The sequence below is a fragment of the Erpetoichthys calabaricus genome, chromosome 2 (genome assembly GCF_900747795.2).
Source record: "Erpetoichthys calabaricus chromosome 2, fErpCal1.3, whole genome shotgun sequence".
Classification (NCBI taxonomy): Eukaryota; Metazoa; Chordata; class Cladistia; order Polypteriformes; family Polypteridae; genus Erpetoichthys; species Erpetoichthys calabaricus.
Genome location: NC_041395.2, coordinates 81,473,349 through 81,614,498, shown reverse-complemented (window position 1 = coordinate 81,614,498; position 141,150 = coordinate 81,473,349). Strand labels below are relative to the sequence as shown.

Sequence of the window (141,150 nt, the reverse complement as noted above, 5' to 3'; positions counted from 1 at the left end):
GGCCAGCCTAGTACCCGCACTCTTTTACTACGAAGCCACGCTGTTGTAGCACATGCAGAATGTGGCTTTGTATTGTCCTGCTGAAATAAGCAGGGACGTCCCTGAAAAAGACGTCGCTTGGATGGCAGCATATGTTGCTCCAAAACCTGTATGTACCTTTCAGCATTAATGGTGCCTTCACAGATGTGCAAGTTACCCATGCCATGGGCAATAACACACCCCCATACCATCACAGATGCTGGCTTTTGAACTTTGCGCTGATAACAATCCGGATGGTCCTTTTCCTCTTTGGCCCGGAGGACACGACGTCCATGTTTTCCAAGCACAATTTTCCACTTTGCGTCAGTCCATCTCAGATGAGCTCGGGCCTAGAGAAGCCGGCGGCATTTCTGGGTGTTGTTGATATATGGCTTTCACTTTGCATGGTAGAGTTTTAACTTGCACTTGTAGATATAGCGACGAACTGTGTTAACGAACAATGGTTTTCTGAAGTATTCCTGAGCCCACGTGGTAATATCCTTTACAGAATGATGTCGGTTTTTAATGCAGTGCCACCTGAGGGATTGAAGGTCACGGGCATCCAATGTTGGTATTCGGCCTTGCTGCTTACATGCAGAGATTTCTCCAGATTCTCTGAATCTTTTGATGATATTATGGACAGTAGATGATGAAATCCCTAGATTCCTTGCAATTGTACTTTGAGAAACGTTGTTCTTAAACTGCTGGACTATTTGCCCACACAGTTATTCACAAAGTGGTGAACCTCACCCCATCCTTGCTTGTGAATGACTCAGCCTTTTGGGGATGCTCCTTTTATACCCAATCATGAGTTTCCAATTAACCTGTTCACCTGTGGAATGTTCAAAACGTGTTTTTTGAACATTCCTCAACTTTCCCAGTGTTTTGCTGCCCCTGTCCCAGCTTTTTTAGAACGTGTTGCAGGCATCAAATTCAAAATGAGTGAAGATTTGCAAAACAACAATAAAGTTTATCAGTTTGAACATTCGATATCTTGTCTTCGTAGTGTATTCAATTGAATATAGGTTGAAAAGGATTTGCAAATCATTGTATTCTGTTTTTATTTACGTCGTTTACACAATGTCCCAACTTCATTGGAATTGGGGTTGTATAATGCAGATGCTGCTGAACCAGGAAGATGAGGATGCAAGTTGTTACCATTGATAATGAGAATTTTAACCTGGAGTAGTTTGGCCACCAGTTCCACACACAGTTGCTGATATAATAGACCATTGGGTCATTAAAAGGTAAATGGCGGTGTTTGGATTTGTACAGCTCACAATGGTTTGCCACATTGTGTTGACTTGTGCAGTACTGCCCAGGACATCAATGCAATGGCAAGGTAAAAACATTTGGATGTTGTACATTGAATGTAAAGACTCTTGTATGTATTGCAACATTAAGATTTACTTGAAACAATGATTTTATTTATTTATTTATTTTATTAGTTCAATAAAAATGTTCTTAACTTCTCACAGCTCTGTGAATGAAGCCTGCATCAATTCACACAGTGTACTGGCAGCGGTCTGGGTACTGCATAATGGCACATTGCTGTTGCTCTCTCCACTTAGCTGATCCCACTCTTGTGGTTGTGTGCTACTTCAGACAGCAGTACCTCAAGTTCACATTTACTGAAGTTTTGTTTTCTGTGTTCTTCCATGGTTTATGTAATAAAGATGTCATTTTTCTGTGAACGTGCCAGTTTTTGCCTTTTAGCATAAACAGAATTTTAGCATGTAATCAAAACAAGGATTTCTACATGAGGCCCCTGGTACTGGCTGTCGTGTTTAATATTGGAAATTGTAGGGGACACTTTGTAAGTGCAGCAGAGGAGGGTTTGTGCTGGGAGACTCAAAGTCCAATCTAGTAGGGGCCTGTGTGGATGCCATTCTTGTACCTAAAACTTTTTCTAATGATACATAACTTTGCCTTAATTTTATCTTCATTTTTTTCTTCACTCTTCAACCTTACTGTCTACTAATTTGAGATGCAAAAGCAGGCAGCTGCTTACTTGATAATTTGGTCCAATCTGATTGTTCATCAGATAATACCTGGACTTATTTCAATGAAATATTCATTAAGAAAAAAAGTGAAGGACAGAGAAATAGTTCTTTGATTATTGAAACATCTGAATGATTTAAATAACATACCCCATTACTAGCGGGAATTAGCTTCTTATTAATTGGTTGAAGCAAAAGATCCCAGACTTAAGTTAATAAAACATTGTTCTGATGTAAGCAAGCCCATAGCCAAAATATTTTTTGTCTTTTTAAAAGACAAAAAAAAATGCAGTTTCGGTACTTTCACATTTTGTACATGGAGATCACGTAGCAGACTGGCTTCAAATCCTGCCCAGTTTGCTTTTAGTGTGTGGTCTGTAAAGCTGTTTCTTTCATTCATCCCTGGGTGGGTTACTCATCGCTTACAGTCATTTCCTCTTGTGCATCTCGGAAGCTCTTTGAATTCCCTTCTGCTTTATTATTTTTTTTTTTAACTGGAATGGTATGTTTAATGGGTCCTCGTGACAAGGAACTGGAGGGGTGGAAAACTAGATGAGTTACAGTTTTTAAATAATTCAAAACTTGTGGCATTCTGAGTTTTTAATGCTGTGCAAATTGCGGGCTTTCATTTCAGGAGGCACACAGTCACTGAGTCGTTGGCAGGTTTCAGTAAGCAGGTCATCTGAATAATAATGTCATGAAGTCCAAGGGATGTGTGGGATGATGCCCACTGGGGGCTTGGGTGGTCTCATGGCCTCCGAACCCCTGCAGATTTTGTTTTTTTTTTTTCTCCAGCCCTCTGGAGTTTTTTGTTGTTTTTTCTGTCCTCCTGGCCATTGGACCTTACTTTAGGCAATACTAAGTAACAAAGAATAATCTTTTTTTTATATTCTTCTTTTTTCATCTTGTAAAGCACTTTGAGCTACATAATTTATATGAAAATGTGCTATATAAATACATGTTGCTGTTGGGATAGAGAACAACTATTTGCAATGGTAGACAAATCCGCACCAGATTTTCATTTCAGACACTTTCTTAATTTGTACGCTACTACAGTGCTGCATATAGCACATACAGTATGTCTCTTGTCTTTACATTAATTGACTTGATTTTATTAATCAGATCCTTGAGTTGTCTCTTTCTGAAAGGAAAAAAAGTGAAGGTGTAGGCTTCCATAAGTATTAATGATTTTCAATGTGGTATGTGTGTTAGGAGATTTGTTCTTATACAAATCGCCTGCTTTTATTTATGTGTGTATATATATTATATGTGTGTGTGTGTGTGTGTGCGCACACGCGTGTGTGTGTGTGTATAATGTGAAAGAAACAGCCAGACACACAATGAAGGTTTCGGGCAGCCGCCCGTATAGTTTCCCTGGCTGCAAAAGGCTTTAAAAGTAGAGTATAATGTGTACTGGTTCGAGTCCAAAACAGAACTGTTTAAGTATGGAGGATAAGGGTTTCTTATAACTGGATCACAGGAAGTGACGTCTTTGGGGCCGGGACAGGAAGGATTTCTTGTGTTTGGCCTGCGGAGAGAAAAGAGATGTGCTCAGTGCACCCCACTGCCTCCTGGCCTGGCGTGGAATTGTTGTTTCCTGGTCCCTTTGGTTGATTCCCAAGCGCACATGTGTGACAATATGTATATGTGTATAAATATGTATATACAGTTAGGTCTGTAAAAATTTGGACAGAGACAACTTTTTCTAATTTTGGTTCTGTACATTACCACAATGAATTTTAAATGAAACAACTCAGATGCAGTTGAAGTGCAGACTTTCAGCTTTAATTCAGTGGGGTGAACAAAACGATTGCATAAAAATGTGAGGCAACTAAAGCATTTTTTTAACACAATCCCTTCATTTCAGGGGCTCAAAAGTAATTGGACAATTGACTCAAAGGCTATTTCATGGGCAGGTGTGGGCAAGTCCGTCGTTATGTCATCAATTAAGCAGATAAAAGGCCTGGAGTTGATTTGAGGTGTGGTGCTTGCATGTGGAAGATTTTGCTGTGAACAGCATTGGGTGTGCATGGCTGCCAGCGGCACTGGGACACTAGTGTTTATTGATGATGTGACACAGGACAGAAGCAGCCGAATGAATTCTGAGATGTTCAGAGACATACTGTCTGCTCAAATCCAGCTAAATGCAGTCAAATTGATTGGGCGACGTTTCATGATACAGATAGACAATGACCCAAAACATACAGCCAAAGCAACCCAGGAGTTTATTAAAGCAAAGAAGTGGAAAATTCTTGAATGGCCAAGTCAGTCACCTAATCTTAACCCAATTGAGCATGCATTTCACTTGTTGAAGACTAAACTTCGGACAGAAAGGCCCACAAACAAACAGCAACTGAAAGCCGCTGCAGTAAAGGCCTGGCAGAGCATTAAAAAGGAGGAAACCCAGCATCTGGTGATGTCCATGAGTTCAAGACTTCAATTTGATTTATTCTCATTACTGTTATTATTACTATGTTGCAGGGCTCTCTTTTTGTTATGCATTGCATCTTTTGCTATATAAATCCATAAGAAAGTATTTCTTGGGTCCTGTCAGGGCAAATAACAGAGAAAGTTTTTATGTTTAGCTTGAACTCCTGGAAAAGGAGGTGCAAAACTGCTAATCGGGCACTAAATGTTTTATTATATCAAAACAATATCCTAAAGTTACAAAAGTGTTACCACACCCTGGCATGTTGAGACCCAAGACATGCTAAAGCAACACAGTGCAGGGCAGACTGCCATTACCCACTATGCTTTACTTTAGCACAAAAGTGTTTTGGCTAAGAGACGGCTGTGAGATCCTTGACTTCAGCTAAAGTATCCGTTTTGCTCATGGGGGCTTGATCACAGGCAAATGACATCCAGAGATATCTCTGTGAGTACATTTACATGCACTTTAATAATCCACTTATTCAAAGCAACCCAGTTTCTAAAATACAATGTAAATCCTTATTTCGATTAGAGAAAGTGGGGTATTGGTCTCTAGAAAACCCGGTTTACACACGTAGATCACTCCATGACTAAATTGATTATGTGGCAATGTAAACCCTTAACTGGGTTTCAGTTAGGGATTTTGTAGTATGCACATGTCCATTCAGCAGCCTTGGGTAGAAAACACTAGAAGTGTTCACAAAGTTCAATTTCCCGAGGCAAATGCTCAGGCGATCGCATTACTCCTTCTCCTCGTTAAAATAATCTGTTTGAAAATTTCAGAACTGCTAAATTTCTGTTGATGAGCTGAACATACAGTGCTAAACTCGGTAACACAATCTCAGTATCCATCCATTATCCAACCCGCTATATCCAAACTACTGGGTCACGGGGGTCTGCTGGAGCCAATCCCAGCCAACACAGGGTGCAAGGCAGGAAACAAACCCCTGGCAGGGTACCAGCCCACCGTAGGGCACACACACACACACCAAGCACACACTAGGGACAATTTTGCATCACCAATGCACCTAAACTGCATGTCTTTGGAGTGTGGAAGGAATCCGGAGCACCAGGAGGAAACCCACACAGACACGGGGAGAACATGCAAACTCCACACAAGGAGGACCCGGGAAGTGAACCCACGTCTCCTCACTGCGAGACAGCAGCTCTACCACTGCACCACCGTGCCACCCTCAATCTCAGTATCAGTTGGGTAATGTGTTAAATGTAAACGTATGTTACATAGTCAGATTACTTTTTTAAGTGACGAGTATCCTAACGTAATGATTATTTTGCTGAATTAAAAATGTCCACATTATTATTTTCCTGGCACTATCGGGTGTAAGGCAAGAAGTAACCATATTGGTGCTCTGCTCCTTTGCAGGGCTCAGTCACTCAACCAAGCAGAAAAGATTGTGCTGTGTGCAGTCTGGTAATAGAAACATATTCATAAAGAATCAGTTTAGTTTTCATCCAGCTATTTACTGTAGATACATACACTGAAAGAGTGAGATCAGGTGGCACTATGGCTTATGTTGATACTGCGAATCATCGGTGGCTCAGGTCAAGATTACAAAAAGAGGATGAATGTTATTCACTTAGTAGTACATGAAGGACTAAATATATAGTAGTGTTATAACACAAGAAAATGATTATGCTTGGCTGTGCTCCGGTCAGTTATGTGAAGGTTCATATGCCGGCTTAGGATTTAAGAATAAATTCTGGTCACTCAAATGCACAGTTTTTCATACCAAGAAGAAAAAGTAACACACTGTTTACATATTACATTTTATAATAAGTAATGTATTTAGTTAGTTTTTTTTTATTTTAAGTAATGAGTAATTTAACCAAGTTAGTTTTAAAAGCAACATTCTCCACATTGCTCGGGAGTACAGAGGCTCCATGTTTGTTTTCGTATTCAGAGCGGCCCATGAGGACATTTCACTTTTTATTTATTTATTTTTTGTCATGCAGTTTATTGATGTCGGAGTGTTTTGACAAAGGAGCTCTCCATAACGACAGTCTGTTGTGTGTGCATGTAAATGGACTCCATGCCCCACAAATTAAAAAGGCATTCATGTTCTTTTGTACCATTTAAACCAGGGGTGGCAAACTCCAGGCCTGGAGGGCCACAGTGGCTGCAGGTTTTTCATTCTAACCCTTTTCCTAATCACTGACCAGTTTTCACTGCTAATTAACTCATTTTCCCTTCATTTTAATAGCCCTATTTATAAGGATTCAGTCCTCTGAATTTATTCCTTTCTTCATTAAATGAGAGCCAAACAAAAATGAGATGTGAAATGAGCCGACAGATGACCAGCTAAGCTGGGATTTCAAACTCCAACCAATCTCTTAATGAGAAGCCGATTCTTGCTGTTAATTAAACCCGTTATTTAATTCCATGGCTTGTTGCTGTCCTCATTCTGCCACGGCAGACATTTCCAAAAGTGTTGATTTTTCTGTTTTTTCTAAGAACATCACCAAAATGTTTTGGTGACCTGAGAGATCAAGCTTACTGAGACCTTCACCTTTCTTTATTTTCAGATATTGTGTGATGGGCACAAGGGAGCTGGTCATGTGGCATCTTGTTTTGTGTCTCATTATTGTTTGGCTGTTAATTAAGGAAAAAGAGACAACCAAGGGGCCTGAGTCAAGTTAATTAAAACTAAGGCAAAAGAAGTTAATTAGCAGAAAAAACATGTCACAAATGAAGAAGGAGGTTAGAATGAAAACCTGCAGCCACTGCGGCCCTCCAGGACTGGAATTCGACACCTGTGATTTAAACACTTAAGCGACCAAACTCAATGAATGGACATAACTTTGCACCAGTTGTCATCACTAAAGTTGTGATTATGTGAACCCATGAAGCCAATGGCTACACATTCACTCTTCCTTTCTAACTCATTGCAAGCTCGAGATCGGTGCTCGCTGTGTGCTCTCTAGACTCTCCACCTAAAGAGTAAATCAAGTTGCAGAAGCATGAGGGACTGTACCTTAACCTTCCTCTTATGTTAGCTTTCTGTTACTATCTCTTATGTTAACGGGTCGGTTTTGACCCGTGTCTTTAATCAGCCATATTACCCTCAAAACAATTATTTATCATCCAATTTTTCTCCTTACCTCTTGGTTACTTTGTTACGCTTCCTTGTCCATTAAAAGAATGTTTTTAATATTTTTGCTGTGATCTCATGAGCTTTTACTTTAACAGCATACCTCTCGTTTTCAATTTTAAAAAATGATTAAATGAACCTCAAGAGAATTATTTAAATAAATAAAAGGTTGTTATGTTACCTGACTATTACTGAGAGGTATTAGAACACATCTCTTAAATAAATTTGTTATATATATTTTTTATTATAATATTAATTACTATAGTAACATCTATGGTGTTACGGGTCAGATTTGACCCATATATATTTATTTCAAAGAAAAAGGCAAAAAAGTATTTTCAAAAATAACTTTAATATAAATGGAAAGCTAAACAAGTAAATCTCAAAATGTGGATTTGCAAGGTCAAACAAACAACGAACAATCAAGCAAATCAAACCAATAGAAATGAGGCACTAGTTCTAAAAAACGTCTTTGTGTGCAAGAACATGCATGTGCATTTAGATGCATGTGTGGCAAAAAGTGACACTTTTAGTGTGTTCTTTGCAAATATATTTTTTGCAGTAGAAGCATAGTACGTTTGTCTTTCTGTCTTTATTGCTAGGGCAGACCTGACACCTCTTTCTTTTAGAATCAGGTGGCCTCAGTGGGGTTGTGGCTGTGGCTGTGTAGGTTGATGTTGAGGCAGTGCTGGCCGAAGAGGATGCTGGTACTGATGCTCTTTGTGTTGCTGATGGTGTGGAAGGAGTGCTACGTGAGCTCTGCAGCTGTCTGACCAAGGCTGCAGCGGCTGGGTCCCGGGGCACCCGTTCCCTTCGCTCAATGTGTGCCTTGACAAGGGAACTTCCTAACTCCTCAAGAAACATTCTCCGCTTGTTTTTTCTGGTTGAGTTCCACCCTAGGTGAATGTGGGTCCACAACACAAATGCATTGTATGCAGACACATCTAGAATGTTATAAAACACAACCATTGGCCATCTCCTGGTTATTCTCTGGCAAGTGTAGGTGGCAGTCAGCTTGTCCAGGTTGTCCACTCCACCTTTGTTTTTATTATAGTCCAAGATAATTATGGGCTTTTTGTCACTTGCTGATGACACAGCTGCGTCTTTGTGAAAAGTGAACATAAGTATCACACTCCAGTGTTTTTTTGGACAATATGAAACAACCGTGGTGGTGCCTGTAAAAGCAAATTTTGAAGAAAGTGGAGCCCTGTCCTTCACCTGCAAAATTTCGGCAGGCAGCTCAGGTTTATTTTTTTTTACTGTGCTCACCATGGTAAGTTTCCACCTGAGAAGTTCTTGTCCAAAGTCATAGCTGGTAAAGAAATTGTCACATGTGATATTGTGACCCCGCAGTCCAGTAGTCATATTGAGGACTACACGTTTTCCTTGATTTTTCCCAGGAATGCCACTTGCATGTTTGCCTGTGTAAATCTGCAGATTCCATGCATAGCTGGTTTTTGCATCACAGGCTGCCCAAATTTTTATGCCATATTTCCCTGGCTTACTAGGCATGTACTGCCGGAAAGGGCATTTTCCACGGAAAGGGAGAAAACGTTCATCTACTGTTACCCCTGGCCCTGGGTTGAACATCAGTGGAAGGAGCTGCACCCACCTTTCCCAGACATCCCTGATGGGAGCAAGCTTGTCAGGTTTTTCCCTAGTTTCTCTGTTGTCAAATCTAAGGACTCTTGATATCATTCGAAATGACTGAAGTGACATTGTTGCCCGGAAAATATTTCTGCCTGTCGATGCATCCCAGAGACTATCAGTGGCCTCATTGCTGGATTTGTAAACACCAGCAAGAAGAAGAACACCAATATAAGCATCCAGGTATTCCTCATCAATGTCATTCCACATGTCGCCATGAACCTTTTTTCCTTCAAGGTTTGTCATAGCAATCATGACTTTCTTTAGTGACAATGGCATAAACAGATCAAAACATGTCTTGATGTCACTTACTCTAGTCACAGCAAACCTTGTGATTCCAGGGGTCATTTTGATGACATTTGCAGCAGCTGCCCTGCCATGTAAGTTAGGAGGTACTGAGCTCCAACAGATGTTACCACTTTTGGATTTGAACGTTTCAGCAGGAGTGAGTGCAGCTTCAGCATCGGTGACCTCCTCATCAGACTCATCAGATGTGTCTATGCCTTCTGGTAGATACTCTACAATGTCTTCCTCCTCGGAAACCTGCTCATCTGTATCACTATGCTGTTCTGTGTCCTCTGCCTCATTTTCAGAAAAGATATGATCCAGAGCTTGGCTTACTGTAAATCTTCTTCTCATTTTTGACTGCTGCAAACAGGAGATGTGTACTCTGCAAGTCACCAACGCTAAACTAAATTTGTCTTATGCAAGCCTTACATGTCTGAACAGGTCTGTCTTTGTTTGTTTGTTTTGTTTGTTCAGGTAAGGAGACACACAGGCGAAGAGAGAAGCCCCTCAAAGTGTGTTTAGGATTTTTGTTTTGACCCTAACTATTGTTTTATAACCTTAAATTATAACTGGGTCAAAACTGACCCTACCAACACAAAGGTAATAATTTTCACCAGAGCATTTTATAATTTAGTACAATTGTTTTTTTTTTTGTTTTATTTTAATTAAATACAGATTCCTGACAAAGTCAAAAAGCCTTGATGCAATAAACAAAATTAGGTAGTAGTTTTATGCATTTAAAAAGTAAAACGGGTCGGTGCTGACCCTAACACAAGAGGAAGTTAAAGGATCGTGTTTATCTTACTGAAGAAGGGAGTCCGCTGGTCACCAGCTACCCAACAGATGTAACTTTTATGCTAACAGATGAGGACCACTGTGTGAAACCTTGGAAAAAGTGCACTACTGCCTGCGACCAAACAGTGTGACCACAGTGAACAAGGAGGAGAAACCCTGAGCAACAAAAGAAAAAGCACGTGTGCCGGAGAGGGCTGACAACCGAAGGAATCGGGACAAAGCCAGGAGTCAACAACAACCAAACTACTGTATAAGGACACCTACTTTGAGAACAAGATCTGTTGGTATTAACTCCGTGCTTGGGATAAAGCCAGCTAAAGTTTTTTGTGTGAATGAAAAGTGTGAAGGTGATGTTTAAGCTGCTATGTGTTTCTCTTCCTAAATTCAGTAGGAGTGTTCGGAGCAGCCTCTCTCTCTCTCACTCACGCACTCACACTCGCACACAGGAGTTGTGCGCCGCAGAGCCATCATAGGGCTCATTTATACTTCACGCTCAGAACGCGTATGCAACAGCATCATGGCCGCCACGCGTTCTGAGTGTTCATTTGATGCGTCCTCTGAGCAGGTCCTCAGAAATTAACGAACGCGTGCGCGATTTGCAGTACCAGCAAAAAGTCGGGGGGCGCAGTGTGCTAATAGTTGGAATGTGACGTCAGAGTCTCTGTTTACTATCTACATGTGACAGAAAGTCGCTTTGAGGATCCTACGAGATCGGTGTGCGCGCTTTGATATTTGATAAATGGTTCGATGTGGTGAAGCAAAATGCCGACATACAGATGTATTCATGGTGCTTTTATATTCAAGCGTCGCATATTCCCGATCGTAATGACACGATACATTTTAATATTCTCACATACCGTCTTCTGTGCTCTTTTTTTTTCCAGGGCTTCCTCTGCTCCTGACAGAAGCGAATTGCCAGCAATAGATCGCCACACTAAATGTATGATATTCCAACTCTCTGCACATTTAGAATCCTTAGATTTATACTTGATATCACTTTCATGATGAAAAGCATTAAAGTATGTATATTACATTTTACAGATAAATCGGTAATTTTGTTTAAATAATGAATACGGTTAATAATTACACACATGGGGTGACACAGTAGTGGAGCGTTAGTGCTGCTGTCTTGCAGGGAGTCCCGTCGCTGATATTCCCTGCCTGGAGTTTACACATTTTTCTGCTGGGTTTCCTCAGTGTGCTCCAGTTTCTTTCCAAAGATATGCAGATTTGGGGATTTGGTGCCGCTAAAATGACGCTAGTGTATGTGTGTGCTTGTATTCACCTTGCGATGAGCCGAGGCATCGTCCAGGGATTGTTTCTCACTCGTGCCCAATGCTTGCTGGAATGGACACATCTCTGGATTTAATCAATAAACATCCTTTTCTGAGATATTGCGGTAAGGTGTCATCGGAATTGAATGGGTGTTCTAGGCAATTCACAACACAGAGAAGCCGAACATGTTCTCACCGTGATAATATCTCGCACTGCCACCTGGCGGATTCCTCCAGATTTACGTAAAGTACGCGCGCAAGTATAAACACTTCAATGCTTGTGTAGAAGGAGCGTCCGCTGCAGGCAGCATGCGTCGCGTCGTGTGAAGTATAACTCCGGTCTTAACAGCATCATAGCCCCCCGGGCAAAGTAGTGAGTTGGGGCCCTTGTTTTGATAGCAAAATAGAACCATACATTGCCATCAGAAATATTACAGGCCCCCAGCCAGTGCCCACGTTAAGATGGCCCAGTGTGTGAGAGGAGTAATCCAGTGCCGACTCGCTGCGAAGTAAATCAGCACAGCTCTAACAGTGCCAGACTAGCTAAGAACTTCTCCATCTTGACCAAGTGAAAGATCAGAATTCTTAGAACATTTTGAAGTTGGTCCAGAACGAATGATGCTTCACGAATATTTCTTAAGATAAATTTGAATTCTGTTTCCATATTTCTTACTTGGCTTTTTCTATAAGAGAAAAAAATGATCAAAATCGTTGTAGATTTGTGTTGTGGTGTTTTGATTCTGCTCTCCTTGCATACAGTATATCTGTCTATTATTCTTATGCAGCATTTCCCAACCTTTTGTCATAACCCAGTTTTTCACATGTAAGTGTGTTCTTTACCCATCCTGTCCCCAACACTGAACCGAGCGCAGGGTTGGGTTGATCCCCAGAATTGGCTGTGAGCTACCCGCCATGCTGCCAATGTAAATCTAACGTGGTTGGCAGGGCGGGGATTGGGGTTTCGTCCAGGCTGGGTCGCGATCTACCTGCCATGCTGCCGATATGAATCGAGTAAGAAGGGGGCAGAGTTCATTTCGGGGTTTGGGGTTGGCTGCAGCCCACCTGCAATGCTGTCCTTATGTTATTAATAAATAGTGTTGTTTGGTTTGTCACCATAGGCATGTGTAGATTATATAGTGTATCACCACGTCTGAACTAAAAAAGAGAAAGTGAAAGATTGTTTAATGTGGACGTTCGCCAATTCATGAACTTCATTCGCTCATAACCTGTAGAGATCGGTCTGTTCATAGTTCTGGCATCCTGGCTGGAAGGCAAAACTGAGATCCCACACTCGTACTACATCTGCTCTCTCCTGGGATTGTGAATGGCTGCCCACTGTAACCTTCAACAACTTCTGCACCAATAAAGGAAATATCTCAAAGGAAAAAGCCAGTGGAGGTCTGTTGTAAGTAAGAAGGCCAAGGATCAAGGATCTTTTATTGTCATTCCAATACCCATGTGCTGAAACGAAATTCGGTACTCATGCCCCGGTAATTAAACAGTGCTTACAGTAACCCCATAACAAAAAAAAAGAGTAGCCTCTTAACCCCATAGAATTTGTGATAAAATATTACAGATAAATGATTAATAGAGTGAAATAACATTCATACATAAATACAGTAAGATAATTATGGCTATAATAAATATTATTGCAGTATGATATAAACTATCAGGCACAAGATGTCAGCGTTTACTCCACATCCTGCTGCAATAGTCTGCCAACTCAAGCAGATGGCTACAATGCAACAGTGAATAAATGAATGTAGGAAGCATGAGGGGCAATTCATGCCAAAACAAGAGATGGTAATGTTGTGTACAAAATACAGTATATGTGGCGGAGTTTAAATTGCAATATCAACTCATCTTACAGTTATATTGGCTGAATTTGCTCTCAAATTCTATGCTCCTCATTTTATGCCTCATAACCACAGTGATGAACAATAAAAAACACAACGCTCTAAGTTCTTCGATGTAACCTACTTTACAAGTGCAGTACTTTCACATCGAAGAGCTACAAGTTGGATTCATCCCAAATGAGGGCAACAAAGCAGACCTTTGTCCTTTAAAGAAGGACGGCGCCTGTAGATTTGCATGACCCCATTTCTGCTCTTGACATCTTTCAGTTCCAGCTTGTTAATTTACTCTTCTGCCAATCTGTCTACCTTTTTGTTATCTCATTTAAAAAATGAAATCCATTAATGTTTCTATAATAACTAAATATCAGCATATGTCCGCTCTTTCTTTCTCTCTCTTTTACCTTCTTTCCATGCATCACATTTTGTTAAAGATAGGTATATTATTCTGGAAGTTTGCCTTAATAAAGCTGCTTTATAGCTCCCCATCTGTACTTTTGGCAGTGACACAAAGGTTGTGTTGTGCAAAATCTGCGGCTTCGGTTTTTGTGGTGACAATTCACATTGTTTTTATATTATTGTGCAGAGTAATCAGACGTACTTAAAAGCCAAACAGCCCTATTGATTTTTTTTTTGACTGCTTGCTTTGTTCTCTCTCTCTCTCTCTGACGCGCACTCCTTTGAAGAGGAAGATATGTTTGCATTCTTTTAATTGTGAGACAGAACTGTCATCTCTGTCTTGTCATGGAGCACAGTTTAAACTTTTGAAAAAGAGACAAATGTTTGTTTGCAGTGTTTGAATAACGTTCCTGTCTCTCTACAACCTCCTGTGTTTCTGCGCAAATCTGTGACCCAAGCATAACAATATAAAAATAACCATATAAACATATGGTTTCTACTTCGCGGATTTTCTTATTTCGCGGGTGGCTCTGGAACGCAACCCCCGCGATGGAGGAGGGATTACTGTATATTAATTCACTGCAAAGAGCTTTATTAGCATGAAAAGATAACTTCATCACAAAACCCACTTTCAGTTATTTTGGCCCTGGCACAAATTGATCAGCTAAAAGTGTCCAGTAAGCTCCAGGACCGTCACCTCCTGAGGAGTCTGCTACAGAATCGTGTGACCACCAGTGCAGAGCTTGCTCAGGAATGGCAGCAGGTAGGTGTGAGTGCATCTGCACGCACAGTGAGGTGAAGACTTTTGGACAACGGCCTTGTGTCAAGAAGGGCAGCAAAGAAGCCACTTCTTTCCAAGAAAAACATCAAGAACAGACTGAAATTCTGCAGGAAGTACAAGGATTGGACAACATAAGACTGGTGCAAAGTTATTTTTTTCGGATGAATCCTCCTTCCGACTGTTTGGTTCATCTGGAAAATCAATTGTCCTGAGAAGGAAAGGGTGAACACTACCACGAGTCCTGTGTCGTGCCAACAGTGAAACCTTCTGAAACAATCCTTGTGTGGGGTTGCAGTAGACTCACTCACAATTATGACCCAGGAACACTGCCATAAATAAAGAATGGTATCAAAACGTCCTCCAAGAACAACTTCTCCAGAAAGGTGCAATCTGGTGATGATCTGTGTATTTTCTAGCATGATGGCAAAAAGGATAACGAAGTGGCTCAGGGGTTTAACATTGATAAACTACTCAGATCATAATCCCATTGAGAACCTGCGGTCAATTCTCAAAAAGTGGGTGGACAAGCAGAAGCCCACAAATTGTGATCAACTCCAAGCACTAAACAGCCAAGAATGGATCACAATCAGTCAGGATTTGGCCCAGAAGCTCCAGCATGGTAGATCGAACTGCAGAAGTTCTGAAGAAAAAGGATCAGCACTGTAAATATTGACTCTTTAAATGAGTTTAATGTATTTGCCGATAAAAGCCCTTAAAACCTATGAAATGTTTATAATTGTTCTTCAGTATACCATCGAAGCATGTAAAAAAATAATCTGAAAATGCTGAAGCAGCAAAGTTTGCAAAACACAACATTTGCGTCACTGTCAAAACATTTGGCCACTACTGTACAGCCTTATCTGCATGAGGACGTCTGCTACGTTAAGCAAAGAGACTTACTAGTTCAACATAAGCAGATCAAATGGTTAAGCTACCCCTGTGCCAATCACCAAAGCAGGTGCCCCCCTCAACTCGCTACTACAGTGTGGGGCATAAAGATCTCCCACATTTCAAGGGTGAGCTATGTGGGCTGTAGTGGGGCTAGAGAGGTGGGGTAGACTCTACCGTTTTCAGTACCCATCATGAGTTGGACATTGGGGCTTTGTTGTTCAACCATATTATGAGATCAACTGTTCTGTGATAGCGACGCAGAGAGCGTTCCGTACACGCTTCACATTCGGTCGAAATGCATCTGTACCAGATCAGAAAACAATTTTGCTATGGATTTCTAACCTTCAGGTAACTGGGTCCACACTGAAAAGAAAATCACCTGGCAGACTTAGGACAGAGCATGTGTGGTTTCAACAGGAACGGGGCCACAGCTCACAAAGCATGGTGTTCGCTCAGGGTGTTGAGGGAAATGTTCCCTGGGCATTTGATCTCTTTAAGGGGAAACGTGGGGTGGCCTGCACGGTCACCAGATTTAAGCCCTTCTGACTTTTTCCTATGGGGATACCTAAAGGAAAAGGTTTTCAAACATCGTCCTCGATCTCTTGAGGATTTGAAGGAAAGGATCAGATAGGAAAATAAATTCCATTCCTTCTGAGATGACCCGGAGAGTGATGGAGAACTTCCGGGAATGTCTTCAGCAATGCATCGCCAACGACAGCCACCATTTTCCTGATATGATTTTTAAAACCCATTAAAACAAAACTGTTTTTATGTACTGTACTGTATGTATTCACATATAAGTTAGGTCTTGAAACCCGAAAAATCGATCATAAAATCAGACCCCAACTTATATGCCCATTCAAACATGCAACACTTACATTTTTTTTTTTCACATCTTCATGCTTCCTCCAATCTCACACCAGTTTCTCAGAATCATCGAATTTTGTTGCAGCAGTGCACTTACCAATTTCTTTAGCTACTTCAATGACTTTTAATTTAAAACCAGCTTCATATTTTCTTCTGATTGAACGCTCCTTCGTACATAAGGGATGCTCTTACGATAAAGGTGTATGAGGATGGGAGATACAGAAAACAAAAATCAGTGCAAACGTCGCTTCGGAATACAGTAGTTTGGGTACTACCAAGTGGTCACGTTGTCACATACAAAAAAAAGGCAATGTGCTCCGTGGTTACTCCCTCAGGTGGGTGTTAGAATATCATAATCTCTTGGACCAATAGCGTGAGTTTTCCACATTCAACTTATACAACTGACATTATAAAATACCGGAAATTATGCGGTAAAATCAAGCCCCAACTTATCCAGGGGAGAACTTAAACGTGAGTATATACGGTACTTTTCAGAAATATATACATACGCCATGTTTTAGTGTGAATTCAACCTATGGCATTATGCATGAAGCCCCAGATCTTTGATAAATTTAATTCTGGACAAAGGTCCAGAAGGTGACAAATGATCTGCTGTGTATAGTCGATGCTGGGGCCTGTGCTTGATATATTGTAAGTGCTGCTTTTACTACGATTGACCATACTATTCGGTTATATTGTTTGAAATATTTGGTAGGCCTGGTTCAAATCTTATTTTAATAGCAGATATTTCTTTTTGTCCCCATCAACACTTTTGCGTCTACTTCTGCTACCATCACTTGTGGAGTTCCCTCAGGATCCATTTTGGCCCCAACACTCTTTGCCCTATACATGCTTCTTCTAAGATCAGTCATTCTACATCATAATTCTGCTATGTTGATGACACACAGTTGTCTCTACACTAGAAGCCAACTGCTGTGCGTTCCATAACCAATCCGCTTGACTGCCTTAAGAATGTTAAAATGCTGGATGGCTAATAACTTCCTTCAGTTAAATGGGAATGCAAGACAAAGGCGCTAATTTTTGGCCATCCCATTTCCATCAGTAGCCTTGCAAATAGCCTTGGCCCCTCATATTAAAACACATGTAAAAAAAAAACAAAAAAAACAAAAACAAAACCTGCTGGTGATTTTCGATTCTCTCCTGTTTCAACAGACAGATTAATGCTGCTGTCAAGGGTAATTTCTGTCATTCTGGAAACTCGGCCAATATCAAGCCCTTCTTATCTACTGTACCAAAGACCTTGAGACTGTTATCTATGTCTTTATCTCCAATAGGTTGGATTACTGCAGTTCTCTGTCAGGCTTCCCCAATCTTATTTTCAGCTGGTTCAAAATGTAGCTGCCAGGCTTCTAACAGTCACCCTCTGGTTGGATATTACTCCAATGTTGGCCTCTCGTCATTGGCTGCCCGTCAGGTTCAGAATAATGTTTTAAAGAGCTTCCTTTTGTTTTTAAAGCACTAAACAATCTGGCTCCTCCGCATATTTCAGATAATCCTCATCCAATATTCTTCCATCAGAGCACTGAGATCATCTTCTCGGTTTCTCGTATTGGTGTCACAGTCTCACCTCATAAGGAAAGGGGATTGATCTTTTTCAGTGGCTGTTCCAGAACTCTTGAATGAGTTACCTTTATTTGTCAGAATCCTGACTTTTAAATCACTTTTAAAGATGTGCAGTGGAACCTCTAGATACGAGTTTAATTCGTTCCAGCACTGAGCTCGTATAGCAAATTTCTCGTATCTAGAACAAACTTCCCTATTGAAAATAATGGAAATCCAGTTAATCCGTTCCGCACCCCCAAAAATATCAACATAAAAATAAATTTTCCTAACAAATAACACTGATAAATAATATATACTGTAGTTTACCTTTAATAAATAACACTGGTAAATAATATAACTGTAGTTTACCTTTATGAAGAGTCCTGGCTGGCTTGAGGGAGACGATAGGGAGGTGGGGAAGAAATCTATGATTTCTTTCTTAATTTCAACGCCCATGTCTTCCCTTTTTTTCTTTGCAGCACTATCTGAGGCAACAATCTTCTTGAGAGGCATCGTGGAATAATTATTTTCACGTTAAATGCAAAAAAACCAATGAAATCACAAGCGCACGCTATGGGAGAACAAGGAACACTGAGTGAGCTGACGGGCGGGCAGCGTCAGCTGGGGTGAATCCCCGAGTCGAGGCGGATCGGGAAACGCGTCACGCATACCCACAGCCTGGCTCGTGGCTCGTTACGTGAGCCAATGCTCGTATTAAGATCCGAATTTTTCGCTCATACTTTCCTTGTATCTTGAATTTCTCGTATACAGAGGTGATCGTATCTCGAGGTTCCACTGTATTTTCTTCTCAGGCTTTTGGAGACATTGAATGATGTTTTTGCTTTGCTATGGCTTGGAAGTCATTCTGTTCTTTTAAGCTTTGGAGACCAAATTGTATTGGCGTTGTTTGTACAGTTTCATTCAGTGTTTTTCTGTCACAGTCTTATTTTTGTATTACTTTGTACAGCACTTTGGTGCAGCTGTTTGCCGTTTTAAAATGTGCTTTATAAGGAAATTTGATTTTAGTTTGTGTCTCACAAATGAAGTAACAATGTACTAAATGTTGCATTGTAACAATCTTTTAAGTATTTAGTACTTGTTACAATGTTTATTTAGCAGACATTTTTATTCTAAGCAACTTAAAAATTCCAATAGGCTCTAGCTGCAGCTGTTTGTCACTTTACATTATATGTCAGTGATAACAGCTGGTTACACATTAGTAACGATTAGGGTTGGGTGTGGGACTATCTGACTCAAGTCAAGTAGACAAAGTGCCAAAACCTGCAATCAATTGTCTGTCTAGTGAAGCAAATGAATTGTGAAGCTGTGGAGGTCTGCAGCTGTACCCATCTCAAAAATTCTATAAAATGTTTTTGGACATTTACCGGGAAACTACCAAGTTAACAACTGGTAGAGACAAAATTTAAAGCAAATCACAAGAGGCACAGAATGTAGTTTGTTAAAATAAATAACTTAGTTGGTGCAATGTAGACAGGAGTATGTGGATCTGTAGAGTGGATGGTCAGTGGAGTCGTACGGACAGGAGCCAGCCCTCAAGGACTACCACATGCGATTAAAGTAAATGGGGGCTTTTTTTTTTCTTCTCATTTACACATGCAGCAAAGAAGTAACATTTTTTAATTGTGCCTCATTGTCTTCAGCATTATGGATCAAGCCAGCCACTACAAGTGGAGTGTGTTGGCTGAGTTAGCTAAATGTGAATTGTGCACACCGCAAAGCCTCTGTAAAGTGAAAATTTAAAGCATTATATACTACAATAACATTTTGATAAAAATCAAAATATTTGGCAATAGTGAGAACTTCTTACCATAAAACAATTAAGGATCTCGGGTTTAAGAGTGAATCAGAACAGGAACTGATGCTTTAGTGTTTAGAAAACTGGAGATCAAATAAAACAGAGCACTGGGGAAGAAACAAACTGTCCTGGTCTATGTTATGAAGGAGTATGACTGTTAAGTTTTACTATTTAAGAAAACAAGCTAACCAAATAAAATTATGAAATCACCAATTGTGGAAGTGATGTGCAAAATCACAGCTGCAAAATACTGCAGCATGGCACAGCGTTTCTGGAGTAACAAGAGCAACTGGTACAAACGAATGCCAGCTTTTGCCTTTGCATAAGTCTTTTTCAAATAATTTCAAATTATATTTGATTTTGACATTTGATCTGACAAATCGATCCACCTTTAACCTGGAACACAGCCTAAAACACTGGTCTGGTGGCTCCTGTCCCAGAACATCTCATTTGCTATTGAGGTATACCAACACCAAAAAAAAAAAATCTAACCCAACCACTTGTGATTGCTTGGTAAAATACAACATTCATTCTCAGTCCAATGCATCTAATGCCACATTCCATTTAACCTGGGAAGTCTAAATTTCCCAGTCGGGATTTTCAACTGAAACAACCCCACGAGCCTTGGGGTGGAAACTTGGGGTAGACCTGTTAATTCCAAATTTGTCAAGCTTAAAGATTATGATGGCAATCTAAAATGGTGAGGTATTCCACCAACTTTATGAAAGCTGTATTATTATACTATTTATTAGCACTTCTGTTTATTCGTGTCTCATTAAATCAGTCGTACACAATGTTGTCCAACTTTTATTTGTGCACAAGCTGCTACGGTGTCTGGATGCACCAAACACTGTAGAGTATGTTATCAACTGCTAATTATTCCAAAACAAGCAAGCACAACAAAGGATTTCCCGGAGACATCCACATTGGTTTTCTGAGCGTTTTACTGTAACACAGTCAACTTGCGTGTGACGTCATTCCCAACTCCAACATCGGAGGTAAAAATGGAATGCAGCATACATCACCTTTAAATGTCATTACAAGAATAGGCAGCCAGATATTGACAGGGAAAAAAAAAATTTCCATTAACATATTTCTAGAACCCTTAGAGTCATGTTCCCTCTATCAGCATGTAGTACACTCTACTGATTTGATTCTTTCGAACTACACATTGATGCAAATCAATTTATTCAGAGAATGTGGCATTTAAAACAACAACTTTGCAGGTTTTCTTGGTCCCACTTTCTTGCAGTACAAGGCCGCAGTCACTCAACACGTCTCAGTTTAATAAACTTGCTGGAGGCTTTTCAATGTCTAAGCTTAGCTTGTCAGTATTTACATAAGGGTTCATTGAGTCAAGTCAAGTCAAAAGCTTTAAAAAGAATCTTAACAGTGCCATTGCACACATGGTCTTCACTACAATGACCAAACTGTAGAGCTTTAAACGAATAAGCAGCGTAATTCACTGGAGCCAAAGATTAACAGCTCAGTTACAAGGACTATGGCTGAATATTATTATTAACACAATATTAACAGCAGGGAAGAGAAGAGAAACAAAAAAAACAAACTGAGAAAGTTAGGAACAAATATTTTATTTGATAAATTATATATGTAAAAAAAAAAAAAACTCAATATACAAGCATTTTTCAATATCAGGTATAAGAACACTTCATCTCAATCACTCCAAACAGATATTCTTATTTTTATATTTTCCTTTAGTTTAAGGCATTAAACACATTCTTTTTACAACAAATTTGGCCAAATTTGCTGTGTTTTTATTACAGAGAAATCAGTATGATTACAGCATTAAGATCTTTTATTAAACATTAATTTTGGAGTCCGGTGTGAATTTCTCATCTCACCCTTTGAAAACACACAAACTGGAACCGATTCTGAAAATTCACCAGGAGTAGTAGACTTCAGTCATCTTGCATTCTGTCATCGGTTTTCTACATGTTACTCTACCCTAACATATAGAAATGCAAAGTAGCAAATGACAGCAGTTGTAAACATGGTCCACGGAAACTCTACCAGCTTTATCTCAGGTGTTCCCATAGGAAAAAAAAGTGGTTGATGGCTGCAGAGAATAAGTGAAAAACAAAATATCAACACACAAAATTTGCAGATTAAGATATCAGACTGATAAAACACTACGGACTCATTCTCATCCTTTATTACTACTAGGTAAAGGTGATGCCTGCAGCATTCTGAGCAGGACCCACTATATTTTGTGCATCAATTCATCCATCCATCGTCTATCCCTTTGTGAAATTCCAGGCTCTACAGGAGATAATTCCTCCAACATAGGTTCACCTTTATCCTGCGGTCTGACCAGAAGTTAGCTCAGCCTTCAGCACCACCATCCAGTACAATTTCTGCTGCACCATTTTGCTGCATATCTCACCATTTCTCTGCCTTCACCCATAAACAAGACTCCTGCTTACTTGATCTTCTCAGTTTTGCAGCAGAACCACATTTACTTCACCTGCCCAGAAAAAGCTTATTTTCTTGGAGAGAGAACCATGAACTCTGAATCACCTCATCACTTTAAGCTTTAATGCAAAAAGCTGTGGTGTGTGCCAGTAGATGAGGTTACCGTCATTCGTAAGATGCAAAAATGCCACACTCAAGCCCCCAAAGTGAGTTATCACAAAGCTTCAATATTCCGGCCAGGAAACACAATGTACTCTTGGTAGAGTAGACCGAACATAAAACTCATTGAATCCTCATTCTGCAAGAACAATTATCTGTCTGCAATCATGCAGAACCTCACATAAGATACCACATTAAACAATCATAAGCTCTTGAAGGGCCCACTAAATGTGTTGACAGTATTAGCAAACTCCCATGACTCCTCACATGTTAACGACCAGGTGGAATCTCTTACCCAATTCAGGACAGGTTTATACATGAAGAGCAATATTTACTATCTGCCCTCGACTGAACTCTATTACGAAAACTTAGGACAACCCGAGAGGAATTTGTAGATTAGCACACCAAAAAGGTGTGTGGACTAAGACACTTACAAAAATAACTGGTACGTCTTATAATTCTTTGCCAAGAACAGCCTGGGTGAAAGCATGCCTACATTTTGGGAGTTGTCTATCAGTTCTTCAGAACCAACTTGAGGTCACCTGAAAGTGATACTTCATGAATCTCTTAACTCTTCATAAATCAGCTACTGCTGCTGCTACTACTGTACTCTCCTAATTGTGATTATTTGCCTCACAACTGGTATCTAGTAGCTCCATTTATCTACCAATCCATGTAGCCAACTCCATTACAGAGGTCTTTAATCCACTCCATTAAGACTCCTCATCTCTTCTCTGTCTCAAGATGGGGGAGAACCAAGTTTACTTTATGGAAAGCTCCAAACAACTTCCAATCCACAAGGTGCTACCAATATGCTGCCACTACCAGTCTGACTCTCCTACTAACAGATGGTTGTTTATTACAATGCACTGCAAAATTTGTCGACAGCACCACGTTTCTATACAACAATGTTTAGGAACTACAAAATCTAAACAAACTTAACATAAACAGCTGGGATGTGATGGGAGATTGGAAGAAGCAAAAACAAACCCGTGAGGACAAGGGGAGAAGGTGCACACTCCCCACAGATAGTAGTTGGGCTGGTTACTGAACCCAGCTCCCTGGAACTGTGTGGGAGCAGTGACAATGTTACAACGTTATGAACTACACTTTAAATTAATGAAAGAATTCTAGGAAGGGCAGAACAGCTGGAATAGTGGCTCCAGAAAGAGATTCAATTCCCATGGAACTCTTTGCCCAGTCTCTTCTTGTTCACTTGGATTTTCTCATACACTTCAATGATTTGCGCTAACTGGCAACTCAAAATTGGACTGGTGTCGGTGAACATTAGCAGCAGTATGGTCTGTAACTGAATGGCATACCCAGGGCAAAGGCTAGCGTCTGACATGTGCTTAATGCTCTAATAACAATGTTTCTTTTTAAAAAGAAATTGAGAACTGACTACAGTACATCAGATTCAAACAAACTTCCCACATAAAATGCCTGCACATATTTCAAAGGAAATTTGGAAACTGAAATAACCAATTACACAACTAATTGATTAATCTGAAATCCAGTATTTTTGGCCTTACTAAACAAAGATTGGTATGACAAAAAGCTAAACATTGAACTAAGTACCGTAACTGCAATTACAATAGGATAACTTTCACATATGTGCAGTGCTCCTAATTCAATGAAAATGCTTCTAACAAAAAATCTGTTTAGCCACTTTTTTGATAAGATACAGGACTGTCTCTGCATCACACCATTGTCAGTTCTTATAGGCTCGATATCCTTGTTTGTATGAGCTGCCTTCCTCAGTTGTCATCTAATGAATTTCAGTATGGAAATTCAAAGAGACATGAAACCACTCACCTTACCTTTCAATTTCAGCACCTTCTCTTGCTATACCTCTTATGGATTTGTTGATGTACAAGTACCACATTATGATTTGTCACAGATATGTTCTATTATCTGAGAAAATGTGAGTCTGCTAGCTACTTCCAAAAAAATATTTAGAAAGGACTACCCTCTTAATTACAGAAAGCCACAAAAATTGCCAGTGCTTTGGTATGTAGATCTAAAATGTTACAAATTTCCATGTTTGGAAGAAACAAGTGCTTCACTCTTTGTTTAGATAGTAGAAAGTCCCGACAGCCTCTTAATTAAAGAAAAACTTGTGGAGAGATCCATCTACCTTGCAGCAGAAGGGATTGAATTTTGAGAACATTAAGAGAGGCATTTTATTGTCATATCCACATTAGCTCACAATACAGGTCCTGCATGTATACCCATCATTTGAATTCCATATATAAAAGACAAAATACCTTTCAGCTTAAAAGGAATCCTCTTCAATAATGTCATCAGCACTTCCTGAAATAGAGGCAGCTTCTATGAGGGGAAAAAATAAAAATCAAACTGAGCATTGCAACATTATATAAAAATAGAAGAATACATCAAACTGCTGCTTGACACTTCTTTAGACTTGAATTATTATATACAGGATACATTTCAATGAAAATGATTTTGATGGAAAATAATATTCTTAAACTGGACAGAAGAAAGAACACCACATGGAAAAAATAAACACCAGAAAGGTAAAATTCTGAGAAATGAAAGATTCACCATTGTGTCAAAGCACATCAAATACTACGGTGACTTTCCCAATTACCCATTAGTAATTTCCACACTGTACTGTAGGAAGGGTGGCTTTGATTTAACACAGAGATTATTTTACTATAAGAAATTTCAATTTGCCTCAGTTCATGGCCTAGTGAAGTTGAATATACGGTACATTTTTTAAAATCTTGAACAAACCATTTTCTACAGATTTAATGAGTTTAATGGTTGAATATCAAGTGTTAAAGGCATCATGAATTTACATGGGCTACATGTAGGCCTTTCTTGTGAGTTAATTCATTACACTCGTAGTACAGACTAATTTACAGCAGTGTCTGTTGTTCATGCTACAGCGCTATGTTCTTCATCATTATATAATTTTCTTTAACATTTCTTTTACATTTCATTTCTAGTACATGTGTGCTCAGGTTTTGTCCGAGTGGGTTGCAATGGCTGTAGCGGTTTGTTTATACCCAACATCTTAAGCAGAAGCCAGTTATTTCTGTCAAAGCAAATTATTGGTCAAGTAAAATTTTTGTGCTTCATTTTGGTTAACATTTCCACATACTTACTTTCTTCAATTAATTATAAACAGCTGCATTCTATTTCTATTACTTTTTGCTAATTAAACATGTGATGCAAATAACAAAGGAACTAGCAGTTCACCACTATAGTGTCAAGAGTGCTCAACATGCCTTGCCTGCACTTGAAAATGTAATAGTTTAGTATAAAATGGCACATGATGTATACTAGGGTTGTCAAATTATACCAAAATTATGGTTTAAATTCTCTCAAAAATAAACTTTTAAATATCTTCGAACATACATTAAAAGGTTCTAAGTGCCACTATAAATACGTTTGTATCTAACGTGCCTTTGTAAACCTTTTTATTTTTAATGCTTTTTTGCTTGAGGTGCGTTGCATGTAGCTCTTCTTACTTGTGCACTGAAACATCTACACAAAAAGAGGATTTTTCTGTGCATGGAAAATGACAAGATCAGAGAAAACTTCATATGCCTGTAATGCATATAATGTAAAACACTTACACAAAATCCCTGCCAATTAGTTAAATATGTTAAACACATTGTAATGATTTTTAAGTATTCATTCCTTATTGTTGTTTTTAATATGGCATACACTTTTATTAATATCAACTTAAGACTTCTGCTATTACATAAAAAACAACAAAAGATTGTGGGTTCGCTTCCCGGTTCCTCCCTGTGTGGATAGCGCTTTGAGTACTGAGAAAAGCGCTATATAAATGTAATGAATTATTATTATTTATTTAAAATTTTCAAACAAATCACACAATGCAGAGATTATAAAGTTATTAAGTATGGAGAGCAGCCCATCTTCATAAATTTGCAAGGCGGAGTGTCTGTAGTCAAAGAATAACACACAGGATCAAAAAGAATTCTTTTTATCCTTTACAGATTCATCAAAAATAACACATGTAACTTCAAGTGTTCATTTTTCCACTGTTTTAGGAATCGTGTGAAGCCAGCAGCCTCCAAAAGACATGTTGGCTGAGGTAGCCAGGTATGCTTTCCTGACACGGAAAATGCAGTTTAAAATGGCAACTTTAAAGTCCTTATAATAATTAAAAACAAAGTCAGAATTATGGCAGTTATTTCCCATTACGTTTAATGAGAAAGGAAACCAGCTTTTGTTTGCTACGATGAATGCTTAACGGTTTTACAATATCAAATCAGGCATTTCAGGTTCAAAAATAAAACAGAACAGGATCAGGACCAAAACGATACTTTTAGGGTGCAGCAGAAAAATCTGTACAAACTAACAGTTAAAAGTTGTAAAAATGCTGATTGAAATGATGTGCAAACTACAAAATTATTGCAGCACAGAGTGTGCGGGGTAACAAGTTGAAATTAGTCAAGCCAGTGTTTGCCTTCAAATAAGACCTTTTTTTCCTTAATATGGATTCAAAATTATATTCAAAAAATTATGTTTGTTCAGAAAGTACAAGGTATACCTCATGGCAATGTGCATTTAGGTAATTCAAAGAATTTTAAAAACACACATATAATCAAGCAATATTTGAAATATTAATCTTAATTACTATTCGACTGCCCTACTAGGGCTCACCTCATAAGGACTCCCCAGTGATAAATGCTGAAAATGTACTGTTACATCTATGTTCTGCACATAACTTGAGTGTTCCCAGTCGTTCTCAATAATTTGAGTGTTCCCAGTCTTTCTGACTTGTATACGACATACATGCTATTGTGAGAACACTCAAAAGGGGAAAACCCAATGAAGGGGAAAATTTGAAATTTCACAGACAAATGTTAATTCAAAGCTCTTATGTGATTCCCTGCACAAACAAAACGTGCAAACACCATTAAATCATACTTTTGTGCAAAAATGTCTAAATGTTATCTTTACCTTTATTCTCAAAATGAATGATTTTAGGGTCAATATGATGGTCCTCTATTTTGCAGGACCTCTCTTGGTACGAATCACTACATAAAGGCTGGATTATCTTACTGTTGCATTCTGCAGAGTGATTTTCTCTAGTTAAATAACAAGTCTCCCCAGGGGCATGCAGATTTTCTACATTTTTCTGCATGTGATAAAGAGTAGCCTCTTCAGCTATTAAAACTGAGTCCTTTGTTTTCTCCTGTATAGTAATGAGCTCTTCTGTTTCTTTCATCAGCACACACTTACAGTTTTCTGTAATTTCTAACCTTTTCTCTTTCATGGAGACATGCTGGCTATGTTCTGTATCACCATCTTGGTTACAATAACAAATATTCTTTGATTTTAGCATTTCTTGAGGATTAGAGATGCACATAGACTCTTCTTCCAACTTACACTGAAGTACTGTTCCATGTAATGCTGTAGGAATGTCATTTTCCTTTAACAGGCAGCGCAACTCAGAAAAGTCAAATGTTTTCTCACATTCTGCATTGCTAACATCGTGATCTGGGCAGAAATTCTCTGCTTTACATTTATACTCAGATTGACAAATGAGATTTTTTTCAGTAGAACTCAGTGAGTCTGAGGAATTCCCACTGATTGTTCTATGAGTGGATGAGAAAGCAGAACTTTCCTCATCTACTGAAGAGCTCATTGAGGCGGATAGGGGAAAATCACTAGAGTCAGACAGGTAATAAAAACAACCTCTGGGCAAATACACACTGCTGTCATCAGAAAAGGACTGTGTCTCTGAGGTCGCTGAAGAGGTGCTGAGGATTGTTCTATGAGTGGATGAGAAAGCAGAACTTTGCTCATCTACTGAAGAGCTCATTGAGGAGGATAGAGGAAAATCACTAGAGTCAGACAGGTAATAAAAACAACCTCTGGGCGAATGCACACTGCTGTCATCAGAAAAGGACTGTGTCTCTGAGGTCGCTGAAGAGGTGCTGAGGTCAGAATGCAACTCCGACTGTTCGGAGCCAGACTGTTCCTTGGAAGAACTGAAGAACACAGAATCCTCTACTGATGTGGAAGCAGAAGTAGAAAGGGAAGGATCTGGTGAATCCATCAGTGAGAAACTCTGAGTAGACACATTTTGGTCATGTTTGGCCTCACATTTATATTCATTCCATTTTTCACTGCCTTTTTCTCCAGTGATTACACTTGGACATTTAACTTCTGTATATTCCAATGTAGGCATGCAGCTAATGCAAATACATGGAGATGTACACAAATTTTTTGCAGGAACAGGTATCTGATCCTTAGTAGCAGGTGTCGGTAAACAGAAAGTCTCCACTTGTAAACCACACTTGCTGGATTCCTCTTTTAAACTCTCATAGCTGACATCATTCATACTTGTTAAGCTGTAAGTAGTACAAATTGAGGATGACAGTTCTTCTACTTCCATGCGCATCACCTCTTTTCCAAGTAGGCTAGAAAAAAAAAGTTGCTTGTGTTGCCTTCTACTCTGCTTGCTTTGATTTGGACCTCCTTAAAGCCAGTATACAAAAATACGGTAATCAATGAGCAGAAAATGGATTCTTTCAGATCAATAACCTACATAAATAAAGCTGCAAACAAATGAATTGGTACCAATAACAAACATTTTCATATAAAATTGTATTAATCAGAAAACCTGAATAAGAACCAGTTGTAAAGATGTTTAAGACAATAACTGTAGATGGCACTTTAATGAGATCCATGCTAATGTGTGATAGGTCAATACACAATACAGCATGACAGCCTCGGAGAAGTGGATTTCCAGTTTTAATTTTTCCATAGATTATAATCCATCCTAGACCTCGCATTATAAAAAAAAGTCTTGACGAGTGTGGAAGAAAATTTAATACACACAGGCACCCCCCACTGGAATGCCCCGATTTAAGCAATAAAACACAGGCAGGAGAAAGCATCAATCGTTATTTTTTATCTAAATCTTCACATTGCTACAAAAGGAAAAAATGTCCTCAGGTTATATTTATACAATTCACTGATTAGGTCACTTTTCTTTAAAAGGAATTCATTACAAATACAGAAAAAACTTTTAACATGATTGGTTACACCTAGTCGCTAACAGGACATGGCAGATTTTGATACCATAGATGACCACAATTTGATTGATAGTCCTGTTTGTTTAGGATGTACGTGACTTTTTAAATGTATTATTTTTATTCTTATTTTAGGAGATGTGTGAATTTCACAAAGAAGAGAAAAGAACAATGGCCTATATATATTATGATCCAGCTTGGTTCAAAACAGGAAACACATTTTATCATAGTGAATAAAAATATCAACGTCAGCTTTTAAGCATAAGCTCAGAAGGATTCGAGACTCAGACACATGCCAGGTACACACATAGAGCAGGGTTCAAATTTAATTCTTACACAAGTTCCCTTATTGAACTGTTTGTTTTTCCCCCTGCTATGGTCTGTTATTTGTATTTCTTCGTCCTCTGCTTGATTTTCACTTTCTTTGTATTTCTCACTTTAATTTCTTTTGATATGTCTACTTTGTATTTATCCTTATACCAAATTACAATTTTCATGTTTGAAACTGTTGCTGCCAAAGAACAAGTCAAGGCAGAGGTAGTGGGGTTGGTGGAGGCTGTATGGTTTTTCTATAATAATTATTACTTTAAAGCTCTTAGCTTTTGCAGTCCTCATTTTTGTATTTCATATTAACCAGGTGGGCGGCACGGTAGCGCAGTGGGTAGCACTGCTGCCTCGCAGCTGGGAGACCTGGGGACCTGGGTTCGCTTCCCGGGTCCTCCCTGCATGGAGTTTGCATGTTCTCCCCGTGTCTGCGTGGGTTTCCTCCGGGCGCTCCGGTTTCCTCCCACAGTCCAAAGACATGCAGGTTAGGTGGATTGGTGATTCTAAATTGGCCCTAGTGTGTGCTTGGTGTGTGGGTGTGTTTGTGTGTGTCCTGCGGTGGGTTGGCACCCTGCCCGGGATTGGTTCCTGCCTTGTGCCCTGTGTTGGCTGGGATTGGCTCCAGCAGACCCCCGTGACCCTGTGTTCGGATTCAGCGGGTTGGAAAATGGATGGATGGATGGATATTAACCAGGTTTATATTAACGAAAAGTTTATTACTAAAGTGATTATTATTATTATATCTATACCTTTAATATTGATTTTTGCAATTCTGTATGCTCAAATTATTTCAATAAAAGCATAAAAATCCAAATAAATGAACTTATCCTTATAATGTGTTTCAGTTAAGGTATGTAGGGATGAGTGATAGTATTCTAGGGGTTGAATCACTATCATGCTTGAAACACTCCTATAGTTGCTACAGCCCATTTTATCGTTTTACTAGTGAAATAAACAACTTACATTTGTCAATTATAAATTAGGTGAAAACTTTGGAGTAACAAGTACAAAAAATAAATTAAGTAGTACTGTAAGATTTAATAAACATTCTCTTAAACCAGCAACAATCGCAGAGTCACTAAATCTGAAAAACTGTCAGCCTACAGGAGGAAACATTGACTGAAGAGTTATAGATCAAGAATCAAGAAATAGTGAAACTGAATCACTACAAATAACAAACATTTCCACAAAGGGAGGTATACTTGGTTTATACAAGAAACTCTTTACCTGAAAGACTAATGCAAGATAAACTCAACTCTGAGGCCATTTCTCGAACATCATCCTGCAGGAAGAGAGAAAACATAAAAATCTAAGACTTATCTAAATCTAAAGCAAAATTAATTTTTTTCTGGCTTACACACTAACTTTTGTTGAAGTTCACAAATATTCCACTTATGCTAATGACAATACTAAAAGTAATACCCACTGCATAATTATCTTAGTCCACACTAATTTACATTATATATAAATGTGTATCGAAATGCACACATTGCTTGCTTACTAGAAGTTACTTTGCGCTTTAACTGTATTTCTAAATGTGTACAAGTTTGTTCAGTGGGATTTGTGTAAATAAATTTATAAACACAACAGGAGAATGAAGGTTGGGTATCCTCTCTTCTTCCTTTATATCTGAAGTGACAATTATGTCACTTTATATGAGTAATATGGCAGTAATATGCATTATACTGTATACTGTACCAGAGGGACATAAGGAAACCTTGAAGGAATGGCTTCTCTCTAACTTCCTCGGTTTCCTTTTAAGGCATAGATTGAAGTTCATCATTAGAATATTGCAAAAATTTTGTCAAGAACAGGCCTTTCAGTTCAACAAAGTTCACCAATCCAATCCACGTAATTCCTCCAACACAACATCAAGTCTAATGCAACCACAATGTTTAGACTCAATTGTCTGTTGCAGGAAAATGCAACTGACACAATGACATGGAACAATGTCAGTTTGAACTGATATGCTACAGAAAATTGTTTGTTATTTTGATGGTAAAACATCTGAGAAGAAAACCTTTACAGGTTTCAGTTGAGTATTTATATACACAGAGCACAGATGTTTAATGTTTGCTAAAAAGTGTGATTGTTTCAAATATTTCTATAATTAAATTTACTTAAAATAACCCCCAGTTCACAGGTTTAATGGGTGGAGTAGTGGCTCTGAGGCTAAGCATCGGAGATGGTAATCTGGAAAGTTCGAAACCAAGTTACTGCCAATGGGGATTCTACTCAGCTGGGCCCTTGAACAAAGCCCTTAAGCTGCAATTGCTCCAGGGGCACTATACAATGTCTCGCCCTGCGCTCTGAACCCTAGGGGTATGCGACAAAATAGAAATTCCCAATACAAGCAATTTTATAAGGAAAAAAAAAATCTCAATTATTACATGTAAGGGGGCTTTTTTTGGTTAACTAGCAGGAAATAAAATCTGCAGATGTCGGAAACTTGAAATGCTGGCTATAGGTCTCATTTTGATATCATCTATAACTACTGTTAAAGGTTTTAACACATTTTATGACAGTAAGCACTGTTTTTGGTTCCTTTTTAAAATTTTAGATAGCAAATAGGGTGGAGGGTGCTCCGACTGTTTAGAAAATTACCAGCAATTTAAATATTACTAATACTAAAAACACTCTGTAATAAACTAACAGAATTTTGAAGGGCAAAGCTTACTGGAATACCATTCAAGAATACAGAATAAACCTTACCATCATTTTCTGCAGAGAAACAGAACTTGCATCTGCTTTTTCTTCAACACCAGTCCTGTCTCCTGGTGGGCACTCTTGACGGGCTGCATGGCCCAATCGGATTAGCTCCTCTCCGATATCCAGTTTCTATGGAACATATACAAAGAAGCAAATCCTTTCCAAGTAGTGGAATCATCACAGTATTGCACATTTTAATTTATACTGCATGATTATTATACTTATTCTGAATTTAATCTTAAATTAACAAAAATGTATAAATGGGGAAGTTATCAGATTTTTTTCATATTCTTAAACTCTGTGTAGGAATTAACACTGCCTAAAAATAGTAACCTCATTCCAAATCTTGATTAACTATAACTGGTTAACCTCATTTTTTGCAGTAAAGTTTAATTGTAAGGTAAATTCGTTCCAAAACTCTGGTCGCAACCCGAAGTACTTTCCCCCATAGGATAGTATGTAAATACAATTAATCCGTTCCAGACCATATGAACTGTATGTAAATATATATTTTTTTTAAAGATTTTTAAGCACAAAAATAGTTAATTATACCATAGAATGCACTGTGTAATAATAAACTACTGTAAATGTAAAAAACATTGAATAACATTGAGAAAACCGTAAACAGAGAAAACTAGCATTGCAAGAGTTCACGCTACAGCTTTACGAACCGTTGGCTGTAAACACTTATTTTTTTTTTTTTTTTTTTAATGAGTTTTAAGCACAGGGAAAAAAATGAACATTTGAAAAATCTGTAATTTATACAAAAGCTAACCATAAACAGGACGCCTACATTAGGGAATTCATCGCCCAAGCCACACGACTCCGGCTGCCTTCTTGGCCTTACGCGGCCAGCCGTCCTCCTTCTGGTCACTCCAGCTCCTTGATTGCTCAGCTGGAGCGACCGCTTCCTTCTGCCCCACCGAGTGTCGGCCAAACACCCCTGCTTGGGCTCATTGTCCAGCTGCCTGCCTGCAAGCACGCGCTCGCTCATTCACACCGGTTCTTTCCACACTGCTTCCTGCTTACTTCTTCACTCCGCAACCGGTCTTTTTCTTTTTCCTCCCTTTAGCCGCCTCACACATCCATTTATGAAGAGGACATGGCAGCTGTAGCAATCACTGTGCACTTAGGTGAGAAACACCCACACCACGAATTCCCCTGGAACTGCTTCAGCCACTCAACCACCACGCCCCCTCGCTAAGCTGCAAGCGCGGCGATTATTTATTTAAAACTGGCCTCTTGACATGAGCTGTGGACCCGCTATACCACAAAGTCCCTCTGTGCGATGCACGTCTGACTGGGAACAATGTACTGTACAGGGAGAGACAGAACACGTGCGTAAATCACCTGCACATACGAACCGGAAGGGAAACGAAATAGAGCACAAAGACTTCATAGCGAATGCACAGGGAGAGACTGAACATGTGCGGAAATCATCGGCATGTACAAACCGGAAGGGAAACTGGCCACCCGAGTGTGTGGTCGTGAACAGATGCAAAAGTTTGGCAAACTTTTTGGTCATAACCCGATTTGTACATGTTCCAAGACGTTTGTGACCCGAGGTTCCACTGTATTCTGAACTGCATTTGGAGGGAAATTAAATGTTGCTACAGTGCATAAGAAGTTGCAATTGTTTTATCCATGATGTTTGGAGTTACTGACAAAATACACTAAGCTGTCCAGGAAACAAAGCATATACATAGAAAATACATTGCCTATCTTTTCAAAAGATGACAGTTTCACATAAAAGTTAACATTTGTTAAAAATTACATACTTTTTCATTACTGGAGTCATACAGCTGAATAAAAGGCCATGGAAACATCCCACTCTGAGAGTAGCTACAAAGCTTGGCTACAAGTGGTTTCCATTCAGCACAATGGGTCAAACTCTCAAAATCATCTAGGGCTTGAAGAGTCCAGTTCTCACCTGAATAGGAAAAAACAAACAAAACCTTTTTTACCATGGGAAGCACACACAATTTTTGTAAAGTAGTCAAAGATATACAGACCTATTTGGAATTTTATAACCCGTGTATTTTGAAGGGAGGTAAGGCATTACTTTATACATTTGCAATATTTGCACAAAGCAGTGTCATTTTAATTTTATTCCACAAGATTGATTTGAATGAAATTACATTTATAAATGTTAATTAGTAAATATACTATAAACAGTAACTGTATGTAGTGTAGGTAAATTTACCTGATATGGGAATTTTCTTTGACATACTAATTTTACTTTACTGACCTTATCCCATGTTCTTCAGCTACTTTCACACTGCAACTAAAAATGACCCAGTTCTTATTTTTGTTCAGATCTGTTTTTTCTTTTTTGCTTGAATGTTCAAATTAATTTGGAAGTGATTGTTGTATGACACAAGTATGTAGAGATATACATGCAGGGCACATTCAGGATATATAATAAATACAAATGTATCAGGTAGATGTGACTGTATAGATAGCATGCTGGCTGCTACATTACTAACAATGCTATCAGTACAGGATTTCTATAAACCCATTAGCTCAGAATGGCAAGGAAGCATGTGGGTTGAAGATGTAGGGTGGGGAAAATGGTTGCTTTGATTGCAATTATCATGGCTCTCTGTGTACATAGAAACTTCTAGATACCAAAGAAGAATCAGGACTAGTGGGAGTGAGGTGTGAAGGGTTTTGATGCAAAAAAGCATTCTGACCATTTCCGACTGTCAAGGGGGATGTTCGATTAGTTATATGAACTTCTGTCCACAAGACCTTTAGGAAAAAAAAAAAAAAAAGAAAAGAAAAATAGCTTGAGGTGAGTCACTTCTTTTTAATATTATAAAAAACAAAAACAAAAAAAAAAAAAAACTGGGCTATACTGCCCGACGAAAGTCACCAAGTCCACCACCTTGCTTTCTTTCTGTAAGTATGCAAAGTCAGAACTGTCAGCTATCTTGATTTTCAACACAGAGATGTGACGGTCAGATAATCAGTAATGTATAACTTGTTGGAAAAGTATAAATTTCAATTTCAAAACCAATTTGATCCATGTGTTTACATGCAGGTGACATTCAAATTGCTGTACTGGATTTAGTAACCTACATAAATGTGGTCTAAATCCTATATGAGAAAAAGCTGCAATTATATGCTTTTTTAGGTTGTTTGCATCTTTTCTAAAAAGATCCTATCAGTGACAGGTTGAGGTTGGAAGTATACGGCGATACAGCGCATTGCTGCACCCACCACGACACAGCAACCGGATTAGGACCCAAGTGCAGCCATGCAATGGGTGACACCTCAGCATTCAAGTGAAAAAAATACAATGCAGCGTCAGTGTGAACATAACCTTGAATAATCAAGCATATAAAAAACAAAACTTTACCTAAAGGGCGTATTCCAGCTAAGCTGCACTCAATGGCTTGAAATGGCAAACTTAAATAGTCACTCCTGTAACAGATAAATATCCCAGTGAGGATCATGGTGATAAAACAGAGAATTAAAAAACAAGGCTGTCCTGGCTGCTGCACTATTCCCTGAAACAAACTCCAAATTCTCTGGTGGAATTCCCAGATCAGCAGAGATGTATATCATCCACACAGCATGTCCAGAGTCTGTCACTGGGTCTTCTCCCAGTGAGCTGTATCAGTTACAAACCCTAATGGATATACCAAGGTTGGTTTCTCATTAAATACACAATCGACATCAACTTTCTTCTATAGATCTAGGTTGATATGTTCTAAAATAATTTAACTGGAAGGGGAAATGCTTTCAATAAATAACAAAAAATAGACAGGTAAAAGTGGGAACACAGGGATTTAAATAAAATCACGTGACTGTTTATTCCATAGGGTGGTAGGCCAACTTGTCCACCATTCTCTCATTATGGAGGTTCACATATCTTATGGCATGTGTGACCTTCCAATATATTTAATGTACATGCAATAACTGTATCATGCAATACCTAGTATATTTCACAAAACTGTTTAATAATTAAAGTACATGTGCCTCTTGCAAAAAGGCTTAAAATATTTATTATTTACTTTTAAAGTATAAAGTGCAATTTACAATAAAGGAGATCTCTCTTTCATGGTAAAAAAAAAAAAAAAAAATCAAGATAGACTGCAATCAAAAACACACATACATTGCACAGAGATGAAACTTATTTTTGATGCTGCAAATTTACATTTTCCAGTAGTATAACCGTAACACGTTAACCTCATTCTCTATATTCCTTTCAGACTTGTAAATAATTGTGGCTACTAGATTAAATTTGCTTAAAAAATGTTTAGCAAAAATAAAGTCCTACCTTAGACAGTGAATGCTCTCTGGAAGAATTGCACCATTGTCACCAAAATCTACAAAATATACATCCACAAATCCATTTTCTAGGAAGCCGACAACTCTTGCTCGGTGCCAAGATCCATGGGCCTCATATGGTGCAGCTATAATATCACCTACTGCAATATTCAATACTTCCTCCTAAAAAAATAGAACAATGAACTAAACTTCTACATTCACACCTATAGTTAGACTATCTCCCTATAACACCCGGGATGGAAGTTTAGCCGATTTTCTTGCATTAAGCTCTTAAAATTAAGCAAATACTTTAGCATTAAGTCATCTGGTGCGTTGCCTTTTGTAATGAGACATTTCAAAAGTAAGCCTGTGTGTATACAGTAGTTTAACTGAAAATCATTACTCAGATAGTACCTGTTAGTACCTGGAATATTACACTCAGGAGATTCCTTAGAAGCCACAGTTTAAAACAAGAGAGTGGCTAAAGTTAAAAAATAATAAAACGTATTATTGCTTCCTTTGTCATACACTTGGCTCTCCCATAGCACCCTTTAAATTCATGTTATTTAATGTCAAAGTCACACTTCATTTTAAAAACATGCAATTTCAATAATGGTTATTATATAACCATTTTAATTTCTAGCAAGAGGTTGAAAATATAACTGCTGCATGAATAATTTTTTCTCCTCTTGATGTTTCAAGAAGTAGTAGGTTCTATGCAAATGTACTTGGGTAGCCATTTGTGAATTAAACAAGGAAAACACTAAGAACTAATGTCACCAGTGTAAAACAGGCAGCAACATGCAAAGTACGGGCAACAGAGACTTAAAACCAGTTTATCCCCAATTGATGATAAAGCCGGTAATAGTTTAGTCACAAACCAAAAAAAAAAAAAAGTAAGGTTATAAAATTAAAGATTTTTATACCGTATGATCCTGATTGGTATAGAAGCGAGTCATTTCATTAGTGAGCTTGTCAAGTTGCAAAGAACGAGCCCCCAAAATCTGAATCCAGAAGTGGTTTGGGTTCTCACTGGCTGACACATAAACATCCAGGTGTTCATCTGGTTGAAAACACAGGTCTGGGCTAGGAACTTGACAACGAGACAGAATTATTAGTACAATAACCAGCAAATGAATTAAGTAAATATTAAAAATTACTAGGGCTGTCAATTTTAATGTTAACACCTGTAATTATTTTGTCAAAGGTATAATGCATTATCTTAATCACGCTGTTCGATGTACAATGCCATCTAAGCCAGTGTTATTCAAACTGGAGGCAGTGGCCATTGCACAGCTGACAATAATAAATAAATAAATAAAATTTTAAAGACAGTACTTAAATTTCCTGTTCTTTTTAAATAAAACATACAGATATCAGAAAATGTTCTTCAGTTGTACATCAATGTTGTTTTACATGATAGGCAGTGCTGCTCAACACAAACAGCTACAAAAAAAGGGGTAAAAAGTGGGACATTAAAGTAACATTGGTTACACAAAGGCCAAACCAGAGCCTCCACACTAAGCTGTCCTTCAGTTCTACACCTCACTCTCACAGTGCGCCTGCTGAGAGACTCCACTCCTGTCTTTCCCACCCCCATTCTCCTGTGTCCATTGCTTGCACCAAGTCAATCTCACATGGCTCATGCTGGTTACACGGGAACAACTCCCTCTTGCTTACACACCACTCTGAGCTGATCCATGCCAGGAAGGATACTGTTCAGGAACCCCATGTCAACACTGAAGAGTTTCTGCAAAAGACAGCATCTCAGGCCAGTGCTCATTTTCTCATCCTCTCTCCCCAACATGATCAGTCTGCAAATCGTTTCTCTCTCTCTCTCTCAGGCCCAGTTCTCCACATTTCAAAGATTCTTAATTTTAGTAAACATCATTTTTAAAACTGTTTTAGATAATGTCAGATTAGGGCATAAGGATATATAATAAAGAATTTTTAACAATTATTAATAATAAAATACTAAACATGTATCTATCATTATTAATATTATGCATCAGCATACATCTTTCGTTTCAGACAGAGTTAGCAATATGTTTGGTAACCTTAAATGCAGGAACAGGCTGAAACTAGAAGGAGAATTGTGCTTAAAGCGATCAAAATTGGAAACTGACATTTATAATAACGACCCTATAAAACAAAGTCATATGTAACTTTTCTATTTCTTTTAATCTGGATTCATATGCAATTGTAGAATTTCATTAAATTAAAAATATGTACATTTTTGGGCTAATTTTTTCCTCTTTAACAAACTATGTTACCGTTCTTACATTAAAAAAATCATTTGATGTACGCATGAAAACTAAGACATCCACAACCACACAAAAACACTATCTGTAATCACTTGTTAAAATCCGTAACTGCAATGTTTGGGGGAAGGGTGGGAGTTGAGAAGTCTCACTTTTAGTTGAGCCCAGTAAGACATCAGTACTTAATTTAAGACTGAAAGAAAAGGATGGTACTTCAAAATATTTAAATTCCTGGTACATCAAGAAAAAAAAAAGGTTGAAAACCCCCGAGTTTGAGATATCATGTGACATTTAATAACATGCATTAACAGTCTGCTGTAGTTAAGCATTTGGTTTGGTTAATAGGTCAACAGATTAAGCAGTGGGACTATTACTCACAGTAACTAAGATCTAAGGTCACACTCTGCTTCATCTTGTTTGATTTATATTAGTAAGGGCCCTAACCCTATGTTACAACATTTTTGGGATTTGACTTAAGTTTGGGAAACCTTTATCCCTATGCCACAAAAACTGGCTAATAAAAATGAAATTTATGATGGCTACTTTTGATTTACAACTCTTTCATGCTGTTGTTAATGACAACATTTTTGATAGTTGTAAACATAGTGCAGGGAAGTTTAACTAAATGTCAAACTCCTTAGTTTATCACTTAAGAGCAAAACATGTATGATGTTACAGTAATCCCTCCTCCATCGCGGGGGTTGCGTTCCAGAGCCACCCGCGAAATAGGAAAATCCGCGAAGTAGAAACCATATGTTTATATGGTTATTTTTAGAATGTCATGCTTGGGTCACAGATTTGCGCAGAAACACAGGAGGTTGTAGAGAGACAGGAACGTTATCCAAACACTGCAAACAAACATTTGTCTCTTTTTCAAAAGTTTAAACTGTGCTCCATGACAAGACAGAGATGACAGTTCTGTCTCACAATTAAAAGAATGCAAACATATCTTCCTTTTCAAAGGAGTGCAAAGCAAGCAGTCAAAAAAAAAAATCAATAGGGCTTTTTGGCTTTTAAGTATGCGAAGCACCGCCGGTACAAAGCTGTTGAAGGCAGCAGCTCACACCCCCTCTGTCAGGAGCAGAGAGAGAGAGTTAGAGAGAGATAGAGAGAGATAAAAAATCAATACGTGCCCTTTGAGCTTTTAAGTATGCGAAGCTCCGTGCAGCATGTCCTTCAGGAAGCAGCTGCACACAGCCCCCCTGCTCACACCCCCCTACGTCAGCGCAAGAGAGAGAGAGAAAGTAAGTTGGGTAGCTTCTCAGCCATCTGCCAATAGCGTCCCTTGTATGAAATCAACTGGGCAAACCAACTGAGGAAGCATGTACCAGAAATTAAAAGACCCATTGTCCGCAGAAACCCGCGAAGCAGCGAAAAATCCGCGATATATATTTAAATATGCTTACATATAAAATCCGCGATGGAGTGAAGCCGCGAAAGGCGAAGCGCGATATAGCGAGGGATCACTGTACTATTAAAAACGCAGACTAGGCAGCAAAATCTGTGGCAGACTACAACTGATGAGTGTACAAGTTGAATTTTATCCATGATCGAAACAAAAGCTAATTACCATTTTCTTGCAAAAAGGATCACATCGGAGCTCTAAATTTAGACAGATTCATGATTAAGACACATCATTTAGCAAGGTCTGACATCTCTTACAAATTACCTTCACATGAAACAGTTGTGTCACATGAAGGATTTATTCAAAAGGCACAAGTCTTCGCAGCTTAAACAGCTAAGAAGCTGTACAGCAGCCACATTCACAGGGACCCACTGGACATTTCTGAACTACCTTGATTAAGCATGCAATTAATTGATACAGGTTAAATCTCATCATAGCGAATATCAAAGTAACTTAATTTTCAGAATAACAAATACTTTTTGTGGGCCCAGGCAAACATTCATAGAAGATCATGTTAAACGAAATGTAAATCTCATTATAATAAACTTTTTTCAACCAAAAAAGGCCACTGAAGATGATGCAATGCTAAAAATACTTAATGTCACTCCTGCAATTTCCGTGTCTTGAGAACCCTACCACAGGTTGTCTCAAAGAAAGAAGGTTTGCTGCGAAATTTCACTGGTCTACAAAAAATACTTTTTGTTTGCTTCTGGGAACTTCTCTTTATTAAAGTTTTTTACGCTGATTTCATATACGAAATCAGAATTAAGCTAGCACGTCAGGTTTTTGAAATACACATCATTGACGTTTTGACACTTTTGAATATCAATATATCAACATGATATCTGGAGTTTGGACTATGTCCCACCAAAATTGTTTTGATGTGTTTATTCTGAAAACAAACCAGAAGATGATACCAGAGACACGTTAAAGCATATTTATGTCAATTTACCTCAATATAAAAGTGAGGTCAGCTTGTCCAAAAATGTTGGAGGCACTTGCTTTTGCACTTGTACTGCACATCCGTCTCTCTTTGCAAGAAAAAACAGTAGTCACCCATCATGCTCGTAGTGAATTTTTCTTGATATCAGTTTTCCATCACCTTTATATCTTGATGAAATCTTTTCCCATACTCATCTCTGGCATCACTTAGATTTGGTGGAAAAAAGTCGAGATGAGAATGTAAAAAAAAATGCATCTTCAGTGACATTCTGGCTCCTGTAAGCTAATATACTTTCAGCATATTCTCCACAAGCTCAGTATAATTCTCTGCTCTGTGACTGTCAAGAAAATTCTGGACAACCTGCATGAATGAGGGTGCTGATTCAGTGGGCTTCAGTTTCCTTTTGAACTCATTGTCCAGCATCTGTTCATGTATTTCAGGGCCAACAAAAACACCTTCCTTAATTTTGGCTTCACTTTTCTCGAGACCAAACTTATTTCTTAAATGTTGAAACACATCGCCTTTACTGTCCAGTCACCTTAGTTGTCCAAGACCTGGAACATCATAACTAAAAAATGGGACGTGCTAGACGAAAACGGTTTTCAGATTTGGAGTTAGCAAGTGAAATTTGTTACAGTACAGATGAAAGAATCCCAGTAGCAAAATGCTTGTTGACCAGTGTTTCCGGTCTATGGCAGTCTCAGTGAGTTTGTAGGTGCAACATCATACACATAGCCAAATTGTGAATCATAGGGATGGGCGATATCACGGTTTTTGAAATCAATACCGATGCAAGTATTTTGTGTGTCAGATTTCTGTTACTGAGAATATTCAAAAAGTATAAGAATTTGTTTTCAAATGATGATAGCATTTAGAATGGTTAAATATAAATTTTTTGTATATATCAGGGGCCAATTTAACATTGTCAATCCACCTAACCTGCGCTTCTTTGGACAGTGGGAGGAAACAGGACCACAATACAATTTTAACAATACAAAACTGAGTAGAAAAATTATATTTTATTACACTACATGTTGTTACTAATGCAACTAAAGTACTTTTAAATCCATTAAACTTGAAAAATAATATTTTTATTAACATTTACTGAGGCACTTATTTTTTTTAAACGAAAAACTACTTGCAGTGAAAGTTTTCAAATTAGGCATAACTATTAAGTATTTTGCATAGTGTTATGACTAACATTCTTATATATGTATATTGGTTGTACTGAACCCTTCATTGTAATCAGAAAAAAAATGGACAAAACCCGTGGCAAAATGCTCCTACAGTTATGCTTTACTATTCCCCATGTGTTCCCCATTATGCTAACAACTGGCTTTAAGTTTCATAAGTATTAATGAGTTGGAAACAGTAAAATGTTTTACTCAACTAAAAAGTCTTCAGTAAACCCCCTTCTACATAATCCTGCTAGAGGCAGAGTTACCCGACTCTTGCCTCTTTGAAAACTCTCCTGCAACATCCTTTATCTGACACTGATTGCAGCTAAAATCGCTGGGCTTCAGATTTGCATTGCTTTGATGTTTTACAAGCCTCTTCTCAACAGCATGTGTGCTTTTTAAATGTTTAAGTGGGCTGCACCTTTTGCCACTGTACTGCTGATTATTCTCACAAATATTACATCGGGTGGTTGTATTCTTTTCCATCGGTAAAAAGTAGCAGCATACAACGCTATGCTCTCGGTTTGCCATTTGTGTACAGTCTGTGCTTGTAAAAGGAGCATGGGCTTATGGTGCTGTTGCGTCACAGCGCATCTGTTCATTTTAGTATGCGAGCGTGGAAGTATGTTAATACATTTTATGCCTTTCCAAGAACCTTGTTACTGTATCTTACTGAAAAAAGTAGTAATTGATATTTTTGAATGGCACTCCATGCCAAATGAGCACAGTCTGAGTATCGAAGTATTGATTACTGTGGTACTGATCTGCCCATCCCTAGTGAGTCAGTGCTCCATCGAGCATCCACGTGGGTAGTTGTGTCGAGTGCGGATACTGTACTGTTAAGAGTTTCATAGCATTTCTTAAAGTTTTCTTTGAGATGAACAAAAAATAGTGAGAAACGGCGTCAGTTTATGCTGAAAGAAAAATTAACAATCCTGGAAAAAGTTGATTCTGGAATGAAGAAAAATGACATGGCAAAAGCATTTTGCCTTAATCTAATGTCTTGTTTTCATTCTGTATTCATTCCTGTATTTCTATAAAAAAATACAACTAATGACTCACTATTCTGTGTTCATGCCTGTATTTCTATTTTAAAAAATTACATTTAACATCTCATTTTCAAATAGAATTTTTTTGCAGTTTAAGTGTTTTTTTATACAGGTACTGTCAAGCTTGGGTCACAGAGTTGCACGAGAAACAGAAAGATGAGTCCAGGTTTTCAAGGAAAATACAGGTACAGTACTTTATTAATGTATAGAGAAGGCTTGTACAGTCTCAAGACTTCACTCAGAATAGAAGTTGTTAGGAGCCACAGCACAGGTGATTGTCCTGCTTTAGCTCCCATCTTCAGATTAGAAGAACACCAGTGGCTTGGAATCACCGCTGAGGCAGATGCGGTCTGGGTAAGACAGATCATGACAGTGTGAGAAAGAGCAGATCAAAGCCCAGTGTTAAATGTTAAACACTGTGAGACAAGCATGGTACGCTTCCATTAATCCTGCAGAGGGTAATCAATTGCTTTGCCATAGCAGCAGAGCAGCTACAGAGCTGTCCTTGTACCACTGCCATTAGACATGGCAAATTGCAGGCAGCCCCAGTCACAATACTACACGTATTTTCCCCATATTCCCCATTATAATGGGATTCCACCTGTATTAATAGAGAAACACTTTGTAATTGACCACAATTAAAAACATTTATATATAGTTTGTATTTATTTAGAAATGTAATGATAAGGTACTTTGACTTGCTTTAATCTCAATTAAATTCAAAAATGAATATCCTCAAATATAAATATGCTAGCAAGTTCAATTTAATTTTTAAATTAAAAAAATGAATACATATTTTTACTTTTTAGCTTACAATACAATATGGTTTTAAAACATCTTGAGCTGTTGCTATTATAATTAAGTTGAAAACCATAATGTTCCTAAACTACACATGGATTATAGATACTGTAGTGGACACCTCTTCTTTATATGGTCTGGGGGAACAAGCAGGGACTGAACAGTACCTACCCCAGGACGCTAGATGGCAGCCCCCCTGCGTGGTAGTGTTGCCTCGGATTCCCGCAGGGCTCAATGGGAGATAGAGTTCTCTAAAACCCTTTTGGGATCCAGGAGTACTGGCAGGGGGCTGTAATTGTTCCTGAGCCTGTGTGGGCGGCTCTTTTGCCACACCTGGAACTGTAACCAGAAAAAGGTTGTCAAACACCTGGAGCTATAAAAGAAGCCAATAGCCACCACTCTGGGAGCCAGAGTCTGGAGGAAGAAGACGAAGCTTGCCGGAGGGATAGAAAAGGAGAAGAGAATAAAAAGAAAAAGACTTGTTGTGGTATGGTGCTTATGGGACTGTGCTGTGGATGTGGGGAATGGGGCAGGTGTTGCCCCAGGTGAAGAAAATAAAATAAACCATTTGTTTCATCAGTGTGCCTCCTGCATCTGTCTATGTCAGATTGAGTGCTGGTATAGTGGCTTTTGTCACAATACGCACAATCAGTATTTTGGACTTTTTTGCACCTCTTCATGCTCTTATAAACGCTCTACCTAAATTTTCCATCCGCCACCTGTTAAGTCTGTTTGCTGACACACTCTTAAGCCTTCCCCCTTTCCTGCCACTTTCATTTCATGGTCACTGCAGTATACCCATAGTTGGCCTAAGCAGTTTTAAACAAAAAGATTTTTGTTTTGTTACATCTCAATTCAAGAAAGCAATATAATCCGAGCTTGGAGAACTACCAGATATTAAACTTTATATACATAACACTTTACTTGTCCTAGTTAGATTGCCTCACAAATTATGCATGTTCAAACCTTTTGAATACTGGTGTTTCAACCCGAATCACTTACATTTGCTTCTCTATCAATTTTTAAGTGGGATTTAAAAAGAGATTTAGGCAAATACACAATACTCTTGACAAAAACAAAAGGCTTCTTATCTGCTTTAAACAGACCAAGAACAATGTGCTAATTCTTTCATTTCCCAATGGGATATCATTTATTCACCCATGAATTTTCTAAACCAATTTTTCTGGTACAGTGTAGAAACACAGGGATCCAGGCCTTACACCAGTGGCATCAAGGCAAGGCTAGAGTTAACCCTGAATGGAACACTCATGTACACACACCCACACTGGGCATTTTTAGAAATGCCAGTTAAATTTGAGGAGTCTATTGTAAACACAGAGAGAACATGCAAACTCGGCACAACAAACATCTGAAGAGGTTCGAACAATGTCAATTATAAATATTACTTGCTTAAATAACATTTTGGCTGAACTATAATCAACAAGACAACAACAACAAAAAGGAAGACAAATTGAAGGCTCAAACTATTAAAACATGCTACACTTCAATTTTGCTGCCCTAAAATACTTAATAAAATGATTTTAAGCTGGTTACTTACAGTTTCTACAATTCCTCACTAAACAAAATACACTTTATATTATCTAATAAAAACGTCAACTATCAATCATACATGAAAAGTGATGGGAATGACACTTAATTTCATATATTGGTAAAATATTTTAACTATTAAATCTTATGTTAACATATTTTAGCTACTTACTTTCAAATTTTTCAATATGTGGACTCACTGGAACATCTTCTGGCAACTCAGTCCCGTTGTTCAGAGCTCTACTACTTGGAATCATACATTCTGAAATCTGCTTTAGCAGTTTGTTCTCCTGTTTATTCTCATTGTTCTCCTTGAAGGTTATGCTCATTTGCAGATTTTCAGTTTTCCAATCCACAGTGCTGTTTGGTGTATTTCTATGGTTTAAGACATCTTGGGGCTTCCTCTGTTGACGCATAGCAACCGACTGAGCAATTTTCCTCTTCATTGTTTCATGCTCTGATACTTTCTCCATGACAAGTTCCTAATCAAAATACTATGCATTTAGACACTCATATGCAAAACAATGTTTAAAATTTTACAAACACGCTAAATATTTCTTCCATCAATGGTTTTGTTGGATTAAGACAATGCCACAGTTAAAATACATTGGTAATCATTTTCTCTAAAAATCTGGTGATATTTACAAAACACATTTTTGTCTGAACTTTAGTGAAAGCCTGCAAAAAGAGAATCAAACATAATGAATAATTTATTACCTTCAAGTGTAAATGAGACTAAAACTAAAGGAAGCTCTTGAAAAAACAATAGTAATTATATTAAAGCTTCATTATTTGGAAATTGAGATAAGTAAGCAATAAGTCACGGTGAGCCAAGCTTAAAATATATACTGTATTTACGTCAGGTTACAACCATGTGTGAATTTTGCTTATAACTGGGTGGTAACAATTAGACAGGTCACCAAGTGTCAAATTTCTAAATAAATCCAAAGCTCCATAAAGGCAATGCTCAAAGTAAGGGCACTGATTTTAAACTGCAAAGAACAATGAGGATCTCGTTAACTTGTTCCGACAGAGAGCGAACTTCAAATTATGATAAGCTGTCTACAGTTAAAGTCTCCTAAAACAGATCCCTATTAAACATGTGTTGCCATGTACAGAAAGTACACGGCATGTGTTAAAAACAATCTGTTGCAAGAGAAAACCCCCTATCTAAGTTATACATAGGCTTCTAAAGACATCAGAGCACTAGAGGTAAAAGTGAATGTTACACCGTCACAGGCACCGTGTGTATTCTCTGTTGTTCACTTACAACAGCAGTTTCAGAGTAGATGTAAGGCTGAAAGAATAGGTGAGCTTTGTTCGTGAAAATATAAACTGCAAAATATACATTCGACATAAATGATGTGTCACCCTCCATCAAAATAAGGTGAACAAGACTGCAATTAAGAGAGCCGACAATGAAGAGCCACAGGAGTTTCAGATATTAGTACTCAAACACCCGAAGCAACATATCTGCCTAATGACACCGATAGAAGCAGGACGAGACTGCACAGCACCTACCTTCTGACTACAAATCTAAACAAAAAACTTAAGGAACATTACTGACTAACTGAAAATGCAAAAATGCCTTGCCAGAATATAGCCACAGCATTTTAACATGCTGCACACCCACAGACCACAACATGTATCTAAACTGTATTTTCTGTTGTTATACCATATATTGATGCAATAGTCAAAATGACAGGAAGATATCATAGCAGACAGAAGCACTTTGCTCAAACGCATGAAGCCAGGTAGAGTGAAAAACTGTCATCAGCTGATCAGACACCAGCCGATGCCGCCCCAGCTGATCGGCTGCCACCTGAGTGCATTCGCGCAGCTGATGTACCTACGGCAAGGTTTGTGTGGCAGGACTATCTAGACATTGATCTGTGGGAGCCAAACTGGCTACTGGAGTTCACAAGATGACATGGCTTGCTGTTGGACAGAACAGATTACCAGCCGCTGGACTACTACAGACTGTTCTTTCCTGATGCTGCTTTTCAGCTACTGTCAGACGAGACAAACAGGTATGCAGAGCAATTTTTTGAACTGCGGGCTGTGCTTGCACCGCATTCTTGTTTTTCAAAGTGGAAACCCACAACAAGAGACGAGATGAAGGGCTTTGTGGCATTACAAACAGAGATGGGACTAGATTGGCGATATAACTTCAGGGAGCATTGGTCCAAACGTGCTTTGTCCCCTGGTGGCTTTGGACAGGTTATACCACGTGATAGGTACGTGCTCCTGCAAAGTTTTCTTCACTTCTGTGATAACCAGAAGCAAATCCCAAGGGGTGAGCCAGACTATAACCCCATATATAAAGTTCAGCCCCTGCTTAACATTGTGGAACCAACATAAAAATAATTTTATCAGCCCGGCCATGATTCGTCTGTGGATGAATCTATGATAAAATACAAAGGACACCTTTTTTTCCCCCCACCAGTATATGTCAGACAAGCCCACAAAGTATGGCATAAAGTACTTTGTACTGGCAGAAGCAAACGCTGGTTTCTGCCTGAAAGTAACAGATCATGACAGTGAAGACACTGAATTTGGGACTTTCATTAGTTGTCAGTTATAATCATCAACATTAAAAGAAATAAACATTTGAAATACATCAGTCTGTGTGTAATGAATGAATTTAATATACAAATTTCACTTTTTGAATGGAATTACTGAAATAAATCAACTTTGTCATGATATTCTAATTTTATGATCAGCACCTGTACTTTCAAGGACTTTGCTGTGTAACATGTATGTGATATGTATGTGAAATCATATACTATGCAGGCTCATACAACATGCAAGACAGTAACATTTGTCAAAAATAAATATTTTTTGTTGAGTTGATGTGTTAAACCATTGCTTTGTGTTCTTTTTCTTTTTAAAAAAAAAAAAAAAGTGAGTTTTTGGAAAAATATTCAGCCCTGGGAGAAAAGAAAAAAAAATTAGCCCTAAAAGAGTTAAATGTTTTAACTCCTGTGGCCCAAGATGCCAAGGAGAAACTGTAAACTTCTTTTATAATCTAGTGCAGCGTTACATGGTTTACTGATACTGGAAAAGTACCGAATACCTAAACTTAAAAATGGTAAGTTAACAGCATTTTGGTATTTTCAGTACACTGAAGTAAATGTTAGGCTCTCTCTAAACCTTACCCCCTTACTTCATTGCAGTACCAAGTGTAACACAGTCGGGAGTACATGTGATCGCCCTCTGTGCCCGTATTGCTTCCACGTGCTCTGGACTTCACAGGGAATCCCCCCCCCTTATTGCTTTGAAGTGATCGGGATTTCACGGAGGCCCTCCCAGCCTCCTTATTGCTTTAAAGAGGTGTATGGCATGGTGCAATAGGGAGGCTAGAGCAAGATGAGGTGGATGTTGTAAATGTTAACATTATACAAAGTTATTGTCTGTTTTACCTGCATTTTTTTTTATCACTCTTTAATTTAATATTGTTTCTTTATCAGTATGCTGCTGCTAGAGTATGTGATTTTCCCCTTAGGATTAACAAAGTAATCTAAGTATGCTCTCTGCTAAATGAAATTTATTCATGAGCTCTGCAGAGCTCACGAGAAAGCATTAGCTCGAAGCCCCTTGAGAGAACAGCAACTATTGTTTGGAGGCTAATAGAGTTTATAACCTTATAGTCAGGGTAAAGTCAGATAACATATGAGCATGTGTAGTTCTGGTTGCTGGAAATGAGCTGAAACTAATAACGTGTGTTGCTTAAATATGCAGGTTTATTAGTTTCTTCCTGCAATTTCAATAGAAAAGCTAAAATCACTAGAGTATGATTAATTTCTTACAGACTTGCACCTGGTGGGTTGTAACAACTTCAAACTATGCAATGCCACATACAAACCTGCACACCCTCACAGTGAAGCTACAAGAGAGGAAACACCAGCTACATTAAAGTACACAGACACCAGGAAACGTTTGAACCAGAAAAAGAGAGTAACTTACTTACCTAGATAATAGATTAGAAGTCTAACAAAAAGCAGTTAAAATCCAGCGACAAATAAATGTTTCACTGCGCAATTCATTGCACAAAATGCAAAAGGTAAAATAATCATGTGCCCTCTTTAGATTTACTTTTTTTCGTATATTGTTTTACATCTGTATAAACAAACAAATTTGTCTACTACAATCCTTGAGTTATGAATATATTGCATAAATTTCTTTATTAAAGCAAGCCTGCTACTAGGGGTAAATAATACAGGTAAATATAAAACTATTTTTCAACAAAATGTTGCTGTCTGCATGGAAAAAAATTAAACAAGATGTGACTAGATGGTCTACCCTTCACTTTTTGTTAGCAAGGAGAATCAACATTGTTAAGATGCCCATCCTTCCCAAGCTGCTCTTCCTATTTCAAAGCATCACCATATACATTAACCAATAATTTTAAGAAATTAGACTCAATCATAACTTCATTTATTTGAAAATCGAAACACCATACATCCAATGGGTGACTCTACAATAACCTAAAGCAGAAAGGGGTATGACACTACCCAGCTTTCAATTTTATTACTGGGTGGCAAATATACAAGATATAAAGACCTGGGGCCTCTTGAATAACGCCGTGCATAGAACTCGCACTATAACATGGCGTAAGCACAAAAGCGGGAATGTGTGTACGCACAGAAAAATCCAGATGCAGGAATCTGTACGTACGCAAACTTACACGTTCTTCTGCTACACAAATCCCGATCAGCGTGAAAAGTAACACACGTGCACGTGCCTTCTGTCCCGCCCCAACGCCACCCAGAATTACACCTCTTTGAATATGCAAATCAATATAAATAGCCTTCTGTGAAAAGACAATGGGAAAAGCACGGGGGAAAATATAAGAATTTCAGCGAATACCAAGTGGAGGCAAAGGAAAAACTTACTATTTGTTGGTTTAAACAGTGGTATAATCAACAAAAGGAAGTTGATCGAGTGACATAGCGTGTCGGAGAAACTCGAAAGCTCAAGTTCACAAAGTCGCACAGTGCCCGAAATAAAAAAGAAATCACATATCAAAGTCGCCGTGAAAAGGCGAGTCGTAGCCCACCGTCTGAGTGTCATATGAAAGCTTATTAGGGTACAGACAAAAAAAAAATAGGCACACAGTGGGGAAAAAAAGCAGGAAATGTCAACTTTAATCTCGAAATTTCCACTTTAATCATGTAGTTTCACGTAGTTTATTTTGCCATTAAAGTAGAACATCATAAACTTCATCTTAAAATCGTTTAATTTACTAGTTTCTCAAATCCCATTGTCACTAAAGTAGCACGTTAAATGCTTTGTTCTGTATTGGATCTTCTATGTGCTCTGTGTGTGTGAATCACTACCTGCTTCTTAAACGGGCTTTCTTTTTCTCCGAAAGGACACATAATCCACATTCGTGATATTACAGCTCTCTGAATAATTAAAATACTGAGATGTATACGTGATATCTTTTTCATGATGAGAGGAGTTAAAGCATGTTATTAAACATGGGAACACGGTGGTGCAGTGCCTGTTCATGTCTCATGCAAGAGGCTTGCTGCGCCATGCACGACCTTCGATGAAATAATTTATTACAGAAGTACTGTCTCTTTCAAAAGTACTAACCTCCAATTCCTGTCCTTACTTTTCTTTCTCCAAATACCCAATTGCCACACAATCAGCTCTGTAATAGACGTGAAGCCATTTGTAAGCTTAGAACGCAGATTCTTCAAAACTTTTAAGGAACATAGAATAATTAAACATGTACTACGAAGATATTTCAATCTGTCTATCCTTCCAGTGTCGCATCAGCACCAGTAAGAATACAACGCAATGCAGGAAAAATCCCTGAACTAGCTAGCACTGCGGCACTGTGTCCTCACATTTTTAATTATTAACAATACTGATTATTTAAATGAAGTTAAAGTTTTATCTGTATAATATAATCAACATATTTTGCTGCATTTCATCTTAAAAATAATATCGTCATCATATGTAAATAAGCGCTTTATAAAGTGGCGCAGGTTGTGCAATATAATAACTGTAGTGCAAGTTTACAGTGAGGTAATTGTACTTATAAGTACAAACAGTTCTACAAGGAGCACTTGATGGACTGATTGAGTGCGTTTATAGTTCTTGGGATGAAACTTTTCCTAAACCGCGAAGTCCGCACAGGAAAGTCTCTGAAACGTTTTGCCGTGGCTCAGGCAGCGTCTGCTTCATGCTGTATACCGATAATTCTCTTTCCAATTAGCTGCTACTGTGATTCCCCACTCAGATACAGTGATATAAATACTCAGAGTGGTGCAGTGAGAGTAATATGGAAGAAGATGATCTGCTGTGGCAACCCTTAACGGGAGCAGCTGAAAGAAGATGCAGTGAGAGTAACAATGCTAAAGCAGTTATGGTATTTGGAATACTATGGCTATTCCCTGGACCATTATATTACTGCAGGTTAATTACAATCAGATGCACTACACTAATAAACAATATGCAGTTAGTTTCAGTGTATTTATAAAGCCGCGTCAGGAATGTGGATCTAAGAAAGAAAGGGTGACCACACAGGAACAGTAGCACTGCTTTGACGCTGGGTGCCGCCAGTCTGCAAAACCGAGTGGAGAAATTGCGTACGCCAGGGTATGAGGTACCGTGGAAATGTGCGTGGTATAAAACCTAAACTTGGCGTAAAGCATCGCAATTTGAGCGTGGAAACGTTCGTACGCAACATTTCTGTGCGTACGCACCGTTTATACATGAGGCCCCTGGACATCAACACAAATTGATGAATATCCACAGGCCTAGTCTGCAATAGAAATATTGCAATGCTTCTTTACATTCCCTGCTCTGGGCCCCAGTTAATACAAACTACCATCATTACACTAAAACTCCTTATTACCCTTCATTCTCTCAGAATATGGAACCAATGTAAGAAGCACTTTAAGAGAGAAAGGCTTTTATCTGTTGCACCTCTAAATAACAACCACCTTTTTCCACCATTTCAAACATAAAAACTATTCCTAACAAAATGTCAAAAAAATGTCCAGGATTAAAACACTTAGAGCAGGGCTGAGTGAAGTCGTTCCTGGAAGGCTGTAGGTTTTTGATCCAAACCAAATGCTTAATATGAAGCTCTTATTGCTCAAATAACACTTTTGTGTCATTTGAATTGTCTCGCTCGTTAAGATTTTGAACGCGTATTGCTTATTTTAGTCTTAAACAGATGTCTTTTGTTTTTTAAATTGCTCCTTATTAGCAATAAAATGTAAATGACAAAGTAACTAGCATTTCTTCTTTTAGTTTGTTTTCATTTACACCTGTATTTATTGTGAAGTGTTTGATTTAATTAAATACTTGGAAGGAAAGGGAAGAGAAAAAGTGAAGGACTGAGAATTACTCATCCATTTTAGACTACACATCATTTGGATGATATGCTTAGAGGGGGAAACAAAATCTAGGATATGAGAATGACTTGACATGGAACAGTTAAAGCACTAATAAGCTATGAAATTAAATTATTGGCAAGGATTGTTTTCTAATTAAGAAAGTGAGTTGGAACAAAAACCTGCAGCCACTGCAGCCCTCCAGGACTGACTTTGCCCATCTCTGACTTAGATATTGTACATAAATAATGTCTTTGCATCCTACAAATTATGCTTCAAATACAACTTCTCATCAACTCAGTTCCTCCACTGCTTTCAAGTTACAAACTTTGCTAAACAGAACCTGCCCAATTTTACTCACATTCCACCTTGTTCTATTCCAGAAGAATTACTGATCAGTTTTGAAGACTCAGATAGCATCTCGACAATTTATAGAAATATTTTGAAGTATCTTCCTTTTAAAAATTCCAGAGTACATTGGAGAAAAGATCTGTTACTCAATATTTCAGAAAAGGAATAGAAGACAGCCATGCACAGAATACATTTGAGCTCCATATGTGTAAACCATTCAGTCATTCAACTTTAAATCTTTTATTGAGCACATTTATCTTGTTTAAAATTGTTCAAAATGCTTCCAGGACAAAATTCAATCTCTGAACATTGAAATCTAGCTCCAGCCTCACTGGGCCACATGTTCAGGTCGTGCACCAAATTAACAACATTTTGGACAAAAATCTTTGCATGCCTATCAGGCAGTCTTGGTGTCACAATCACTCCTAACCCACTAACAGCTGTGTTTGGTGCAATCCCAGATGGCCTTAAAGTGGAGAAGGACAAACAAACTGTAATTTCCTTTACTACACTACTAGCACACAGACTTATCTTGCTCAACTGGAAGAATCACACCCCGCCACTCAGTGGGTAACCAATCTTCTATACCACTGCTTCCCAAACTTGGTCCTAGAGACCCACTGTGGCTACAGAATTTTGTTTTAACCAGATTCATAATCAATGACAACACCTGATAACACTGATCTCAATTAATTAGCTGGTATTTCTTTTTCTCTTATTCTATATTCAGAAAAGCACAGTAACATGATTTTTACATTTATAAGACATTTAGAAATATTTCTGCTTTTGCTATAGATTTAAATGCTTAACTCTATTTTGAGGATTTCATTATATTTTGCCCTTTCTCTGTGCAGTTTTCCCCCCTTCATTGTATCTTTTTAATGATAAGTAAAAATGAACAGAGCAGGCAAACAACACTGAATAATAGAAGGCTGCAACTACTTTAGCGTCAGACCCACTAATTAGTAAATAATGGATTAATTAAACAATTACAACACCTGGAAAAGCAGACTGAAAATCAAGATGAAAATATTGTTAAAATGAAAAAAATACATTATTCCCATAATAACCACTTGTTACATTTTAATATATTTTTTAACCAAACTTAGTTTTCTAATTTATACATTGTTCCCAAAACACAGAAGTTGGGAAAGAACAGTTCACTTAATTAGCCCAGGAGTCCAATTAAAAACAGAAGTTAGTTGCATCAAAAACCTGCAGCCACAGTGGGTCCCCAGGATCGAATTTGGGAAGAACTGTCCTACACTATTTGAAATTGGGAAAAAAAAATGTAATTCTGACTTAGAGGATCTGTTCAGAACATGGCAGGATCTAATCAATAACATTTTAGAATAAACTTCAATTTTGGGGAAAAGGATACACTTCTTTTCTTGCCAGTTTAATAGAGAAGCTTTGGTTGTTGGCTCCTCTCCCTTTCTCTTGGGTGGTGGTCAAATATTGCATTGATTTTTTAAATTTGGCTTGATTGTATGGAATGTTATCAGTTTCTAATTAAAATAAATTAAAAAAAAAAAAAAAATCAAGCCTGCTTAGGTTATTTGCCGAAAAATGCCAAGGCTACAAAATATCACTGAATGTTGTGTTTTCTGTATATATTCTTCCCCAAAGTAGCTTACAGGGTCAAGTGCTTGTGTCTAACAGCAAGAGGCACTTGTTGGCTGTTATTTTTTAGGGTACATTTTCCTGTAATGGTTTAGATCCATCGATTAATTTATGAAAGCAAGGTAAATTCCAGTTAATGCAAAGCAATTCAGAGATAATTGCAATTATCCCGGCATGAAGTACTATGACAGATTACAATGCCTCCCATATGAGAACATGACAGATTAAAGAATGGCTGGCAATCATCATGTAAACCATACACCACTACTTCCTCAAGTCTCCAGATCTTAACTTATTTGACAATTTATGGAAGATTCTACGATAGAGTTTCCTTCCACCAACATAACAAACTGCATCATTTTCTATGAATGAAACAGTAACATCAGTTAAACACAGAATTAGAAAATTTCCTTTGTTTGTAAATGGCTTGATGAAATAAATAACATTCAGATTAGAAATGGATCTTTCATTTAAATACTACCAATTGGAAATTGTACAAGGGGTAATATTTTTTTCCACTGCTCAGATAGACTGGTTTATAATTAAAAAAAAAAAAAAACCAACACCCACCTTAGCAGCATCCACTTCACTTCTGGTCCCTGTTATGGTGATGAGGCTTACTTCATTCTCTGCATGATTGCTTTTACTGCGTTTAGGACACCTGATTTCAGCTCCTGAGATATGGCAGAGAGTTTTAATGGTTTCTCCTCCACGACCTTGCATGAAGAAAATAAAAGGATCTTAAACCTTAGATGTTTACAAAAATCTAGTTCTGCATTTCTGTTCTTGAATGGGCTTAAGTACATTTATACTTGGAGGCTTAAACCTGTAGGCAATGCTTTACTAGGAATTTAACTAGTCATTATATGAACTACTGTATAGCAAGAAAAACATGACTGTTTCATGTGGTGATGCACTACAGACCAGAAATAAAAATGTAAACTTTTCAAACATTTTTAATGCATCAAAACAAGACATGCAGCAATAAAGAAATATAATATGGCAGTATGCTTTTGTTGGATTAGCAACACACTTTCTTCAGCAGTTTAAAAAAAGCTCTCTTCTCAAATGTAATGAATGTTGAATTAATGTTAAAAATGTTTACAACTGAATAACACAGGAAGTTGTTGTGAAAAAGAGGATGGTGGCAAAAGAGGAAAAATCCCCTCCATGAGATGATGTCTTAGAGCACTTTCAGCCATAGGCTCATTTCTCTACATTGTGCTAAGAAGCAACTCTAGGGATATTTTCTGGCTGCTATTATCTGGCAATTTAATGCTTCCTCCCTACGTTCCAAACTAAATGGTTATACTCTTTTCAGTTCATTTTGCAATTTCTGCACAATATACATTTACTTACTACTTTATTGGGGTGCGGGGTTCGCTTGCTCTTGGTCCATGGGTATATTCTAATATGGTCAAAACTCTGGCCCCGAGATTTATTTAAAGTTATTGCAAATGTTAAAACTATTGAAAATTGACGTCTACGCAAGATCCATGGTAATCTACATGCTGAAGTATCGCCAGTATTTAACTTCATGCAGGAGAAGTTGTATTCCCTTGGCATATTATCACCAGTCATGATTTTGCTGAAAATTGAATGTTTATGCAGTTTTACAATGTGTACCCCATTACATAGGCTTTATTTTTTGACTCCTAACACACAACTGAACGACTATTGTTCTTTGCAGTGGGCATTTATAAGGTATTTTATTTGCCGAACGCGGTTTAAATTGGTTGTATTGACATGAGAGTATCGTTGAATTCTTCCTATGAAGATGAAAAAAATGATATATAGATGTATACTACATGACATGATTTTGAAGACAAATGAGCACTGCATTAAAACATCATGTGAAAACATTGCATGATTTTGCTAATCTTTTTATTTATCCATCCATCCATTTTTCCAACCCGCTGAATCCGAACACAGGGTCACGGGGGTCTGCTGGAGCCAATCCCAGCCAACACAGGGCACAAGGCAGGAAACAATCCTGGGCTGGGTGCCAACCCACCGCAGGACATACACAAACACACCAAGCACACACTAGGGCCAATTTAGAATCGCCAATCCACCTAACCTGCATGTCTTTGGACTGTGGGAGGAAACCGGAGCGCCCGGAGGAAACCCACGCAGACACGGGGAGAACATGCAAACTCCACGCAGGGAGGACCCGGGAAGCGAACCCAGGTCCCCAGGTCTCCCAACTGCGAGGCAGCAGCGCTACCCACTGCGCCACCGTGCCGCCATCTTTTTATTTATATAGCATAGATTTATCTATTTATTTTCTTGTTTGTTCCATCTGTATCTTTGGTTTTATGAAGTTTCTATGGCTTTATGCATCTAAATTTCCCCTTAGAATGAAAGAAGTTACTCTAATCAATAGGCATGCTGTGGTGAAAGTCATTAGATAAGCCAAAAAATACAAAATCAAAAAGGAGAGGAAATAATAATTGTATCTCTCATTTTGTATGAAATACAGTTTTGACTGTAGAATTTTCAACAAATTCTAAATCTATATGGGCGGAACAACTACCACTAATGAGATATCATCCAAAAAAGCTCAAATGGTTTTTGTTTATTTTGAGCATGCAACGCAAGAGACTATTTCCTGTTGCTGTGCCTGAAGTACATAATAAACATGAAACTGCTTCCAAAGCTGCCAGTATAGACTTAGTCTAACTCTCTTCAAATATAGAAGATGAGTGAATCAGATTAACAAAATAAACTACACATATATCTACACATAGAAACTATATAAACTATATCACAATCAAGAAAAATAAGACATCTTCCCTTAATAACCTTAGCACAGTTATCAAATATAAAGAAGTGTTTTGATAGGTTGATGCCAACGATTTCTTATGTTAATGCATGACAACATTTTAGAGCCACTTCAGTCTCTGTATAGCTGTAACAAATCCACAGATGATGCAATTTCTGTTACTCTTAATACTGTTCTTAGTTATAGGACATTCGTGATATGTCCCACATCGTAAATATGTACAAGTCAGAATGGTCACACAGACAGAGAGAGAGAGAGAGAGAGAGAGAGAGAGAGACCTTTGATTGACTGACAGAATATCCAAGACTGGATTCTGTCTTGAGCCAACTGCTGTGACTGCTAGGTTATATATAGGTATGCCAGCCACCTCTAATTAAACAGAACGGGTTTTAAAATGTTATATTATAATAACTAAAGAGAAATAATAAAAAGAGTAATATTTAATTTAGCTACATCTAAGTGAAAAAAAGACTTTTTATTAAAAAAATGAATAACTGTACCTATAATGCGACCCATGGAACTCTGTGGAATTTTCATCTGGTCTGTAACCAGTTCATAGCTGGACACTAATTGAGTAAGGGCTACTCTGGCTCTAAAGACTTGTTCTGGTGTACCCTGAATGAAAAAGATCAACTCGTTTTTGTCATTCTCCTCAGTTTCCTCCATTGTTATCTCAATACTGGCTCCTGTCTCACTCCTCAGCTGGAAAGAAAAGAGCAAGAGTTATCTTTCTATAATTACACTTTGAATAATGTCATTAAATAAGAACAAGTGTAACCATCGGTGCTGCCAATATACATATTTTAACTTGTTGCAATGTAGAAGTCAAATCCAAAATGAAACTTGCTCCCTAGTAACTCTGTCCTGAGTAAAATTTGTCCGATCGGTTTATCCAAGAACCTTTACACTTTAAAAGCTTACTACACTTTGCATTTGCAGTTACCATAGAGATCTGCTCTTGTAATAAAACAAGATGTCTTCTGCAAGAAACTTTAACAAACATTTCTGTGCAACTGTATAAATTATAGTACTTATTAGTATAACGCTTTTTTAAACAAATGAATTACAAAAAGTCTAAAGTAGCAGTTTTGGATAAAAGAAGCTGTTGAGAGGCACATGAACAAAAAAGGAGAGTAAAATTAATGAAAGAAAATTACAGGTCAACAATATTACCATGGTCAGATACAGTGAAATCCTGCAGCAAGCAATAGCTAATTCAGGTTTAGAATGTTGGAATAAGCTTTCACTTTAGGATAAAACTACATTGTCTTACTCTGTTACCTCTTTTATTGGGGCAGGAGAGCAATAATACTAGTACCTCATGGAGAAACGAGCCTCTACGAATAGTGATGGCTCGGAACACTGGCAGAGGAGCATGTATTTTGCATTCTGTCACATCTCCTGTACTAAGCCGATAGGCATCTTGTCCTAAAAAAAATTTAAAAAAAGCATACATTTATGTAAAAGCTAATATCTTGATGGAACTTGCTTATTCAGTTTGAGAAAGTAAAAAAACAATTCCAGTTACAGTATTGTTTCTCCATGATCATTCTTCATGCTTATGTACATCAGCATCAAGAATACTAGTCTCAGATACTGAAAGCTGATTTGGTTGGTATGGCTTATTTATAACATTATAATAGCTGCAGCATAATCAGTCAAAAACAATCATCAGTTAAATTTTCCAGTATTGTTTCAATTAAAATTCACAAAGTGTAAATATCACTCAACACTGCTCCCCTAACCAGTACATGAACAGAAATATTTTTATATATTCATTAAAACACACACAAAGTCCAAGAGGTTTAATTTAGAAAAAGATTAATGAATTCTTGCCAAATTCTAAAGAAATTTAGCACTGTTCCAAGTTTTTGGGCTAACAAACTAACAAATAAATGCACATCTTAATAGTTTCTTATGCATTATGGACATGGTATAAAGTGTTACTTTTTAGTATGTATGCTTTTTTTATTGTAACAATTCTTAAAAGAAACACATTCTAATGTAATGCACAAAGTTAATTAAATGTTCCTTTTATCAAAAAAAACAAAAACCTATCACATGTATTTTTGATTAAATTAGTTATTTCTTTAGGTAAACCACACTGTAAGTGTACTTATTTTTAATTCTGTTAACTGGTAAGTGAAAATTTACATGAAATTGTTGAAAATGGGATTTGGGTTAAAGTAACGATTATCTCAAAAACACAATACATAATTAAATAGTACAGATGTTTGGTTTTTTTTAATTTTCAATTTGGCATCTTCCTATTTATTTGTTTCATGAATGTGGTGATTATGTATGTATATAAAATTTAATTATTTAAAAGGTAACAGATTTAGTTAAGTATAATAAGCTTAACACAAACTATTTTATCCAGTATTTGTAATTTAGGAAAACTTGCCTCTGAGAAAGCAAAATAGAAAGAAAAAGAAAAACAGCAATCATTTAGTAACAGAGAAGTAAATAACTTACAAACTAAATTACCTAAATTAGAAATTAGTTTTGCACAAGTCAGCATTAGGAAAGTAATGTATACAGTATAAATGTGAAAGGGGACCTACAGGGAATGGTTTATGATTCTTCCAGTTGAGCAAAGATCACATGAGTAATGTGGCATAAAAGATCTCAAATAACTTTTACTTGCATAATTTTCTCTCATCTGGTATATAACACTAAATAAGGTACTACAGTAGTAATTTTAACATTACCTGAGAAATAAAAAGTACTTTTCCCGAAAGTGCATTAATGTGTGTAAATTGTAAAATATTTGACCTAACAAGTCATGTGCCTGGTGGAGCTGTTTATTAAAGATGTATGGGAGGATTATAAATGCTGGGTACCAACAGAACATCATTATGTGAACAGACTGATTCCATTCCTTACGAAATGTTAATTGTCACATCAAGTTTAGTGCCATGTCTCCTCAGAACACTTGATAAAAAAAAACAATACCAGAAGTAAATAAACTGAAATATATGGCATGCAACAAATAATACATTGCTAACCATAAGATATATGACTAAGACAGCAAAAGTTTAAAAAATTCAAAATCAAAGCAGTGAGAGAAAAATATTATTGGATACATAATACTAAATGTTAAACATTCCTATAATTTTTAGCAGCAGAATATAGTCAAAAGGAGCTGGTCTCATATTTGTCAAATCAGCTTGAGATGACCAATGCTTAAATCATTTCAAATGCCTTGGACACTAATCTACTGACCCTAAAATATTTTATTAAAAAAATGTAACTATCCTAAAGCAAGTTCTCAGTTTAGCAAATCATTCCTACTGTAAACTTACCAGTGCTGCTACGATATTTCCTGTATAGAATGTACCCAATTGTAGCACTAGCAGGAACGCCGACAGCTAATGCCACTTTCTGACTGGTGGTTAATGTTCCCCAAGAGCCTTCTGCCATTGATGCCATTATTTTAACAAGTGAAGCCTAAGCAGACAAAAAAAGGCACAAATAAGCAAACATGAATTCACACTTTTTGAAACTAAAATCTGTTACAAATAATTTACGAAAATGTTCAAATGACTGTTATGCAATTGTAACAGCTCTCTGTCCTTTTTTTTTATTTGAGCCTGAAATAAAACTGTTTAAATAAATTACTTCTTAAGTTGCTAAGACATGCTTGCTAATGGCTAACAGAAAAAAATACATTTATTATATACTTTATAAAAATTTATTGAACTAGGACTAAAATTTCTCATCATTAAGATAATACTAATTTAACTTAAGCACATCAAGCCTTCAGAGTACATGCTGAAAAAGAATAATATCAGAATACTGATTGAATCTAATATGATCACAAATGTATTGAAATTGTTGACGCAACACAGTTCCTCTCCTATCCGTGAAATTTAAGAATATGTGGTCACAGTGGCTGAAGAATATCAACAGAAATCAGCTGGAAATTTAAAATGAATTCCAGTCGCCTCTAGTTCATGTGGATAGCAGGACTAACCAGAACTATTAAGGCCTCCAACATGACAGCAACACAAAAAAATAAGAGGTCACTTACATCCCGAAAAAAAAGGGTTGGAAACAAATTGGTGCATATAGAAATGGTAGGTAAAAATGCATCTCTTAATAAAAACGTTTTGCTACTTGCATCTTGACACCATACCAAATTCCCAGTCCCCTAGTTTAATGGTATAAGTCATAATTGTCAGGCACACTTTGCTTCCTGAATTTGAATTTTTTGTAAATTGGGCTTTTAGTTCTGGGTCCACTAGCAGTGAGTTAATATTTTGCAAAGCCCACATGGCTAGGTGTGTTGTGTGCGTTACTCGCATAACCAACACTTGAGAGAAACGTATTGTACTCTCCTTTAAAAATGTGACTGTGTCTAATCTGCAATGTCCCAGTAATACTATACAAAATTTTCTTTTTGGCATGGGGAAAATTATTGCTTTAGTTGGGATAAAGTGTCAGACATATAAGGGACTATCATAGTCATATCTACATTTATTACCTGAATGTGTAAGTTAGTATGGGTATTATGAGGAGGACTGGGAGACAACACATAATTAGAAAATAGAGCTAGGATCTGACTGGGAGTCGGGAAAATCGATCAAAGTCACAAATACTAACCAAAAATATTAAGTATTACCTTCAAGCAAAGCTTATAAACCAGGAGTCAAAAAGCAAGCTGCACACAGTCTCTAAGATTTTCCAATCTCAGATGAGACCGGACTGCATGAAGTAACACTTGTGCAGTCGCAATGAATTTGTCACCATCACATAGTCCTGGAGCATTATGGGATGCAATACTTTGGTAACAAGAGACAACACTCAAAATTTGTGGTGCCCATTATACGATAAATGTAAAAAAATAAATAAATACTTTTATACTAAGACTCTAAAAAATAAAAATTATGTCAAAAATAGGTTTTCAAAGTAAAAATAACACAGGAATTCATGCATAAATGATTTTTGGAGTAAAGGAAAACCCTGGAAAAATTACATACAAACCTTAATCACAACACAACAGAAACAAGTACACACAGTATTTGACATAGCCCTCAGTACTGGTTTATTTTCTCTGTAATTAATAAACCTATGTTAAATTTACTTCTGTTCCACCTAACTTAAAAAATTTTTTTTTTGAAAATTCTACATACTGTACACAAACTTTTTTGCTTATTATGGAAAAAATCTAATCACACCTATATTTATAACAGTAAATAGATTTCAAAGGAATTATTAGAACATGCTTTCTTGTTGTAACATTTTAAGTTCCTAGTTAGGTACATCACAGGAGTATTTTTTCTGCAATCCTGCAGTACCTGTTTTTATCAATGCTGGAGAAACAACATGACTCTTATCCAGTATTAAGATTCATATAAATCATTTAATTCAATCATCACACCCATTTGCTACTTCCTGGCGAGTTATTTTACATGCGTCACACAATTCTTGGTTGATTCCTTTTAGCCTTAATGTCTCTGTTCCATGATATGGACAAATATACAGTTTGCACAGAAAAATTAAGTGTTACTAAGAAAACCATTAGAAAATTGGTTATTTTACTTACTACAATAAGCTTTAATCTCATTGTCTTTTTAAACTTGTTGTGCTGCACTGAGACGTTTCCACAAACAACTAACAAACAAAGTAATAGTTTAACGTCCTAACACTCAGAAGTACCACAAACAAAAATTAAAAGCAATACTCCACATAATATTGTTATTTAACCCATGTGTTTTGCAGTGATGACCAAGAACATTTTTATTTCACATTTTCATGGACAATGAAGCTCAAAATGAGATAATAAAAGCCAATCCAGTAAGACAAAAAAATCTCATATTACTCATGTAGCATAATTCTCATCAGTTATCCAGTCATTTGCTCACAACATGCAAAATACGTGTATTTTCGTGCTAAAATATGCTTAAATAATAAATGCTTATTGAATTTAAGATGGGACTCTTGACCAATGAATGTGTGGGAGAAGAGGATCTTCAATTCAAAAACTGCACATGACTTGTGTTAAAGATTGTACATCAAACTACTTTCTTCACTAACTTAATAAATGTAGGATGACCAAAAGTCATTATCTAAAAATATGTATTTCTGGATAATGACTTTCCCTCCTCCTGCATTCTTTATAGTTGATTTTAGAAACTTCCCTAAAAAGAGAAAAGTATATTGTTATATATATCACACATACATACACACACACACACACACACACACACACAGGGGTGGGCAAAAGTAGGTTTATAGTTGCGACTACACAAAAACAGCTTAATCTTGTATTAATTTATTTATAAATTATTGTATTTGTTTTATTTGTCTTCTTGTCTTTTTATTTTTATTATTAAAGTGTGCTTGTTTGTAGTCTAGGACTATCTCACTCCATCTGCCTCTGGATTATTTAGTTCTTCTCTGATCACTCCCAGATGGCAAGAGTAGGCCCCCACATATCCTCAGCCTTAGCACTGGTTCTCCACAGGGCTGTGTGCTGAGCCACCTTCTCCTCACCCTCTACACCCACAACTGCACACTCCAGCAATGGTATCATCAAATTCACGAATGACATTACCAAGGTGGGGCTCATCTCTGGGGGGAATGAGACTGCTTATCGGCATGAAGTGCAACGGTTGTTTGGGTGGTGTAGAGACAACAATCTGGTTCTTAACACCACCAAAACCAAGGAGCTGATCATCGACTTTAGGAGGAAGAGAACAAATATTCAGCCCCTTTTCACTGACAGAGACTGTGTGGAGAGGGTCTTGACTTCCGGTTCCTGGGGATGCACATACAGGAGGACCTGAATTGGAGCACAAATACCACAGAGCTAGTAAGGAAGTCATAGCAGAGACTTTATGTCCCAAGGATCCTCTGGAAGAACCATTTCACCCAAAAACTGCTCCTGTCCTCCTACTTGTGCTCCATAGAGAGCATATTGACTTATTGCATCTGTGTGTGGTTTGCCAACAGCACTGCATCAGAGAGGAAAGCGCTCCAGAGGGTCTTCACCAACACCCAGAAGATCACTGGATGTCTTATCCCATCCTTGGAAGATCTTTACAGTTCCATCCTAAAACATCTTTAAAGATCCATCCCACCCTGGTGAGTCTCGGTTTGAACTGCTGCCCTCGGGCAGATGCTTCAAGACAAAAAAAACACAAACAAAGCAGATTCCATCCGGACTACCGCCTTATTACATCCACTTACAACTCGTTTTGCGCCCAGGTTAAAGGACACTGCAGCCATAGATCTTACATTCTTTTCCTCCTTTTAAAATAAAAAAAGAATCGTGGACTCATTGATGCCGTAATGGCGTCCTGCAGCGGTGTAGCTGTTCCCTTCCTTCAACATATCCAAAACATTTACCTTTTCAGAAATCGTTAGCATCTTCCGTTGGCGCTTGGGCACGGCCCCTGAAGCAGTAGCACATTGATGCTGAATGAGTGAGACGAGACTTCCTGGTTAACGCAGCGGAATCGAATTCTGTGCTCCATCGCTGAGCCAATCAGCACACAGGAACTTAACTGCGTGCTCTGATTGGGTAGCTTCTCAGCCATCCGACAATAGCGTCCCTTGTATGAAATCAACTCGGCAAACCAACTGAGGAAGCATGTATCAGAAGTAAAAAGCCCCATTGTCCGCAGAATCCCGTGAAGCAGCGAAAAATCCGCGTTATATATTTAGATATGCTTACATATAAAATCCGCGATAGAGTGAAGCCACAAAAGTCGAAGCGCGATATAGCGAGGGATTACTGTAATGGTATTTACATACCCAAGGGTGTCTTCTTTCAAATATATTATACGTTTCCATGTTGTCTGCTCTCTTTCATTAGTAAGATATGCAAATTGCACAACTTCACAATTGGACAGCTGAGTCTCAATGCATACCAATAATGTAAAGTTGGCTATGATTGGTCATTCAAATGTCTCACAACGGAGTATAAAGGTCAGGAAATAAATTGCACGTGTGGCGGTTCATGGGGATTGTTTGGTTGACATACAGCAAGACTTGAAGTCTGTACTAAGAACACTTTCCTTCAAAAAACATACAGTTGAGAGGGTTCTAGAAATGTTTCAGAATGCTAGCGATACGGAATATGAAGACCATGAGCCAGATTCTGATGACAGTTTTGATTCTTCTGAGAACGATGAGCTTGCTGAAAGACATAATGCTATGTTTGATTTGAAAGTACTTCTTACAATATAACTTTGAAGCATTGTGGTGTGCAGTTTTACAATTCAAACTTTGTGGGTTCAATCATTATACCTGGAGACTGTCTGCTGCACATTCTCCCAATGTTAGTTTTCTGAGCAGTGCTCTTCCAGTTTCAGCTCTAGAGAGTATCTGTAACATACCCACTTGCAATATCGCACTGGGGGGGGGAGGTGCCCTCCTTTGATTGTATGTCACTGAATTATGGTGCGGTAACAGAGGACCACTCCTCAATCAAATGCACTTGCATCATGTCACGCCATGGTGCTACATGTGACCAAAACCCACCAACCTCCCCTTCCCCAATCTATCGAAAGTCACTGTTCATCTCCACTGTTTTGAGTTTGCCAGTTCCGGCTTGCGTGCCAAAATTGCGATGTTCAGGGTGATTAGACAATCAGCCCTGTATTGGCTGCTCTGTGAACGGTCCCCCTGAACAACCCTGTTTCCAGCCCTGCACCCAGGAATGCCAAAAAAAAAGGCATTGACTCCACCCTACTACCTAAAACTGGAAGAAGCTGAAATTAAAATGTATGTATGTATGTAGTTTACTCCAGATGTGAAATGCAAGGGAAAAAAAAAAGCAACTATTTAACTTTGCAATACAACAGTACATTAAATCTAAACTTGGTACAACGATAGCCGAGAGACTGAGGGACAAAAGAAAATGGTTTCCAAGGTTGTGAATCATAAAATGTCTTGGTTATGTACTGTAAAATTCATTTTTTTTGGGGGAGATATTTCTAAAAGCCTCAGGTTTTTGGTGTCCTTTTAAGTTGACATTGATGTGAATGGTTTTTACGCATATTAAAAAATCCTTTAAAAATGGAGTGTTACATTCACTGTAGCTCCATTATTACATAAGCAGAATAAAAGTTGTTTAATTTTGGGCATACTACTTACGCATAATGATGCCAAGAACCCCCTTAAGGCATAAGGGGTTAACACTGAATATTCAAAATACGTTCAAAAAGACTTTGCAGGATAATTCTGTCTATACAATTTCTTTTTGGATTTCTTCCTCAAGGATGACGACAGGCCCCTTAACTCGCAAAACATGTGAAAGAATTAGCGCAAGGCGAAAGCTGCATTAATCCAGTCTTTTGGGAATAAATGCTGCAGTCTCCACTGCAATCAATTCGATTACTAGCTTCTGCAATATGCCTCAAGGGAAAGATGCAATGACGGTTCTGTCGATCTGTACACCCAAAAGGGCAGACGCGAACTGGTCGGCGTTGCTGTTACCACGCATCAAGTGATTAAATCCGCCAACATTTGCCGTGAGAAAGAGTGTAACTGAACCTTCATTAATGAATATATTCGGATAAAAAGTACTGGAAATGCTGCCCACCAATGACTACAACGATTAGGCTAGCGCGACGCTTAGAAAACACACGTTATATTTTCACCGAAATGTCGAGAACTCGTTTTGTGGCAAACAGTACTCTTGATAATGTGGCACATCAAATTCAATTTAATATAATTTAAACGTGCTCCAGAGGTATGACTCCTCACCAACCTGAATTTGCCTGGCCACCTTCGTTACACTAGCCCTCGTTCATCAGACTCTGTCCGCCACGGTTTCTTCACACAGGTAACCTTTCATAATCGCGGCTCTCGTTGTACTTAGTAATTTCCTTATCTTCTCCAGCTGATCGATCTCGTTGCATCCAAAATCGCAGACGTCCTTCAGTACCGCCTCCCGCCAATCACACTGCCGTGTGGACTTAACGCAGCCAATGAGCTTCCGATGAAGACAACAATGTCATTTCGTGACGGCACCGCCCTTTAGCCGTACTATAGTTTCAAGCGGTGACCTTGGTGGTCCAATCAAATTCCTTTATCTTGTCTAGTGTTTTTTTTTTTTTAAAGGAGAGGCATTTGTCACTCAAGGTTGAGATTTCTCACTTTTTTGCGAAGCTTGAAAGGTTTTTGAAGTGGCATTTGGTTCACGCTGTTAGCAATAGATGTAAGATAAAGTGGTTTTCATTGCAGATGGAAATAAGTCTCGACTCTCTTTTTTTTCTTGTTTAATTATTGCTCACAATATTCTAAGTTGCTTCTCGAAATGAGACTAGTGTCGGAAACCTATGATTTCGAATTCGTGACTGGCATTTTAGTTAGTTCTGATATTTTGATTAGGTTTAAAGTGAAGATGCCACTGAGTAAAGGCGTTGTAATCTGTTTTAGCTTAAATGTTTATTTCGCTACATTTTATACTCGTGTCAACCATGTTTACCCGTGAGGCATCTTTAAAAATATCTTCAGTTGTGGACAAAATTTATACTGTCTGAAAGTGTGGGCAAATATAGTGATTTTCAGCGGCTGAGCAACCATTATCAGGAAAGTACTGCAATCCAAGTTGATGACCAGCACAGGGAAGAAAAGCAAAGTAGAAATGCTTTCATTGTAACCAGAATTTGACAGTTGTAAAATATTAAATCCATCCATTACCCAACCCGCTATATCCTAACGGCAGGGTCACGGGGGTCTGCTGGAGCCAGTCCCAGACAACACAGGGTGCAAGGCAGGAAACAAACCCTGGGCAGGGCGCGCACACACACACACACTCGCTTCCCATGTCATCCCTGCGTGGAGTTTGTATGTTCTCCCTGTGTTTGCGTGGGTTTTCTCCGGGTGCTCCGGTTTCCTCCCACAGACCAAAGACATGCAGGTTAGGTGGATTGGCGATTCTAAATTGTCCCTAGTGTGTGCTTGGTCTGTGTGTGTGTCCTGCGGTGGGGTGGCGCCCTGCCCAGGATTGGTTCCTGCCTTGCGCCCCGTGTTGGCTGGGATTGGCTCCAGCAGATCCCTGTGTTCGGATTCAGCGGGTTGGAAAATGGATGGATGGATGAAATATTAAATTATAACTAGACACGTTTCAGTACACATAGTTGGTTGCAAGTTCTTGGAAACGTGCGTTTCAGCAAAACAAAAACATCGGCGGAGGTTTATAATGAAGGCTATAATTTACTCCGTTATATTGTCTTGGACGCAAGTTACCGTGACAGAAACATAACTGAGTATTAAGAAAATACTGTATATAGCACTCATTGCTACTACAAAAAAACTAGAAAGTGCAGTATATCAGAATGTTACATTAATTTTACAAATTTAAAGTCAGAGAGCTTGGATTGTCAAAATAAAATGTAAGATAAACATCTGGATGCAGCATTTGACATTTCATCCAATATGTATTGCTAGGTACTAAACACCAACAAGTGATTCCCAAGGTATGTCCTGGGACTGCTTGTTTCTGAAGGTTTTTGATTGGTTCACAATCAGTGAGTCATTTTTACCTTTAATTGACCTCACTGTTTAATTGGTTGATATTTTTTACTTATTCTCTATTTTTGCATTCCACAAAGTCTATTAGTGCTAGATTCACCTGCACAAGAAATTAAGAAATATTTGTTTTTTTTTCTTAATTTTAGATGCTTAGCAATGTAATTTTCTTCTTAATTCACCTTTTCTGTGGAGTTTGGTGTTAATTGTGTTTGAGTTACTGACAATTAATGACAAGCATAGTAGACACCAGAGCAAGCAGCATTGACTACTAAAGGGCATCTATTTTGTTGTTTTACCTACTCAGATCTAGACTATTCATTAATTATAAAATAAGTTTATATAATTCTTGTATTAATTTTCTTAAATTGCTTATTACAATAGAAATTCACAAGGAGCTGGAACCTATCTTTGAAGCATTGTACTGCAAAAAACAGTTCTGGGTGAGGTACCATTCAGTCATTGGGCATGTTCATATTCATATACACTGGACTAATTTAGAGCTGCAAAATCAACTTAACCTGCAACATGGGGGAATGGACAAAACATTTTTTGACACAGAATAACCCTGGAGCTGTGAGACAAATACACATTTATACAATCATAGTGCCCACTACTGTGCTATCAGAGAATTTCTTTATTTATGAAAATTGTATATTGAATTCCGGTTTATTTTTACAGTATTATAAGAAGCAGCACACTTAGACTAGTATTGGTAATATTTATTTCTTTATTTTCTTACAGTTTCCATTTTTAATGGTCACCAGTAAAAGCAATTAAATATTATTCTTTAATACTTTATACATTCTTTAAAAAAATATAAAAATATGCATGAAGCATGGTTTTGCAACCTGAATAAAGTAACAAACCTGACAAACAGACCAGCCAAAGAACAGTTCAGATACCAAATTGCTGATTGCATTCTGCTACCAATCAAAAAACAAATTATGACAAAGCATTTACTGTTTTGAATGAAACAATCAATACATTCCAAGAAGTCAATATTTATAACATTTTTTCTTGCAAAATAAATTGTTATAAGTCTTTTTATTAGCTTCTCTTTTTTGAGAGCTTTAATGAAATGATTTGAACTTCCTTTTAACACCCGCTTTCATTTAAAATAAGTCTAATATAAAGAAGCAGGGCATACATTACAATCTCCATTTCAATCTCCCAAGCTTCCATTGGTCAGGAACAATGATACCAGAGATTTGTGTTCTGAATAAGATTTAAAAATGACTGTGTTTGAACTTTTTCACAGGTTTACTAATTATAATACATAAAATCATTGAATGTATGTATGGTCATTATAAAAGAGTCAAAAAGTAAAAAAAAATTATTGTAAATTATTAAGATACAAAAGCAAACTGTGGATATCCTTAAAGTCTGAGAAGTGATTCTGTATGGATATATCTCATTAAATTGCTAGTCTTAGTAGTTAGAATATACATAAAATAAAACCAAATACATTAATTACTACTTAAAAGGAATTACTCTTATCAAAGGAAAAAAGGAGAATCTTGTGTGTTTCCATACATTGTTGAATGGGGTGTCTCACCCACAAGGCAGAAAGAGTCATGTTCTGGATAGACACTATATTAGTGCATAGTCTTCAAAGTCTTATGCTTCTTTTGTTCACTCCTCCTACTTTGATGGTTTGTGGTCATTGGGTAACTAGGGCATCCTGACATTGTCCATTTTCAGTGAGTGCCATATTCCTGTTCAGGTTGCAAATGGGAATGATGACCTATCTCAGAAGAATAAGGTGCATAGCAGGAACACACTCTGGGTGAAGTTTATGTGGAAGCGTACTTAAAGTTGCTGTAGGTAACTCATTTTTGTGATCTATTTCTATGCATTACTAACATACTGTATTTTTAAAGAACACAAAATCTTAAGTGGAATATTATTGTCTTTAAAAACCAGTTCCAGATTAGACTGCAGACAACAGCAAATTTGCCTTTTTACCTGTTTAATTAGAAGTAATAAGCTATACCACTACAAATCCTTAGCAATGCTTGCTTAGTTTAGGATATCTAGATGGAGATGTATTGGCTGGTTTGTTGCAGAGATGATAATATACAGGATTCGGAAAATTAAAACCAAGGTAAAGATAAAAAGCAGAAGTAGTGCAATATGAAATTTGATTTGGCAACTCGCAAAGAGTGCAACAATACTACTCAAACACAAAAAGCTGTCAGCAACATGTACAGCAGATAGGCTGGTGGAACATTATGAAACTTCCCACCAAATTTCTGGCAGTGCGTCATCCACTATTGGCACCTTTTTAAGAGGGCAGCAACCTTCAGAGACTTTCCACAGAGTCAATCACATAATTGGGTATTTGATGTTACTGAAGTGATTCAGATTATGGGATACATATTAAGCATGGAGATGACTGAGTGAGTGGCAGTAGCTTTGACCTCATGCTATTCTGTTAGATAGACAGAATGCACTTTTATGGCAGTGAGTGATATGGCAGCAATGATTGCTAAATAAAATCACTCTTTAGGATTTAATATCTGAAATAAAAATAAGGCCATTCATCATAGAAATTCACAGTACATCTTCCAAGTAAGCTTTTTCTATTGTAGTTTTCAAAACAGATTGAAGGCCAAACTACTTTCAGAATAAAGCAATAATGGATCAATTAATAATGCCATATTTAAAAATGTTTTTTTTTAATTATCATGAATATAATACAAGTGCTCTGTGTTTGTTATTTATAAACAAGATGTACAAAGCCCCAGCTCAAAAACTGTAGAACACTTAGATGCATCCAAAGTAATCAATATTTTTACATTGTGTATTCCTGTGTTTTCAATTATGTTTGATTTTGAACATTTTTTGTTTTAAATTGTATCACTTATATACAGTTATCCTTTGATTCTAACAGTTATTTTTTAAATGATCACAATACAAATGAATTCTAGGCTAATAAAAAATTAACAAGAAAAGTATAAAAAAAAATACAGTACATATTTTCTTACAAAGTGGATTTAGCATACAACAGAGTATTATTTGACTGACTGTTTCTTTACCTATGTACTGATTTTGATTTGCTATATACTCAACTCTTAGTGTCTATAAGTTCACATCTACTTACGTATAAAAGCCCTTCAACATCTTTACATTATCTTGTTACTTTGACATTTATTTTTGTTCTCTTTTACTTAAATGGCCACTAGCTCATGTTTTTGATTTTGCCAATTCATACATAAAGTGTATCCATCTATGTTATACTTATCAACATCCCTCAGATTTAGTCAAATTTATGTTGGTATAATTATTTGCAGCTACATATAATTCCAGTGGATTAATTTTAATTCTTGATACTTACAGCATTAGGAGATATTCACTGTGAGCTAGTTTTCTTGAATATTTGTATACTGTCAAAAATTTCCCAAGCATCCCACAAAGATCATTTTACAGTATGGCAGAGTGACAAGAAATCTCAAATGCTATCTGTAACAAAAGTCATTCACATGATGTCATGCACATGTGGCAATAGTTTTGAAAATGAAAAGTTAGAAATGTAAACTATTGGAATGAAATAAAATTAGAAGTATAAGTATTGGAAAATATTTAAAATCAATAAAGCATATCACCTGCTTCAGCCATTCCTGAAGGGCATTCTAGCAAAATGATCCAGAGTCTCATAAGTAGAGTCTATAAGAATCATTATGGAAAACTTTTTTCTGATAGTCATTGTTGTTCCTCTTGATACATAATCTGTATTTTGGAATTAATTTCTTCTTCTGTGCTAGTTTAATTAATATATTCTGTTTTAATAAATCTTGAAAGTAAATCGTTTAATTCTGCAATTTCCCTTCTTTCATCAAGTACAGGGCACCCTTTGTGGTTTTCGTATTACTTTAAGTGCTTCATTTTGCCATTTTTCTCTTCATTGTACCATTCTATTTTAATTTCCTTGTTCATGTTTTGGTTAGTTAATGTTGTTGAAGTTTGGTGTAAGTATTCTGTAATTGTTTATTTGGATTTGTGCTTAATTATTTGTAACTTTAAAAATTATATACTGACAATATATTTGCATTTTTTAAATACCTGTGTGTTAAATTTAGTCTTTTATTAAAACTTTTCTATATTACTTGCAGGTTAGAGACTTTGATAAAACCAGTCAACTTCCTCAAACCTCCCTTATTATCTGCTGTAGAAGTGATGCTTTCCAGCTGCATTAAAGATGTAGATAGTATCTCAAAACTTTACACATGCTTTAGTGCATCTCTAGATAGCCTAAGTCAATATTGGGACCTGGCACTTTCAACTACCATTTTCAGGTAACAAATTGAAGTCAGTCCTCAAATAACTGCAGTATTCCTCAATTTGTGCAAAACATGATCAAATGTAGCTCAGAACTGTTCAGTGCACACATCTTTTTTGTCTCAGTCTAAAATTAATCTGTTTCATAAAGCCAGTTATAAGCATTGTCACTGGGCATTTACTTTAGTGAGCTGCACATTTTGGGAATGTGACCTACTCAGACCTTATTGGAATTAAATTGCTTATTATTCACACAAATGTAGATTATTTATCTTAAATTAGAAGAACAATTTATTCACTTTGAGAAAGAAGTGTCATTCTTCAGTTGACTGAGCATGCTAAGCTATTTCTGATCTTTTAGATTTTTCGATAAGTTTGACTTTGAGGTATTGCTTCAATTTTTTCCTTCCTTGCTTTCTAGCTGATAAAGAGAAAGATGTCTGATTTGAATAAAATGTAGTGCTGTATGTCCCCTAAACACTAATTTAACAGAAATAAATGAAGATTGATTTGTCAATTTTCTGCTATTAGAAGCAGGAAGTGCTGGAATCATACATACTGCCGGTAGTCATAAAACCAGTTCCGCATGTGCTGTGGAGGAACAGTGTGGCATCCAATGTTGATTATTTTGCAACATTCCACATCTTTTTAACTGTTCTTTGTTAGCCATGGTGATATTTTGCCCGTTGTTGGTGCTACTAATAAAATACCAAAGCAGACTCTCCGTATGCATGAACACTATTTCTTCAAAAGATTAAGTAATCATTTACCAGCATTTAAAGAATATAACAGTGGTCCATTTATGTTGACTTATATTATGTTGACTTAAATAAAATAAGCATTGCTTGTAATTTCAACTGCTACTCCTGTTTCCTTTTTTCCAGGTCTTTGTTATTTTTATTTTTTTCTTGGCTGGTTCTTCAAGCCTTGCACAGCCAGAACAGGAATTACAGTGATGACCAGTATGAACTCTTGACACACCACCCTTAAACATTATTCTAGATGGTTGTTAAATAGCGAAACCAATGTGCATGGATAGGTTTTTTAATAGATTTTTAAAGATTTTTCATGTAATAATACTTCAAAGAGTTCGGCTTAATGCTGAAATCCAGATTTAATTTCTGCCAAAGAAGAAGCTGCTCAGAACTTAATTTTCATCTGTTTTAGTTTTTAAATTGAATATAATTTAATTTGGCCATTTTCAATTTAGCATTTAAGTTCTGTATACAACACAAAACATCTAATTTGTTAAGTCATTTAAATGTAATTTTATATATGTTTTAAATGTAAATGTTAGGAAGGCCTAAGAGTCTTATATTGAGGAACCATCACTGATCACAATAAAAAATATACTCAGCTCCTTTGAAAGTGCATTATGACAGAAAGAATAAACTGATGCGCACAGAAAAATCAGATAAAATACTGTATGGCTGTAATTACAGTTATTAGAAACTAATGCTTGCAACCTTTATAGCAAACTGAGAATTAATCAATTAATGTAATTTCTTCAAATTTCAGGTGCATCATTTAAATTGACATTTTAAGTTTCAGCCACATTTTCAATAAAAAAAATGTTTTAATTGCTTTTATACAGTTTTACCTGTCAAGTTATAGCTTACTAAAATGTTTCTAGATACCTAATTCAACTCTGTAAGTGCTACAGTGCCAAAAGGCAAAGGTTGCTGCCCCCTGTGGCCAGATAGCAGTCTTACATCAACAAGAGAGTACCAGAAGTGCAAAAGAGGACACAAGCACAATCATCTGAGCAGACAGCAGGCCTGCTGGAGCATCACTGAATACCAGTCTATATGACACCATCTCTTCTTTCTGCCCCTCTTCTGGGCGGTACAACGGTATACACCATCCTTCATTGGAAAATCTTCAGTGTCTATAAGTGGGCAGGAATCCCCATTTATAATACAGTGGTAGCGTTTCTGGCAGTTGTCTTTTTCCCACACATATGTTGCATGGTAGGAGTACACTGGACAGGGCAGTGAGATGTAGCTGTCTAAATCTAAGGTCACTTCCTTAGGGAGCATATTGTGGACTTTGGGATCTGAAGTAAGGGATAAATGAGAAACATCTTAAATATTTTTGCATAACAAACAGCAGACCAGGAAATATACTACAATGGGATTGTGTGCAGTAGAGGAGACTAGAAATGTACTGCTGTACTTGTCTTTAAGACTTTCTAAATTATGCATAGTTACATATGTTAAACAGACTCATCTGGCCTTCATAGCACTAAACTTTGAGTTTGAAAGAAACATTTTTTGGTGTACAATAGATAGAATATGACATTATATAAATGTTTCTGGCTTTGTTTTCACAAAGAAATATGCCTTAGAATTACACTACAAGCCATGACAAAACATTATAGTGATGAGATTTCTGAAATTTAAGGGCACATGGTCATTGAAGGTTTGTGATGCTCTCTGTTCTTCGTTAGTGACATATTATTATGATTTAAAAAATAGCTTCCACCTGATGCTTTTTCTTTCATGCCTAGTGTTCTTACCACTTTCTGTTTTCTCTGTACGAATTTGGTAACTTGTGTAGATCTGCTTGTTTTAGTAACCCAAGTATTCAAGAGCTATAACATACCTGTAACCTCTACACACACAGGCGCATTGGACTGCAGCATGTTCTGAAAGAATTCACTGCAAAATAAAATGAAAAATCACCCAATACATCCCAAAATTACGATGAGCTATTTTAGAGAGAAATACATCCCAAAATTATGATGAGCTTTTTTATAATTGTGGCTTACTACCTCATTATTACGTATCTCATAATTACATGTTTTAAATAATATATTAAATATAAATATATCAATTTAGTTTTTTTTTCGTTTTTTTGGCATAAATGGGCTTCTGTTTGGCAGCTCCTTAATTGCTCATTGCAGAGCTATTAATGTTTTAATTTATTAAGGTCTTTCTAGCAAACATTAATAGTTATGCTTTTCGTATTTCAGAATTGTGATACACATCCAACTAGCCTGTTAAAGTTATTTTATATAGCACCTTTTACAGTGGGTTCTATCACAATTTACTTGATATAGCAAACAAAAACACATTTCAAAGAGCAACATAAAAATGCCACTATAAAGGTATAACATGTTTAATGAGTATAGCATAGTATGGAAACAACTATAAAATACAGCTAAAGAAACAATTTATTTTAGAATTTAAGAATTCTTTTCACTAACTGAATCAAGTAGTGTGCAGAACCTCCACTGTACTCCTTGTCCAGCTTTCACTGTATGGCCCAATACAGCTCTGAATACATAATTTAAATTGCTAGCAATGATGAAGGTGGCATACAGTGAGCAATTTACTGTACCTTCTGACACAGTGCTGCTATGACAGGATAGTAAAAACAATGAGCTGGCTATAGACTTAAGAAAGCAGGAGGCAGAACATACTCATATACACATGAGTATTAAAATCATTATCATTAAGGATCTAAAGTGAGTAAATCACCATATTTTGACTACCATCAATTAGACTCACCCACAGTTTTTCATTCTTAAGCACCTGAGGAAATCCCAGATGTCTCTATCTATGCTCATCAGCTTCTTTATTTGCACAGCAGAGTCCCTCTTTACTGACTGTATAACATCCTTGTAATGCACTAGTTCTAATCAGAATCACAAAAAACTACAGAAAGTGGCACAGAGTTGGCACATAATATACCCATATAGGGAGCCCTTCTGTTTAGTTTTTATGCAACACACAGAAAGGCAAACGGATTTTCTTTTCACACCTGGAGTGGAGAGAAGAGCTTAGACATACAGTGCATTACCAATACCCAACTTATTTCTGAAAAATGCTCAATAAGAAAAGTCACACAACATTAAATGAAGATTCATACCCAGAGCTGAAATTGTATCCTTCTGGAATGGCAGAACATTTGTGATTGACCAGATCCCAACCACAATATGGGTCTCGAGCAAGGACACATCTCCTACAAGTGTCTCCATAGCTACTGCAATTAGCCAATGGAAGCTGCTGCACTTCCAATGTTGTTCCAACATAGAGATATCCCTAGTAATAAAAATAGTTTCACAACTACATTAAACATTTAACAAAATAAAATGAAGTAAAGAAATTGCTTCCTCAACATTATCAGAGCAGGTCATTTTATGTTATGTTGTACTTAACTTGGCCAGATGGTGATGTACTAGTTAGTGCTTTTGCATTACAGTCCCAGCAACCTGAGTTTGATTTCCCACAAGGTCATTGTCAGAATAGGGTGTGCATGTTATCCCAGAGTCCACTGAGAATTTGTAAAAGAGTTATGGCTTGCTTTCTATTAGGGTTCCTTCTTGCAACATGTTACCACCCTTTGATCATCTGTTGAAACTAATTGAGTTCCAAGGTATCCTACTTTAACTGCGATATTCAATTTCTGGAAAAGTTCAATTACAAGAAATATCAACACTAATTAGGCTTCTTGAATAGGTATCCGATTGGTAGATCCCAGTTTAAAATTTGATTTTTATATCTGTCTAACAGCAGATCTTTAAGTAGTAAAAATAAATTGGGTCAGACAAACTTGGAAAAACGATCTGCAATCTTTGTAGTTTCTTTTAAGAAAATGCCAGCATATGATATGATCATTCCTGGGCTGAAGAAAGGACTCTTTTGTCAGTGGACTCTTACATACTGGATGTCTTTAGAAGAAAGACATCCTATTGCATAAACATAGGGGAGCAACCCAATGGTAAAGGATATGGGATGGGTCCTACCTTGTGTGTTGTGGGGGCAGAAATAGGGTAACTGTCTCAAGACATCTGCTATTAAACTTGTTTTCCCAAATTGCTACAACACTTCAGAAAAGTGTTGTAAGATGGTTTGCAATAATCACCCTTTCAGGATAAATCTTGAATTTCTAAAATCAAGGAAATATTTATTCATTTATGTATTCTTTTATTTTTTTATGTTTGATTACACCATGAAGGAAGACCCTATGATGTATCTACTCTGCTAATATAATACCATATTAAGATTGCATTTGATGTCCTATAAATACAAATAAGCACTGACATTTTTCAAATAATATACTTTTATTCAACATGTATTTAGATTGGTTTTGGCTGGTGGCAGGGGTTGGGAGAGCTGGCGGATTGAGCGGCGGTATCTTGTCAGGTCTGGGGCCAGTGAACTTGGGATCTGTTCCTGACCGTACTAATAATATTTTCATAACTTGCACAAACGAAAGATGAACTCCATGATCAGATATAATGAAAACATTTCCCCATTCTCACTTTTTATAATTTGATAAAGTTAATGATCACATTATTTTGTGCCAGGAATAAAAACCTTATATTCCTTTTACAACAGTAAATTATATCATGATGGCGAAGTTGATGGTTGCAGTTACTTTTTCTCTTTTTTTGTTTTTGTTATTAGAATGGCTTTATACACTCATCCAATTTTTAACACAGTTCTTCCTAATACATGATTACTGGGAACCTGACCCTATACTAGCATCATAATTTCCTGAATACCTGTTATCATTCACCCATCCATAGGACCTGCTTAATTCAATTTTAAGGTCAAGGGAAACTGCAGCATAGCTTAGCATTGTGCATTGTACATTAAATTAAATTGGTTATACTGAAATGAAGGTAAAAGCAGAATAAAATCAGAGTGGATATGAGAATAAAGTGTAGACTTCATATAGACAGGAACCAGGTTCCTAAAGTTGTGATGATGCTGCACTAAATGTCTTAGAATACAGTGGAACCTCGGTTCACGACCATAATTCGTTCCAAAACTCTGGTCGTAAACCGAAGCAATTTCCCCCCTAGGATTGTATGAAAATACAATTAATCCGTTACAGAGCCGTACAAACTTTATGTATATATTTTTTTAGTTTTTAAGCACAAATATAGTTAATTATACCATAGAATGCACAGCGTAATAGTAACCTAAATGTAAAAACATTGAATAACACTGAGAAAACCTTGAACAACATAGAAAACTAACACTGCAATAGTTTGCGCTATAGTGCTAGGAACTGCTCACCTAAAAACACTTTTTTTAATGAGTTTTAAGCACAGGGGAAAAAATGAACATTTGAAAAATCCGTAATTTAATAAACCACCAAGAAAAGTAACATTGCAACAATGCACGCTACGAACCGATCGCTGTAAACAGAACTGAAAACAAAAACAAGCCTTCTCTACCTTATGCATCCAGTCCTCCCTCTCTCGCTCACTAGCTCTCTCTCTCTCTCTCTCCTGGAGCGCCTGTGTGTCTGTGTCTCTCTCTCTAGTGCGCTCCTGTGTGTATGTGTGCCTCTCTCTCACGCGCCTGTGTGTGTGTGTCACGCTCTTTCTCTCTTGCTCACTCGCTGCACAGGAAATGCACAGGGAGAGACTGAACATGTACAAACCGAAAGGGAAACTGGCTTGTTCGTATACCGAGTGTGTGGTTGTGAACCGAGGCAAAAGTTTTGGCGAACTTTTTGGTCGAAAGCCGATTTGTACGCATACCGAGAAGTTCATGAACCGAGGTTCCACTGTATATAAACAGATCATTATTTTGCAGAAAGGAATTTTTAATGCTGTCCTGAAGACAATTAAGTAGGAAATCATATTGTTGATTTAACTCATTATTGCAGGATAGGCATCTTAAATCTACTGTGACTTTACTAGCACAGATACCAAGGTGTATGAATTTAATGATAATCGATCTAGTTCCTTTAATGCAGGTAGCCAGCAGACTCATATTTACCGTGATGGTGTCAATTGTCATTGCTGTGACTGGAGCTTCATAGCGGAAAACTGAATATTGTCCAATTGTGAAGACTTCATCATCACTGTGCATCACTTTATAAATCTTACCCCTTTTCTGTAGGTATAAAATAGTGAGAGACATATAAAGTCTTGCAAAATAAAAACAGTCTGCAGTTCTTCATATTTAAAACTGTTGATTTGAAAATAAAATATTAATTTAAGAATAAGTCACAAACATACAATGAACAGATGCAATGAAAAAAAAAAAACCTCAGAAAAGAACCGAATCATTGTATATTAAAAATGATTTTTGCTATCTAGCTCAGGATTAACCTACAGCAACCTTGGAATAATCATTTATAAATTGTCTTTATTCATTGAACACCCTCCCAAAGAAATGCTAAAATTGTTTATGATGACATTTTACAATTGGAGCAGAGGCAGCTAAAGTGGTTTGCTCACTGACACATAGCCTTGGGGTTTAAAGTTAGCCACTGAACAATACTGCCTACCTGTGAAGAAATCGCTTATCAACAAAATCATTCTCAATAAACAACTTCAAGATATTTAGAATGTAATTGAATATTTCATTTTAATGAATGTTTGTCATTAAAGATGTGTATGCTTTGGGGAACTTTCAGATTAAATAAGAAAAAAAGATGTTGATTTCACACTGAAAAATAAAAAATAAAAATTAGAAGTACAATTTTTAAACTGTTGAGTTTTCAAAAGTCAGATATATCCTGATGCATCCACCCATATTTGGACTGCTTTCTCCATTTCAGAGTCAAAGAGAGTCAGGAATTATCTGGATGTCCGTCTATTGCAGGTCAAAATCAAACACAGATCTACTCACTAATGTCAAGGCCAATTTTGCAGTCACTAATGAAGCAGATAAGCTTTTTTTCTGGGGTATAGGAGTAAATCGACACAAAGTGTGAACTTGCAAACGCCACACAGATGAAGACTAGCCAGGAAATGACCTCAGGTCCCTTTGTGCCGTAAGGCAGCCAACCAGTGCATTACTTAAACATTCATCTTACATCTGTTCAGAAACTTTTTAAATCAGTTCAACATTGTTAGGTTTATCAGACACTATTCAAACAGCATCTGAAGTAACACAGGAGATAATTTCAGGGCCAATTCACACTCAAGATATGTACCCTCAGTCATACCAGCCCTGTCTATCATCTGTGCCTCTGATTTGTGGGAGACAAAGCTCAGGTCTTAAAAAATAACTTACATTGGCAGGGGACAGTGTGCATATTACAGACATTTAGACTGTCACCGAGTCACTAGGAGACAATTTTACTTAGTGGCCAAAGAAGTTTTGGTATAAATTTTGTCCTTAGGGTGTAATTTGTCCAGCTTTAGAAGAACTCCATAAAAATAGTTGTAAACATGACTTTCTGATGATGTGGGGGTATTTTTTTTTTCATAGTCTGTTTTAAACCTCTGATAATATGCTAAGTTTGTTTGGCATCTTTAAATTTACCCTTTGTGAATCTTTGTGTACCCTCTGTTTGGCTGTTGTCATATTTAAAGTAGGTATGACTGTTTGGTGACTTTTTCTGCTGATACTGGTTCATTCTTTTTCAATCTTACTTTGGGCTCATAGAGGAAGAAAACAAAACAGATGTTTTGACTTGACTTCCAATCCTCTTTCACCAACAATATTTAACTTGGTAAGAAATATTTGAGTGTTTAACAGTGTATGTTGCCTAAAACTGTGGCTGCTATATTGCCTCCATTGATATTTTCCAGATAGCTGCAGTATGTGTAATACCGGTTGTGTTCTGATTTGATGCTGGGCAGTCCAATTTGGTGTGATATTCAAGGATTCAGTTTGTTTCTGTGGCTTTCCACTAAGGATGTTAGCTCATTGAGGACAGACCCTTGATATAACTTAACTTTATTGCCATTCAGAGCTACAGAAAACTAAAGTAAAAGAATAATGATTTAAGGTTAAAAGTAAAAAATGTCATGAAGCCAGTTTCTATCCTGATAGCACTGGGTGCAAACCAAGAATTATCCCTGGACAGATTGCCAGTCCATCACAGGGCTTACTTACCTACACAGACATATCATTTTGTAATTACTTAACATATGTTTTGATGTTGTATTATGCTTCATTTATTTGATTAATTTTTGATTTGTTCTTTTTTTGTTCGCCAAATCAGTGATTTGAGCCCTTAGAGAGATTTTTTTCTTGATGCACCAAAACATTTACTCAAGGACTTTCACCAATTCATGTTTTTTGTGGATTAAAAAGTGGAACAAATTCATTATTGGTGGTCTGTTTTGGGATAATATCCTCTTGCTATTATTATTGTGACATGTTTTATTCATTGTTCTATGGGTCTATTACCTTTTTTCTATGTAAATATTTAAATTGTTTCTTTAATTCTTTGAACATTGTTTTTCTCATTGATCTTTTCAGCTCTGTTCCTCCGTTTTTTGGATCATTTCAGCCATACAGAGTACTTATTATTTGATTCTTCTTAAGCCAGTGGCAAATTACATGAATTTCTAGTTGGAGGGGATATCAAACTTGATGAAAGCAGTTTGCTGTTCTCATTGCTGGAGGATGTCAGATAACACAACCAAAAACTGGAGGGCATGTCAAATTACATAACTCAGTGAATACTTTCCTGCACACATTCACATTTCCAAAGTTTTACAAGCTCAAACCTTTTTCAAACAGCTGATAATGTACAAACTAACAAAGACTGTGCTGTATAAATGCTTTCCAGGTATAGCACAATCAGCCACAATCTTGACCCTTTTTCTTTTTTCCATTCTGTCACAATTCGTGAAACATGAGACATCAAACAGACAAACCTCTTTTCAGTTTGTCAGTTCACAAAAAGCCCAATTTTTCTTATTCCTTGTAGCTGTATTATATTCATTGCACTTCTGGGTGAGTACCCATTGGTTCTCAGCTCGCACACACACAGCACACCTCTGTAACTTAAGATAAAGTTTTCTCAAGATGAGTCACAGACAGGTGAGACTGAGCTGCTGGGTGTGTCAAACTACATGACTGTAGGTCACTGGAGTGTGATGTGACTGCCTCCAGCTCTCTAAGATTATGTAAATAAAGTATGCAATTGAATATCATTGAAAAAGTTATGTAATGTGACAGGGCCTGTAATGGTAGTAAAGTGATCATTTTTCTAAACCACAGGTTAGTGCACTGATGATTCAATGATCCTTTGAAAACATATTGGCAAAAAACCAACAAACTCCAATGCATCTCTGGTTTTTTCAGATGTCTGTGGATTCATAGTGTTCCTTCACTGTGGCAGTTATTATGCTGACACTTAACAGATTGTAAATATGTCAAAACTTTTTAGTTTATATAGTAGTTTGACAAAAACCATTTGGCTCTGGATGCAAGAACAAATACAGAAATGGTGTTTAAAAAAGTCTATGGGTGATCACACATATGTAGTATACAGTAAGCACTTCCACAAGTAAAATCTTACAAGGAGTTTCCATGACAGTTATATAAACTTGAATACCAAGATAATGAGTACCTGTTGCAGAGATCTGCAGCAATGATGCTTTTCTTTTACTTAAAATACATGTGTTTAGAGTACAAGGGAAAGTTGCTGTATACCTTCTTTCTACCTTGCCATGATGGAGTACATAAACAGATATAGCATATCAATGTAGTTCATAAATTTAACAGTTCAATTAAAGTTGTCATGATTCATGGAACAATTAAAAAAACATTTTCTAGAGGCACTGGACAAGTCAAAACCAAACACCATGATGAAATTAGTGACAGTGAGGCTAAAGAAACCAATCAGCACTTGGTGCAAAGCCTTTACATGTGCTGTTATTAGTAAATATATGAAGCTGAAGTTGAAGGCCCTGTGATCAAGCCCGCAAGAGTGTGCTTTGCTCACCTGGTCCTGTGTGGCTGGACATGAGTGGTTTGTTAATCAACAAACTCCTAAATAAGCACAGAACATGCTGAGTAAAATAAAGAAGTCAAAATAATTTCTTACACAGTCACTCTATACCAAAGCACAGGGGTAAGGATCTCTAGAGTTGAAAGGAAATAGATGAGGAAAGGAGAGACTAATGATCAAATCTTGAATCCAAAGGTAATGAAATATAAATAGCTTTTGAGATACCAACCTGTACCCAGGTACAGTACATTGTAGTAGGTCTCATCTGAAGCACGGACACGGTCAGCAACAATCTTTGTGTAGCGTTCAACTTGTGGTAGATTCAGTGGCAGCATGCCAGAAGGATTAATTATATCTTCAATTTCTGAGTAGTCTCGGATAATACTAAGGACTTTTGCAGTGTAACTGGAAGTCACATTCTTAAAAACACACTGTTTAAAACAAGAAAAAGTGAATCAGTAAGACTTATTATCAGCATTAATTATGAATAAATACTTAATTTTGAATTATTCTTACATTCCAACTATTGTAACACAGTGCTGTTATGTTTAGGTATTTGCTTTCCACAGATCTGAAACTCAATTAAGCAGGAAAAGGACATGCAGAAATGAATAAAAAGTTCCAGAGCAATGCAATGTGTTCTAACTCTGATTTCATATCCTCTGTTAGGCTTGTAAGATGAATTCTAGGCTCATCCATATTACTAACCGAGAATGCTAAACCGGATGGACACAGGGACATCCAGCCATGGGCCGTAGCCGCAAAAAGACCGTACTGCGCAGGTGCCCCAAGAAATGAGGCTCCGCGAGAGGCGGCCGCGACCACAGAAAAAAAGGAGTGAGCACAGAAAAAAGGAGTCAAAGAAATGAGGCCCCGCAACCACAGAAAAAAGGAGTCAGCACAGAAAAAAGGAGTCAAACGCAGGCAACGCACAGTGCCGCACGAAACCCATTGCACACGAAACTAGCACACAAAAAAAAAAAGAAGCCGATCGCGCTCACCTGAAAGCCACCCCCCCGCCCCCCTACAGGCACCGGACGGGACACACACAAAGAGGACGATTCAACAAGGCCCCTGGGCAGCACAAAAAAAAAAGAACACAAAACCACCCCACCCACCCTACAAGCAACGGACGGGACACACACAAAGAGGAAGATTCAACAAGCCCCTGGCACACAAAAAGAAAGAAGACGCTTGCGCCCCACCAATCCTCCCCCCCCCCCCCCCCCCCCACAGACGCAGGAAAACCACACAGCGGCGCACAATCCCATTGCACACGAAACGGGACCCACACAAACAGGAGGATTTAACAAGCTCCTAACGCAACAAAAAAAAGAAGCCGTGACCGCCACGCCAGGCCCATTAGAGACGAGACATGGCACACAAAACGTTCAAAACAACGACGAATCAGACCCACAAACACACTAACATCAATAAGAAGTGACACCCAAAGCCCCATTTCTAAAGGAACCGTCCATATTAAACATACGTCATCTCAACACCTTCACACTAGGCAGCATAGTTGGATCTCCTTACAATAAAGCAGTATTAACCGTTCAACTGCAGAAAAGGCTCCATATTAACAGTGAGTGCGATCCTCCTTATTACTTATCCATATTTCGCATCACGCTCACGGGTACAAAACGATTCAGCTCGAATAACGGGATCAAACACACGAACACGCATGAAACAAGAAAATACACGGCGGCGCATCTGCATTACATCCTACAATAATTCATTTGATTTTACATCTACCGGAGTAAATATCAGGTCACCAAAAGGCAATGACACATACTGCTTTCGCGTATGTGGACAAATATTACATCGCATTGGAACAGTGCACCCTGAAACAAATCAAGAACGCAAATATGCACAAATCACGTCGGCGCCTACAAAGCGCAACTGAAACCGCGGAAGAAAAAATGTCTCGGCTCCAAAAACACATGTCACTCCTTATTCCAAATACCGGTCCCAATTACAGAAACATCGGTAGCCACTATGACAATGCACAGTAACAATGCACGTGACATCCGTCTTGCCACACTATTAATTATAGATGAATGTACAATGGCATCCAGTCACTTACTCAACACCATTGATAAACTTCTACAAACGTTGATGAATAATGATATTCCCTTTGCGGGAAAAGTACTTTTATTAGGAGGAGATTTTAGACAGTGCTTAACTATTACTCCACTTACAATGCGCTCAGCTATTGTTCAGTCCACCTTAAAATACGCGGACAATTGGCATTGCGTTGATGAATAATAATATCCCTTTGGAGTAAAGGTACTTTTATTAGGAGTAGATTTTAGACAGTGCTTTCCTATTGCTCCACATGCCATGCGCTCAGGTATTATTCAGTCCACCTTAAAATACGCGACGACGTCAAATAAACAACACGAGACCAAACTACAATACATATACAGGCGCGAGACCTGATTGGTGATAATACGAAGAAACGAACAGTCCGCATATTGACAGGGAGTTCGATCCTACTTATAACTAATCCATATTCCTAACGATAAAGATCAAACAAGTCATCAATTCACGATCATGGATACAAAACTAGACGGCTCGAGTAACGGGAACATAAACACGAACCCGCATCAAACAAAAAAATTCACCTCGGCGCGCTTCTAAAACCGCGGAAAAAAAAAATGTTACGCGAACAATTGGCTTTGCTTTCTAAAGATACACTTGGTACAAAACATGCGATTTCCAGATCCCGAATATAACAATTGGTTATTACAACTAGAACATTGTACACTCACCAATACAGATGGACTTCACCCAGATATTATTACAATTCCTCAACCCTTCATCTGCGACGACTTACTTATGGAGATATTTGGAACAGCGGTCTCATTAGACCAAATGCCCCTTTTAACACAACGCACTATATTATGTCCAAAAAATATTAATGTTGATCACATTAATAACCAGGTCATTTCATTACTTCCTGGAGAGGCACGGCTCTTTCTAAGCTCTGACAAAGTTCACTCTGATGACGACAATGAACATCTGAATTTCCCCTTAGAATATTTGAACACTATTAACCCAGCCGGATTACCACAACACAATCTTAGCCTTAAAAACGGAACAATAATCATGCTATTAAGAAACCTTAACACTAAACAGGGTTTATGCAATGGCACACGTTTAGTCGTCAACACCATGACACACAATGTTCTCGAAGCAACAGTTCTTATAGGATCACATGCTAACAATACTGTTCTCATTCCTAGAATTGACCTTACGAGTTCTGACCTAGAATTACTTTTTACACTGAAACGCCGACAGTTCCCCATTAAACCTGCATTTACCATGACCATCAACAAATCACAAGGACAAACCATGAACAAGCTTGGCATCTGCCTCTCTGAACCCGTTTTTGGGCATGGACAACTTTATGTTGCCTTCTCACGTGTTCGACGTTCATCTGACGTTAAAGTTATAAATGCTCCATGCCAAGGAAGACTCATTCAAGGACAGGACACCATCTTTACTACTAATGTTGTGTACAAAGAAATATTCAAATAAACCATTACTCTGTGCCAAACACTGTATTTTTGGCTTTCTATATGCATCATCCACTCCTGCACACTATTTTATATCTAATTCATACATCTCACTCTTTGTCATGCCCCAATGCCAGGGGTTGGCGAGCGAAGCAAGCAGGGGGCAGAGCCCCCTAGTCATAGCCTAAGATATGTACTCATCCCTAGAGTTGACTCAAATGTAATAGTGGAATGTTTAAATTAAAAACAAAGTTTTGGAATTTAAAGTATAGAATATGTGGACAGAAAGTAGAGGGTTATTAAAATAACTTCATAGTGATTGTCTAGTTTTCTTAATTATTCTGTTATTTTTCAAAACAAGACACAAGGTTTTATAACAGTGTCTGCTTAGGCATTGGTTTTCATAACCAAGTGTAGTAATGGTTAACCCATTTCCCGTCAATCTTATATTTTGTAAATAAAAATAATATCTAAGAAAGGAAGGAGTACCAAGAATGAATACATTAAATGTGTTTTTATATAAAACAAGATTTATTAAACTCTTTAGTAAACATTATGCAACGCAGCATGACAACTGAAAGTGGTATTAAACTGCAATACAAATCTTGTGTAGGATTGTAATTCACATGTCTCACATACGTAATATAGATGTCAATAACATTTAGAAAAACTTTTTTAGTTTCAGATTCATAACTATGACATGCCATGTTATGATTTTTCTCACTGGGAAGCTGACATTTTCTTTTTTAATACTACAAAAAGATAAAAAAATATATCATAAAAGATATTATACAAAAGCATTAATGATAGAAAAAACAGCATCTGTCATATGCCAACACGCTCCATTCATGTTCATCTCCTTACAATCTCTTCGAGGATAGAGTTGCTGAATTGGACTTTACAGGAAAGGTAAAATTTCCACCTTTTGTGATTCAGTCAATCAACAAATGCAAAGTAATGGATTGGGCAGAAATCAATTTATACTCACACTTGGTGACTTTATCTCTACTTCGTTTTGAATCAAAGGTGGCTTTGTTTTGGGAATTTGGTTTCTGCATTGTAACATCAGGCTGTCTCCTCTAAATCAGTGTTTCTCAACCACTGGGTTGTGGGTTGGTGACACTGGGTGTGTGAGTGGGTTATGGGTGGTAAGTGATCACCAGCCCTGTGCGATATTAATTCCCATAGTTATCTACAATCGTTTCACATATGAGTACTGCCCAATCCCGCTTTTACACACACACTTGTTTCACCAAGGAGGACTGGGTCACAAATAATGTTAAAGAGGAAAAACTGGGTTACAATACCGTAAATGTTGAGAAACAATGCTCTAAATCACTCCTTACTTCCTGGAACAGTACAAGCTTAAGAGAGAGTAAGAAAATGCTAATGCATACATTCTAAGAGTAGATTGCTAGAATACTCATTGGTGTCTTGAATCTTCTTATATAATACGCTACCCTGGCTGTCTGTTTGTCTGTCCAGGATTTTAAATCACCTGTAGCTAGCAAACCATTTGACCTGTTGACCTGTGACATATACTACTTAACCTGTACTATCCGATATTTGGGTGATGATTAGCCTCCAATGTCAAAGGTCAACCTAGGAAGGTCAAGGTCAAAAATCAAATAACCTGTAGCCTGAAATTTGGTACACATATACTATGCTGAAATTCGGCACTACAGCTTTATATTAAAAGCAAAGAGTTTTGGAATTATTACTCTTTTTATTTTTATTTTATTTTATTGTAGAATCATCGGGGCAGCAGGGCGGTTGTGGGGCACATGCATACAGGCACGGTTCTCATCCCTACCACCTTCACCGTCACTTCCCCTAGCTCTTCATATCTTAAATCATTCTTGAGGCAGATTGAAGATTTAAGTGCCAGCTTAAGTGAAAAATTATAGAAATAGTAATTGCAACACAAAAACTGAGTCAATAAGAAGAGCAGCTCAGGAAACAGCAAGTGCATAAACCTCTGAGCAAACGAATGCTAAACGTACAGAGAAAGGACATCAAGTGTATTCACTGCACGTTATTGCAGTCTGGCCGTTACTGGTGTCAGTATAATAGAAAACACGTTCCTGACAAAATCACTTCATAAAGTTAAAGGTGCATGTTTTATGGCAACAGTTCATTTATTTCAAATATTTTTTTATTATCTGCAAAATGTGATCAGTGTGACAGGACAAATGATCAATCTGATTAACAGTAATTTTTACACAATTGACATCATATGTTAACTCTTACCTTTTTAAGATCTTGTATTCAGAAATACATTTTGTTACTACCAATAAAACAGTTGAAGAGCACAATACATAATGCAACAATGCAAAGCAATGACACAAGTTGAACAAACTTTTACCATCAACACAGATTCAATGTACGTACTGTATATGGGTCAGACAATGGCTTGTTAATGAATGCATAAATTCTAATATTTTTTTCAGGTCATATTACTATTGAAAATGACTACCATAATTCATTTACCGTTCCAGGTCGCTGCTGAGGCAGAGCAGTTGTATATCCTTTTAACCTGGATGTTCTGAAAGTTTGGTCAATATCTGAGAGAGAGTACGCACAGACCACAGTAGAATCCCTACAGAAATGGAAAGGAAAAGTCTGTGAGCTGGCAACAGTCATGGTAAATATTAGAGGATTTAATACATTCGAAGTTTATTGACTTATTAAAAAATCCAACCAATAGGTCCCATAATAATTGGAGAATTTTTGGAGGAGACAATTAGTTTCATTTAATCTTCAATTCATTTTCTGAATCAGATTTTGATTACAAAATGATGGGTAGGTGAAGCCCATCCTGGTAATATCAGGTGTAAGCCAGAAATCATCCTTGAATGGGAATGCAACCCTTTGCAGAGCACACCCACACTCACACCCATATTTTGGGTCCAAGTAAGAGTTCTCAGTTAAATGAACTTGTACAGTTAATCTTTGTAATGAGAGAATAAACTAGATTACTCCAAGAAAGCCCAGGCAACCATACAGACATGCTGACAGTCAGTGGGTTGGAAGCTGAACACAGGTCCATGGAGATACAAGGCAACAGCACTGAGCAGCTGCATCTGTAACCTATTGATATCTGAATGAAAGATACATGTTCTTAATGAAGTATGTTAATGATATTATACCCTAATTTATATAGTAAGAATATTAAAAATAGGAAGCGGCACAACTCTGGGAAGTGTTTATTCCTTGCCAAATGGAGAATAACTCCCAGCTATAATTTCCCCAGTATCTCATGGGTTTGCTCATGCCTCTTCTTCCATTTAGCCATGCCTATTACACCATAGTAAGTGCTTGAGGGCATGCTAATTATATACATATTTCTTCCAAAGTTAATATTTTCACTCTGTCATGGAGACTAAGCACAGCAACCCAACGCAAGAGTCTCCTTTTGTCTAATTTTTACTTAACACTTATTATTTTACTCACTATTCAGATCTTATGACCACAGATGAACATGGGAATGAAATCTGGGGTCTGAACTCCCATAGAATGATAACAGTGTGATCCAATGTTCAAAATTTTGATGGTAATTGGTTAGTAAGTGCCTGATGACCAGGTGACCCAAATTGTAAGGTGAGTCTCATCCTAGAGAAGTACTATGGAGCAAACATGTGTGTTTAACACACACAAAGCAAAGATTGATAGTTGAGTACAATTCCAGGTGGATGACACTAATGGATCAGACAGATCTAGACAGACAAGGTTTTGACAATAGAAAACAGAACTCAAACGGACATATGTGAACTGCAGTTCTTTGGCTCACCAAGCATTGGAGAAAATGCCATATACTACTCCTTCCCGTTGTGTGTTACTGTTCAGCACATAGGCCTCCTTGAACTGGTTGAATTGTCGAAGTGTGGATGGAAAGCCACACATCACTCGAGCTTTTAAAAATGTTGTCCATGAATCTTGGAGAGTACCTCGAATTCCTCCTTCATCAACCTGTAAGAAATATGGTTGCAGCATTTTGACAGAGAGGCAGGTGTCTTAGTTATTTCTTTAATGCTGAAGCAAGACCACGGAGTAAAAGTTTAAGATAAACTAAGGTATCAATATTAAACAGCTTTAGCTAATTTGGGGGAGGGGGGGGCATTACTTCAACAATATAACCAAATGTGTTAAGCTTTCAAGCAGGCTCATAGTCAAATATACAGTATTAAATTGTATTGCCTTTGTATTATTTTTCTCTGAAGCTCTGGCAGTAGCTTAGATAACCATAGTGTTCATAGTTTGGTGTGAACACAGTTAACTACAGTTCATTAGGGTTGCTTCGTATATTCACAAAAAGTGGAACTGCATTTATCTTAAAACAGTATCTGGTATTGACAAATATTCACCTATTCATGAACATGACAACACATGGACACATAAATACAGTACAATATACACTGCATTTATACTTAAAAATCAGAAAAATAGGATTTTCTCTAAAAGAGCAATTTTTATCTCCAAATGCCACAGTTTTGCATTGGTATTTACCTTAAATTTACCCCAGTTTGGGCCATGAAGTACAGAACATGAAGCCTAAGTCCAATAACATGCTGTCTTATGGTAGAGCAAATTAATGGCATGTCAAATAAGTATGGCTCATTTTCTTAACTAAATATGACATCATTTAAGTAGATTATATTTGCTAAATGATAAATATCTTTTAGCTTTAATGATTATGATTTAACAGCAGCAATATTGTTTTATATCAAAGTTCTGTTTTTTGTCAGTTTTAGCCAGCAATTTTAAAACAGTTGAGTTAAATTACAATTTCAATTTACCTCAAGCAGGGATTTGTTGCATCAATAATGGTAAAAAAAAAAAAAACATATAATTATCTTAAGTCTCAAATACAAAATGTCATCTGATCACTCTTTTACCATGCAGATGCGGCCTATTCTTGCCCGGTATGGATTTTCATCCATGGCAGATGTTTTGTTAACTTCTGTAAAGAAGACATATATCTCTTCTTTGTATTTTTCCTTCCCTGGAATAACAGCTGCTCCAGCAAACTGAGGATCTGAAAAATAAAATTAGTTAGAGAAATAGAAAAATTCACATACTTTTAAAAGTGAACATTTTGATGGTATAACTTTACTCTAAGAAGATTAAAAAACAGATACTGTATGTCCCTATGGATCAAGGGAATTGCTTTAAACCAGTTCATGTTTTGTGAGACTGGTTGGAATAACAACCCGTAAACAGGTTGTCCTTTAGGACTGAACTTTGGAACCACAGTTTTAAACAATATGTCGTAGACGTGTGCACACTTGTTCAGGAACCTTGCATTGTTAAATAAAACTATATTAGTAACTAAAATAACAATAGTCGGGCGGCATGGTGGCGCAGTGGGTAGCGCTGCTGCCTCGCAGTTGGGAGACCTGGGGACCTGGGTTCGCCTCCCGGGTCCTCCCTGCGTGGAGTTTGCATGTTCTTCCCGTGTCTGCGTGGGTTTCCTCCGGGCGCTCCGGTTTCCTCCCACAGTCCAAAGACATGCAGGTTAGGTGGATTGGCGATTCTAAATTGGCCCTAGTGTGTGCTTGGTGTGTGGGTGTGTTTGTGTGTGTCCTGCGGTGGGTTGGCACCCTGCCCAGGATTGGTTCCCTGCCTTGTGCCCTGTGTTGGCTGGGATTGGCTCCAGCAGACCCCCGTGACCCTGTGTTCGGATTCAGCGGGTTGGATAATGGATGGATGGATAACAATAGTCTCTAGAAGCTTATAATAATAAAAATAATAATAATTCATTACATTTATATAGCGCTTTTCTCAGTACTCAAAGCGCTATCCACACAGGGAGGAACCAGGAAGCGAACCCACAATCTGACACAAGTCTCCTTACTGCAAAGCAGCAGCACTACCACCACGCCACCTATGATTACATCCCATGGCCATACCAAATAAAATGTGAAACAAAGGCAAAAATATTTCCCAGATACATCAACTTTAATGCCAAGTGTCAGAAAATTTTGTTTTGATGCAATACTTTTTAAAATTACTTTAATTTTTACTGGCTTCTTAGTGACATCATTGTGTTGCCATTGTGTGTTCTCTGTAGATAAAATCGTAAACACCATTTGCTTGTGTCCATGGATGTGGTGGCAGCATGCATGACAAAACAACTGAACTTAGACCAAACAAAGGTGAGAGTTCCATTATGGGTTTATAGAGCTATATAAAGTCATTGTTGTTAAGCGTATAGAATACAGTGAAATTCTTATTTGAATGTGCTAATCAAACATGCAACATGTCAAGGCTGTCTGGTGCCATGATTAGTGAGTATAGCTACCTTACCTGAAATAACTACCTTACATCGAAATGTCTGCCTACCTTACCTTAAAAATCTCAGCATATATCTGTTGATTAGAGACATAGAGCTAAAATGACAAAAAATAAAATCTAAATGAAAAAAAGACAAACAAAAGAAAAGAAAAAAATGATTGTAGATATTGCTTCATTTTGTGGCTAAAAGGTTTAATAATGCCCTTTAACATTTTGAAAAATTACAGAAGATTTCTCCATATATGTTCCTACATCTTGATTTATGTTTGGAGATGTAACACATATCAGAAAATCCAGTCCACTTCACTTTATTCCTTTTCTCTGTATATGACAGGGTAACACCATGCCCATGGTCTCTGTGATTAGTTTCATGAACAAGGTCAAATGTATTTTGGTAATGATTCAAAAAATTAAAAGCAATACTTTTTTGCAGATGAAAATTAAATGTTTATATGCATTGAGGTACACAATATGTAGTTTATACCATTTCATGTTTGTTGCGTATCCTTACCTTTAAGAGCCAGAATACACTAGTAAGGAGCTGCAACAGTTATAACTAAAGAAAGCACTCAATAATACATCTGTTACCAATTAATTTACTGAAAGCCTAGGGTCCTCTGCTATACTTTTTATACTATAATTTATTTTGATTTATAGAAATATTTTTTTTCGTTATGACATTGACATCATCATGGCACCATCTTTTTTGGTGCCTTCCTTTATGGGAATGGCCATGTTGTTAGCTACAATGCTCTGTTGATCATTGATCACAGTCTTCACAGACATACGTTTTATTATTGAAGACATGGTGTGCATTCCTTCCGCATTCACCTATTGTACCCATTTAAAGATAAGGGAGGGAATGTATTAACTGGACTTTCTGATTGTTTTTTTCCAACCTTGATTTCTGTCTGTTGTTTCTGGCTTTGGGTACTTGGCGTCTCTGAAACTTTCTCATTTTTTACTTATTTCAGCACCCCAGGTTGACATTTAGCTCGCCCATTTTGTTTTGTTTTTCATATATCAATTATTTACCCTCCAAATTTGACAGAAACTGTAACAGTTAAAGATCATGGGGAGCCGATGCCTATGCTGACAGCACTGGGTGCATGACAAAAATCAACCATTAATTACATGCCCCATCACATGGGGCCAATGTAGAAAAGGCCTGTTTAATTTGTCTAGCTAAACACAATGGAAGAGCAAACACTATATTACACAATGTAAAATTAACAATTTGTGCTAGCCCTACACAGGCCCAGATGCCACGGCCCTTTGCCAGTCTGGGGCATCTGCTGTCCTGCTTACCTTTTGCGGCCTTTATCCTCTCATATCTTAACATAGCTAAATCTACAAGTAGACAGTCGCAGTCCAATAGTTTCCAATGACTTACATACAGTAGCTTAGCTTCACTCAAGACCCATAATGAGCCTACCAAAATAAATGACCCTTTCAAACTCTACACTCTGGGTCTATGAATATTAGGTATGGGAAAACTGCAAAGTGGAGGTGGGTGTGCCAAGTTAGATAGTAGGGTTTTTCCTTCTATGACTCCAGACACATAAGCCTATGTTGTAGCTTTCACCTACCATTTTCCTTTTACTGGTCTGTCCCTCTAGTCATAGGAAAGTTTTATCTTTCTTCATAACAGAAATCCTCCACTTAAATTCTAGGCAACCACTAACATAACTATTCAATAAAGAATTATAAATCATTATATTTTTAGAGACCTGGATGCTCTCATGAAAGCTGACAATGTCTTGTTATCCATAATAAAGTAACCTCTGCAGTTATGCACATTCGTTTTAATGGGTAGATATCGATTTATCAAGTTGAAGGGCAGGATCAAAATGACAGAGTCACAGATATTTAAGTTTTAAATTGCCTCAAGGAGCCATACAGTAAGTCATGGATAATGCAGACTAAGACATTATCAAATGGAAATTAGCTTTAAACCTAGAGAAGTGCAACATAATTTTAAGGGAAAAAGCGACCGGTGGAGCCACTATTGTTCATTTATTTTATAAACCTTTGTAAGTGCTTTAAAAAATGGTGAGCAAAATAAATAGTTGTAAAATTTTAATGTCTATAAGGCTATGTCTATAATAACCACTGAAATTGCTTGCATTTGTTATTATTTGAACAGAAGCTCTAGAGGTCAGATACTGTAATTACAATATTATTGGCTTCCTTGTATTGTAGACAGACATTAAAGCTTTGCAAATCTTCTAGAAGCAATTATAAAGAATAAGAAATGGCTGATTGTTGAGTAAAAATCTTTAGTGAACTGGTGCCTTAATAGAGTCTCTAAAAGGAAAATCATTCTAATTAGTGTGTGTGTCTTCATCAGTGGTTTTCAATGCAAAGACTTGAAGGCCACAATGGCTGCAGGCTTTTATTTCATTCAATTTCACAACCAGTTTGTCATTCTTACTTTTGATTGATCTTTTTGTGTAGCTAATGGGCCTATAAATATTTCTTTCAATATTGAATTTTTGTTTTTTTCATAACTTTTAAAAGTTACATCTTTTTTGCTACTTTCTTTTTAAATAACCCTTTCTTGTTTTCTCCTTTAATTGTATCCAAATGCTCATGATTAGCAATACACAGTGAAGACACAGGTACAGACAACACTGAATTCTAAAGGGAGGAGTTACTTCACTGCCGTTGTCATATGTCTGCACATTAAGAAGCATTTCTGACAGATGAGGAGACAAGTGAATATGACACTGTGATTGTTAGGGGTGTTAACATTTTGATTCAATTAAAGGAGCACACTCTGCAGAAAAGGGTTAATTAAAAAAAAATTGTCAAGGGGAATTTAAGTATGTTATGGTCTGGGAAAAATACAAAAATTTTCTAATTTCTTAAAATAAGAGAATACATGTATCTCACTAAACAATGTGATGAACTAAAAAGTAAGAATGATGAACGGATTGTAAAATTGATTCGAAAAAAAATCTGCAGCATGGGAGTCCCCAAGGACTGGAGTTGAAAACTGCTAGTCTATATCTTTCCCAGGCCTTGCCCTAAACCTAATCCATGCCTTCCCACTAGGTAACAGGAATTCATCAAGTTGGAGTTAACATATGTGAGGGAAAATTACACTTGCAGGCACTATAGAAGCATCTCTGTAAGTTGGTGGAGTTTAACGATATTTTCACAATGTGTATACAATCCTTGAAACTTGTGTGGAATACATCAAAATCTAACACAGTGTACTCCCTCTCCTCCACCTTATTTTGAAAGACTTTCCTGGTTTCTGTGCCTCAATGGAAGTGACTTGTATTTTTGACAATTGACAACATAAGTGGTGCCCCTCTACAAACCACAATTATTAGGTCAATTCAGCTTTGTTTCTCAGCTGGCCAGCATTACAGTCTAATCGATATAATACCTATTTTGGAATGGCATCCTTAATCTAACATTGCTTTTTCAAATTATACAGACCTTATATATTGCCAATGCCCAATGACAGGAATATTAGAATTATGCACCAGGAAATAAACCCATATTGTTTTGAATGTCAGTACATGCTCTTGTACAAACCAACAGGAGCAAATCTTTACCACAAAGTTCTTTTATTTCTTCTTCACTGCAGGGAAGGTCTCACAGCTGCCTTCATTTTATGTAGTACCCATTTTGTTAAGAAACTGCAAGTTTGTGGAAGACTCCCTTGTTGGATTTCACAAGAAAAATAACTGCCAGTTAATTGTGAGTATGACTTTTATAGATTTCATAAGCCAAATAGAATAAACAGTTTAAGTTGGATATGGTCTTTAAATCTAGTTAAATAGTCCTCGTTTAGCATAACAGAAATGTTTATTATTTGTGTATTGGTGTCTTTTTTAGGTTTTTGAAGTGCAGTAAAGGATAAAAGATACATAAAAATAATGATCTTTTATCTTACATTTTGCTCTAAATTTTCATTTTGGTCTATGCTTCAGTCAGTATGGTGTACATAAGCCAAATAGAATAAACAGTTTAAGTTGGATATGGTCTTTAAATCTAGTTAAATAGTCCTCGTTTAGCATAACAGAAATGTTTATTATTTGTGTATTGGTGTCTTTTTTAGGTTTTTGAAGTGCAGTAAAGGATAAAAGATACATAAAAATAATGATCTTTTATCTTACATTTTGCTCTAAATTTTCATTTTGGGCTATGCTTCAGTCAGTATGGTGTATTGAATTAAGTTTTTTTGCACATATTACTGTGTACCTGTTTCAGAGATACAGCTTATCTGCCAAACCTGTAAAGACACCTCCTTTTTAAAACATAAGAATCTGACCAACCAGAAGTAACCAATTTACATCCTCAAGCTCATTTGCTTAACTAATAACTAAGTGTTCCCAATATCTCAAGACACATTTTAACAGTAGTTTATGTTCCTGCAGCTACATGATTCAGTAGATTTGTCTATATTCCCACAACTCATCTTAAAGAGATGCTTCCTGTATTACAATCTGAAATGCAGTTTTCCTTAATTCTCAAATAAGCGATTCAGTGTTCAACAGGAAGATTTATCTGGACCAGCTTTACTGGTGTCTTTGTGTTGACCAGCACTCCACACTATACTCATTGGTGCATTATATAGTCTGAACACAAAATGTTTTACTTCACATTGTAACATAACATTTAATTTGTATTTCTAAACTGTTTCTACATATTACCTAGATAAATATTTTTCAGAAGCTTCTTCCTGTAGATCACGTTCCTTTTGTCTGCAAGTTCTCAACACTGAAATGCAGTGACAGGATTTTAATCTAGTTTTTTAGATTATCCATTTTTTTATTTCTTGTTGCTTTTTATGCCTCTTTCACACTTGCTGTTTCTGCAGTTTTGGTGACATCATTTAATTTCACAAACTTACTAACTGTACCAGAATCACTAATATAAATTGAAAACAGAGTAATGGTCAGAGCAGAGACCCCTGAACGACTTCACTGATGACCTCAACCCATTTAGAGCATTCTTATTTCTAATCTGCCATTTTAACATGAGTCACATTTGATCCCAGTGGCTTCTAGTTTTAGAATTAATCTTTGGTCCAGTGCTGTATGAATGGCTCTTTGAAGGTCTAAGTAGATTATGTTGTATGGCCTTATTTTGTCTACTTCTACAGATACTTGTTCAAAAAGGTCTAAGACATTGGTTTTTGTTATTGTTTTCTTCTCTTGAACCATGCTGGCTATTCATTAAAAACACATTTGTGCTATGGGATTACCTGCTGATGAGTACACCTACACATTGACATTGTGAAGAGCACAATAAACAAATTGATACATAAATACACAACTTACTTTGTAACCATTTTACTTCAGTTTTAACTTGCTTCTTGTTACCCAGGCTTCGGCGAAGGATACCACTAAAATTTCTTGCCATAGAGAGTGCTGAGTAAAAATTGCCATCTGGTAGAAAAAAAAAGCATGTTTGTCACATCATTGTACCCAGTGGCATAGTTAGCTTGCTGAAGGCCCCAGTGCAACTCCCTGTGGTGGGCTCCTCCTGTCTAGCATAACTGTAATTTATTTGCAACTAGATCCTAGGAGCTGCTGGACAGTGGTGTCTGCTACACTATCAGATCACACGCTGGTGACAAACAAACTCTTTAAATGGAATTTGTATTAACTTTTTTAATTGCTTTATTAGGGCAGCTGTAAGTTAGCCAAAATAAAATAAATTGTTTGAATGGAATGTGTGTGGTGTGGGTAGTAGTAGTAGTATATAAATATATGTAAGATGTGGACCTGCTTGCTTTTCCAAGACAACTTTGTGAAGGAAGATGATTAAAATGTAACGTAAGCTAGAAAGTTGAAACTGTTCTGTGCTACAAAATGACGTCATTTCAGTTTGTAACAAATTTAAATGACAACACCGGCTGACAGGATACTGCTACACAATCGACCTGTTTTACATAAGTTCTGAGAACACAGACATCATAAAGTCAGGTGTCAATGGCTTCAAGAAATTTGCCTTGTCGGTAGGAAATCACTTGGTCATATATATTGCTTGTTTGTTCTTTAGTAGTTTCTCCATTTTTAACGGTTTTAGAAGATAGCACCTGATCCGAAGCCGTTGTATCACTACTTTTAAACTCGGTATAGTTGCAACCATTTCACTTCCTGCACTGTCTGCATAACCTGGTTGTGGCTGTTGCGACGATTCACCAGCCTCAGCATTCTCTATTACTACAGCTGGCTCTTGCCCAGTTTTGAGAAAGGTTGAAATCTTGGTAAGCTTAGCGTTTTTTCAATTCCTACTCCAGGTGTGCCTTACGTTTAGCAGCACCATTCTTATGTTTACCAGATCCCCTGCTACTGGCCAACATGGCGTAGTACGGCGAGCGTATAAAAAGCGCAAATTGTTCTGATATTCCGTGTTTGCCGCCTATCGGGGACCATAACTTAACAACAGAATTGCTATGATTTACAATTTATAAGTTCGAATTTCGAAAACAGTTCACATCAAATCAAAGTACAAAACTAACAGTTATTTACAATAATAATGTATTTTTACATTATTCATGTGACGTCCTTCAAAACTTCTTCCAACTTCTTCCATTCACGTCTGCTATGGCACGCCAAAAATCGCCAGATTTGGGAATGTGCACTTCTCTGTAAAACGGACTAGGACGTGTTGTGCCTCCGATTAGACTCCAAGCCTCCTATCTCCTGAAGTCTAAATTCATGTAAACTGCTGGCCTGCCGAATAAGTAATATCATCATGGATTGGATTGCACTTGCCTGGCGATGGTGCAAACATGTCACTGAAACTGTGAATTACTATTGCAATGAATTGTGCAAGTTATTTTAGTTATTACATTTTTTTAAAATCTATATGGCCCTGAGTGGGACCCCCAAGCTCATAGGCCCTTGTGCTTTGCACACTCTGCATAATCCATTGCTACGCCACAGATTGTACCTAAACTACCTGTATACATAATTTCAGTCTTAAATCTGTTTAAGAAGCAGATCATGTTATGGTACCCCAAGTAATTTATTATTTCATTCTTACTGCATTATTTCCTTTCTGAATTTTCAATTGGATGTGAACAGAGCTAAGTTTAATAACCTATATTGCAATATACTGAACATCAATTGCAATAAGACACTCACTTGCAGCAGGCTAATTAAGAGTGATTTAGATTAATTGAATTTAGATCTATGACATATGCCGTTTAATGCTGAACAAAATCACAGTACTCAAAGGAAATCCACACAGACAACTGGAGAATACAATAACTGGTAAAAAAAGAGTATTTATAAGTTTTAATATTAAAAGTAATAATTATGTATAAATTAGTCACATATTTAAGGTCGATAATAAAATAACAAAACATTGAGTAATAACACAGTATTTTCAAGGAAATTTACATATATTTAGTACAAAAATTATAATCTAATTAAGTAAGTATATGTGAACATAGTAGGTGGAAAGAAAACCCCCTTTCTTGAAAAAATTTTGAAAGTTTAAGTATTGATACAATGTAAGGAGACATTCCTATCTTACAATACATGATATGATTAAATAGGAAACATGATATGATTAAATAGGAAAGTACACATACGGTATATATATATTTTTTTCATATGTTTTTTAAATTCATATTTTGGTATTTTTTATCATGTGTATCACTTAAGAACATTTTTTCATATTACTTTTTTGTTGTATATACTGTATACACCATATTGATTGATTTACTTATTTATTTACCATATCTTATCATTCTACTGTTCTTTTGTTGTCATACAGGTATAGGTTTTCTGTACATATTTTTTTGTCTTGATATCTTTTCGGTGTTTCTTGTAATTCTGCACTATAGTTTTGTTTTTATTATTATTTATTTTATTTTTTTTTACTTTTCCACCTACTATGCCCTCATATGTTTACTTTATTGGATTATGATTATTGTAGTAGATTTCCTTGAATATATTATTTATTCTATATTTTGTAATTGTGTTTAAATCTGCTTTAAATATATCTCTTTAAAGTATGCATCATTACTAGTTTTTTATTTTAACCCCTACTTGTACTCGTTATTACTTAAACTTTTCTATAAGCAGACTTTTATGCACTTTAATGGTCTACTTTGGTAATGAACATGGAAACTGCACACAGCCATTGAATAAACTTAAAAAATAACTCTAGTTCTTAGAGTTTCTGTGCCACAATACTGACCTGAAATATATCTACAGTAAATATAGAGAGAGACTTTAACCCAAATGACAAAAGCTTGTCTGTGTCCCCTACCTGCAGATAAAGTGAAGGAGCGCTGGGAAGGGAAAGAAGGTGAAATGTCCTTTGGGTTTAACTGCTGCGCCACAGTGTCAGTCAGATTGGTTTCATTTTCCTGGAATTAGAGCACTTAATGTTACTGTTTCAACTGATAATTGTTAAATTTTCAATGGAATGACTTCTTTCTCTACATGCACTGCTTGTACTGATATGCAAAATATATAGATACAGTATGGTAAAACCTATTTTAGAGGCACAGAAGAATAAAAATGTATGCTGAGCATTTATGTATTAAATGAAATATAAATACTAAAAATGTGTCTGCATTATTTTTCAGTTCACAAAAGGAATAAATCAAAATGCACATCTCTCTATTATAATAAAAAAATCCTGGGATGAAACGAGACTTTTTAGCCTGGGACAAGACGTGACTTTTTCAGAGAGATACTTTCACGTCCCACGAGACAAGACTTTGTGCCAAGAGATTTAACCATGCCTGAGGCTGGAAATAAAAGACAAAGAGTAGATGACAAAGTAGAACAGCGTAAAGAATTCAAAAACGGCGCAATACATATGCAGAGCATGTTAGGTGTAATGAAAGTACTAAAATTCGAAAGTCTCAAAAAAAAAAGACAGTAAAGATCGCATTAGTGCAAACAAAAGGAAATTATTACTTGGTGAAATAACAGAACAGCGAAAATAGATCAAATATATTGTTCAGATTTAAACTTTAAGTTGAAGGCTTGCAGAACGTCTAATTCATGTTGCCATCAGGGAAAAGTAGTGTTTCTTACCAATGAAGAGGCGTATCCGCAAGAATTAAAAGATTTCTTGTTTGTTGAAAGTGAAATCCACATACGTAAGCAGCAGAGACACAAAGTGGCTGGCACGTAGTGCAGGCTAAGGCGAGCGAAGCCCCCTAATAATGTATAATATAAACTGTCTTTGAAAGATTCCCACTATTGCCCCCAAGGAGATATTGGGTGCATGTGGTTCCCAAGAATTTGACCCAAGAGAGGATCTCTGGGACATACTATCCTTGCAATATAAAATAAGTAACCTGAGCCCCAAGAAGCATACTACAGTTTCATATTTATTGAAAAGTGGTGGAAAAGTATTCTTCTTATTTATGGAGGAAGAGTACACTCTCATATTAAATCACTAGGTAGGATATATGTTGGGTCTGGATGGCTGAGTTAGCTGGGAGGCAGCAATGATGTCCAGGAGAAAGCTGCCAAATGTACAAGGATAAAAACAAGAGCAGTTTTAGGGTTTGTTCCTTAAAATGTAAGCAGTGGGAAGTGTGGTAAATTACTGTCACAATGGATAAATATTATTCTTATTTTTTTTAATTGTAAATCTTTGGTATTAGTGTACAAAAGACTCTAGAAGAAGACTCAGTGTTCACATAGATTCAGTTAAAATACATACAATGATGTCAATATAGCAACAGTGTAAGTATACTGTATCAGAAAGTAACAGTAACTTTTCACTTAATCATTAAATATATTTAATAAAAATAATTTGTGGAACTTACCAGCATCCAACATTTGGGAGCTGTTGCATGGGTGCCACACACAATGTGATTATTTTCCAGTGGTTGAATTGTTGTAATGAAGTTTTCACATTCTGTCTAAATTGAACATAACATAAAATTCACATTCTCATACCTGCATAGTCCAATTCAATGTCTTGGAGGCCCTGAGCCTAACCCGGATTCAATGTTTGGAAGGCATTCTATCTTTAGGCCCACTCACAGCTATACCCACACTCACACGGGACCAATGTGTTTGGGGAAGTGGGATAGGTAACCATAAAGAGTCAGGCAATAAGACACTCTGGTAACAGGTGAACTAGTAAAAATATCATCACAGGTGACAACAGGGCACCACTAATAACATGGAGTATTGTCCCAATTCATTTCAGACCACAAGGTGGCAGCACATACACATAGATTCCTGCTCCACCTCAACAGACACAGATAATTTTGGGTAGACATCACTTTCAAATAATATGGGGGGGATTGGGGCTGGGGTTGGGCTAAATCATGCTTGCATGGGCACCTGGTGCTACTGGGAGAGTTAAAGGAAGATGACCCATCTGGTGAGGCTTAAAAGACCCTTGCAGACACCAACTCAGTATCCTTGCAGATCAATTGATTAGTACTGGCAAAAGTATGACTGAAAGGAGGAAGACAAACAATAGAATGACAGGAAAGAGCGAAAGGTGTGAGCAGTAGAAATAACCTTGTGAGTAAAGGTGACAGACATCCCACATGCTACATAGGTTTACTTCCATATGTCAGTCCTAGAAAGATTATAGGATTGTTGCTTATAATTGCTTTGTTATAACCTGTGTCAATCTGCTTATTCTTTATTTTTGTTATTAATTCTTTTTCTTTTTTATGCTTTGGTGTTCTTGACTTATTTTTGAGTTTTAAGAAAATCTGCTCACAAGTGTGATCTAAAGGTAACAGTGGTTTTATGGGCAAACCTTTAACATTATTTCTTAGGTCACACCAAAAATGAATTGGAAATTGTTTGGATGCAGCATTAATAAAAAGGCTGTGGTGGAAACAAGCGTACCCAAAACTGTTTTACTAGTTTCAATTACAAACGTCACACTTTACAAGCACAACTGGATCCTACAAAAGTCCTTATAAGCTGAGTTATTGCATCTAAAATGAATTTATCATACTTTTCAATAGGATATTTTTATGATTTACGAGTTGGGATTAATAAAATATCTATCTATCTATCTATCTATCTATCTATCTATCTATCTATCTATCTATCTATCTATCTATCTATCTATCTAATTGATCTGCTTAATTTTTATAACATAGACATCTACTTTTTTCTCTTTCATTTCAAAGGAAAGACGAGAGAACAGACTTAGAAGTAGCAGGAGATGCAGCAACTATACACACGTATGTATGAGATCTTCCATGATAAGAAAGAGCTGTAAACAATGCACTGATGAACTTCATAATTTCCAAGAATGCTTTTGGGGTTGAAAGACCATTATGTAATAACACATAATCATTTTTAAAAGAAAAATTATCTGTAACATACAGTATGTCTCATTAATTTCATGGCAAATCCCATATGTTATACGCATTGTGAAGAAAAATAAGTGTGACACCTACAAAGAGTCTTTGTTATGCTTTTCTTCACTAATTCACTTACTCATATCCAGTTTTACAGTCAGTAGAATAGCTTTTCCATCTTTTTAAAGTTTTTCAAGCTCCATCATAGTCTTCTTCAAAACTTTTTTTATCAGCAGAGCCATAATGTAAAAAAATAATAATAATAATTTCACACAACTGTACAACTTAGAAAATGGCCACAATGGAGCCAAAAATGTTCATGTTTTCATAAATGTATCTGTAATAAGGGTTTAAAATCAAATTCCATGTAAATGTGAATGTTTGCACCTTGAATGCATGTATCTTGGGGATGAAATTATACAACAGAACGATCTATTAGAGAAAGTGTGTCATGTCATCTAACATGATAAAAATATTTAGAAGTGGCTTCAAGGTGCATTGCAAATTTTTTAGTCTTTTTTTTTTTTTAACAGCCCATAGTACAGGTTATGTAGCCATCCACTAATCCACATATCCACTTAATTCTGGAAGGATAAATTTTGGACCCTAAGTTATACCGACAGTGACAAAGCCAAGACAGAATATCAAGCTGAACGGTAGCTTACTGCGTAACACATTGTATCCTACAGCACACTTGTGATCACAGCCCCAGTATGGTAAGAGGCATTATTAGGTGGTCACCAGAAGTCATTCTGGCTATTTCCCAGTGTATTTACACTCACTATTCTCCTGTTGTGGCTCAGTCATTCTGTATTTTGTGTCCATAGAATCAGCAAGTTTTTCTGCTTTTTTAAAAATTCCTTGCTTATTATTTTAAGGTACTTTGTCCTGGTTTGCATTTTCATTTTTGATTGTATTTTTGGCTATATCTTCACTTATTTGTTTTACCAAACAACAATTGAACATTTTCATTTCATCACAATTTCTTGTTCTCTCTGAACTTTTTCAATGGTTGTGCCCTAAATTTGAGCCACATTATGTCTTTGGGCCTGCTGAAATTATGCAGATACCTTGAAAAGCACCATAATGATGGCAGTAATTGTATATTTTGGGTACCCAGAAAGACAGAGGATATTGTCTAAAAAAGAAAATCAAACTTTATTACTGTATTTCTGTAGCATCCTTTTAAAGCCAACTCTGACCCGAGACATTCTAAATCCACATACAGATCATAGTAGATTTATTTGCAAATACACACATATATACATACTATATATAAATATATAAGTTACATGCTTAGAGTCACACAGTTGTTCCCAGACAAGATCTGAACAACCAAACCATAAAGTCCTCTAAGTCATACTACCTACTGATTTTTAGAGCCATAAGGTATGTGATTGTGATCATGGAAAAAGAGAATAAAAATAGTTAAGTTTTAATAGTACAGTTTTAAAACTATAATGTTAAATATAGGGGCCATGGTTAGAACTTGACTGTCATGCCTAGAAGGGGTTTTCACTTTCCCTTGTTGTTTAGCCAGAGTCTTGAGAGAAACACTACTATCACAGAAGAAGGATGACTGAATACTTTTAAATACCATAAATTCATCGTGGAACTATCTTAAAAACAGTAAACATTGCCCATTTTTTGTCTCACCTGCAGTACATTGGATTTGGAAAGGCAGACCTTCTTTGCATTTTCATCCACTTCAACATTTACCTAGAATTATAAAAGTGTTTTGTTTTATGTTTTAAAATTTCATAGACAAATGCACACACACTATAACAGCACAGACCTTTTAATTGTCCTTTTTGGTGTTATCTCATTTCTAATACTCTGTGGATCTTTCTTTTTACATTTGTCTCTAAAGCTTCTGTGATCCTCACATTTACAATATACTGTAGTAGAAGAGTTGCCTTCTGAAAATGGCCATTCCTGCATTGCAGCATTCATAATAACGTTTAGCTTTTTTATGTAATTCAATCCTGTATTGTGTGTCTTGTCTGTTATAAAAATGTACACTAAGTCATAGTTTTATCTTGCTCGTATACTGTTTAAATGAAAGACACAGCATAGAATGATTTATTGACTGGTCTTCTAAGGAATATTACCTCAGTTGCACTGACTTTGGAGTCTTTAAACTGCAGGACATAGATGACTTCTCTGCCTCCGACAAAAATGACATCTGTCCCTTCTTCATGAAAAAACACTGTGTAGTTTTCCTCTTTGGAAAACTGATATCGGACTGGATCTGTAGCACAAAAGAAGCAAACACAAAAATTAGACAGCATTTTAAATCACTGACATCATGCCAGTGCAAGTGCAAGTCAAGGACTTCTTTACAAAGGCACCTAACTACAGTTTTGCTTAAAGTTAAAGGAAATCTTGGTATTCCTGAAAAAACTGACAGGTTGACATCAAAATACATGCGATAGAGTTGCGTTGCTTCATTCCTATAGTAAAGTATAACACCAGTTACCATAATAAAAAAAAACATGTTATCCAAACACATTTCAACAAAGGATGATTCTGTAGACTATAGCTAGCATTGTTGCCTTATAGATACATGAGATGGGATTCAGTTCCTAACCTGGCCATTTCACAGGAATTTCCATGTTTCGCTTGTCTCTCCATAGGTTTTCCTCTGGTCACTCTGATTTTCTTCTTTCATCTCGATGATATTCTTAAGTAAATTGGCATTATGAACAGGGGGATTGCTCCCCCAACAAAGTTTGGCTTCCTGCATATGCCTGATGCAGCTTCCCACAACCCTATAATTGCATTTAGCATGTTTGAAGATGAGTTATGAGGTTTTGAACTAAGCAATATAATTATTTGGTTCAAAAAGTTAATTTATGTTTTTTGAGCTCCTTTTGTACACCATGACACTGCCGCACAGGTTGTGCTCTAGCCTCCCACTTACAGCTCTCCCTCTGTGTTACCATCATTCTCTACCACCACACTGGCAGGCATCACATCTATCGCCTGTGACTCTCAAACATGGTGTTGCCATCAGCTAGCACACTTTGCATTTCATTACTGTTTGTTTACTCGCTAATGAAAAAAGAAAAAGTTATGTGTTCTGAATCTTAAAAAAGCAAATCATTTAAAATGTAGGCAAAAGAAGTATGATTCATTAGCAGCAATAATTTATTACTAATTAAGAAAGTAGCTTGAACTAAAAGCTTTCAGCCGTAGTAGGTCTCCATGATGAGACTTTGACACCCCTACATTTAGATCCAGCTATCTCCCATTGAGGTCCTTACTTGCACATAAAGGTTTGGGAGACAAACTGGTGCCTTCCAATATATGAAGAGTATCCAGCCCTACAGTACAACAATTAAATATGAAGAAGCTTGGCCCTTGCAACCCAACCCCCAAACCCCCCCATGGACCTTGTCTAGCTAATTCATGTATTCTTTAAGAGGTTCCACTTCGATTATTTCCATCCTTGACTCCCTCTTTCTGATTTGAACAACTAATGGCATAATCCATCCATCTATTGTTTTCCTGAATCTGATTAATGCGATACAAGGTTACAGGAAGCTGGGTACTTTCCAGGCAGCATCAGGTACAAGGCCGAAACTAACCCAACCAGTTCCATGACATTAATTACAGGAAAATAATTTTATGGCAGAGACTACATGCAGTAAAGTATACAAAAAAGCACTTACTATAGAATGATTTCACTTGCATTAAATTTGAATGTCTCCATTTTAGTGTAATTGACTGGCCCTCATCCAGTACAATTATCATTAATCATTTAGCATTCCACTTTCAAAGTTCTTACAGGTCAAAATCTTTTATATTCCTCTTCTCAAACACAGGACACACAGACATTGTAGCTTTCCATTACACTGTGTTGTATCCAGACTAATGATGGACATCTCATAGCGCCTGCTCATGTTAAAAAAAATTCAGTCTACTTTTCTCCAAGGCTTACTCTTATAAAACAGTGTGGAGTCAGCAAAATATCTCAGCGTAATTTATTTGCTACCTGTATTATCTCCATAGAGTTTGCCCACTTGGGTTTTTATTGGCCAAACAGAGGTAGTTCACAATCATTTTTTTAGGTTTTGTTTTCTTGTCCTTTCTCCAGCACAATGGGTGTAATGTGTGAGTTTTGAAAGAAATATCAGTGAATACCATCACACATAAATACTTTGTAGGTGTGACCAGAATGCTGCATTCACAATGTACCTGTCTGACAAGCTATGAGAGTAGTAAGTGGTTCATTTGGCAGATCATATTTTATTATAATGCAGGTTAATAGTAATGGTCTTAATAATAAGAAACAAAGTTGTATTCACCACTACTTGAACATTTTCACATTCTTTTGTTTTACAATATGAAAATGCATTTTATAAACTGTGTTTAATAAGCTTGTGAATTTGGTGTGATGGAGAGTCATGTGTATTCTATGTGTGTCTTACAGCATTGTTATTAGGGGCAATGAGGTCTGACAGAGGTAACCTTAGCAAATTATTTTAAGACGATCACCTCAGAATTTTGCTTAGATAAGGGATCATTCTGAAGAAGCTAAATCAAAGTTCTATTTGAGCTCACCATCTACCGAGGGGAGGATCACAAGTAATTGAGACATTTATTGATAGGTTAGACTTTAATTTACACTGGATTTTGTGACATGAAATATCTTTGTACTGGTGGGAGTTGTGGCTCATGTTTTAGGTTTAAAAGCACTAGCTAGATACAATCAGCCTTAACTTTATACACAACTTCACCCTTTCAGCTGAGGTGCTCAATAAGGAGCAGGCTCTGAAGTAGACATTTGAGTGTCTGTCTTGTCATTCACTTGGAAATTGTATCTGTAGATGAAAGGGTTTCTTAATGTGAATTAAAGATGCAGGAATGAAAAATGACTGTTAATTGCATTTATGCACATATCAACTCTTCAGTGTTTAACTGGAGACAAAATGCTAACTCTGTATTCTTGATGATGCACCATTGAAAGGAAGATCAATGAACTGTCACTGGAATTACATGCTTGTCACAGATTGCCCAAACAAACACTATATTTGAATGTAAGGTTGCTCATACATGTAAGTGTATGTCATAGCACATGGATCAAAAGTGAGTGATCAGCTTTGTAATGTACCATTTGGTCTAAGGCTATATGTTCTGAAAACTAAGCTAAAGAAATTTAATGAGCTGGCTTGGACTCTTGATATCTTTATTGAATACTTTTGCTCAGGATGTGTTTAGCTCTCACTTTTGAAAGAATTTCCCTAGCCAGGAGGTCAAGGAAAAGGAGTGAAAATTAATCATTTTCAAGACCTTAGTGGTACATGTGGCTTCCAGGAGCTATAGTTATAAAGTGGTAGGTACTAATCATGACTGCAGTCCTGGTTTCCTACACCTTGGATACACCACAGATGTACCTTGGATATTGTAATTTACAACTGTACTATTTCCCTCTTATGCTCATGTTATTCTGCATTTTAAAGGTAAGCTTTTATGGTTTTGCACTCCTCAACACCACTTTGGATCGTGGTGAATTCCAATCTATGAAAAATACACTGCTTCAAAATTAAGGGAACACTTAGTTGTCACAGTATAACACCAAGTCAGTTAGCATAAAGGATTCAACTTCACCAGCCTTTGTGCAAATCAAAGTGACAACAGGTGCACTGGAGATGCAATAGCAAGACAACCATCAAAAAGGGAATGGATTTGCAGGTGATGGCCTTAGACAATTGCTCTCTCCTTATCCTTCCTGACTGAAACTTCTCTAGTTTGCATTTTGCTAGTGTCCTCGCCACATCTGGTGGCATGAGGAGGTACCTGCAGTCGATTCAGGTTGCACAGTTAGTCCAGCTCCTCCAGGATGGCACATCCATGCATGCCATCACAAGAACATTTGCTGTGTCTCCCAGCACAGTCTCAAGAGCATGAAGGAGATACCAGGAGATGGGCAGTTACATAAAGAGAGCTGGACAGAGCTGTAAAAGAGCACCAACCCAGCAGCAGGACCAGTATCTGCCCCATTGCTCGAAATGAAGCAGGAGGAACACTGCCAGAGTTCTACAAAATGACCTCCAGCTGGCTACCGGTGTGCATGTTTCTCATCAAACTGCCAGAAACAGACCATGTAATTTCAGCAGGCAGTGTGGCATAGTGGTTAAGGCTTTGAACTTCAAACCCTGAGGTTGGGGGTTCAAATTCTACTACCGACACTGTGCGACCCTGTCACTTTGTATCCAATTGTGTCCGAAATTTTGTAAATCGTCTTGAATAAAGGCATCAGCCAAATAAATAAATGTAAATGTAAACATGAGGGCCTGACATCCTGTAGTGGGGCCTTTACTCAGAGCCTATCACTGTGCAGCTCAAATAGAGATTCACCAGAGAATACAAATATTGCCATTTCCGCCATTGACACTTTGTTCTCTACACAGATGATAGCAAGTTCACACTGAGCACATGTGACATTTTGGTGAACATTATGCAGCCTGTAATATTATCCAGCATGATTGGTTTGGCGGTTGGTCAGTGATGGTCTGGGAAGGCATATCATTGGAGTGTCGCACAAACCTCCACATGCTAGGCAACGGTACCCTGACTGCTGTTACATACCGTGATGAAATCCTCAGAGCCATTGTCGGACTTTATGCTAGTGCAGTGGGCCCTGGGGTTCCCCCTGGTGCAGGACAATGCCCGGCCTCATGTGGCCAGAGTGTGTAGGCAGTTCCTGGATGATAAAGGCATTGATGCTATTGACTGGCCCGCACATTCCACAGACCTGAATCCAATTGAGAACCTCTGGGACATTATGTATCGATGCTTCTGATGCCACCAAGTAGTGCCACAGACTGTCCTGGAGCTCACTGATGCCGTGATCCAGGTCTGGGAGGAGATCCCCCAGGACACCATCCGCCATCTCATCAGAAGCATTGTTGGGAGCGCATAGAGGCACATGGGTGCCATACACAATGTTGAGCAGGGGTGTCGAACTCCAGTCCTGGAGGGCCGCAATGACTGCAGGTTTTCATTCTAACCACCTTCTTAATTAGTGTCCTGTTTTTCCTGCTAATTAACTTCTTTTGCCTTAGATTTAATTAACTCGACTCAGACCCCTTAGTTCTTTCTATTTCCTTAATTAGCAGCCAAACAATAATGAGACACAAAATGAGAAAACAGGTGACCAGCTAACCACATTATCTGAACATAAAGAAAGGTGAGGTTCTCAGTAAGGTTGATTTCTCAGGTCAATAATCAGAAACAGAAAATCAACACTTTGGGAAATGTCTGCTGTAGCAGAATGAGAGCAGCAGCAAGCTATAGAATTAAGTAACGGGTTTAATTAACAGCAAGAATTGGCTTCTCATTAAGAAACTGGTTGGAGTTTGAAGCACCAGTTTAGCTGGTCATCTGTTGGCTCGTTTCACGTCTCATTTCTGTTTGGCTGCCATTTAATGAAGAAACAAATCAATTCATAGGATGGAATCCTTACAAACAGGGCTATTAAAAGGAAGGGAAAAGGACTTAATTAGCAGTGAAAACTGGTCACTGATTAGGAAAAGGGTTAGAATGAAAACCTGCAGCCACTGCGGCCCTCCAGGCCTGGAGTTCGACGCCTGTGATGTTGAGTCACACTATGAGTTGCCATGATGAAAGTCACGAAAGTTGGATCAGCCTGTGATTTCAATCTTTGACTTTGATTTTCAGTGTGATGTGGAATCAAGCCCTCAATGGGTTGGCGATTTTGGTTTCCATTGACTGTTGTTACATCATTTTGTTCTCAACGAATTACACAGTATCACTCAGTATTTCCAATTGAATATTTCATTCATTAAGATCCGATGTGTTATTTAAATGTTCCCGTAATTTTTTTGAGCAGTGTATAAACTTGTTCATAGAAAACTTGTTGAGCAAATTCAAAATATCAAAGCATTTTCCTTAAGAATGGTCTGTCACCAAGAGGGACACTTTGTAGCTCTGTGATTAGTGAGTCTCCTCATGTCTTATGTGATTTTTTTTTGTCTGGTATCTCTGCAGCCCTGAGAATCCACCCTGGAGCTCCAAGTACCCGGAGTTGACATAATAGAAAGTCATCATTATATTAGTGAGATAACCCTCCCACAACCCTAGACATAACCATAGTGTAACTTCATGGAGCTCATGAGGTCTGCAGTTAGACCCACTGGAGTCAACCCCACCTACTTGTAGCTCCAGGGTGGAGCCTATGGGCTGCAGAGATATATATTTAGACTTTTTCACTGGATACTCTAGTCTTCCTTCCTCCCACATCTCAAAGATGTGATGTTAGGTTGATGACTCCAAACTAGCCCAGCGTGAATGAGTTTAGTGATAAACTGGCTCCCTCATAAACCTTCTGAGATGGTCTCTGATCCATTCTAGCCTACAGTGGATTAAGCAGGTTTTATAAGATAGCTTTATCTTTAAATAATTAATAAGCAGCTAGATGCTATGTTTGTATTAAAGCATATAAAATTGTATATAACTGATGAAACACACCAAGATTACTTTTTATGTATCCAAGAACTGAAATTCAACAGAAAAAAATGACAATAAGAATAAGAGCATTTTTAAAGTCCTATCACACTCACATCCTCAGATAGTTCTTGAAGCTGATCACATTTTCATCATTAGTTAGTCCATCAATGGACTACCAGAATAATGTGGTAATTGCAATAAAACCACTAGCCAAATTAACAGCATGGCTGGCTATATGAAAGGTCAGGAGTTAGGTAACATTCTTTAGGTGTCCTAAATTTAAGTTAGTCATAAAGTCACTAGACTTTTACATCTGCCTTGCAGTAAGGAGACCTGGGTTCGATTCCCGGGTCCTCCCTGCATGGAGTTTGCATGTTCTCCCCGTTTCTGCGTGGGTTTCCTCGAACAGTCCAAAGACATGCAGGTTAGGTGCACTGGCGATCCTAAATTGTCCCTGGCGTGTGTGTGCCCTGCGGTGGGCTGGCGCCCTGGATTTGTACCTGCCTTGTGCCCTGTGTTGGCTGGGATTGGCTTCAGCAGAACCCAGTGACCCTGTGTTAGGATATAGCGGGTTGGTAAATAACTGACTGACTGACTAAAGTCACTAGAAAAACAGTTCCATCGATGTTCCTCAGATCAAGCTGGTGTGCAATGATTTAAAATAGGTGGATGTTACCCACGAATGACAAAGATTTCGAAGACATGCAAGAGCTATTGTAATATATTTAGGTAACTGAAGATCAGAACTGCATAGCTTTTCTGACATAACTTACTTAGGCTGATTGGTCTTTGTAGATGACTTTCATTTCAATTACATTTCTGCGATACCTTACATAAATGCTTTCCATCTGATCATGCATCCACATTTAAGTAGGACTGAGACTATCATAGGGCTATTCTATAATGCAGAATTTCCTCTGTTCAATCTGTCTTGTTCAGGTCTCCTGTGTTTGGGGTGATTATCATTCCATAGACTCAATTTCTTTTCAGTTTCAGGATATTCTCTTGAAGAATCTTTCCATGTACCCTGGAATTTATTGTTCCTTCAATGACTACAAAACAGCCAGGCCATGAGTTAGTCCAATCAACAGCTATGGGAAGCCTTTCTTTAAGGTTATTTTTGTAAAAGGGCATTCCACCAGTTCTAAGTGTTATCTTACTTCTTCCATTACTGAACTTGAATATTTAGTCTTCTTAATAAAGATATGACAATGTGCAATTTCATGTGTGCTATTTGTTGAATCAGAATTCATTATTATGCCTAGATAATGAACAGATCACATTTAGGAGACATTCATACAGGAACCTAAAAGATGGCAATAACCAATGATTATCAGTGAGAGAAGATCATCATTTTAAAGGCAATACCCATCAAAGACACAATTTTGTTATCAATATTGGCCACTGAAATTTAATAATAATTATTGCTTTAAGGTTCAGGAGTTTAAATGCCTAATATTCCTTTTCACAAATAGGGCTCATGTGGGCATAAGACTAACCAAAGAAGTGTTGCAATAGTGGAAGATTTGTGGATGTTGTACTGGACTGGTTGTGAAGTAGGTGCTAGGTCCTTAGAATTTCAGTTGATTAGTCTGCATCACCTCCTTCATCTATGATCATGAGCTCTTGTAAATGAAAAAATGATATTGTGAATAGAAGTTGTCAAAATTGGGCTGCCACGCAGGATTGCTACAATCACACCCCATGATATGGTGAGGAACTCAATAATACGAAAGGACAGTGAAATAAACCAAGAGGAGTTACTTGAGATGTTTTGGCATGTAGAAAACATGCCACCTACTGTAGGTACTGTGCCTACCATGAAAGATGTATAAAGCATGGCCTACTGGGAAAATGTCTAGGACACATAACTGGTGGATTATTGTTGCTAAGAATAAGATGGTTCAGTCTGTCCAGGTTGAGATGTTGCTACCACGAACCCAACCAGGAAAAGTGGATTGAAAGTAAATTATTTATAACAAATTGTACTTATAAATCATTTACAGTCACTACTTATATTTTCAACACATTCAATTCTCTTGATATTTTCACACATCTATTGTCTGAACTTGTTTTTTCTATTTTTCATTTTTTGTTTTGCATGAACATATGGAACAAGCAAACAAAACATATGGCAGCAAACCAAATAGTGAAGACCTTAGCAATAAACTAGACCATTTGGCTTTACAAATAATTTAGATGTAAATAATTTTGTTGTTTTCTTATATTTAGAGCTAAACTTCAAATCGCACATTAAATACATATACTACTAAGACTGCAATCTTTAACTGAAGAAACATCACGAGTTTCATCTTTGTATCACTCCAAGATGCTGAGAAGTGCATACTTGCTTTTGCTTTTAGCCATCAATATTATTGCAATGCATGCAGGATTATCAAAATAATAATAACTCGACTGCAATTATTCCACAATAGCAAGAATTTGAACTAAAAAGAAAAATCTGAGCATATCTCACCAGTATAGCATCACTACACTGGTTAACTGTGTCATTTAGGATTGATTTTAAACTTTGTTTAATTGTATATAAGATTCTAAACAATCTAGCACATTCTGATATTTTAGAGTGCTTATCTTTCTAATCATAGTGTAGGATCCTCTAACATTGTCCTGTCAAAATTTCGAGAGTGAAGCATAAAAGAACTGGTGAGGCAGCATTCGGTTTCTATACACCAAAAGTCTGAAATATTTTACCATTAGAAATTCACTGGACCAATACAGCTGAACACTTCCAAAAACTACTAAAATCTAACTCCTTAATTCATCTTGCTTTTAATCACTTAAGAAATTAATAGCATCACTAGCATTCATTTATAATGAGGTCAGGTGGAAATCAGTTCTTATCATAAAATGCAATTCTATTTGATATTTTTATAAGTTGGTTACTTTTGTACATTTTTCTATTTTCTGGTACTTTGTGGTTATCCTAAGTATATTGCAGCTACCTGAGATTCTGGGAAGAGAGCTCCACAAGAATGTTCTGTTAATGGTGACACATTCAAGAACTAGAGTGTTTGGGGGGATTTGGCCTTGTAATCCAGAGGTTTGTTTTCTCCAAAATCGTGCCAACTGGAGTTTTTATTTTCATGTCCTTCCTGGCCGTCTGACCATATTTTTTGTGTTTAAGCTGGACAATGTGGTTCTCAAATATGTATTTACTCTTTAATTTATTTTGTAACTCTGTTTATTTACAGGTTTCAAAGCCATGATTCAGAAAGATAGCACATTGTAACCATTTTTAGTTCTTAAAAGGATCATTCAGAAGAAGGTTCCAGAAAACTCAAAAAGATCATGTGAAAAGACCATTTATCCTTTGGGATTGATAAAGCTCAAATCAAATAAAAAAATTATTTCTATCTGTAACATGCTCCATACACTGTTATGAATAGAAGATAACAGATTTGTGAAATACCAATGGCTTCCTGACTTTAAAAGGACTCTTTCTATATACAATAATGAACTATTAGTTCCTTCTTTCTTGATCTGTTGGCATTCTGTTTTGTCCACATATTAGTCATCTTTTCAAAGCCAAAAGATCCAATTTCATATGCAAAGAACTCTTCCCAGAATTAAATTGTTCTGTTAAGCAATGGCTCTTTGACATGCCACACAATCTTCCAAAGTGCAATTAAAGAACAGAGCTTTTCATGAATGTACCTTCATGTATTAAAATGTGCCACAAAAATAAATTCTATAAAGTCTGCCTCAGGAAAAGTCAGGATACAGCCCTAAGATGGGAGACTATCTATATTTGTATCCACAACCACACACCCAACAATGCCAGACTAACAGCACGTCTTTTGTTATGCATGGAAGTACTAGGGTGTTGTACTGTGTTAGCCATTATGAATGCAGTGAGAAGTCAAGCAAAATGACACCTTGTAGTGGCTAACTAAAAAGATTACAATATGCAAGCTTTCGGGGCAACTCAGGCCCCTTCTTCAAGAAACCCTTGTCAGCATGGGAGAAAAATGCACTTATCACACACATGGCACCCAATTGCTGAGAGGAGACATCTCTATCATAATTAAAGCATTTCACGATTTCACTTCCCATAACACTTTAAGACTACTTTTTCTTTATTAAAACACTTCCACAACACATTTAAAACTCCTTTTGACATTCACCTCTGGTAATGTATCAGCTGCTCTCTCTAGTTATGTAAATGTTACTGTTAAAATCACAAATAATTTGGCCATTTTCCTGACCCAATTCTTTCAATGCAGGGTGACTGGGCGTCAGTGCATGTCCTAACATTTATTCATAAATGAAAATATTATCATTAGACCTCCATTTTCTGTACAACAGCATGCTCACCTCGACACTCCTCTACTAAAAAACGGATAAAAATGTGCAAAAGGCACGATAAGCGACTGATATAAGGTGTAAGTACAGACAAAAAATGAATGATAATTTCCTATACATGAATACGATCAATGCAATCTTAATAATAGCAGTTTGTCAAAGCAAGCTGCGCCAAACAAATCATTCGCACGTTTCCGACAGGCGACGCGAATAATCAATTGGCACCACCTCCCCCGGTAATCGGCACATCTTCCCCCTGATATTGGCCATTTCCACGCACTGTACTGCACAGTCAAGTAGTGCCCAACGAGTGCAGACGTCACAAAGATCAATTGCGTCACGTTGTCACGAATTGCAGGTGAGCTCCTTATGCATTTGCGGGAGTTGTAAGTGCTCCAACCGCAGCTGAAAGACGGGAAACATAATTGTCGGTACAGAGAGCCGTCGCGCCACACCCCGGCGTTCCTGTCTTTGCCTTCTTGTGTGCTGCAGTCCCATCATCCTCCCCAAGCCGGGCACCTGCAATGCAGTGCCGCAGACGCGGACCCGCTACCCTTCCTCGTGTCCTCGGGGTCGCGCGTGATGTGTTGTGCACAGCGGTGCCTGCTCACAGGAGCGCGCACACTTCGTGTAGTGCAATTTAATTGCTATTTCTTTTGAAAGGGAAAGGCAAATAGTTCATTACATTGATGCCGCGTTGATGACTTTTGTAAAACTGTAACAGCTGTTGGTATATATAGAAGGAATATACATACGAAATGCCATCTTTTTCATTCCCTATAGTGTTTCCCAGCACTATGCGGCACGAAAGTTTAATTTAAAATCGAGCACCGAAAGTCTTGAAATTCCTATCACTTTCTCTATTCACTCCAAACATTCATATAAAAGCAATAAAAAAACGGCGCACAAATGCATACTAATCATCCAGTACTGGACTATACGAAATGCTTACCTTTAATTCTGAATTTGAGCCGAGGAACTTTCTGTGCAAATATTGGTAAAACTGCTAAAAACGATAATATCAATATCAAATGTTTCATGTTTGCTTCTAACGGTGATGAGCGATCCTATCCGCGTTTTTCCTTGTCCTCAATTACGCCTCCGTCTGAGCAGAATGGTAACTCGTCTCACTGCTGTTTTATGTATTTTGCCTGGAAATCTCTTCCCTTTATACTGAAATTGGGAGGGAGAGAGAGCGGGAGAGAGAGAGAGAGAGAAGGTACCGACTCGTCTAAGCAAAAATGGGAGGGTTCATACAACAGAATCCAGTGCATGAAAGGGAAATTATAAGTCAAAGATAAACAGGACATTCACCAAAGGGACGTACCTTGTAATGTCAAATAAACCTAATGCACTGTAGCAGATGCCAACCTCTTTGAGGTTTGCCTACTTTCTTATTAACAGATTCAATGGACCTGCATATTCTTGATCTAAAAAAAACTATTTGTGCTGTTTATTGTGAATGTCTAATTAAAAGTTATCCCCTTTTAGTCCAAAATAGTAAATTTCCTTGATAACAATTAATGATTAAAAAGAGGCAGCCCAGTGGTACAGTGTTTAGTTTCACAAATGCAGATTCCTGCTATTGAATCACCATTTACAAATGCCTCTCTCTGGTGCTCTGTTTTTCCTCTTACATCCCCAAGAGGTACAGAGATTTAACAATGTATTCAGACTCCTTCAGTTTCTGAACACTTTACTGTGCTCTAGATTTAATATTAAATGGATGCATCTGCCATTTTTGGTCATCAGCCTACATTTGATAACCCATAATAAGAAAGTGAAAACATGTTTTCAGAAAGGTTTGCACATTTTTTAAAAATCAAAAACTGAAATCTGTCAATCATATAAGTAGTCAAACCCTTAATGTAGTACTTTGTAGAAGCCCCTTTGACAACTTTTACAGCTTCAGGTTTTTTTGTGCCTGTCTCTACAAGCTTCGCCTCTACAAGTTGCAGTTTATCCCATTCTTCATCTCTACAAGATTTACCCTCCTGGGTTTGGGCGGTTTACCCCATGCTTCCTGGAAGATCCTCATAAGCTCTGTTAGTTTGAACGGAAAAAGTCTGTAAACTGCCATCATCAGTTTCTCCACAGATGTTCTATGAAGTTTAAGTCTGGGCTCTGACTGGGCAACTCAAGGACAGTCAGAGACTTATCTGGAAGTCACTCCAGCATTGTCCTGGCTGTTTGCTTCAGGTCATTGTCATGCTGAAAGGTGAACATCATCCAAGGTTGAGGTTGCATGCACTCTGGATCAGTTTTTCTTCAACAACCTCCCTGTATTTGGCTGCATGCATCCTTCCCACAATGCCAGCCAGTCTCCTTGTCCCTGCTGCTGAGAAGCACCCCCAAAGCATTATGTTACCACCACTATAGTAGACTGTAGAGATGGTATTAAGCAGATGAGCAGTGCATAATCTTCACCAGATGTAGTGCTTGGAGTTGTGTTAAAAAGAGTTCAATTTTTGCTTCATCTGACCAGAGAATCATTTTCCTCATGCTCTTCTTTTAAAAGTCATCTGGTAAACTCCAAGCAGGCTGTCATATGCCATTAAATCAATAGCCATTTTACCTTAAATGCCTGATTGATGGAGTGGTGCTGAGTTTGTAGTTCTTCCAATTGATTATCCCATCCCAGCAGGAGACATTTGAAGCTCTGTTAGAATAACCTTTGGGTTCTTGGTCACCTCCCTGACCAAGGCACTTCTTACCCAGTCATTCAGTTTGGTCAGATGACCAACTACAAGAGGTCCTTCAGCAATAATCGAGGCCCACGTGCCCTTGAGAACAATTAAAGATTTAGAGATGATTTGATAACCTTGCCTGGTCTGTATTTTACCACAATTTTATCTTGGAGGTCTGTAGAGAGTTCCTTGGATTTCATGGCTTGGTTTTTGTTCTCACATGCAGCGTGAATTATGGGATCTTACAGACAGATGGGAGTGCCTTTCTAAATTTTGTCCAATCAATTCAATTTGCCACAAGTGGACACCAATCAAGTTATAGACACCACTCAAGGATAATTAAAGCAAACAGGATGCACCTGATCACAAATTTGCAAACCCTTCCGAAAGCATGTTTTCACATTGTCATTATGGGTTATTGAATGGAGATTGATTGGCAAAAATGACAAACTTATCCATTTAAAATTAAATTTTGTGATGGGCCAACCAACATCCATGCTGGCATATGGATCTTGCTCCCTTATTTGCCCAGGAGGCCATGGTAAAGGAAGGTCAACTGGGGAGCAGTGATATTCCCCTGCCATACCAGGACATGGACACATAAAAATGCTGTGGCAGCAGCTTACACTAAGGTTGGAATCCCAACAACCAGCAACACTTTGGTTGGGCTTAGGTGACTGGAATATCGGTACAGTGGGTGACTGCCTGCTATGGTAAAAACGTTCCCCTGTATGCTGAGTGTTAGCATCCTGTCTGGTATGTCCTAGTATGGACACCTGCAGAGCAGCATGAGAGTTGTACTCCCAGGAGCTTTCCCTGCCGAGTTCTGTAGGAGTCACCAGGGGGAGCTGTTAGATAATGATGGCACTAGGACAGTTGGGGTGCTTTGCAGAGGCAATAGATTAGACTCAGGTAGTACTCCCAGGTCCGGATTTAAAAGAGAGCCCTTCACTTGGCTCAGGGAGTTGGAATTGGGAGGAGGTGGACAAGGCTTGTTGAAGAGTACAAGGAGGAAAGAAATACACAGGGAAGAGAAACTGTGGACTTTTTGCTGTATATTGTGAAGATAAACCTGTTGAGAGGTATTTACTTATTGATAATCTATTATTTGTAACCAGGACTTAGTGTTGTACAATTGTGTCTGTAGTTTGGGGTGCTGCTATGCCCCTTACTGGCTACAATCTACAACATAATAAAGTATGCAAAAACTGTATATGTTACATTGAAGAAGTGTGCATTGATACATCCTCCACTTAGCTGATGTCTTGTTCAGAGTCAGCTCCTCCAAGTTAGCAGATGATGCTGCTGGGCAACCCTGAACTCAATTAGGAGGCTTTGATAATGGATGGTTTGATTTCAAATAATAACACTAAAGCCAGTACTATCCATTCATTCAAATATTTGCTAAGCTGCTAAATCCATATCCATCCATTTTGTAGAATAACAAGATCAAAATAGGAAGCAGATTTGGATGGCAACCTGGTCATCCAATTGTGAATTTAGAGTCAACTACACTGTAAGTCATCAAGGAAATTAGAACTTACTCTGAACTTACAAAAGCACTGGGGGAATATGCATCTCCAACTGCAGCAAATGACACAAATTTATTTTTTTATTTTCATTATCTTTTAGCAAAATAGATTTTTAAAATTACAGTTAGGTCCATAAGTATTTGGACACTGACACTATTTTCATAATTTTGGTTTTGCATGCCACCACAATGGATTTGATATGAAGAAATCATTACATAATTGAAGTGTAGGCTTTCAGCATTAATTCAAAGGGTTTAGCAAAAATATCATATGAGCCATTTAAGAATGACAGCAATTTTTATACATGGTGCCCCATTTACGGGGGCTCAAAAATATTTGGACAGTTGACTGACAAGCTGTTTCATAGCCAGGTGTGAGCAGGTCCCTCATTATTTCATTAACTATTAAGCAGTTAGAAGGTCTGCAGTTGATTCCATGTGTGTAATTTGCATTTGGAAGCTGTCACTGTGAACTCTGAATATGAGGTCTAAAGAGCTGTCCATGCACATAAAAACAGTCCATCATTAGTAAGAGAAAACAAAACAAACCCATCAGAGAGACAGCAGAAAACGAGGAATAGTCAGATCTACCATTTGGTACATTCTTATAAAGAAGGAATTCACTGGTGAGCTCAACAACACCAGATGGCCTGGACAACCATGGAAGACAACTGTGTTTGATGATCATAGAATTCTTTCCTTTGTGAAATATAAGCCAAAGTCTATAATCAAGAGAAGACTTCATGAAAGTAAATGCAGAGGGTTACCACAAGGTGCAAACCACTGGTAAGCCTTAAGCATAACAAGGACACAATAGACGTTGCCAGAAAATATAAACAAAAAACTGTCCAGTTTTGGAACAGTTTTGGTTGGACAAATGAAAATAAGATCAGTATATACCTCAATGATGGCTAGAGAAGAGTATGGTGAAGAGAAGGAATGGCTCAGATCTGTAGCATACTTCATCATCTGCGAAACTTGCAGGAGGCACTGTTATGGCATGGATATGCGTCACTGCCAATAGAAATAGGTCACCAGTGTTTATTGATGATATAACTGCTGACAGAAGTATCAGGATGATTTCTGAAGTGTATATGGCTATACTGTCTGCTCAGATTCAGACAAATGTTGCAAAATTGATAGGGTGATGGTACAGATGGACAATAAGTCAAAACATACTGCAAAAGCAAACCAAGTGCTTTTCAAGGCACAGAAGTGGAATATTCTTCAAAGGCCAAATCAATCATATGACCTCAACCCAAATGGACATGCATTTCACTTGATGAAGACAAAACTGATAGCAATCAAGCAGCACCTGAAGACAGCTGCAGTAAAGGCCTGACAAAGTATCACTAAGGGGGAAACCCAGCACTTGGAGATGTCCAAGGGTTCCAAACTTTAGACAGTCATTGACCTGAAAAGACTTTTAACCAACCAGTGAAAATGATCATTGCTGTATATTTATGATTATGTTACTTTGTCTAAATACTTTTGAGCCCCTGAAAATAGTGGTTGGTATGGGGGAGGGGGGTATGCATGTACAAAAATAGCTGTCTCTTCTAAATGGCTCATACAATGTTTTTGTTAAACCCCTTGATTTAAAACTACAGGTCTACACTTTAATCAAATCTTGATTGTTTCATTTCAAATCCATTGTGGTGGCACACAGAGACAAAATTGTGAAAATTGCATCACTGTCCAAATTTTCAGACTTATATTTTTTGAAAAAATTATATTTTGTTGTTTTGGAAAATTTGCTGATAGCTCAATAAATTACATAAAACGTTGGATGTTTAGTCATAAAACTCTTGGTGATTCAATTCTTGAACATAAAAACAGATTCCCAATGCTGCCATTAGATAATGTGTCTAGTAAAAGCGAGCTTCACCAACTCAAATCAAACGTGAAGTTATAACTTAGTTAGCATTAAGACAGACATGCATATATATTAACGCAGTAATAATGCAAAAGAAGAGCAAAAATGCAAATCAGAAACAATATGAACTGCTTTCCTTAATTACATCTGGTAATAAAATTGTATGGGATATTGCAAATCTAGGAAAAAAAACAACTTACTGCATAACAGTTTTTCTGAATTGCTGAAACACATTTTCTGAAATTTTGCATCTTTTTTTTAAAACAGTACACACAAAGCCCTATTCATTTACAAAATCTCTGACTCTTCTTGCAATATCAAACAATCACCTCAAAACAGTTTTACCTGTGCTCAAAACCAATCAATGTCCTAATATCATACACGAAGCACTCAAAATAAAAACAATACTGAGCAGTCATTGCACACTACATCAACAAAAGGAATACACTGCGTTCAGGGTATGTACCTCCAGGAGAAATGTTCATTATTTATAATATAGTAATTGCATTTTGGATCGCCAAAAAAAACAAAGAATAAAAAGATATTAATAGCTCAGTGGATTCATCATTTACTGTACATAAAGTAAAAATAAAGTACTGAATAAGACAGAATTTTCCATACTGTAAATGAGAAGTACATTACAGTCCACAGCCTATAATGCACTGTAAATGGGACAAATATCAAAAGACTGTAAACAAGTGATTGACCATTAGGCTTCATCATGTCCTTGGGCTGGGTCAGGTCACAGCACTTCATCAACATCACATGCTATATTCCCCCTCGCCAGGCAAAGGGGAAGGAACCCTCTCGTGTGCTAAATCCAGTCCTGACACAACTCCACACATATGTCACCTGGGGCCTCATGTATAAACGGTGCGTATGCACAAAAATGTTGCGCACTCCCATTTCCATGCTCACATTGTGATGTATGAAAACTAAACTTGGTGTAAAGCCACGCACATTTTCACACCAGCTAAATCCTTGGCGTACGAAAGTTCTCCACTCGGTTTTGCAAACTGGCGGTACCCAGCATCAAAGCAGTGCTTTTGTTCCAGTGTGGTTTTCCTTTCTTTTTTAGATCCACATCCTTGACGCGGCTTTATCAAATACACTGAAATTAACCGCATATTGTTTATTAGTCTAAGGCATCTGATTGTAATTAACCTGTAACAATATAATGGTCCACGGAATGGGCAAACTATTAAACAAATACCATAGCTGCTTTAGCATTGTTACTCTCACTGCACCTTCTTCTTCTTCTTTCAGCTCCTCCTGTTAGGGGTTGCCACAGCGGATCATCTTTTTCCATATTACTCTCACTGCACCACTCAGAGTATTTACAGTATATCTCTGTATCTGAGTGTGGAATCCCAGCTCTATAGCAGCTGATCAGAAAGAGAATTATCAGATACACAACTGCTCTCATACGACAAATGCTTCAGAGCCTTTCCTGTACAGATCTCGCGGTTCAGAAACAGTTTCATCCCAAGAGCTATAAACACAATCAATCAGTCCATCAAGTGCTCCTTGTAGAACTGTTTGTACTTAAAAGTACAATTATCTCACTGTAAAGTTGTGATGCAGTTATAATATTGCACAACCCGAGCCACTTTATAAAGCACGTATTTACATATGATGATGATGTTATTTTTAAGATGAAATGCAGCAATATATGTTTATTACATTATACAAATAAAATGTTAACATCATTTAAATAATCTATATTGTTAATAATTAAACATGTGAGGACATAACGCTAGCGACGATCTGGTGCCCCGTTCAGAGATTGTTCCTGCCTCGTGCTGTATTCTTGCTGGGGCTGGCGCAACACTGGATGGATAAATGGATATAATAATTAAACATGTCCTATGAAGATATTTCAATGTTCCTTAAATGTTTCGAAGAATCTGCTTTCTAAACTTACAGATGGCTTGACATCTATTACAGAGCTGAATGTGTGGCAATTGGGTACTTGGAGAAAGAAAAGGAAGGACTGGAATTGGGGGTTAGTACATTTGAAAGAGACAGTACTGCAATAAATTATTTCATCAAAGGTCATGCACGGCGCAGCAAGCATCTTGCGTGAGGCAGAAACAATCTCTGGACAGGGCGCCAGCTCGTCACTATCACTGTGCCACCATGCTGCCATGTTTAATAACATGCTTTAATTCCTATCATGAAAATGATATCACGTATACATCTCAGCATTTAAATTATTCAGAGAGCTGTAATTTCACAAATGTAATGGACTCTGTGTCCTGTCGGAGGAAGAGAAAGCCCGTTTAAGAAGCACGTAGTAATTCACACACAGAGCACATAGAAGAACACATACAATACAAAGCATTCAACATGCTACTTTAGTTATGATGGTATTTGAGAAACTAGTAATTTAAAGATTTTAAGATGAAGTTTGTGATGTTCTACTTCAATGACAAAAAAAACTATGTGATTAAAGTGGAAATTTCAAGATTAAATTTCTGTGCTTTTTTCCCACTTTGTGCCTGTTTTTTTTCCTTTTTTCTGTACCCTAATAAGCTTCCATATGACTCTCAGACAATGGGCTATGACTTGCCTTTTCACGGTGACTTTGATATCTGACAAATTCTTTTTTATTTTGGGCACTGTGCAACTTTGTGAACTTGAACTTTCGAGTTTCTCTGACACTCTATGTCACTCGATCAACTTCCATTTGTTTTTTATACTGCTGTTTAAACCAACAAATAGTATGTTTTTCCTTGCCTCCACTTGGTATTCGCTGAAATTCTTCTATTTCCCCCATGCTTTTGCCATTGTCTTTTCACAGAACGCTGAGCTTAAGGGCTATTTATATTGATTTGCATATTCAAAGAGGCTTAATTCTAGGAGGAGTTTGGGTGGGGCAGCAGGTGTGTGCATGTGCATTACTTTTCATGCTGACCAGGATTTATGGAGCGAAAGAACGTGGAAGTTGGTGAATGCACAGATTTATGCATCTGGATGTTTTTGTGTGTACGCACATTTCCACTTTTGTCCATACGTCGTTTTAGTGTGAATTCTACGCACGGTGTTATGCATGAGGCCCCTGGCCTGTAGGAGATTTACCCTGGTGTAGGGTTGTCTGTCATATACCTTCCACCACCATGTAGAGAAAAAGTTTTATTGGTTTGAGGAAAGGGAAGGTACGCGTTGATAAATTGCTCGTTGATGTTATACCATTCTCATATCTAATTAGCATGGTGAAAACTGACATTGTCCCAAACTATAACATAGGTAGGATGCTCATTCAGCTCATGATCTAGCTGCTCAAGTCTAAACAAGGCATCTTGAACACCAGTAAGAAATGTAAGAAGATGCTGGATGTTTTATGGCCCCAGCATGACATGATTGTGTAGAACCACACGGTTGCTTATGGCGGCACATAGTGTCACCTCGCCACTATGTTAGCCAAGAACATCAACAATGGCCTGCAGGCCAATTATGTTCTGGCTTCTCCTTCTCATTTTTGTGAGATTGAACCCTGCTTCATCCACAAAAATGTATTAATGAGGTCTTTCCATGGAATCCAGTTCAAACATTCTATATATGTAGAAATAGATATAGTTTTGTAAGTGCTACAGAAAGACAGACCTATGCTGTAGAATGCATTATATGCACTCTTTATTTACATACATTGTACATACTGTGATGTCATTGAGCTTGACAGTAGTATGTATACAGTAATATTATACTGAAGACAGTCTGGACTACTGTAAATATGTCTAAATATACACTTACTTACTTACACATACTGAAATCACAACTCTTTGACCCTTTAAGTTGGAGGACACGGTCGATGGTGGAAAGACTGACACTGTTGATTCTTTCAAAGTTTGTGTTGTCTTCAATAACTCATTGCTGTATTTCTCACAGTCTAATGGTATTGTTTTGATGGACCATGTCACCTATAGTGAACTCTTGCTGCTGAGTTAACGTAGCTGTCCTTCCACCCTTATGTGGCAGCCTTGCAATTCTATAAGAAAAAAGTGAATGTGCAGTTACAAAATTATTCATGCAGTACAGTACAAACAGTGATGGACTTTCCTCCCAGTCTGCTGAAACATTTGTTTACAGTAGTTCTGTGAACTTTCAATGACAAAAAACAGTTATACTGTACCTGTTCTCTTGTCTTAATCTCTGGATTATGGTGGACACAGAGAATTTGCTGAAATTGGACTGTACACTTTGTCCTGCTTCCCTCATTGTCATTCCATGGACAAGAATAAGGTCTATGACAGTAGCTCAAATTTCATCAGAAATTACTACTCTTTGTCTTGCTCTTCCTTGTCCCCCTCTTCCTCCTCTTCTTCCTCCTCCTTGCCCCCCTCCTCTTCCTCCTCGTACCCAACCTCTTACTTGCATTCATCCTCTGCATCTCTTATAGTTAATACTGATGCTCTGTGTAAGAAAGGACAGAGCCGTTATACTTCCTTAGAAGGCTGGCGTCCTTCAACATCTGCAATAAGATGCTGAAGATGTTCTATCAGACGGTTGTGGCGAGCGCCCTCTTCTACGCGGTGGTGTGTTGGGGAAGCAGCATTAAGAAGTGTGACAGTTTGACATCTGTGGCAGAGAGACGGGCGCTCAACAGGCGCCTATCAATTATGGAAAATCCACTGCATCCACTAAACAGTGTCATCTCCAGAGAGAAGAGCAGCTTCAGCGACAGACTGCTGTCACTTTCCTGCTCCACTGACAGACTGAGAAGATCGTTCCTCCCACAAACTATGCGACTCTTCAATTCCACCTTGTAAACATTATTGTCTGTTTTTTACCTGCATTGTTATCAATCTTTAATTTAATATTGTTTTTTGTATCAGTAAGGTGCTGCTGGAGTATGTGAATTTCCCCTTGGGATTAATAAAGTATCTATCTATCTATCTATCTATCTATCTATCTATCTATCTATCTATCTATCTATCTATCTATCTATCTATCTATCTATCTATCTATCTATCTATCTATCTATCTATCTATCTATCTATCTATCTATCTATCTAGTTCCTGTCCATTGTTGATTTGAATCTTCAACATCCTGAGTGCACTCTGAACTGGCTTATATTCGTTGTGTCACAGTATTTGAAACAAGTGTGATCAATTTTGAGTAATAGTGTTTAATTTATGACAGCTGTGCTTTATTTGTGTTTATCTTTTACCATTTGGGGTTACCATTATGCATTACAAGGGCAAAATGTGTTTTATTACATGAGAATGTGTTTATAGAGTTTTGCAAATTAATGAGATCTGCAAATTGTATTTCACTAGGAGAAAATTGTTTATGGTATTGTCAAAAGAGCGAATGATTCAGGCCACTGAGCTTTTGGGTCAGAGCATGGGGTTTAGTGTTTTAGCAATTCAGAAAAACTGTAATCCATAGTTGACACCAAATGAGCCCCTTTTCTGCAAACAGATTGGAGACCTTAAAATGGTTGAGTCACCACTGGAGAGAAATGCTGAAGTACTCCTTGTGATTTTTAAATGTGTGTAATAAAACTGATTTAGTTTATATGGACAGTCAGCACTGCCAAACAACAGCAATCAGGTGTTAATGAAAGTTCAATATCAGCAGCAAAAATCTTATCAAGGATCTAGCCACTCTATCATCTGTCAGTGTAATGACCTTCTATTTTGGCTCTGTCAACCATCAGTCAGCAATTGCCTACAGCACTGCTGTTTAGCAGACTGCACCATTTACTTTTAACTCTTTCTATTTACATTGTATTTGGTCTGATTATATCAGAATTATTGGCCTGTTGACAGTGGCATTTCCACATTATGGGCTAGTGGGACACAGCCTCATCAGTAGTTGTGAAAAATAACTAATAAGCTTCCCTTGGCCATTTAACATATTATTAAAATGTTTACAAGAGCCCTTGAATTTTGACTTCTTAGGCATTTTTTTTGATTGTCCATTATATGCTTAAATTTGTTATCTAGGAAAATATTGCTTTTTGTATTATGTGAAATGGTCTTTGTGCCAGGGGGATGTATGCCTGTTTCTGGTTGATGGGGCTAACTGTACTGACTCTGCAATGTTCTAGCTATACCTTGGATGTGTGTGTGAATATGCAACCTGAACTTTCCAGTTTAGGAATCAGGCTTGAAGGCTAGAGCCCCTTATTCTTGGCATTAAAACAAGGTTCCCTTTTTTTTCTTTTTAATTGTAGAAGCCAGTGAAGAGGTACAAAAAATCCAGTACCACTTGCTCCCCTAAAAGATAGCTGCAGAGATCAGACAAAAAGCAAAAAGCAGATCAATATTAGGAATACATTGAGCACAACACATTGCACTGAGGGGGCTGAGTGGTATTTTGATGTTCATCTACCCCTGAGGAAGAACGACTGATGGCACAAAATCTGAAAAAGCTACCAAAGAAGCCTTACATGTGCTCCTTCAATTTTGTGGTAAAGAAGTCAGCAGTTTAATGCTCTTGCTTCAAAGAAATTCACAGTCCTAATGTGGAAAGAACAACTATGTATGTAGGAAATAATTATTCTAATTGTTTATTGGCCTCATACTGTCCAGCAAACACTTGGTCGCAAGGTGGTTAGCACTGCTACCGAATAGTCCTGAAATTATGTGTTTAGGTCAAGTGGTGTGTGTAGCCTACATTTTTCTATGTTATGGCTTGTCCTTATTCACCTCAAAGCCATTTAATTCTAAACTTGAGATGTTGCTGTTCAATTTAGCCAGTGCATTTTCATGGGTAACACGTGGTGGCAAGGTTCTTAGTTTACTTAATGTTTAAATCTATATTGAAGCATTTTGTCAGGTGATAATGATATAAGAGGGACAGATTAGGCACCAATATCCCATTGTTTGGTTGATTTTTTGACGCAAATTGTGTATGAACTTGCACATCTTACTATCCATCCATCCATCCATCCATTGTCTCCCGCTTATCCGAGGTCGGGTCGCGGGGGCAGCAGCTTGAGCAGAGATGCCCAGACTTCCCTCTCCCCGGCCACTTCTTCTAGCTCTTCCGGGAGAATCCCAAGGCATTCCCAGGCCAGTCAAGAGAAATAGTCCCTCCAGCGTGTCCTGGGTCTTCCCCGGGGCCTCCTCCCGGTTAGACGTGCCCGGAACACCTCACCAGGGAGGCGTCCAGGAGGCATCCTGATCAAATGCCCGAGCCACCTCATCTGACTCCTCTCGATGCGGAGGAGCAGCGGCTCTACTCTGAGCCCCTCCCGGATGACTGAGCTTCTCACCCTATCTTTAAGGGAAAGCCCAGACACCCTGCGGAGGAAACTCATTTCAGCCGCTTGTATTCGCGATCTCGTTCTTTCGGCCACTACCCATAGCTCATGACCATAGGTGAGGGTAGGAACATAGATCGACTGGTAAATTGAGAGCTTCGCCTTGCGGCTCAGCTCCTTTTTCACCACGACAGACCGATGCAGCGCCCGCATTACTGCGGATGCCGCACCGATCCACCTGTCGATCTCACGCTCCATTCTTCCCTCACTCGTGAACAAGACCCCGAGATACTTGAACTCCTCCACTTGGGGCAGGATCTCGCTACCAACCCTGAGAGGGCACTCCACCCTTTTCCGGCTGAGGACCATGGTCTCGGATTTGGAGGTGCTGATTCTCATCCCAGCCGCTTCACACTCGGCTGCGAACCGATCCAGAGAGAGCTGAAGATCACGGCCTGATGAAGCAAACAGGACAACATCATCTGCAAAAAGCAGTGACCCAATCCTGAGCCCACCAAACCGGACCCCCTCAACGCCCTGGCTGCGCCTAGAAATTCTGTCCATAAAAGTTATGAACAGAATCGGTGACAAAGGGCAGCCCTGGCGGAGTCCAACTCTCACTGGAAACGGGTTCGACTTATTGCCGGCAATGCGGACCAAGCTCTGGCACCGATCGTACAGGGACCAAACAGCCCTTATCAGGGGGGCCAGTACCCCATACTCTCGGAGTACCCCCCACAGGATTCCCCGAGGGACACGGTCGAATGCCTTTTCCAAGTCCACAAAACACATGTAGACTGGTTGGGCAAACTCCCATGCACCCTCCAGGACCCTGCTAAGGGTATAGAGCTGGTCCATTGTTCCGCGACCAGGACGAAAACCACACTGTTCCTCCTGAATCTGAGGCTCGACTATCCGACGGACCCTCCTCTCCAGGACCCCCGAATAGACTTTTCCAGGGAGGCTGAGGAGTGTGATCCCTCTATAGTTGGAACACACCCTCCGATCCCCCTTCTTAAAGAGGGGGACCACCACCCCGGTCTGCCAATCCAGAGGCACTGTCCCTGATGTCCATGCGATGTTGCAGAGGCATGTCAACCAAGACAGTCCTACAACATCCAGAGCCTTGAGGAACTCCGGGCGTATCTCATCCACCCCTGGGGCCCTGCCACCAAGGAGTTTTTTGACCACCTCGGTGACCTCAGTCCCAGAGATGGGGGAGCCCACCTCTGAGTCCCCAGGCTCTGCTTCCTCATTGGAAGGCATGTTAATGGGATTGAGGAGGTCTTCGAAGTACTCCCCCCACCGACCCACAACGTCCCAAGTCGAGGTCAGCAGCGCACCATCCCCACCATATACAGTGTTGACACTGCACTGCTTCCCCCTCCTGAGATGCCGGATGGTGGACCAGAATCTCCTCGAAGCCATCCGAAAGTTGTTCTCCATGGCCTCCCCAAACTCCTCCCACGCCCGAGTTTTTGCCTCAGCAACCACCAAAGCCGCATTCCGCTTGGCCTGCCGGTACCTATCAGCTGCCTCCAGGGTCCCACAGGACAAAAGGGTCCTGTAGGACTCCTTCTTCAGCTTGACGGCATCCTTCACCGCCAGTGTCCACCAACGGGTTCGGGGATTGCCGCCACGACAGGCACCGACCACCTTACGGCCAAAGCTCCGGTCAGCTGCCTCAACAATAGAGGCACGGAACATGCCCCATTCGGACTCAATGTCCCCCACCTCCCTCGGGATGTGGTCGAAGTTCTGCCGGAGGTGGGAGTTGAAGCTACTTCTGACAGGGGGCTCTGCCAGACGTTCCCAGCAGACCCTCACAACACGTTTGGGCCTACCACGCCTGACCGGCATCCTCCCCCACCATCGAAGCCAACTCACTACCAGGTGGTGATCAGTTGACAGCTCCGCCCCTCTCTTCACCCGAGTGTCCAAGACATGTGGCCGCAAGTCCGACGACACGACCACAAAGTCGATCATCGAACTGAGGCCTAGGGTGTCCTGGTGCCAAGTGCACATATGAACACCCCTATGCTTGAACATGGTGTTCGTTATGGACAATCCGTGACGAGCACAGAAGTCCAATAACAAAACACCGCTCGGGTTCAGATCGGGGGGGCCATTCCTCCCAATCACGCCCTTCCAGGTCTCACTGTCATTGCCCACGTGAGCATTGAAGTCTCCCAGCAGAACGAGGGAGTCCCCAGAAGGTATGCCCTCTAGCAACCCCTCCAGGGACTCCAAAAAGGGTGGGTACTCCGAACTGCTGTTTGGAGCATACGCACAAACAACAGTTAGGACCCGTCCCCCCACCCGAAGGCGAAGGGAGGCTACCCTCTCGTCCACCGGGGTAAACCCCAATGTACAGGCTCCAAGTCGGGGGGCAATAAGTATACCCACACCCGCTCGGCGCCTCTCACCGGGGGCAACTCCAGAGTGGTACAGAGTCCAGCCCCTCTCAAGGAGATTGGTTCCAGAGTCCAAGCTGTGCGTCGAGGTGAGTCCGACTATATCTAGCCGGAACCTCTCAACTTCGCGCACTAGCTCAGGCTCCTTCCCCTTCAGAGAGGTGACATTCCACGTCCCAAGAGCCAGCTTCTGTAGCCGAGGATCGGACCGCCAAGGTCCCCGCCTTCGGCCACCACCCAACTCACATTGCACCCGACCTCCTTGGCCCCTCCCATAGATGGTGAGCCCATGGGAAGGGGGACCCACGTTCCCTCTTCGGGCTGTGCCCGGCCGAGCCCCATGGGTGCAGGCCCGGCCACCAGGCGCTCGCCATCGAGCCCCACCTCCAGGCCTGGCTCCAGAGTGGGGCCCCGGTGACCCGCGTCCGGGCAAGGGAAAACGCCGTCCAAAATTGTTTTCCATCATAGGAGGTTTGTTTAACCGCTCTTTGTCTCATCCCTCACCTAGGACCAGTTTGCCTTGGGTGGCCCTACCAGGGGCATAAAGCCCCGGACAACAGAGCTCCTAGGATCATTGGGACACGCAAACCCCTCCACCACGATAAGGTGGCGGTTAAAGGAGGAGCACATCTTACTAGTCATTAACAAAAGATAGGCAGATATTATTAGATAAGTTAATATTAATGTTAGAGACATCTGCACACATAACAAAATTCTAATATGGCTTCACCATAAATTTAATTGCAAATTACATTCTCTGTAATACAGTAAAACCTCGATTATCCATCACACAATTAATCATCAGGACCAAAAAAAAAACAAAAAAACATTGCACCTACCTATTACTACTATTACTATTACTACCTACTACTACTGTCGTGCAGTGCGCTGTGAGCTATGCACATTGGAACAACTCTCCCTTGTGCTAGCAAGTAGTGTTCTTCCCCAGCACTACATGTCATGCCGCATTTTAAAATCATAGTGTCAGTTATGTACCTTTAGTTTTTATAGCGTTTCATAGCTTTTCTCATTTGTCATAATTAATCTACTATACATTGTTTATGGCCAATAAACATAATCGTGTTTTGTTAGAATTGCCACAAAAAATAAAAATTATTAAACGTTTACGAAAGAGTGAAAATGCTTCAAGTATCACTTCAGTTTAACGAGAAGGAAGAACAACAGTGGATGATATAAAGCGTAATGCCAACAAAATTGAAAAACATGTTGAAAATGGAAACTATTGATGGTAATGTTATTCTATATTAATGTTAATATTCTCTAGATTGTAATTTTCTTTTTAAATTCAGTCATTTTAAGTTTTGTTAAATATGTTATGACATGCACGCAGCTTGTTATGTGCTGTGGGGGAGCAGAAAGGGTGCAATGAATGCTGTAAGTGATGGGACTGGGTGAAGGCCTTCTGTTCTGTAGTGGATGGACATGCCTCTTAGAAGATGAGTGACAGGAGAAGTCAGGAGAGAAAGGAAGGTGCAGGCAGAAGGAAGTTTTGAGTAGGGAGTCAGGAGACAATAAGCAGGAGTGTTTGCGGTAGAGAGAAAGAAAGAATGTAAGTGGCAGGAGATAAACTGATTGTTAGGGAAAGCTTTCTTTTATTGTTTTGGAGGTGTGCTCCATAACCCAGATAATGGAGTATAAGACAGGACACTATTTGTTATGGAATAAAGACTCCAAGTTAAACATAGAAAACTCCAGTACCTCAGAGTTGTATTTGCTTATTACGCTGGTCATTACAATATTATATTAATTAATAAATTTTGTTAATGCTATATTATACTTTGTTAATATAATTTTGTTTCGTAAATAAATTTGACTATTCGCTAAACTAATCTACTGTATATCATTTTTAAAGTAGCTGTTCTGTTATCCATCTTTTCTCTCCCGACCCCTGACAGATAATTGAGGTTTTACTGTATTTGATTTGAAGTTCTATATTATCATTATAATTTGCATGTAGGAGGTGTATTTTTCCCTACTCTCCAACCAATTTCTAAAGCTGCTTTCTTTTCAGGATTTCAAGAGAATATATCAGAAGCAAGAGGCCTTAATGAGCTTTGTCATCAGTCCACAGCACACTCTTAAAAAGAATGGGCCTTTAATGGCAGTTTACAGGGTTGTGTGGTTCCGCATAGAACCATTGCTTGACAAAGAACTATTTCATCCTGGGTAGGGTTCATTGCACGTAAAGTTGATTCTTTGGGCTTTCAAAAGGTTCCTAAAATATGGACAGAACAGAAGACTTTAAAGTATACTTACTGTAATACGTTACCTAGCAGGATATTAACAGATTGAGAAAACCTAAGCATATGCCATGTTTATTTTGTGCACAATAAGTGGTTCCTGTGTAGCATCGCTATAACGTCCCACTTTGGTACCTTAAATTTTAAGAGAACAGGGCACACTTGTGCTAACTGGGGCAGTTTATACAGTACCTAACAACTAACCTCACAACAAGTTCAGTACTGTGGTAGGAAACCAATATCACCTTTCCACTAGCAACACATAGTTTAAGAAATCTATCTATCAATCAGAACCAGCATCACATGCAGAAACATAAAAGGAGGCAGTACTTTTAGGCTGATAATATCAACTCTAAACTCTAAAACACAAACACAACCAAAAAGGTTTGTGGTTTCAGATGAGAAATACCCCAGGTAATACAGTACTTGGTGTGGGAAGAGTGGTAAGTTGCGTAGAAACACTAATGGCATTGCCATTAAGCACAACGTTAGAGATATAAGCAGATATATGATGTCAGTAGTTCTTCTGGTTAGAATATCTTGCCTGTGACAGTTTTCTTAACCACCATGAATAAAACTGCACTAAATACATGTGTCAGGACTATTTTCTTTCAAAAGTAAAACAAACAATAATCAATATGATTTGTAAGACAGTGAGTGGAGGGACTTTTAAAAGGGTGAATGGCAGGGATAGTAAGACATGGCAGGGTTAGATACACTGAATAAACAAGTGACCAGCAGCCAAGGCAAAAGGGCAGTTCAAACTCAGAATTATTTAACAAGCAAATAAATCAAAACAAAAACTTAAGCAGAAATTAAATTATATATTGTACCTCGCCAATTCTTTTCTCCATTTAAAACAAAGAGCAGATTCTTTTATCATTAACAATTTTTTTTAATAAACTTTAAAACAAATAACAGGAGATATATCGACAATAAACAATCATAAGATAGAAAAGAACCCATCTCACCCTATCCCAATCTGTCCCAGCTTGAGCCAAGGTCTTTTTGAGTAAATGGCTCACTCTTTTCAAGTTAAATACCCCCATGATTCCATACAAGCTTCTAGGCCATGATCTCAATGATGCTTGGCATCATAGCAACCTGTTCCAAAATGATGACTTCATCCTATATACATATAATTACATAACAGAGCACCCAACCTCTTATATGCAAATAAGCTAAAGCTCTTCCCCCTCATGGGAGATTGGGTCATAATCTGGTTCACCTTATGCCCCAATATAAATCCTGTCATGGCCAGGAAACTCAAGGAGTCCACAGATAGTATTAGGGTGTTATCCAGGCAACCCTGTTTAATAAGAGAAACAATATTCCTAGGGATTAATAAGGTTTCTGTATATCTATCTATCTATCTATCTATCTATCTATCTATCTATCTATCTATCTATCTATCTATCTATCTATCTATCTATCTATCTATCTATCTATCTATCTATCTATCTATCTATCTATCTATCTATCTATCTATGAAATAACTATTGTTCTTCTGTGTGTAACAAAAAGTCTTTCATGTTTTTCATTGAAGAACTGAAGCCTAAAACATTCAAAACAGCAGAAAACCATGAAAGTGCTATCTTCACTCTATCAGAGAGAATCAAGAAAAAAATGTATGGTGAACCTAAATGATAAAACACAAACAAGAAATCAAAGTAAATACAAAACATAAAAGACTGCAATTCAAGAATAATCAAATATTGCATCAGAAAATCTATACCAGCAGCATGGTTATCCTGAAACCTTTGAAGAGACTGGATTTTTGACAAGCTTACAACAGTAACGTATTATAAAATACTATAAAATCTCCTGCAAAATGAACTTTAGTGTCAGTTTCATCCATCCATCCATCCATTTTCCAACCCGCTGAATCCGAACACAGGGTCACGGGGGTCTGCTGGAGCCAATCCCAGTCAACACAGGGCACAAGACAGGAACCAATCCCGGGCAGGGTGCCAACCCACCGCAGTAGTGTCAGTTTCACTAAACAAAATAGTGTCAATTGTACAAAACTATATTTATATTGAAAATTACCTTTTTTGCTCATCACTACTGACCACAAGGTAAGAAACAAGATGGGACCCAGCTCATCATAGGACACTTATATTCACACACCCAAACTTACTTAAACTGCTCCAAATTAGCATGTTTAGAGTCAGCAATTAAATTAACCCCACATCTTTGGAGTGTGGGCCGAAAAGCAGAGTACTGGGAAGAAAGAAAATATAAACACTATACAACCAGTGCCAGTATTTAAAACCAGAGCTTCAGAACTCTTAGGCAGCAGACCGAAAGAATGCACCATTGCATCATCATCTAAGTGAATACATTTCATCTAAGACTCTAAAATGATTCTGAATAAAAAGTGGCCATACGTCATATGTAGAAAAAGTTCTTGTTATAAACTTAGCAATAAGCCTCCCACAGGAAGTCCAGACTAGTACTATATTTGAAAGCTTTATATTTTATAGGTGCTCCAATAAATTTATTTTTTAATGCACAACCAGTGTCTGATTCCTTCCTAGATTGAGCTCTATTGTAAAAAGAAGGCTTGTCTTGGCACACAGAAAATACATCTCAATGACCTGAGTGAAGCCATGCAGCAACTGATTTCCTCTATAAATTATTTAAGAGACTATGCCAATCTCAGTCTTCCTGTGAGCCACCCTGTGCTGCAAGTTTTAATGAAAAAAAATAAATTACTGTTGTAATCCAGTCTCTCCAAAGGTTTCTGGATAACCATGCTGCTTGTACAGATTTTCTGATGCAATATTGGATTATTCTTGAATTGCAGTCTTTTATGTTTTGTTTTTACTTTGATTTCTTGTTTGTGTTTTATCATTTATGTTCACCATACATTTTTTTCTTGAGTCTCTCTCGTAGAGTGAAGATAGCACTTTCATGGTTTTCTGCTGTTTTGAATGTTATAGGCTTCAGTTCTTCAATGAAAAACATGAAAGATTTTTTGTTACACACAAAAGAACAATAGTTATTTCATAGATAGATAGATAGATAGATAGATAGATAGATAGATAGATAGATAGATAGATAGATAGATAGATAGATAGATAGATAGATAGATAGATAGATAGATAGATAGATAGATAGATAGATAGATAGATAGATAGATAGATAGTGTCACAAAAACGACCATGAGACATCAAGAAGGTTTGGGGCAGCCACCCATTTAATCGATTATGGCTGCAAAATTGGTCTAATAAGGTAGACATGTTCATTCAACCGAGTCCAAAACAGAACTGACTTCTTCAGACAGTATGGCAGCTTTTAAAGGCTAGTTAAGGAAGTGACGTCATCAGCCCCGGAACCGGAAGGGACGTCATTGGCTGCCCCAGAGCCGGGCGGGCTTTCCCTAGAATGGTCTGCAACAGATCGAGAGGGAAAATTAGTACACTCCGCCACCCCCTAGCCTGGCATGGAATTACCTGCATTTAAGCCCTTTGGCTGTCTCCTAAACACACGTGTGTGACAATAGATAGATAGAACTTTATATGTCCCTGCCAGGAAATTTGGCTTTTTACAGAAACTTATTAAATAAATAAACACACAAACAACAAATATCAGAATGACTAAAAAAACTTCTGACCTGGCAGTCACCACCACAGTAAGGCATTATGCAGGTGTATTGCTGTCGGCTTAAAGGGGCTCCAGTAGCGTTTATTACACACATCTGCTGAAAAATTCATATGACTGAAAATACTGTTACTGTGTCAGAGAAAGGACGTGTAGCATTGTCCATAATGCCGCTTGCTCAGTTTTGTTTTTGTTCTCCCCTTTGCTACTAATCTCCAGATGATGCAGAATGCATCCCATAATGGAGCCTGCTCTTTTAATTAGCTTGTTGATTCAGCTGGCCTCTCTTGAAGTGATGTTACCAGAGCAGCACACTACAGTGTTGATTACTGCACTGGCTATCACAGAATTGTATAATTACCCACATTAAAGGAACACTGTCTCAAAAGAAAAAAATGCCTGCTCTGCCCTTTGTTATATAATTCCCCTGTGTTACAAGACCAGTCCAACCTGCCAGAGATGTGGACTCCTGAGGACTTGTAGGAGTGCACAACCCCTACTTGCACTCCCTGTATTGTGACTAAGTATAGCAGCTCATTGGTGTGGTGAAAGTCAATAACCAGTTCCTTGGTTTTGCTAATATTAAGCTGCGGATAAGTTTTTCTTTACCAAGAAACAAAGTTCTCCACCTGACTCCTATATTCTCTCTCATCTCCCTTATCAATACATTCCACAAGTGCAGAATTGTCAGAAAATTTCTACAAGTGACATGACCTGGAGTTGTATTTACAGTATAATATTGTTTGCCAAAGTAGCTTTATTTCCAAGAGAGCACATGTTTAGCAAGCAACACTTTAATCTGCAAAGATGTTTTCCAACTGCTTTTAAACTTTTTCTTTTAATTTAAATTAAGTTACTATAACATATACCTCTACAGGAAGACTGGAATTTAAGTATTGGTTTAATTGTGCTCTTTATTCTCTGGTTCTGAACTGATTTATAGTTTGTTACATGACAAAATTTTTAAGATGCCCCACAACTGGCATGCTGGATTGCAGCTACAAGATAGGAACGGGTGGGATAAAAAAAAACAGCCTGAGATTAAAGACCACAAGGCTGTAGCCTTAATGGTGCTCAACTTAGCCGGACAGGCAATTTCCCTGACATATTGTGTGATAAAATAAAAGACTCCATCCAGTTAGGATGGAAAAAATCTCTTGAAAAATATAGGTCTTTCCCAAACATCATCTTTTAATTTTTAATGCATGTTATCCTTTTATTTGTGAAAATAGACCAACAACCAACAATATTACAAAAATG

General features: G+C 37.8%; 2 protein-coding genes across 2 annotated transcripts; both read right to left on the bottom strand.

Annotated features, from left to right (window-relative positions):
- Positions 1-21,302: 21,302 nt before the first annotated feature.
- Positions 21,303-67,891, bottom strand: tdrkh (tudor and KH domain containing). Its single transcript, XM_028793978.2, has 14 exons — positions 67,693-67,891; positions 61,277-61,421; positions 59,290-59,399; positions 58,472-58,673; positions 55,757-55,902; positions 46,030-46,339; positions 37,602-37,768; positions 36,686-36,858; positions 35,762-35,826; positions 34,179-34,330; positions 32,404-32,529; positions 30,919-30,973; positions 24,592-24,655; positions 21,303-21,809 (listed from the first exon to the last, which is right to left on the bottom strand). Exons 2-13 carry the CDS (start codon positions 61,401-61,403, stop codon positions 24,600-24,602), a joined length of 1,689 nt encoding a protein of 562 aa, XP_028649811.1. The 5' UTR covers positions 61,404-61,421; positions 67,693-67,891; the 3' UTR covers positions 21,303-21,809; positions 24,592-24,599.
- Positions 67,892-70,170: 2,279 nt separating this feature from the next.
- si:ch211-113g11.6 (uncharacterized protein LOC559008 homolog) lies at positions 70,171-119,467 on the bottom strand. Its single transcript, XM_051922158.1, is given in 15 exon segments — positions 70,171-75,580; positions 75,583-75,795; positions 76,344-76,399; positions 77,613-77,785; positions 80,483-80,594; positions 84,630-84,835; positions 90,416-90,524; positions 91,716-91,894; positions 92,821-92,960; positions 99,520-99,627; positions 102,470-102,569; positions 103,992-104,087; positions 107,160-107,222; positions 107,615-107,754; positions 119,254-119,467. Coding segments are annotated over 15 exon segments (1,911 nt in total). The 5' UTR covers positions 119,342-119,467; the 3' UTR covers positions 70,171-75,452.
- Positions 119,468-141,150: the final 21,683 nt, after the last annotated feature.

Excerpts from the sequence above, each read along its gene's own strand:
- tdrkh (XM_028793978.2), bottom strand. The coding sequence starts at position 61,403 with ATGGCATCAATGGCAGAAGGCTCTTGGGGAACATTAACCACCAGTCAG. Across the intron at positions 46,340-55,756 it reads GTGAAGTGGATGCTGCTAAG|GAACTTGTCATGGAGAAAGT; the intron begins GTGGGTGTTGGT and ends TATTTTGATTAG. Across the intron at positions 34,331-35,761 it reads AGCTGGAATACGCCCTTTAG|GTGAGAACTGGACTCTTCAA; the intron begins GTAAAGTTTTGT and ends TTTCCTATTCAG.